We start from the raw sequence: 110959 nt of genomic DNA, 5'->3' as shown, positions 1-110959 counted from the left end.
ACTGTTTAGTTTGTGGACATGAAAAAATAAATCACAAAACACCTCAAATATGTTATCCACGTGAATCATAAAATATACCGAACAGACTGTGATATGTCAAAGTGAATTACTGTTGCATTAAGTCTTCTGCTTCCATTCCTGTTTTGAATAAATGTCTTGCCACTCTATTCCTATTGCACTAGATGGCTTTCAGTGGTGTTTGAACTAAGCTTAAAGATAGATTGATGTGGCAATCTATTTGTATATAAATATATATCTAGTGTCTATAGAGTATTCGTAGCTTTATTCATAGGTCAAATTAGCCGAACAGATGCATTTTGAGAGCATGTGTGTATTTTTACATTATGCAACTTACTAGGCAAATCTCACAAAACCATGTCTAGGTCACACACACACACACACAGTACAGTCCAAAAGTTTGGAACCACTAAGATTTTTAATGTTTTTAAAAGAAGTTTCGTCTGCTCACCAAGGCTACATTTATTTAATTAAAAATACAGTAAAAAACAGTAATATTGTGAAATATTATTACAATTTAAAATAACTGTGTACTATTTAAATATATTTGACAAAGTAATTTATTCCTGTGATGCAAAGCTGAATTTTCAGCATCGTTACTCCAGTCTTCAGTGTCACATGATCCTTCAGAAATCATTCTAATATGCTGATTTGCTGCTCAAGAAACATTTATGATTATTTTCAATGTTGAAAACAGTTGTGTACTTTTTTTTTCAGGATTCCTTGATGAATAGAAAGTTCAAAAGAACAGCATTTATCTGAAATACAAAGCTTCTGTAGCATTATACACTACCGTTCAAAAGTTTGGGGTCAGTAAGAATTTTTATTTTTATTTTTTTGAAAAGAAATTAAAGAAATGAATACTTTTATTCAGCAAGGATGCATTAAATCAATCAAAAGTGGCAGTAAAGACATTTATAATGTTACAAAAGATTAGATTTCAGATAAACACTGTTCTTTTGAACTTTCTATTCATCAAATAATCCTGAAAAAAAAATATTGTACACAAATATTTTGTACAATTGTACACATTAAATGTTTCTTGAGCAGCAGATCAGCATATTAGAATGATTTCTGAAGGATCATGTGACACTGAAGACTGGAGTAACGATGCTGAAAATTCAGCTTTGCCATCACAGGAATAAATTACTTTGTAAAATATTTTAATTAAATAAATGTAGCCTTGGTGAGCAGACGAAACTTCTTTTAAAAACATTAAAAATCTTAGTGGTTCCAAACTTTTGGACTGTACTGTATATATATATATATATATATATATATATATATATATATATATATACCACATTTGCCTGACGCACACATTTGTTTTGACATTTCAGTATAGTGATTCTAATGGTGTTCAATTGTTTTTTTTTTTTATTTAATCAGCATAAAAAGCAATAGAACAAATATCTCTGATATATAAATATTTTACATTTTTTATTTATAAAAAAAAGGATTTTCACATTGGTGAATGAGTAATGATAATGATAATGATAATTGTTGGGAAATGTGCTAAACTGTCACAATGCAAAAAATCTTAATGGTCCCAAAATAAATAGGCATCCGTTTCTTTAAGTAAAATATATAAAAATGTTAAAAACTGAGGTAAAACCTACACCAGACCGGATGTGATTCATTTACTATGTATGAAGTATGATGCAAACAGTGCGCACATGGTTTAGTGTGCAATTGTGCATTAGGGCAAACAAAGTGATTAAAGGGATAGTTCACCCAAAAATGAAAATTTGATATTTATCTGCTTACCCTCAGGGCATCCAAGATGTAGGTGACTTTGTTTCTTCAGTAGAACACTAATGATGATTTTTAACTCCAACCGTTGCAGTCTGTCTGTCATATAATGCATGTCAATGGTAACAAAATCTATGAGAGTAAAAAAAACATGCACAGACAAATCCAAATTAAACCTTGCAGCTCGGTTTGTGAGAGAAACAGAACAGTATTTATATAATTTTTTACCTCTAATACACCACTATGTCCAACTGCATTGAGCGCGCGCACGGCATCCGCTGCGTGAGGTGTGTACGCGCTCTGGCATAGTTTAAACATGGAGCCTGTAGTACAACAGTTTTTATACAAATAGAAGTAAACCACTAAAAAACATGGTTTTATTACATCAAAACTTCATTTCATGTTGTTACTTTTCGTAAGGGCAGCTTTACAAATAAAAAGGACACATACAAAGATCTTGTTCACATACCTCAGTTGGATGTGGAAAAACATAGGCACAGCTGATGGTTTAAGTCGTACGTGATCCTCTCCTGTATCAGGGTGAAAATGATCGCTGCAGACCCTCAACAACTTTAGTACGTTAATGGATGTGTTGATATCCAGCCGAAGAGTAATCAGTCATAACTTCAGACGAGGAGGCTCAGAAGTTGGGAATACGTGGAAAGTCACCACTCCCGAATGAGTTCGTGCGAGAGAACGTAATATTTTAGTTTTAAGTCGGTTTGAACAATCCGGATAAGCGCAAGTAAAAACCACTTTGATTAGCCGTCGTACCTACAATGTTTGTGCACTGTGTAAACAATGAGTGACGAATACACACGAGAGATCACTTCCGGCGCTTGCGTAAACTACGCCAGAGCACGTACACACCGTCACGTAGCGGATGCCGTACGCGCGCTCAAGGCAGTTGGACATAGTGGTGTATTAGAGGTAAAAATGATATAAATACTGTTCGGTTTCTCGCACAAACCGATCGTTTCGTGTCTTATGACATCAATGTGTCGTCACGAGCCGCAGGGTTTAATTTGGATTTGTCTGTGCATGTTTTTTTTTACTCTTATAGATTGTGTTACCATTGACATGCATTATACGACTGACAGACCGCAACGGTTGGAGTTAAAAATCATCATTTGTGTTTTACTGAAGAAACAAAGTCACCTACATCTTGGATGCGCTGGGGGTAAGCAGATAAACATCAAATTTTCATTTTTGGGTGAACTATCCCTTTAAAGTATGTGCATATGTGTGCATGTTCAACAAAGAATTTATAATATTCAATATGCACTGTATTTATGTGTTGACCACACTGAATGTGACTCATTCTGCCCCCAGTTAAAGCTGTCCATTTGTGTACAGGGCTGGGACTGGTCATTTGGGTGGACTCTGAGTTTACTTTAGGATCCCTCCCTTCTTTGATAGCTGCCTCTTGGGGCCTTCAGTGTTTTGACATTTCAGGGCAAGTGTTGGGTGTTACTGTAATTAAATTACTTATCCACTGAAAAAGTAAAGTAAGGGATTACTGTTCCCTTACTAGGGGACATTACTAGGTATTTTAATTACAGTTACTTATAATGTATTTGCGTTACATACTGTAAATTAGTTAAATCAATATAGAATTTAAAATCTAAATTTGTAAAAGGTAAAATCTAAAAGGTAAAAGTCAACGCTGCCTCTTTAAAATCGTTAGCTGTGGTGCAGTTGCGCGAGATTGCAACTTCAAACCAATTGGCTGTGTAGTCTAAAATGTTTTAAAAAGCTATAAAATGTTAAATTATTCCATGTTTGACTCACATTTAAATAATTAAGAGAGTTTCCTTTCTATTGTCAAGGTTTATAGGGATTTTAAGATGTAATTAAATTACTTTTTAGACAGAGTAATTAGAAAAGTATTTTAAATACAACATTGATGATGTAATTAGAAATTAATTACTTTTTTGAAGTAACTTACTCAAACACTGTTCAGGGCTAAAGAGACTATAAACCCACAAGCTTGCAGTTTTGCAGCAGTTTTAGTAGGTTTGATTTAAAAGCTTTCAGGTGTTATTTATGCTCACCAATACTCAAATAATAAAGCAATCTGGTGCAGATACTTGCTTATATGGCCGGTCAGCATGTCCCCTGGAGAGGAGCCCAGGATCTTTAAAGGCTTTTGCACAGATGGTCATTTTACACATGAGGAAACAGGATGGATGCAAAAATCAACAGTTACAGAACAAATTGTGGTAGAGAACCAGGCACTGGTCCCTCTTTATAAATATCTACACCACAGACAGAGGAAAAGAGGAAAAAACAAAAACATTTTCCTTTCATGCTTCTAAATATAAAAGCAGACATTTAAAATGCTGGTGTTTACTTCAAAACATTTTTATTTTAATAGACATTTCGAAATGCATTGGAAACGTACCCTGCATTTTTAAAATGGAATCAGTTTTATAACTTGTGTTTGTTTATGGCTGAACTTAATGAGAATATAAATTAAGTCGTGCCATTGTATGATTCACATATAAACATTGATCAGTAAACATAAACAGAAGCTCAACCGAACTTGAGCAAACCTCTTCCGAAAGTTCAAATGTGCTGCATAATGCGAGAATGAACCTTATTGGTTCTCACGTTATGCTTGAGCTTCAGTTTACCATATCTGATGTGTGCATTGATGAATGTTTATATGTGAATATAAGCCTAAATTCAATCTGTTCATTATATAAAGCAATCGTGTCTCTTCAGAAACTTTGAACTAAACAACTCAATTCATAAGGATTAGTTTTACGATCTCTTTATGAACTTTTTGAAGTGTCAAAGTGTCAGTTGCGTAGCTGTCTATTGAGGGACAGAAAGTTCTTAAATTTCATAAAAAGATTTTCATTTGTGTTCTGAAGATGAACAGGTTTGGAACGACATGAGGGTCAGTAATTAATGACAGAATTTTAATTTTTGGGTGAACTAACCCTTTAAGATACACAATGAAATGTGTTGTGACAGACTTAGTAAAACTAACCCACACAATAAAAATGAAAAAAATAATAATAATAATAATAAAAATAATATAATATACGGTCATTATATAATGTCATTCCAAAAAAATTATGTTTATCGTCAATGATATCAATGCTCTATTTTTTATTCTAGGCATGAACACAAGCCAAATCCAAGTTTTGGCAAGGTAAAAATGATCCATTTATAGCTCCTCAACATCATGAACTCTGGTTTTTGCATTCCTCTGGAACACTGTAAACCCAAATAAGTTGGCAAAACTCAAAAAATTTGAGGTAATCAGTTACATCTTTTTTAAGTTAAGAAATTCAAAGTTTAAGTAAGCAGATTTAATTGCTCTTAACTTGAAATTATTGAGTAAGTTAATTTATATATTAAACTTAAAATTATGAAATTTCAACATATGTTTAGTAGTGGAAATTTAGCTAGCTATAACTAGCTAATTCAGCAAATGCTAATTGGTAACACAATGCTTTGATAACATTAGCATAGCATAGCAATTGCTGAAAGAGTACGGCAATTTATGTACCTATTCTCAAACTAAGCCCATGCTCCACTTGTCACCATGATGGTAAAAAAAAAAAAAAAAAAAAACATCCACATAACAAAAACTTTTCTAATTTGAGTTTGTCTAAATTAAAAGAAACAAGTTCATAAAACCCAAAACAATGAAACAATTCAGATTACTTTAAATGTGTCAGTTTTGTGAACTCAAAAGAAAAATTAAATTCTAAATACTCATAAAATTTAATTTGATTGAACTAATTTGTTCAATTTGAGTTTGCCCTACTCAAACCAATTTATTATTTTGAGCGTTAAGGTTTACAGTGAAATTTACCAACATGAAGGGTTTGAAATGCATGAGGGTGAGTTAATAATGACGGGTGAACTATCTCTTTAAGACAAACACAGAGATGCTCAGTCAGCTGTTAGTAGCAGCGATGCCAACAAGCAATAATCCTGAGACATCTTTTGGGCATCTTAACAAAAACACATCACACTGTGAGCGCATACTGGTAGCATCAGGTAGCTGCTTAAATACAACCATGGGAACAAGTACTGTATATAAGAGGAAGTGCATCTTGGACACTTTTAGCAAATACGCCACAAATGATTGCAACATATTCTTTATGACGCATTTTTATGGCCTCAGTGGTTGCTGAAACACAAGGGGAATCTTAATTTGCAACCTTTGGATAGCAATAATGGTAAGGTACCAAAGAAACATAAAGATAGAACCATCTCTAATTTGCAGTTTCCTTGAAGAAGCTAATGCTATAGTGAGTACATGCGAGAATAAATAGCCCAAAGGATGATCAAAACATATCTATTTTTCAACCTCTATAAGCAACGCTGTCATTTCCCTAGCTTTCTTTACCTTCGGTTTTGGAGCCAGGCCACCAGGGGATAGTCACAGCATAGACCACTGGAGACACCGGGGGAGAGGCGAAGACCACAGGCTCCTACCATGCATCCTGGCTCCCAGACATGGCCTGTAGTGTGGCGTGTAGAATAATCCCACAGCAGGGCATATGGGATTTGCTCATTCCCGGCACACATCCCTTCTCTGCTTTGTCTAGCCGTCGTGCCCTCACACAATGGACTGAATGCTCATTGTTAGCATGTTTGACGGCCATGCAATCAGTCTAATTAACATGTAACAATGGCAATGTCAAACTTTAGCTGCCTGCCAATTTGTCATCAGAGTGCTATTTAAAGGCTAAAACGAATTTTGTTTAGTATGCAGAAGAGCTATGCAAGCTGGCAAGGTGAATTGGCTTGAAACTTGCAGTAAATGGGGCCTTTTGCATGCAGATGTTTTGAGAAGTAAATATAGATTCATGAACACGCCATACTTTTATACTCAACTGGAAACCTGTTTATCTTCTACTTACGGGTTATTAACATAATGAGCGGAACTATGAGGACTAATGACTCCATGAGATTGGTTGCTGTCCATAAAAAACTCTTGGCTCAAATGTGTTAATTAAGGGAAAATGAAGATATTGAGTTTAAATATTATATAATAGGCCAGTAAATTTACAGATCTTGGAATCGTAAAACAATATTGCCATGCTGGCACTGAACTGAGTGTATGCTCAAGGGTGGTTCCTTTGACTGGCTTTTGAACTTGAGGACCTGAGTGTAATATACATTTAAAATAGTTTTCCTAACCCTATCCCAGCTTCTGGAAAGGAAAGCAATTGCTTTTGCTGACTCATGAAAGTTCACATTGTGGCATTGTTATCCTTGTTTTTGGCCCTCTGATGCTCCACTACAGTTAAAGGTCATTTTTAACCATTCAGGGTGGTTAAACCCACCATCATTTTCCCATACCTATAATTTCATATGTTTTTCTACTGTATGTCATTGTATTTTTTTTTCTTTTCTTTAATGTAAGACACATTCAGGATGGCTGATGAAAGAAGCACAAAGTACTTGTGTATATCTAGAATGATCAATAGAGTAGGATCTAAGGAATAATTCTGGTAACACTTTACAATAGTTAATGCATTAGCTAACATGAACTAACAATAAGCAATACATTTAAAAGCATTATTAGCATGATTAATTTTAGTAAGAAAACAATTGTTCATTCACTCTAAAAAATGCTGGGTTGTTTCAACCCATGTTGGGGTCAAATATGCACTAAACCAACCATTTAAAAATTTAGTTTAAAACTTTAAACCAAGGGTTGGGTTTGTCCATATTTGACCCCAAAATGGGTTGAAATGACTCAGCATTTACTAATGTTAACAAATTAAATGGGAGCCTTATTAAGTACAAATTGTTAAAAAAAATAAAAAGTTATTTTTTATAAGTCTAAATGTACCAGTAAACAAATGCTTATAGTGTTAGTTCACCCAAAAATGTGTTCTGAAGATGAACGAAGGTCTTACGCATTTGGAACGACATGAGGGTGAGTAATTAATTACAGAAATTAAATTTTTGGGTGAACTAACCCTTTATTCTTAAGAGCAAAATCTGGTGCAAAACAAATTTATGATAGTTCAGACAATATATTACTATTATGATTATGATAATCAATGTTTTTTTAAATAAATGCTGTACTCTTCATGAGGAAAAAAGATATAAACAATGAAGAAAATCAATCTTTTAACATGTTCTGACCAACAAAATTTACTCTTAAACTCTGCGGATTCATCCGAAATATAACACTGTTGATTAAAGGCTGAGCATTCCTTGACATACACTTAAGAACCTACAAACAGCATCAGCCATGCAGTAATTAGAAATTCAGCAACATCACTTTCCACAAATGAACACACCCAGACAAAACGCAGCATAGTGGGAGAGGAACTACGCACAAGCAATTCCCAGCGGCACATGCTGAGAAATTATGAGACCCCAACCACACAGTAATATTCAAGCATGTCATCAATTTTCATAAAGTTCCCATGAAGACACATCTGTTGAACCCTGGCACAATCAACAGTTTTACACCCAAGCTTTAAATCGAAACTTACCCATTTTATGGGTAACACTTTACAATACGGTTCATTAGTTAACATTAGTTAACATGAATTACTAATGAACTGCACTTCTACAGCATTTATTAATCTCTGTTAATGTTAATTTTAACATTTACCAATAATGCACAGTGGGCGAGTGTGTTTTAATTGAACTGCGCTACTGTAAAGAGTTTGTTGGCTGAGAAGAGATGTGACCTTATAAAAAGCAAGGTACATCTCTATATAAATGTCAGAGGCACTATCATGATTTATTAGCATAAAAACGGTGCACTTCTATATCCAAGCATAGGAGTGCTGGATTATGTCTTTTTATTTGCAAGTATGCAAAGTTTCAACCTAAGTAACCTGTCACAGTTTAGGAATATCAAAAATAGCTATTGTATATTCACAATGACGAGCACATGGTGTGAAGTTAACCGTCAGCCGCTTATATCTCACGTTCAGATAGATAGAGATTGAGTAGGCGCTGCTTTAAAAAGCACATGGCTCATAATGTTGGGCTCTGGCGCATTTCTGTCCTTTAATTTGGAAAGGGCGTTTCAGAAATGTCACGGAACTTAGAAAGATAATGGAGGGTAAATGTATAGATTACAGTGGATTTCCAAGGTCCAACGATATAATTTGGCTAATTTCAATGGAACAAACCCACAGGCGGAAACCTGTATACGTAGTTTAACACTGATAAAAATCTTCAGTTGACTTTAAATGTTCAACTTTGCTCAAAAAAACAAAAGGCACTTAACTCTGGTCCTTTTTCTTCTTCTGCCAAATAAGAAGATCATTTCTGAATTCCTCCAAAAGCATCATATTTATATAACATACAACATTAGGTAGTTTATGCAAGACTGCCATGTTTAGAAACCAAGCAAAGGAGTTTATTTCCAAGCAAAATTGCCTCTTAAGTGGTGATGAAGGATAAAGAAAACCTGATGAAAATGTTTGGATCTTGGCCACCTGCTCTGGTTTGTGGATGAATGAGCGGATATTTTAATGGAGTAACATATCTTTAAGGAAAAGCAAATCAAACCGAGTAAGAAAATCTTCTGAAGGTAATTTGTCTGCAATTGTCAGTTCTAAGTTGGAACATCTGTAGAAGAGGAAATTTGAAGTTTTATTTCTACCACTAATAGCTGAATTTTGACCAAACACAACTTACCAAAGGCTCTAAACCCACGTTTCTGGCAAGTTTAGCCCTGTGGTTTCAGCTGTTCTATTTGTACACCATAAAACCACAAACTGCCCTCTCTGAATTTATTCATATATCACTACAAATAGTTTAGGTGTCCCCTTAAATCAACATAAACACCTTAAAAGCGACTCCTTTAAAAATGCATCACTCCTTACGAAGTATACTGCATCTCAAAGCTACTAAAAATGAACTTAATTAATTTAATTCTCAAGAATGTCTTATCGCACAACACAGGACTACAGTGCGATACGTGAAAAATGTAACGTCCCGTTCTGGAACACTAAACTTCATAGTGTTGTTCACTTCTGTTTTGAGGCCAGAATGTTGCTATTGAGGAAAAACCTCAGAAGAGATCATTATGTGGGGCAGAGGAGACCATCTTACATGTGGTTCTTAAAAGTCAACAGGTCATCAGTTGTGGTTCCTGAAGAGCAACTTTGGCACATGCTGAAATTACAGAGATCACTGCAGCTCTCACAGTCAAATACTCTTGAGGTTGTCTCATAGTTTGGTGCCAAGCTCCTATATTAGCCCAGACTTTCCGCTGAGGACCCGTCTACTCATCCGGACTCCAGCTGTTTATGACTGGCATAGTTTATAAATGCATTAGCCCACAAATATATGTTTCTAAAAACTGTCTGGTAGTGTAGGTCTTGATTCAGCATGGTTATTTAAATGACATCTCGTGTTTATTAAAAGAGGAAATGCAAGTTGTAAGTTTTTACGCATTATTTAAGAATTTAAGGATCATTTCAAAAAGAATATTGCACCATATCTTTGGAATAACTACAGACTCCATTAACCAATTAATAATAATCATGGATATTTATATTGCAGAAGCAAGGTAAAATCAGCACCAAATACCTGCATCTCTCCCTCTTCACATTAACTTGACAAATAGAATTAGTTTTATTCTGTCCTATCCTGTTCTATCCTATTATAGTACTCTGTTCTATCCTATTACTTCCCAACCCAAAGTAAAACTATGAATATTTAACCTTTTAAAGGGGGTTAAGGGGTTATTATTTTAATGTTCCTTTTCACTTATTATGTAAAAGGGATAGTTCTACCAAAAATTATAAATTATGTCATCATTTACTCACCCTCAAGTTGTTCCAAACCTGTATGAGTTTCTTTCTTCTGTTGAAGACAAAAGAAGATGTTTTGAAGAATGTTGGTAATAACACAACAGTTGACGATAGCCATTGATTGCCATTGTAGGAAAAAATACTATGGAAGTCAATGGCAACTGTTTTTTGTCACATGCTATCACATGCCATGATGTGTATTAAGTTGGCTCGCACTATATATGTTTCACACTTCAGAATTTGAACAGTAGGCATCAATGTTCCCTGGTTTTCACTATGTATTGTGGGACTTTTTAGAGAGTGAATCAGTGCACTGGAAGACTATTGTGATTGAGACAGCCCTTAAAGGGTTAGTTCACCCCAAAATGAAAATGATCCCATGATTTAATCACTCTCAAGCCATCCTAGGTGTAAATGAATATCTTCTTTCAGACGAACACAATCGGAGATATATCCTTGCTCCACCAAGGTTTATAATGGTAGTGAACGGGGGCCACATTTTGAAGGCAAAAAAATAATGCATCCATCCATAAAAAAAGTAATCCATAAGACCCCAGGGGGTTAATAAAGGTCGTCTGAAGCAAAGCGATGGGTTTTTGTAAGAAAAATATCCATATTTAAAACTTTATTAACTATAATAACTAGCTTTCGGTAGACGGCCGTACACATCGGCTGCGTCCGAAAACCTAGCTGTCTTGCTGCCTCGCTGTCTTACCGTGCGTTCACACCGCCGCCGGCGAGAGCGTCAACATTCGCCTTGGCCGCCCTGCCAACATATTTAACGGCTCTGGTTCAAACCGCCGCCGACGGGAGGGTCAAAAGTAAATGACAAGTCGCGTCAACCAATCGGAAGCCTCTCAAGCGAGGACCTCTACATTCCAATTGGTTGACGCCGAACCGCGTCATAGCTCATTACCATAAAGTTAACCTGATTTCAACTCTCCTCGACGCTCTCACCGTCCAAGACGCGCCGCACCGCTCTCGCCTGAGCTCGCCGCCGGCTCTCATTGAAAATGAATGACTAGCGTCACTTTGACGCTCTCGCCGCCGGCGGTGTGAACACACAGTTAAGAGAATGACTTGTACGGCAGTGTTTGTGCATGAAGGTACCTCACGAAACTGATTTCGGACAGACTTCTGAGGCAGCGTAATAGTTTAATGATCTACAGCAAGCTTTGGTGAGAACTAAACAAATATTTAATTATTACAGTAGTAATTTCTCGATAGAAATTATATCAAAATTGAAATATGTTGGTCAAAATCGTACATTTATACACAAACTGAGCAGCAAACGCAACTTTCGGACGCCATCTTTATTTTTCTAGCTCAACTGTCACAGAATGGAAAGCACAGGATTGTGGGATATCAAAGGCAGCTAAGGATACATCTATGCTTCCTTCAAAAATCGATCAGATGAAGGTATCTCAGGAAACAGGAAGTGAAGCTAACATTGGATTCGGACGTGCCTTGATACCTTACTACCTTGAAATGTATCCTCAGAAGGCAGCATTTTCCAGTTTTCGGACGCAGCCATCGATTTGAGGCGGAAGAGTGACCTCTGATCTGACGCACGACGTAACGACGAAGGCGGAAGCGCAGATAATAGAGCAAAACAAAACACCCATCACGAACTAGAAGTCTAAAACTATAATTTTTAAAGAGAAATATCAGATGATTTTGATATAAGAGAAGAGGCGCTTGATTTTGTTGTACAGCCCTATTTATTTGAACCATGAGAGGCGTCTAAGCTTACGATACTCCTATCCTACGTCATACATCGCGTCACGCATGGGCGTCGGAAGCAAAAAAAATGTGGGTGGGTCCTCCCTCCAAATTTTTTTTTAATGCAATTATATATATATATATATATTTCGTTAGATAGAAAAGAAGCAGGGCCGTACGCAGTGTTTTATATTTACCGAGGCCACAACATGTATTTTGCTAGGGGGGTTCGGGGAAATTTTCAGCTGAAAATTTTTATTTCCTTGGTGTACATATATGCATTTTAAGACGTTTTAAGGCCAACAAATTGGATAACAATAGCTTTAAAACCATGTCAACAAATACATACATGCATGAACAGTTTTGAGGCAGCTTTAATCGCATGTTTGGTAATTTCATTAGCCTACTTCATTTACAACAGAATAATGATGGCGCATGCCCGTAGTTTCTTCAGCGCTTTAGTTAAGCTATAATAAAGTAATATGCAGCGCGCGCCGGCGCATTTGCTCGAGCAATTCTTGAGTTCACGCTTCGAGCACAGTAGGCTATAGCCTAACGGCTGATTGGAGTTTTACTGACATATCCTGACAACATCTCATCTGACCGCAGTTCACTGTTGTTCAGCTGAAGCTACCTTTTCCTCGCTCGTTTGACTTGCGGCTGGCGCTGAGGCGAAGGTGGAATGCGCGTCTGAAAAGTGTCCCGTTTTTTTGTGGTGGTAAAGAGACAGTTCTATATAAACGCAGCGTTTTACTTGGCGATGTTTTAAAAAATATATATATTTTTGGTGTTTTTTATGCTCTGTTGGTGGTTTGTGGAGTAGCATCACCTGAGGGGGATTAGACAAATGCTGAATTAGAGACGGTAAAAGTGAATGGGTCCAATATCATTGGTCTTAAAAAGTGGGTGGGTCTTGTCCCACCCACATACAATGGTTCCGACGCCCATGGCGTCACGGGTTACTCTTTTGGCGCATGCCGACTTGCGCAGTATGCGTACGGTCGTCCACTAGTTATTTGTCCGGAAGCTAGTTATTTGAATTTATAAAGTTTTAAATATGGATATTTTTCTTACAAAAATGCATCATTTTGTTTCAGAAGGCATTTATTAACCCCCTGGAGCAGTATGGATTACTATTTTTTTTAAGGATGGATGCATTTTTTTTTTTTGACTCCAAAATGTGGTCCCCTGTTTATAAACCTTGGAGGAGCAAGGATATTTTTTAAAAATATCTCTGATTGTGTTCGTCTGAAAGAAGATAGTCATATACACCTAGGATGGCTTGAGGGTGAATAAATCATGGGATAATTTTCATTTTTGGGTGAACTATCCCTTTAAAATCACTGACTCCCTGATTGGTGTCCTGACTTCTGAACTAGGGAGCTGATTGAGATGCACGCATAGAAATGTTTAATCAAACTCCATGGTGGAATCTCTCTGGTGACATTGGACTTCTGCAAACATTTAGTCTGCTTAAACCCCACCCCTTCACAATTGACTGCAACGCCCACATTTCCAAATCCAATCGAGAACCAATGGATGGAATAAAACCAAGTCCCCATCTGACATTTTTTCTTTTTGTTTTTCATAGTCTGTTAGGCCTACACTGTACACTGTAAGTCACAATACAGAAGAAATAATCTGTTGCTACTTGCATTTCATCACAACTTTAATATAGATTTTATTCATTCACATTTATAATTATACAGTATAACACAGCCTCTGTACTTTTTTGCTTTGACTACTGCATTGCAGAACACTTCCCTAAACTTCAGCGCGTTCTTTAGGCCTTTTAGATGTTTGTCGTGTTTTATTCTAAAACCGCTTAAATTGTTTCTTGCAGACAGAGAACCTGCAATTATCTTTGGAAGACACTCTTGGATCAGTTATTATCTTTAAATACAGGACTTAACCACCAAAATTTATGCTCTGAAAAACCCATTAGGTAGCTTTATTTAACCGATTTCTTTAAGTGATTCTGATTCCCTGAAGTGAGGGATATATTTTTCCTCCCATGCTGACATGAAAGAGTGAAAGGCGAGACATGTCTGAAAGGTAGAGGATCAGACATACCAACCCCAAAGAAAGAGTCTCTTTGTTGCTGACGCTTTTAGAAGACCCACCTATAGATGGAGATGAAAAGCAAGTGAAGTCAATAATGCGTTTAACTCAGAGCTGAGCACTTGACACCGTCAACACACCTTTCACTTTCACATTTTAGTACCTGTGATCTTTCTAATGCCACTTGGGTCAAATAACAATGATGGTACCGGCGTTTGTTTGACGTTTCATGCTTGATGAATAACATCCCAGAGACCAGTTACAGAGTGTCTATTTCCAAGACCCTATAATTTCACCGCCAATCTACTTGAGTAGTTCCCATCCACCCTTCCATTCATAAAACTCAGAGTAGCTTTTAGTGGTACAGTTAGTTTATTGAAATCTTAAATTTGTGTCCCAGTCTAGATGGGGTATCTTTAGCTCTCACTCAAAGGCAGATCCCTGCTGCATCAACCAATAATTATTATATAGCATGTTCTCCTCCTGGGTGAGGAAGTGCTCTGGTCAAAGGGAGGTGAACCAGAAACATCTTCTCATGTATCTTTAAATAAGAGATTAGTAAGCTGATGAAGGTTGTAGGTTCAAACCTGTACTACCTCCATTGTGACCCCTCAGTAAAACACTTGACCCCACCTTGCTCCGAGGCAATTGTTCTAAGAGTATAGGTTGTGATAGGTTCAGGCAGTGTATTCGTCTTTTGAATGACAAAATTATTTAACAAAATATTAGCATTTTCTTTGTAACTGGCTTTATGTTTTCCATCAGAATAGACTGCTACATTTGAATGGCAAAACATCTATAATATTACATGAAACATTTATAGTATATGGATTTAATTACATCATGGATATTTTGCAATTCAAAAGTAGCTGTGTATTTTGGTGGAAAAAGTACCAATATAGAATCATTAATTTAATGTTTTTGTAATTTATATATTCGTAGCTTCCTTTTCAATTAAAATACACAACTGTTTTTGCTGTAAAAAAAGAAGAAGAGATATTTGCAATTTCTGTTTTATTCTCTCTCTCTCTCTCTCTCTCTCTCTCTATGTATATATATATATATATATATATATATATATATACACTCACCTAAAGGATTAATTAGGAACACCATACTAATACTGTGTTTGACCCCCTTTCGCCTTCAGGACTGCCTTAATTCTACGTGGCATTGATTCAACAAGGTGCTGAAAGCATTCTTTAGAAATGTTGGCCCATATTGATAGGATAGCATCTTGCAGTTGATGGAGATTTGAGGGATGCACATCCAGGGCACGAAGCTCCCGTTCCACCACATCCCAAAGATGCTCTATTGGGTTGAGATCTGGTGACTGTGGGGGCCATTTTAGTACAGTGAACTCATTGTCATGTTCAAGAAACCAATTTGAAATGATTCGAGCTTTGTGACATGGTGCATTATCCTGCTGGAAGTAGTCATCAGAGGATGGGTACATGGTGGTCATAAAGGGATGGACATGGTCAGAAACAATGCTCAGGTAGGCCGTGGCATTTAAACGATGCCCAATTGGCACTAAGGGGCCTAAAGTGTGCCAAGAAAACATCCCCACACCATTACACCACCACCACCACCAGCCTGCACAGTGGTATCAAGGCATGATGGATCCATGTTCTCATTCTGTTTACGCCAAATTCTGACTCTACCATCTGAATGTCTCAACAGAAATCGAGACTCATCAGACCAGGCAACATTTTTCCAGTCTTCAACTGTCCAATTTTGGTGAGCTCGTGCAAATTGTAGCCTCTTTTTCCTATTTGTAGTGGAGATGAGTGGTACCCAGTGGGGTCTTCTGCTGTTGTAGCCCATCCGCCTCAAGGTTGTGCGTGTTGTGGCTTCACAGATGCTTTGCTGCATACCTCGGTTGTAACGAGTGGTTATTTCAGTCAAAGTTGCTCTTCTATCAGCTTGAATCAGTCGGCCCATTCTCCTCTGACCTCTAGTATCAACAAGGCATTTTCGCCCACAGGACTGACGCATTCTGGATGTTTTTCCCTTTTCACACTTTCTTTGATTCAATAGAATAGTTTGAATCACTAAGTTGAATCACCCCCCACCCCCCGACAAAAATGTCAGCATTTTTTTTCTCCATAATGAAAGTTGATGGAGTCTATTTTTTCTTGTGTTCCACAAAAGAAAGCAAGGCATACTGGTTTGGAACAACATGAGGGTGGTGAATTTTTAGGTGAACTGTCCCTTTAAGAAATCATTATAGTAGAATATTAGTGTCTGCAATGACAATGAATTCACTTTTTTAACAATAGCTTTCTAGGTAGACACTTAATTCAGATGTACTGTACAGTATCTTTTAATTTTATTAATGCCTACAATGCAGGCCATAATAGTTATTATAAAGTAAGATGGTAACCACAACAAGAAAGCCAGAGAGGGTAATGAGTTTAACAGAGGCCTACATGGCTGAAGGCAATGTATTTCTTTCATTTCCTATCTTTTCCTCTGTTACTGCAAAGTGAAGTCACCGTAACCTAAGTGCTGTGTCATTTTATGGGCCTATGACACAGCTCATAAAAAGAAAACTAAATCACTCACATGACAGTATAGACTTTTAATGACCTATGCAGCAAACAGAAGCATGGTTTCATCAGATGGACACGTCTTGAGATCTCAGGTTGTGAGCTGAGTGATGAAAAACCCTTCATGCTCTTCACTTTGACAGTTTTCAAAAGACATAAATTAACAAAACCTGAAAATGTAACAAAAAGACAGACTCCACCCATACTTGCTCTGTCATTAAACTAAATGTCAGTAGCATTTTGAGTCACTCGCCTCCTTAGTGGGTTGTACACAAACACAAACATAGTTTGAAAAAAAATTAATGTTTTCTGGAGACTTCACTGCAGGAGGTGCAACGACACATTTAGAAAGAACAGTTGTCAGCAGAGGAAAGTGTTCATGGAGTTAGCACACACTTAAAGGCATAGTTCACCCACAAATGTAAATTTCGCCATCCTCATGTCATTCATAATCCATATGATGTTATTTTATCTGCATGTGGAACACAGAAGGAGAAATTAGTGATGTTTTTCACTAATAATCTTGTCTTCCAGAGAGAATATGATCACTGAGTTCAACTCAAGAACCAGATCAGTTAATTAATGAATAATTCTCTTACATTCACATTTGTTCATTTAGCAGACGCTTTTATCCAAAGAGACTTACAAATGTCATAGAGCCAACAATATTCATATGCGATGCCAAGTTTACAATAAACTAGATTTTTAAAAAGGTTGTTTTTGGCATGATTCTTTTCAGTGAACCAGTTCATCCACTTATGATCTGGTTCTTCAGTTGAACTCAGTGACTTTTATTTAGTCAATTAAATTTTAGCTTGTTCATAACACAAAGCTATCAAGCTATTTAAAAAAAATAGTCCCTGACAGTGAACAGCAACAGAAGTTACATTATTATGCCATTAGATGGCGGCAAAGACTGTCTTTATGAGTGATTCACTCAGTCGCAAAGACTTTTATATTGAAAAGACTGAATTTATGTGAACACGGAACAAGACGCAACCGACAAATGCTTTGACTAGCGCTGTCAGTCACGGGAAAACCCCTTAACTGTTAAAAGGACAAGATATTGCAGCAGACATTTAAACAGATTTTTTATTATGAACATAGGACTGACCTGAAGGAAAATGCTAAATCTGAATGCAGGTAATAAACTCGTTCACTCGATCTCTTTCTCACAATACTCTTCTACATAATACAGTAAGCTTCAATGAACAATATCAATATGAGAACAAACAGTTTACGTTGCTAAGAGTGGTTGCTAGGGGTGTTGTGTAGCCATACCGTTGGATGAAGCGTAGCCATGTTTTATTGTGAATAAAAAACAGCTATTGAGCAATCAGAATCAAGGACAGGAACTAACCGTTTTATAATTTGATCTAAGGTGAAAGTAAAGACTTACATTGTTACAAAAAATGTCAAATAAATATCAGATAAATGCTGTTGCTTTTTAACTTTATAGAATCATCAAAGAATCCTAAAAAAAAATATCTCAGTTTCCACAAAAATATTAAGCAGCACAACTGTTTTCAACATTGTTAATATAAGAAATGTTTCTTGAGCATCAAATCAGCATATTAGAATGATTTCTGAAGGATCATGTGACACTGAAGACTGGAGTAATGATGCTGAAAATTCAGCTTTGTCATAACAGGAATAAATTTATTCCAGGAATAAAAACCTTTCTTTTTTTTTTAAATTGTATAAATATATAACAATATTTTACTGTATTTTCAATCAAATGAATGCAGCCTTTGGCATAAGACACTTCTTTCAAAAAAAAAAAAAAAAATCTTACTGACCCCAAACTTTGAATTGTAAGAACCTTACGTTGTAATTAACCTTTCACCTTTTGTGTTTCACAGAAAAATAACATACAGGTGAAAAGTGATATGAAAGTGACTAAATGATCACACAATCTTCATTTTTAGGTGAACTATCCCTTTAAATAAAACACCGTTGATCACATCAGAATTAAAGGAAGAGGAAAAATCATGTCTTTGGAAAAAATTAAGTGTCTGAGTGTAGGTTGTAATCAGACACCTGCTGCAGACAGCTGATATTGTGATCTTTCTTTTAGATGTCATGCCATGTCTATAAAACAGCATGTCTTCCAATTCTCAGCATGCGGTATTTTACCAAGTCAAAGAATTTGGTTTTTCAGGAGCAGAACATGTTAAAACAATGCCTGTCAAATGCAATTATTATTCTAAACTATTTAGGCACCACTTTGGAAAATTATACTTGATTGAGACTAATTCAGAAAATTGGAGATGTTGAAACAAACTTCATGTTCAGGGAACACTTAATGATACACTATGTGGCATAAATCTTCCATCATGTGTGCAAAAGGGATCTTCCATTTAACCTAGTCTTTCCGCTTCAGTGAACAGGAGTAGGCCTACATCATACAGTATATGGAATCATAAGGGCAGAACCATACAGTATATGTTATTATGTAAAGATTTAGGAGCTGTTGCCTGCCGCACATAGCTGATCATGATCTTACCTCAAGACCACTCTTGTGTTGTAGAGGGTATGATTAATTGGGTGTGCACGTTTCCCATGCGCCCAAAAATAAATTGGAGAAAAAACCCAGCAGCAGCCTCAGAAAGTGAGGGAGAACTGTGTGAGAAGACCCAATTTAAGGAAAAAAACATGATGAAAGGACCATAATGGCAAGAAATGCTTAGTGAGGAAGATGCTGACAAATCCAGAAACACTCAAAGACGTGCACTTATAAAGAGTACTGTACAAAATGTGCCACCTTCTGGACGCTTTGAGAAATTATCATCGCTCTCCCCCACACAAGAGGGTAAAAAAGTCAAAGTCAGATGTATTTTCCAGAACGTCTTTTTATATATTCTTTATTAGCTGTTTCTGGGTGAAGCACTTACAAAAATACACACGTAAAGAACCATAAACTTGTTTGGCCTGAAATAGTAAATTTTATGAAAGCCTCACACACTCTCAGAACAGACACGCTGAACAAACAGAGTCAAAGTGGCTCCTGTATGAGCCTTTCTCAAGGAAAAGAGTTAAATGTGTTCTCTAATGGTCAGACACATTTGGATCCATCGTGTTTGTTGTCATGGACAGCAGGAGGTTTTCAGTTCCCACACCAACCTGCTGAATCTGTCTTCCCCCTTATGTTTTTGTATATGTTTTTCTGGGAGAAATTCGAATTCACCAGACAGTCCAAAAAAAGTGAGGTATTTGGAAAGACAACCAGAAAGACAAGGCAGAAATTGTTAAAACAATTTTCAGTAGCTTTTAATAGCAAACATTTAGATAGATAGATAGATAGATAGATAGATAGATAGATAGATAGATAGATAGATAGATAGATAGATTGTACACATTTATTTTCATGATTTGTTATCACAACATATTTTCTTTTGTCAAATCAACTTAAATAATTACTGTGGTTCATATAACATCATATTTTGAGTTTCTGTTGATTAAACCAATCATCTTCATTGTATTAACTCAAATTTTTAATTTCAATGAACCAGGTAACTTACTTTTTTAAGTTAAACTAACAATTACTTTTTACAGTGTAGATAGATAGATAGATATTCACAAATATATACAAATATATAATATAATATTTGTGTATATTTCAAACAAGTAGCATTAATTGTTTAAAATTTCCAGATAGATAGATAGAAATATTTAAAAATATATATTTGTCTATAATATACTATCCCATTTGCAATGCAATGCCAAATACAATGCAAAACTTAAAAAAGTGACTAACTTCTATGTCAATTATTGTTTACATCATGTTTCTAAAGATAAGAACATTACATAGGGAAGTACACATCATACAGGCCATCCATACTCTAAAAATGACATTTTCTACCTAAATTTAGGACTAAAATGCATCTTTTGCAGCTTTGAGGGGAGCTTAACAAGATCTAATCATGGGTCTAAACACTCAAAGCAAAAGCCATCCTGAAGTGACATGCCAACAGTGGGCAAAATCTGCTTGGTAATTACAGCCTTGCAATGAGAGGGGAGGTACTAGTGTGGTAGGTGCTTTTTTAATGATGCAAGGGCCAGATATGGTATAAAAACCCTCATCATTGTGCTAGGCAGCAGCAGATTCTGTCTGGCTCCTACCACAAGGATATTCAGAAGTGGGAGCTGCGGCTGTGTTAAACTTCTTATTTATTTGGAACCCAAGTATGCCGGTAGGTGTCCATTTTTTCTTCTCCTTTGGTTTTTTTTTTTTTGGGAAACTAGGCCTTGATATTGAGGGGCATCTATCAGCAGGTGCAAATGGGAGGCTGCTCTTGTATACTACTTTGAGTTATGGCTTAAACAAAATTATAATAATGGAATGGAAGTTGAAATCATAGTTTAGCTGTCACTTAAAAAATGGACTAATGATCTAATTGTTCCATTAGAATGTTTCAGCCTTCATCAGCAGCAGTTTTCTTTACATCATCACATCTAACTCTTTCAATTCCATTGCAGATTTGACCTCAGAAAATGGAACTACGAGCATCAAGCATTCTTCTTCTCCTGGTTGCCTTGACGGCTGCCCATGGTGAGAGATATGTTGTCAAGAAGGTGATGAAGGCCCCCCAGTACCAGCCCTACTCAGTGAAAAGCCATGGTATGTGTTTAAAAATGAAAAATGCTTTTCTTTGCTTTCTGCAGTGTACTGAAGATCTGTGTTTCCATCTAAAATGTTTAATCTAAAGACGTATTAGATTAATACACACTCAGTTTATATGTAGGAAATACTAAACAATTAGATATGCACATAGAAAAGTTTCATGGGCAGTCCAGCCCACTGATTGGTTACTGATACACAGTGCTTCCTCCAATAGTACAATGCAACCTGTCTAAGCTTTTGAATATTCAAATTGTAGATTCATGTCATGCCTCTACAGATGCATTGTACTATAAAGTCTGTTTTGCTGTCTCTGATTAAATACCAGACATTGTTTCTTTTAGTTTAGCTAGTAAAAATGAATTTTACATAACACTGATCTTTTAGTGCATCTTTGTAATCTTTCTCCACACATCCTTCAACCAAATCCAGTTTGGAGTACTGAACAATAAGTTGAAGGATGTATGAAAGATTTGATATGTTAAATCTTATATCATTTTCTTATATCATGCTTAAAGGGATAGTTCACCCAAAAATGAAAATTCTGTCATCATTTACTTCCCCTGAATTTGTTCCAAACCTGTATGAGTTTCTTTGTTCTGCTTTACAAAAAGGAATATATTTGGAAGAATGTTTGTACCCAAGCAGATCTCACCCCCCATTGACTACAATAGTAGAAAAAAATACTATGGCAGTCAATGAGGGAAGAGATCTGCTTGGTTACAAACATTCTTCCAAATATATTCCTCTGTGTACAGCAGAACCAAGAACTTTATAAAGGTTTGGAACAACTTGAGGGGGAGTAAATGACAGAATCTCTTTAACTGCATGGTTTGATGAAATATTCAAAGTTCAAATATAATCATTTGATTGGTGATATTGTACAACAAAATACTACACAGATTAATATGATTTGAGAAGAAGTGATTCAGTGTTGTTTAAGCTTTTAAAGGATATGCATGTCAAAACCAACAAACTTTTGTAGGTTATGAACAGCTATTTAGAATTAGTCTCTAGAGACATGTTGAAAAGTGATTTGTCTGGGTGTGTCAGAATAAAATCTAGACACATCTGTTTTGGTTCATTAAAGCTGTGCCTCCAAGAATGACCTTTGGTATGATGTAGTTTATAAACCAATAGATTTGACCACATGAAGGCAATTATAAAACTGAAATCCCGGAGCTCTAGCCGCATATATATATATATATATTCGTATTATACAAATTCAGAACCATCCATTTTCAGGATTGCATTACAATATAAATTATTTTTTGTGCATTGTATAATTCCACTGGAGAATCTAATCCCTGTTACAGTGGAATTATACAATGCACAAAAAAAATTATACTGTAATGCAATCCTGAAAATGAATGGTTCTGAATTTGTATAGTATGAATAGAAATATATAAATTACATATAATACTAAAGTACCTCAGCTTTTAAGTTAAACTCACAAAACAATATTTGGAAAGAGTTGCACCCACCAAGTCTTTGGATAGACATTCTGGGTAGGCCTTTGTCAAACAATAAAGCAAAAACAACAATAAAGCAAAAACAATAAAGATTACAACTGTAATTGTAGTAGGAATGAAATGTTTCTGAAGGCTTCAGAGAATAGAATAAAATAGAATCACAGATATAACAATTTAAGTTAAAACCTAAACATTTGAGGCAAGCACAAAAATGACAAAAAGATAAGAAAAAATATTTTAGTTGACACAAATGTCAGTGATACAGTGATACACAAGGTTTGAAGTTTCAAATGTATTAATTCTGATGTCTGAACACTGTTTTGATAAAAGGGACTTGAATAAAAAAGAAGATCGTAGAGGATCTGTAGAGCATCCTCTGAGTGCATACTCATATACTCATACTCAACATAATTGAAGATACTGACTTCCTGTTGTTTTAGAAAACAGATCTATTGGAAAAAACCTGTATGAACTCTTCTTCAATAAAACAATTTCTAGCAATGCAGAAATGGGTGAAAGGCACCATTTGTTTACAGGAACAAATTTTAGTCATACATTTCTGAGGTCTGTCTAAATTCTATCTGGCATGGTCCTCTAACATTTTTTTTATACTGGTATATTGTACTTGTAGTATATTATACTTTTCAGATCATTTAGTATATACAGTCAATGTAATTTCTTTAACATACACTATAGAATTACATGAAAAACATTTAATTACATTAAGTAAATTCCAAAATGCCAATTCCACCTATAATTCCACCTTGTTTTATTCCAGTGGTATCCGTAGCAGGAGAACCAGGTATCCCTGGTGAGCAAGGCCCACCTGGACCTCCTGGTCCCCCTGGACCTGCTGGAGAAGATGGTGAAGGACTACCAGGACCACAGGGACCCCCTGGACCACCTGGTCCTGCTGGTTACTCATCACCTGGAAAACCTGGTTCTCCAGGTGGACCTGGCAAACCTGGAGCCACAGGTGCACCTGGACCTAAAGGAGATACTGGTGCAACTGGTCCTCAAGGCCCCAGAGGCATGCCTGGTCCTGTTGGTAGCCCTGGACCTGCAGGCATTTCTTCAACAGGCAAACCTGGAGCAGCAGGTCTTCCGGGAGCAATGGGACCACGGGGAGAGCCAGGACTTAAAGGACATCCAGGTATTCCTGGTCTGCCAGGACAAAAAGGAGAAAGAGGCTTTGGGGTTCAGGGGCCACCAGGTGAAAGAGGTCCAGCAGGAGCAATGGGTCCTACAGGGAAGCCTGGTGAGCCTGGTGTTGGAAGACCAGGCAAATCTGGATCTCCTGGTGAACCAGGTAAATCAGGCTCACCTGGCCGTGATGGAGAACCTGGACCAATGGGTGCACCAGGTCCAAAAGGTCAAACGGGTGCTCCTGGAATTGGAATGCCTGGCAAGCCAGGTGACAATGGTGCCCCAGGTATGCCTGGCCCTACTGGCCCCAAAGGTCCACAAGGCGCAGCTGGTACTCCTGGTTCTCCTGGTTCTCCAGGTTATGGTAAACCAGGTGAACCTGGTGTAAAAGGTGAGAGAGGAGTAGCTGGTAGCCCAGGTACAACAGGTCAGAAAGGTGAGCCAGGTGCTAAAGGGCACACTGGATATCCAGGTGCTACTGGTCCTGTGGGTCCAGCTGGTCCTCAAGGTGCAAGAGGTTTCCCAGGTGAGAGGGGGGCAACAGGTGATAAGGGAGATCAAGGTCCAATGGGACCTCCAGGGCTGAAGGGGCACAGGGGAGAACAGGGAGCCCAAGGTATTGAGGGCAAGCAGGGATATCCAGGAGCAACAGGACAACCTGGTCCAAGAGGAGCTACAGGTGCTCCTGGTAGCAAAGGAGATGCTGGAAACACAGGTGCTCCTGGTACCCAGGATCACCAGGACCTGCTGGACCAAAGGGTCTTCCAGGATATCCTGGAGCAGCTGGTGAAAAAGGAGAGGAAGGAGCTCCTGGAGCAAGAGGCCCCGTTGGCCCAGCAGGTCCTGCAGGCTTACCTGGCCTTAAAGGCCACCCAGGTCTTCCTGGACCACCTGGCCCAGCTGGTTTGGCTGCCAAGGGAATTCCTGGACCTCAGGGTCCACCTGGACTTCCTGGATCTGATGGGCCTGCTGGACTTCCAGGTCCTGCTGGACCTCCCGGCCCTCCTGGTCCTCCTGGTGAGGTCATGTTTGAGAAGGCCCATGGTGAAACTGCATTCCCAGTTCTTGTCAAAAGTCCTGTGTCTGCATTCACTGTTGCAACTGTGACACCTTATCCCCCATCTGGTACCCCAATTAAGTTTGATCAGATTGTGTATAATGCAGAGCAGCACTATGATCCCGAGACAGGTCTGTTCACCTGCCAGATTCCAGGAATTTATTACTTCTCCTATACCATGCATGTGAATGGAGCTAATGCTTTAGTGGCACTTTATAAAAATAGTGATCCAGTCATGTTTACCTATGATGAGTACAACAAGGGATTTGTGGATCAGATGTCTGGTAGTTCTGTCCTTCAGCTCAATGAGCAGGACACTGTTTATATTCAGATCCCTGATGATGAGGCTAATGGTGTTTTTGCTGCCGATAACGTCCATTGCTCTTTCTCTGGGTTCCTGATTGCCTCCACGTGATAAGGTGATCAAACCATATCACTTCTAAAACATCACTATTTCTCAAACAAAATATCCTGTTCTGCAAACCTCAATGCACAACAGACTGTGCTATTGTTCTGAGAAATACAAGCATCTCAACTTGAAAATTCCAAGCAGTGGTGCCTATAAGAAGGAAGTAAGTTATGTAATATGTTATCAGGGATAGCAAGACAGTTAAAACCTTAACTATTTCAATTTTTGTGTGTGGAGAAAGCATGTGAAGTTGTGTTCTGATAATTTCTCACCTTTTCCTGAATTGTCCTCTTTTTTTTTGTTTTTTTTTTGTGTATTTTTGTTACTGATCACAGTGGCTAATTCAAATCTTTGTGTCTTGTTTTTATTGTTGTTCTTGTATCCTTACTGATTAAACAGAGAATGCTCTTCCTGACATCCTTATTTCTGACTTGAATATTGTGAGATGGTGAAAATGGTGAAAAACAAACTCACAAGCAAACAAATAAACATCTTTAAATGTTATCCCAAAATATTAATTTTTATCTGCAAAACATAATGGCTAAAAATAAAATATTTCCTAAATCCTAAAGTTTTGTCTGTGTTTGTGTTTTGAGTGTGCTGAGTAATTTTTTCACTTGCTTTTTTTTCTTTTCTTTCTAACAATACAATGCAATAGAATTACAACAGTACACATATTTAAAATGCTCCTTAGAAATAAACAAAAAACCTTTAGTTCCAAGAGTAGTGTCTTTAAAAACAGAATAGGGAAGTAAAGGAGTATGCTTTGATAACTGTGTTAAGTTAACCAGTCAACCAAAAAGATGTGGGTTAGGTGGAGACACAAGTCAAACACAAGCCGCTGGGTGGAGGCAATCAGAAGCTAAGGAGCCACAAGCCACAGGCAGGCACTGCATTTGGAAGATTTGAGGGATGTGGTTGAATAAAAAAAAAAGAAGACAAGAGCACCTGGAGGGTAAAGTCGTTACCATCTGTGAGTGCAGAGGGTGGGAGCCACAAGTTTAACATTGGTATTCAACATGAATATCCAGAAACTAAACTAGGAACAGGAATATTGGGTGAAAACACACCCATCATGTGGTTGCTAGATTAGTGGTGGAGTTCATCCTGGAGTGCAGAAAATGCATGGTTCTAAATTATCTTTAGCTTCTGTGGTAGGCTAAAAACATCAGAGTAGTGTCTGTTAACATTTATCTTATACTTGGAAAGTATTTGGCTTTTCTTGGGATCTAGAAGAACGGCATTTACAAGTGCTGAGGGTAAATACACAAAACATAATGAAAAGTTTTTCATACTTCAAGGTCTACTTGATATGAGAAAGAGGAGTAAAACCTACAAACCCTTACATAGTTACATAATTAGGTGTTTTACCATAGTACTGTTGTTCAGTAGGAGTTGGCACAATGGATTTGAGGATAGAAATACTCAGTGTTGGAAGACCTCAACCAAAATAACATAAAAGTTAGAAATGTTTTGCATTATTCTCTTGTAAAATTCGCAAAATTGCTCTATCACATAAATGCGAAGGCATTAATTTTACAAAGACAATGTTGCACAACCAATGCTCAAACAAAACCACTCGCATATTGTCTGTCTAAATCCTTTATTTTTGTTTTGAGTGCCCCTAAAATGAAGGGGTAAAAGAAGCATTGTGAACGATTTGCACGCAGTTACATTCCATTTAAAAATCAAGTAGAGATGGTGCTGAAGTATTTACAGGAAAAAAAGAAAAATCTACTTGACGATTGCACCGGCATTTTTTCAAACATTTGTGGAAATCTGCTGGAATAAAAACCACTTTGACTGCATTACACATGACAGGCCAAATGTTGTAATCTTAAACATTTCAGAACATGATTCTCAATGAAACAGGAGTTTTCCAGAAAGAGAGAAAAAAAAAAAAAAAAAAAAAACTTCAATTGATACCACTGATATAAAGAAAAAACAAACAAGATAAAGCCATTTTCAACATCGTGAAATCCAGCAATGACAAAAGCCAATACCAATACATAATGCTGCGGGGAATTGCACAACGCAGCTGCTGAGGTTTTGAGCACCTATTTTAATGATTGATGTATTTAAAAAAAAAAAAAAAAAAAAAAAAAAAAAAAAACTGACCAATAGCATCTGTAAATAGTTCAATGATGTTGTTTCTGATAGCTCCTTTTTCCACACGCTTGATTTACCCAATAGAATGGCACCAGTACCTTCAACTAACATTTCAACTCAATGTCCTTACGACACTAATGTAACTTCATCTACAAAAGAAAACAAATGAAAAAAAACAAACAAAAAAACAATTGAAACAAGCAATGCTCTATTAATCTCACTCATGCGCACACACACCCACACAACTTACAAAACTGCTACAAAAAAATTATGAAAAACATGGGGAAAATGTGCCTTTCGCTTCCAATCATTCCATCCAACTTCCTTCCTTCAAAAATGCCATATACAATGTAGTGGATGGAACAAGAATGGATGAAAGTATGGGAGAAAACAGAAGGTTTGAAATGTCATTGGTTTGTACAAATTTTCCATGTTTGTGCTCCTCGGACTTCATCTAAAATGGGCTTTTCACCTCCATCTTACTCTGTGGCAGCGGCTGGGGCATCTGAGCTCTCTGCGGCTGCTGGTTCCTGAGGAGCAGCTTCTGCTTGCTTCTCCTCGGCTGGCTTCTCTTCGGCTACCTCACTGGATGGTTTTTCCTCATTGCTTTCGGCTGGTTGGTCAGCTTTCGGTTCCTCAGTTGGAGCCTCCGTCTTGGCCTCTTCACTGGAGGCCTCAGGCTTGGCCTCCTCAGATTCAGGTTCAGCATCCTTCTTCTGCTCTCCATTCTCCACAGCTGCTGCCGCCGCCGCCGCCTCTCCACCTTCAGCATCTTTTTTGGCACTCTTCTTAAAGGAGAAACCACTAAGTTTGAATGGTTTCTTAAAGGAGAAGCGCTTTTTGGTTTTGGCAGGCTCAGCGCTCGCAGGGGTAGAACCGTTTTCTTCTGTCTTGGCTGAGTCTTCGCCATTCGCAACGGCGGAACTTTCCGCATCCCCCTCTGGAGCGGCCTTCTCTGCGCCTCCTTCCTCGGCCTTTCCCTCCTCTGCTTTTACCTCCCCGTCAGCAGAGTGCTTTCCATTGGCCTGCACATCCTCCGTGGCTGCTTCTGCATTTGGAGAGGCATTCCCATTGGTTTTAGCATGGCCATTTTCCTGTGGGAATAAGAAAATGCTTCATATAAGCTGTGTTTTTGCATTGTGTAAAAATTTTAAAAACACAATTGTTTGCATTTACTTAGCATATTTTCAATCTATAAAATAGCAAAGGCTATATGAAAACACTGTCTGGAGTCTATAGGTTCGCCACGTGGGTGAAGTCTCATGCACTTTGTCTGGCTGATGCTGTTGCCATCTAAGTGAAAGCGTTGCAAGATGGACGAGTAGATCCACCAGCGCCGATCAAGCCGAGGAGATCATCGTGTTGAGTATATAAGCGGTCTTGCAAGGATACTTCTCATATTAAAGCCATTTCTCATATTAAATCTAATGGATTTTGTCTCGTGGCTTATTTGTACTTCCATTTTATCAACAAGATGCAATAAAGGCGTGGTGATTTTACCGAAATGGCTTTGCACGACGGAAAAGCTTGATAAAGATACGAAAATATTCCCATTTTTTAAAAAAAATCGGAACGGGATCACCGAATTTCAACGTGATTGTAATTTTATGATTTAAAAATAAAAAATAACTCGGCGTTTAAACGCACTTTTTTACCACGGGGGGTCAATTATAATCAACGTTCAAATGAGAAAAATGCAATTTACATCAAACATAACGCATTTATGCTCACGTTTTCAATATTTATCCAATAATAACATCGATATTTAACACAAAGTGTTGATTTTCAGTGGAAAGTGGAGAGTCCCCTTTGTTGATCGGCTCATTGTTCATTTGAACCGACTTGATTTTTGGTACTGCACACCCCCTCAAAACATCACACGCCTGTACAAAGATAATAATTAAAGTTATTACCTGTCCATTTGATTTATTCGCAGCCTCGGCTGGTTTTTCGGCAGCAGTCTCCTCTTTTGCTCCGTTTTTGGAGATTTGCGCTCCCATGCTTTCACACGCAACAAAGAATCGCAGATCAAATGAATGAACAAAGAGCGCGAGCTTCTCCCTCAGACGCGTCGCGTGCTCGCTCTCAAGAGCGTCTGTTTTCAAATAAAACCGCGGAAAAGAGATAACGAGAGGCAAAGCTGTGATCAGCTGGTCAGAAAAAAATAATAAATATAGCTCTCTCTCAAATAAAATATATTATTTTGGGATACGAGATGGAGATAATGAAATTGTTCTCTTTTGATAATGAGATGCGGGATACAACGCCCAAATACCCCTGACGTCACAGAAGGCTGTGTGAGCCAATCAGACGCCTCCGTGAAGCCGAGGGGAGGGGCTACACTCACTGACTGGAGGGGGAGGAAGGGCGCGCAACCAGCAACTGGTGATTCGGTACAAATGAATCCAGTCACAAAGGGCTTTTTTCTTGCTATTTTTCTTTCTTTCTTTTTTTTGGCAGTTGCTTTTATGTTTTTTCTCCGCAAACCTGTCTTTTAAAAAATCTTTCTTTTGGTTTCTCAAAACTGAAGGGAGATAGCAAAAATCGGAGATTTAAATGGCTGGGTATTCAGTATAGGGCGCTTTATCTAAATAGACACTACATAGGCCTATGTGATCATTTCACTCCCAACGCTCCAACCTTGGATTACATTTTTCCAATATAAACATCCAGTCACATATTGCATGCCTGATGAATTCATTCTGAGGAATCCTGGTGACCTAGATTCAGTCACAGTTTATTGTCAGCCCAGACGGAGCTGTTTTCAATGCACTGAAATAGTCTAAAGCGCACTTTCACACACCATACTAACTCACGTCACCATGGCAACTGCTCAACGTCACAGCAGATTGCTCACAAACAATAATAATATTGTCAATGTGCAATGTTGAAATATGTGTTTACGTCTGAATGCGTGAATGATCTGTCTGAGTAATCCAAGAAACAGTAAGGAGAGATTTAGATTGCAAACTAAATCATTAAACCTATTCACGACACCAAACTGGTTTGTGCAAACAAGACATTTATCTTTAAAAAACTTAAATGTATTATATAATTAAAGCAGCCTAACAGGACAAAACAGATTTCATACTTTGTAATATGGACATATTTATGGCATTTGATCAACAACGATCTTTCAGAGGTAAAAAAAAAAACACACACCATATTTATAATCATTTATAATTTAACCAGTGAAACATCACAAAAACATTTTGAAAAGTCAGCTCTCTGCATGAAGTGACTCAACAAAATGTTCATGATTATAAAATGTATAAAAATATTTCAAAATCTCACTACAGTTGGCCGACGCTGCAGCAACAGATGTTGATTTAGGGCGAGAGTCCTCTGGCAGAGTTTCATTTCCTAAGATTAAAACTAATAATATCGAAAATGCTTGAAAGTCAGCCCAAACCTTGATCTTTGCCGATTACTGATAACGAATAGGCCTACATCTGTAACACTGCAAGTCATATGCACACATTGCCATTTCTTTGGGACGTGGTACTAGAGCTTTTTTGAGACATGGTAGTACCATTGGCTTTTTACATGTACCAAATTATGATCATTCAGATAAAGGTCTTGTAGTCAAATCAGGTAACAAAAGTCAATTTTATGCAATCACATACCCATAAAATCATCATTTATTCATGTTCTTCTAAACCTGTATGAGTTTCTTTGCTCTGTGAAACACAAAAGAAGATGTTGGGGAGAATTGTAGACCGAGGCTGTCATTCTGTCAAACATATCCTTTTGTTTTTCACAGAAGAAAGAATATCATTCACAGAGTTGAAATTTACGGCAAACAATCCTTTTTAAGTGATTTCAACATTTACAACATTATTGCCTGAGAAAAAAAAAGTAAGATTGCATTGAATACATTGTGCTAATATTTATGATTGTGTGTTATCATAATGGAACGTAACTTTAAATGCCCATTGTTGGCTTTTCAGGTAAACAATTCATGAAACAGCAAAAAAAGGTAAAATGTCAAACCAAGGTAGGTCAGTGAATATTATAATTAATGAAACATGTAATGACTTGCCCTAACCTTACATCTATGAAAAAATACAACACATTGCAACCTTTCAGTTAAAGGTGCTAAAGAGGATGTTTTGTTTTATACATTTTTGCAATATTACTTGAAACTGTCTTTACTAACTGATAAAAGACTATTTATTAGGTGCACTGAAAGGAATAATATTAATATACATCATCTGTGCACGAGGTAGTGCCTTAAAAACATCAGCCAATCGTTTATGCGATCATCGCGTAAACGATTGGCCCTCTGGCTTGTCAATCACTGCCATGACGTTCCTTGTGCGAGACGAGCACGGCTGCGCTCTCCAGTAACTTTCCACACTCCACAGGCGCCACATGCAATGTTTTTGTCAGGAGACAGGAGTAACAACTGCAGATTATGAGTTACCTGCGGTGAGTCCGACATAATGAATCCACAAACACGACACAGCGAATGCCGGTGGTAAACACTCGTGTTCCAATACTCGTGCACGAGTTTTGGGAGGCGTTCCTTCGAAATGAGCTGTGAAGGAGGGGGGTTGTTCTTACGCATGCGCTCATTTCAAAAACTCACTAACAGTCTTTGGTTTCTCAGTCGACGAAAAGATCCTCTTTAGCACCTTTAAATGATTTGCATAAACGTGTATTTATAAAGGGTAGGATGGGGGAGATGCCCCCCTTAGGAACAATGTGGATTTACTTTTAAACTGTAACATATTTAGATTTAAGTTTAGCATGTGCAGGATGATGATGCATCAGCCAATATGTTATTATAGGAAATAAATACACATAAATACACTAAAAAATGCTGGGTTAAAAACAACCCAAGTTGGGTTGAAAATGGACAAACCCAGCAATTGTGTTGTTTTAACCCAGCGGTAGGGTTAAATGTTTGCCCAACCTGCTGGGTAGTTTTATTTAAACCAACTATTGTTTAAAAATTGCTATATGGCTAGCTTAAAATGAACCCAAAATAGTTGGGAAATTAAAAACCAGATGCAATTAGAGGCAACAATAATAGACAAAAGGTGAATGTTTATTAATAAGCTTTAATATTTTATTAATATAAATTTAATAGTTTAATAGTTTATTAATATAAATTTATTAATAAGCAATTTAATAAATGTTTATTGTTTAATAATTATTCATTGAACATTAATAAATGTTCATTTCCAACATACTTTGGGTTAATTTTAATTAAGCAATACAGTAATTTTTAAACAATAGTTGAGTTAAATAAAACTACCCAGCAGGTTGGGCAAACATTTAACCCTACCGCTGGGTTAAAACAACACAATTGCTGGGTTTGTCCATTTTCAACCCAACTTGGGTTGTTTTTAACCCAGCATTTTTTAGAGTGAGAAACATTTGCTATAGTTGTTATAGCACAAAATGTCAAATATTAAAAGAGGGGTTAGATGGGCCCCCTGGATAAACTTTTACAGAATGTATAAAGACTTTGATATAATGCTTATTAATATATATATATATATATATATATTTATTATATTTATTTATTTTTTTTTTTTAAGTGTCATCAATGTAAAATACTAAATAAACTATTGTATTTTATTAATATCAAAATTTTATTTTGACAATTTAGTTGAATAACTGAATAACTAAGACAAAGCAGAATGCAGTAAAAGAGATTAATATTAAAGGTGGAATTATTCTATGACTTATATCCAGGCATTTGAATATTTACTTATTTTAATTGAAGATATGTCATAATAACACTATGAATATAAATTTAATGGTTTCACTCAACTAATCTATAGGTTTTAATGAAAATGAAGATGTCTGAAATGTTCATCTAATTCATTGAAATACTTAATAATAACCTCATTAATTACAATAGCCAATTATTACATTTAAAAATAGTAACACTAACAACATGCACTCGGGGCCTGTGCCAATTCTCAATCTTTTTACTTAAAAATAAAAACTGTAACTTTTACTCCACAAGTAAAAACACTGATGTGTCCACAAATCCTTCACTAACAAATAGACACAAAAAACTTAGATATTCAACATAATAGTGTCATACAGCACTATTTTCCAGAAAAACAAAATTAGAAAATAAAATGCAAAAGCCTCTAAAAATGTTCTTCTAAAATGAGCATTTTTATCAAGCTCGTATGTTTAGGTTCAGTAATTTCACTATTTCACTTTAATGGCAATTAATAGGTCATTTTCATTGTGAAATAAGAACATAAACATAAAAGCTTGATAAAAATGCTCATTTTAGAAGAACACTTAGAGGCTTTTGCATCTGAAGTCTTCATATATATATATATATATATATATATATATATATATATATATATATATATATATATATATATATATATATATATATATATATAAAACAAAATTAAAAATAGCATAGCCATTCATCAAAAGTGCTGAGATGAGATTTTGTGCCATCTATGGTCAGGAGAAAAAAATAAGGTGTCTGGTTCACCCTACTAGGATGAACACTAGACTGAGCCTACTTGTGGCAGGCGATATGAAAGGAAACGTTTCACACCCATACCGTTTCTAATTTAACAGAGAGTGTCTAGAAAAGCAGGTGTACCTCACAACATGCATGGATTAGAATTTTTTTTTTTTTTTTTTTTTTAACTCACACCAAAATTATTGGTGTCACAGGCTGTCGACGATTACAGAGAGATTTGTGAAGCATGACCAGACAGTCCTTGTTTTCCTATAGTAACCACACAGCTGTGCCCACGCTGCATAGTAGGAGCAAGAAAGGACCATAGAGGAGGCAAAATATGCGCGCGCACGCACGCAGGCGTCTTCTGCGCCACCCGATTGGCCGAAGGCCCTGTCAATCACACCCTCGGTCCCCAGAGAGAATCCGCCTCAGCAACGCCATCATCTGTTACACTCGGCGACAGGAGCAGCCTGAGCCGTCAGGGCCAATGTTGTTATTTTCATAATTCACCGAGATTTTATTAATAGAAAAAGCTGTCTGCAAATGACCTATTTTCGATTCTCTCTTTGCGGTGAAATACAAAACACTTCGGGCAACCCCTCTCTTGGTAAGCATTTTTTGATGGTCTGGCGTTTTTGATACACTTGGTGCAGCCGATGTGTTTCCAATGGATATTGTGGTTAATGGAAATGATGGGAGATGGAGGCACTATAATGCCAGTGCGAGCGGACTAACCACAATGCATTCGCTTTATCAGCCGCTTGGTGTTTAGGGATGTTTAATATCGAGAACGAATGTGTTTTGTGTAGGGATGGTGTGATGCTTTTGCTCCGAGGCGCTCGTCTGTGGCAGCAAGATTGATGCGCAGCAGAAAAAGCCTTACGTACACAATTGAATGGAAGAATAAGGCCTCTGTCACTGGACAGTAGTCATCTTATGATAGAATGAAATCAAACAATACCCTTTATCGGGGTTTACAATCTCAACAGACAAGTATTTGTGTGACTTAAAGATTTTTTATTTTTAGTACAATCTGTCTATTGATTTTTTTGGTTGTTTTATGACTGTTCGAATGTATATATGCAGTGGACATCAGGCACAAAAAGCCCTTCTCCCCTCTTATTGCTTTCTTATGCATGCAGAATTATAAATACAGGGTGACCATGGTCATGGAAAACCTGGGAAAAATCTGGGTAGTCTGGGAAAGTAATAAACCATCATGGAATTGTTTCTAGTGTACATTATGTTTCTGTGGTTTTGCTTTGAGTCTCAGAAAGTCAAATCCTTCATCTAAAATTCAAATCTTATAGTTTAAATTTCTTAATTTAAAGGATTGGTACCTGAAATCCTCACAGCAAATATCTATATATTTGGCCAGCAATCATGAACAAAATGTCTTGCAAATTCATTGATAAAAAGCACGGGTGCAATTTTATTACTGACTAAATATATATCCTAGGGTCTCATGTTGTGATGAGTATAACATATATAAATTTGTTTTTTTAGGGAGATAATAGTTCTTTGAATATATTTGCTGTAATCTCTGTGGGTGAGACTCAAGACACTTTTCCTTGTTCAACAAAAGCATGAATGGCTCTTTCTACTGAATTCTGTTTTCTGCAGATTATAAAACATACTGACATAAGACCTCAAGTATTCCATATAGTTACCCAGAAGTTGTTTGCGAATATAACGTTGTCTCTGGCTTTTGTTTTGCCCACTCAGGCAAAGGAGTAAATCGTAGATGTTTTCACCCCATCTTTAATTGAATGGAATGCGAATACTCCACTGTGGTAGCCCAGTGCTCGCCTTGGTATGTTTATTGAATGTATGTTTTCGTTTACTTCCTGCATGTGTTACATTTCTGTCAAAACAAGCTACTCATATTAAAGGGTTAGTTCACCCAAAAATTGAAAATTCTGGCATTATTTACTCACCCTCATGTCGTTCTACACCTGTAAGACCCTCGTTCATCTTCAGAACACAAATTAAGATATTTTTGATGAAATCTCAGTGAGGCCTGCATTGCAGGCAAGACAATTAACACTTTTAATGCCCAGAAAGCTACTAAAGACATATTTAAAACAGTTCATGTGAGTACCTTTATATCATGAATAGGGCTGGGCGATATATCGCATGCGATTGTCACGCGCATTTCGTCAGTAAAGCCGGTTCCCTGATTACCGCTAAATCGGCATCACCTGCTTTCAAATGGAGCGGCATTTAATAGACAGAACCGTAGATCACTGACAAGTTACGCAATATCGCGTTCATATCGCAGATAAATCGCCTTCAATAATGAACGCGATATTGCGTAGCTTGTCAGTGAACTACGGCTCTGTCTATTAAATGCCGCTCCATTTGAAAGCAGGTGATGGCGATTTAGCGGTAATCAGGGAACCGGCTTTACTGACGAAATGCGCATGACAATCGCATGCGATATATCACCCAGCCCTAATTATGAAGTAACAAGAATACTTTTTGTGTGCCAAAAAAACAAAATAATGACTTTATTCAACAATATCGAGTGATGGGTGATTTCAAAACACTGCTTCATGAAGCTTTGAAGCTTTACGAATCTTTTGTTTCAAATCAGTGGTTCTGAGCACGTATTAAACTGCCAAAATCATGTGAACCATTGAAATTTCGAAACACTTATGACGTAACAAGCTTCATTTACTGAAATCACGTGACTTTGGCACTCCAAACCACTGATTAGAAACAAGATTCGTAAAGCTTCGAAGCTTCATGAAGCAGTGTTTTGAAATCATTCATCAGTAGATATTGTTGAATAAAGTCATTATTTTGTTTTTTTGGCGCAGAAAAAGTATTCTTGTCACTTCATAACATTAAGGTTGAACCACTGTAGTCACATGTTTTAAATATGTCTTTAGTAGTTTTCTGGGCATCTGAAAGTGTTAATTATCTTGCTGGCAATGCAGGCCTCACTAAGCCATCGGATTTTATCAAAAATATCTTAATTTGTGCTCTGAAGATGAACTGAAGATGAAGATTTGGGTGAACTAACCCTTTAACATTTGTTAATCATGATGTTCAATCAACAGAATGGAAAACTGGATATGGTAGCATAATAGTTATTAGTAAAAGTGAAGTTGGCGTCACATTAACTGACTCACTTATCCAAATCATTATGCTATTTGATGCAAATAAGATTAAATGAATCACAAATTCAGTGAATGACACATTTATTTGTTTTCTCTGTAATTACAGACTTTTTTTGTGCTAAAAAGCAAGATGTCTTGCTGAATCACTTGTCGAATTTATTATTGATTTATGTCTCTTTCAAGTAATTATTACACACTAAAATCCCCAGAGTTAAATCAGATCGCTCAGATAACATATGGTCCCTCTCTATATAGTGTTAAAGTAACACTGAAGCAGAGTTAAAGTTAATGAGATAATTAAGTGATTAAGTTATGATTGAGCATTAGTGATGAACACCTGCTGTTAACAAGCATAATCACTGAAGAGAAACACAATAACTACAAAGGACTTCCAGCCACAGCCTTAGATGAAATCAACTGAAGATGAAAGACATTAAATCTCTCAAGATCTGATTAAACAACTCCACAAACAACATATTATTTCATTAACTTTAACTCTGCTTCAGTGATATTTTAACACTATGTAGAGAGGGCCATATGTTCTCTAAGCAGAGCTTGATTTAACTCTGGGGATTTTGCTGTGTACTTAGGGGTATTTGTTTACTTCCAGTCAGTTGTTCTGAGTATGAATCTGAACCTCGTCTTTAATATGGCTCATTTGATTAGATTCAAACCAATAAAATGTCCAAGCAGAAGTGTGTATGTCAACATGTCTGTAAATTAATGTTCATTTTCTTCACCTCAAAGAATATAGATAATGGGCTGTGTGCAATGTAAGGACAAAGAGGCAACCAAACTCACGGATGACAGAGAAACTAGTGTCTCACAGCATGCAGGATATCGATATGGGGCTGATCCGACACCTCAGCACTACCCCAGCTTTGGAGTCACCACCATACCCAACTACAACAACTTCCATGCGCCTGTCAGTCAAGGAGTGACTGTGTTTGGTGGAGTGAACTCTTCTTCACACTCAGGAACGTTGCGATCCCGGGGTGGAACAGGTAAAATGAGGCACTTTGCTGTTCTGGTCACTTCAAACTGTCCTGAATGTTGAAGTCAACATGACATAAAAATCATCCTTATTTATTAGCCTACTCTTTCTTAGTTTTATTGTGCCCGCTGGATTGGTCCACATCATTCCAAATAAAAAAAATGTTTGTCTTCCTAGTTAAAACAACTTGTCTTTTTGGCTGACATCACTAAGGCCTCTAATTTTTCAGCTCCTGCCTCCACTCTGGTGTCAAGCATGCACGTTTTTCGTGATCCAATCAAATTTATTGGCTAAAATCAAGTTTTTTCTCATTGAATATCTTGTTTTATTCGGAAATGATTTGTAAAATGAGTTGTGAATACTGCTTAATGTTGACTGTTTTAAAATAACACATCCCTTTTTAAAAATATCCCAACTATTTCCACTTCGGAGCACATTTTTGAGACATTGTAGTATTTCTATAAAACTATGTATTGTTTTAGTCTTTTTTAGTCAGTATGCTGATGTCATTTGTCATTTACTTTGCAGGAGTAACACTCTTTGTAGCACTTTATGATTATGAGGCAAGGTCAGAAGATGACCTCAGCTTCAGGAAAGGGGAAAAGTTCCAGATTCTAAATAGCACGTGAGTTTATTGGACATATTAACATATTATAAAAAAAAATGTAAAAAAATGTGGACGTGAATTTGGAGCCCCGCATATGACATGCGGTAATAAAATATGTATATCGTGGCCACGTATTAACAATTAATTCCCGCGACTTACTAATACTGCAGCACATTTTACTAATTCACTCCCTTGTAAATTGTGCGCACAATCTAAAAATTTGTTCCCTCATTTTACTAAATTGTACATATGATATAACATTTTTTTCCTTTGTTTTAGTTCAGTCAAAATGAAAGAAAGAAATAATACAACATGGCCAGGATTTACTAAAACGAGAGAACAAATTTTTAATTTGTGGCCACAATATATTTTGTCATGTAATTTTGTCATGTCATGTGCAGGGCTCCATAGGATACTGTTTGAAATATTAACTTAAATTATAATTATAGTTAAATTATCCCATAATTTACTCACCCTCAAGCCATCCTAGGTGTATATGACTTTCTTCTTTCAGACGAATACAATCTGAGTTAAATAAAAAAATATTCTGTCTCTTTCAAGCTTTATAATGCGAGTGAATGGTAACCGAGATATTGAATCCACCAAAAAGCGCATCCATCCATCATAAAAGTAATTCATACAGCTCTAGGGGGTTAATAAATGTCTTCTGAAGCGAAGTGGTGTGTTTTTGTAGAAAAATATCCATATTTATAACTTTATAAACTAGAATCACTGGCTTCCATAAGCGGGTCGATTCCGGCGGAATAGTGAACTATGACCCGACACATGAAGTACTGACGAACGTGGAAGTGCAGAGGATAGAGCAAAACACCGGTCACGAATTAGAAGTCTAAATTGAGAATTTTTAAAGAGAAATGTCGGAGGAGCTTATTTGTTTGAACCGTGAAAGAAAGTATATATATATATATATATATATATATATATATATATATATATATATATATATATATATATATATATATAGTATATGGATATTGATATGTTTCTTACAAAAATGTATCACTTTGTGTTTGACTGAAAGAAGACAGCCATTTACACCTAGAATGGCTTGAGGGTGAGTAAATTATGGGATAATTTTCATTTTGGGGTGAACCAACCTTATAAAGTATTTTTAATATACACTGCTGTTTAAAAGTTTGGGGTTGTAAGATTTTTTTCCCCGGTAATTTTTTAATGTTTTCAAAGAAGTCTCTTATTCTCTGCAAGGCTGAATTTATTTGACCAAAAAGCAGTAAAATTGTGCAATTAATAAAAGCAACTATTTTCTACTTCTAATATATTTGAAAATGTAATTTATTCCTGTGATGGCAAGCTTCACCATCATTGCTCCAGTCTTTAGTGTCACATGATCCTTCAGAAATCATTCTAATATGCTGATTTGCTGCTCAAGAAACATTTCTTATTATTATCAATGTTGAAAACATAGCTTAAAATTTTTGTGGAAACCATGATTTTCACTGGGTTTTCTGGATTCTTTGATCAATAATAGAAAGTTAAAAAGAACAGAATTTATTTGAAATATAAATAATTTATTATATTATAAATGTCTGTCACAAAATCTTACCCCAAACCTTTGAACCGTAGTGTTTGTGTACATTATCTTTTGGGAACAAAAAAAAAAGGGGGTTATATGTGCATTATAGAGCAGCCAGTTTTCTTCTAAATAATTGAAACTTGACCCATTAGAAATGTATTCATTGTTTATTTGTTCCCTTGCACCTGTTGCCATATATCAGGGAAGGAGACTGGTGGGAGGCCCGCTCTCTCACTACAGGTGGAACAGGATACATACCCAGTAATTATGTGGCTCCAGTCGACTCCATACAGGCAGAAGAGTAAGTTCCGTTTTAGTACTAAAATAGACAAAAGTGAAATATAAATAGTAGGACTGTCTAGAAGAACTACGTCTGTTTTGTGCATTACTCTTAAGTGTTTTCATTGGGGCAAGCACAATAACTTAACTTTGTCATGTGGTCACACTGTTAACTAAACCAAACACTTTGTATTCCTTTGTAGTTGGTATTTTGGAAAACTAGGCCGTAAAGATGCAGAAAGGCAACTGTTGTCGAATGGAAATCCCAGAGGCACATTCCTTATAAGGGAGAGTGAGACCACGAAAGGTAATTCGCATTTCCACAAACCCATTCACAGATCATTTAAAATAACTGTATATTTTAATATATTTAAAAATGTAGAAAAAGTTGTTGTACTTAATATTTTTGTGGAAACCGTGATACATCTTTTTAGGATTATTTGATGAATAAACATTTCAAAAGAACATTTATTTGTTTAACAAATAAAAAAAATTAACAAAAATATTAATTTCTTTCAGAAAAAACTGTCTTAAAGGATTAGTTCACTTTCAAATTAAAAATTTCATGATAATTTACTCACCCTCACGTCATCCAGGATGTTCATGTCTTTCTTTCTTCAGTCGAAAAGAAATTAAGGTTTTTGATGAAAACATTCCAGGATTATTCTCCTTATAGTAGTCTTCAATGGACTCCAAACGGTTGAAGGTCAAAATTACAGTTTCAGTGCAGCTTCAAAGGGATCTACAAGATCCCAGATGAGGAATAAGGGTCTTATCTATCTAACTAAATTGTCATATACAATATGCTAGTGCAAGTATATAACAATTAGTTCAAACTTTGACCTGTGGAGGGCAGTAATACATTTAGCAGCGTCTACACTGCTGGAATTCTAATGAAGAAGAAGAAGAGAGCTAGTTCAAGACGAGCGTTTTTTTTGTTGTTTTTTTTTTTTTATTAGAACATGACTGATTGTTTCACTAGATAAGACCCTTGAAGCTGCACTGAAACTGTAATTTTGACCTTCAACCGTTTGGAGTCCATTGAAGTCCACTTTATGGAGAAAAATACAGGAATGTTTTCATCACAAACCTTAATTTCTTTTCGACTGAAGAAAGAAAGACATGAACATCTTGGATGACATGAGGGTGATTAAATTATCATGAAATTTTAATTTGAAAGTGAACTAATCCTTTAAGGTCTTTGCACACTGAGTCCGAAATTCGCACCCGAAATTTTCGCACGTTGAAAAATAAATACGACCTCACGTTGTGTCAATCACGTTTACACACTGCCTCCGAAGCTTTCGTCCATCATAAAAAAATTCGGATCAGGTTCGATTTTCTGCGTTTTTCACATCCGTGGCATGCATTTTGAGAGACCAGAGCCACCGTACAAGCGAATGACAAAATACCGAATGCCAAGTTGATCCACGTCGTCTACAGCACAAAGCAGCAGCACTGTATGACAAAGTGCGGAATACAAAGAGACAGAATATAAAGAAAGATTGTGCCAGTATCGCTAGCAAAGCATCAAACTGAGCCACTGACATCCTGAAGTAAACTTTGAAACGCTCAGGATAATCCTGCAGCTCCTTGATGAGGTGGAACTCTCCTTCCTCTCTACGCAGTCTCAGGATTGGATGGACCCAATATTTCCTCTTTCTTATTCTCTTTTTAAGAAGAGAGAGGACAGCTAAATCATGCTCACTGCTTGAAGACTCCATTTTGTAATGTTTTGCAAATTTTTTCGCAATGGGTTAATTAATACGCATCGGTCTTAGTCTGGCTATCACCAGACCAAGCTCAATTTAAAATTGAACATTGGTCTGGAGAGTCTGTATGGATTTTCTGCTGCACAAGAGGCGTGATCAACGAGCATTAGTCACGCAATTGGATAGTCCTTCAACCAATCAGATCAACGATCCGGGTGACGTACTTTGCAGAGCGATGCGAAAACTCCAGGCAGGTTAGTTTGTAGCATTGCTCAGCGGTTTGCAGGAGCAGCAATGGCATCGAGCGATTTTTGCAGGTTGTACAAAAAAACATGAAAGTGAGTGATATTTACACCCAGTCGAGCGATTTGTTTGCTAACTAAAGAAGTCATTCAGCATCGTCGAGAGTTTAAAAGGCGACTCTGATATAGTTACTGTTCTGGGGTGAGTTTCCCGAAAGCATCGTTGGTGAACCATGGTCGTAAGTCCCATTGAACTCTATTGGTAACGACGGAACTTGCGACCATAGTTCGCTTTGGGAAACGCACCCCTGGTTCAGTGTAAATGAACGCGGAATTTAGCCGCCCTAAACTACGTCACTGTCATGACAACCAAAAAGAATTCCAGTCAGCTCAGGTGGCGCGAGATTCAAGAAGCAGGAGACGAAACATATAGAGCAAATAATAAAAATATTGTCTACCAACAAGGGGCATTGAAGTAAAAGAGTCCTGTACTCACATCGTGAAGCAAACCACCAAAATAACAGCAGAGAATCATTGTGTGTCATTAATCGCTGTTTGTAATTTCCTATGAAGAGACTGTCGGATCAACGCTCTGCTACATTCCTCTCAGATAAGGTAAATGCTTAACACAATCGGCATCACTGTGATTGTGCATTGTTATTTTGGAGTGACGGGTAGATCAGATAGAGTTTTAAAACTGCTTGCCGTTGCTTCTCTATCGTCATCGTGTTATACCCGCCAATAGCGAGCAAGGTGGATAAGCCAGTCTGTGATTGGCTCCCACAAAAGTGTAACGGAAGCAATAGAAATGAATGCACGGGTTTCCAGACTGGGTTGCCGAGCGAAATCAAATCGCCGGCAGATCAGGCTGGGTTTACCCAGACTACATCTGTCTCAGTGTGTGACACATTTTTAGGATCACGAATACAAAAAATTTTGGATACGAAATTTTCAGACTCTAAACATTTGAACAGTAGTGTTTATTAGTTGAAAGTTTTGCAAACTTTACATCTTTTTCTCTAAATTATTAACTGATATTTCAGACTCCTGTACTATCTAATTTCCTGTTCTCTCATGTTTATTCCAGGAGCATATTCATTGTCCATACAGGATTGGGATGAAACTAAGGGCGATCATGTGAAGCACTACAAGATACGCAAGTTAGACAATGGAGGATATTACATCACCACTAGAGCTCAATTTGAAACTCTGCAGCAGCTTGTGCATCATTATTCTGGTAAGTCTGTATTAAACTCTAAATACGAAAATGAGTTGATCTTGATGATAAAACGACAGTACAAGCACATGCTATTAATATCTCTGCATTCAGCCCGGGCTGCAGGACTCTGTTGCCGTTTAATAGTCCCATGCCATAAAGGCATGCCCCGCCTCGCCGACCTGTCCGTCAAAACCAAAGATGTATGGGAGATCCCACGGGAGTCGCTTCAGCTCATCAAACGATTGGGGAATGGACAGTTCGGAGAGGTCTGGATGGGTAAGCGATTAGCTTAACCACATGCCCAATAAAAGAGTTTGATATTCATGCATTACTTATAATTCTAGGGGTATAAATCTAGGCCTGTCGGGGAGGCAGAGAACATTTCCTCTTGTCAAAAGAAAGCCAGCTGTCTTGGAAGGATTTATGTGTGGTTCCTTTCAAGGGCTGTGTGACTCACTATGAAGTCTTGTCTCTGAATGGCAGGCACTTGGAATGGCAATACTAAAGTGGCAGTGAAGACCTTGAAACCAGGCACAATGTCTCCAGAGTCATTCCTGGAGGAGGCTCAGATAATGAAGAAACTGAGGCATGACAAGCTAGTGCAGCTCTATGCGGTCGTCTCTGAAGAACCCATCTACATTGTGACAGAATATATGAGCAAAGGTAGGATTTTGCAAACAGAAGTGCTAAATAAAGGCAGTTCTTTTGAACTTTCTATTAATCAAAGAATCCTTAAAAAATCATCACAGTTTCCACAAATATATTAAGCAGCATATCTGGTTTCAACATTGATCATAGTAAGATCATAGTGACACTGAAGACTGGAGTAATGATGCTGAGAATCTAGCTTTGCCATCATAGGAATATATTATTATATATATTTACTCTTCCAAAGAAGTCACATAGGTTTGTTCACACATATTCTGATGGTCTTTTAGGAAGCCTGCTGGATTTCTTGAAGGATGGTGAAGGACGTGGGCTTAAATTGCCAAATTTAGTGGACATGGCTGCTCAGGTTAGTAAAATGTTTTGAAACCCATAATCATTAAAGGTATCTGGTATCAGTAAGCACTTACCTTGACCACGGGACATTTAAATATTTCATTGCTTGCGCACTCCTTTTTTAGGTTGCTGCAGGCATGGCTTACATTGAAAGGATGAACTACATCCACAGAGATCTGCGGTCTGCCAATATACTTGTTGGTGATAGCTTAGTGTGCAAGATTGCAGATTTTGGACTGGCCAGACTAATAGAGGACAATGAATACACAGCTCGACAAGGTGAGGGATGCGATTCCAAATCAGGCTTATCTACTCTGTCTTTATAGACTTAGTTATCCCTCTATGGCAGGGATGGGCAACTCCGGTCCTGGAGGGCCAGTGTCCTGCAGAGTTTATCTCCATCCCTGATAAAAACTCAATTGCCTATAACTTTCTACTAATCCTAAAGACCTTAATTAGCTGGTTCAGGTGTGTTTGATTAGGGTTGGAGCTATACTCTGCTGGGCAGTGGCCCTCCAGGACTGAAGTTGTCCATCCCTGCTCTATGGCAGTGGTTCCCAAACCTGTCCTGAAGGACCCCCAGCACTTTCACATTTTGTATGTCGCCCTTATCTGACACACCTACTTCAGGTCTTGCAGTCTCTACTAATGAGCTGATGAGTTTGAATCAGGTGTGTTAGATGAGAGAGACATCCAAAATGTGCGGTGCTGGGGTTCCTCCAAGACCATGTTTGGGAACCACTGCTCTATGGTACAGTGTTGCCATATGGTGACATTATTTTCCCTCACTTTACATTTCACACTTACCATTCAGGAAAAAAAGAACAACAAACTGCATTATTGGAGTTAAAAGATCAGAGTTTATAAGTCATATGATACTTTCTCTGCAAGATGCAAAATTCAAATTTCCTACTACAGCTGGATATTTTGCTGCATTTTGTATTATTAAAATAGATATTTTAGTTCACAGTCTAACATAGTTTTACAGTAAACTGAGAAAATATTAATGTTAACGTATAATTGCAATAATCCATTTACTCACTAGGCATTTTTATACATATTGGCATCACTTGTATTACTGTGGTTATGTGTTTATAGCGATACAAATGTTTTTATGCATAAAAATATTTCTATTTCATGTGTACATTGAAGAATATAATTAATATATATTTTTAAATAATTTGTTTGTAGGGGTTCCAAATGAATAAATATATTAATTCATATGAGAAACTTGTTTTTTAACCATGGTTAGTTGCCATGTGGCAACATTTTCAGCATGGCAACATCTCAAAAGTAGTTTAGATGACGTGGCCATATAGGTCATATAATTTATGACTAAGCTGTGTTTTATCTTCTAATGTTTTTTTCCTTATGCACGTATTCAACAGAGTTAAATCTGCAATTTCCCTGGGAACATTGCCCAGTTCACAAGTAGGCCACATTTCGAGATCAGATCCATAAATCCAGTGTTCCGTTGTAGGTGCCAAGTTCCCAATCAAGTGGACGGCTCCAGAGGCAGCACTCTATGGAAGGTTTACTATCAAGTCTGATGTGTGGTCGTTTGGAATACTACTCACAGAGCTGGTCACCAAAGGACGCGTACCCTATCCAGGTGAGATCTAATGGTGGAAGGAACATTCTTAGATTGTTATCACTGACGGTAGCTGACAAAAAAAGACCAAAAATCCATTCATTTTTATTGAAAGTTTGCCATTTGATGCAATATGAATTCTTAAAGGCACAATTAACTCATATATTAGAATTCTATCATCATTTACTCACTCTCATGTCATTACAACCTGTATGAACACAAAAGAAGATATATATATATATATATATATATATATATATATAAAAAATGTCTCAATGTCTCCTTAGTTATTCACTAACTTTTGTCAATCGAAATGATTCCAATCTGATTTCAGATTCTGAAAGTTCTGTTTATATGAACCCTAAATTTTGTTTAGAATACATGCATTACATGTATTCTGAACAAAACTTCAGCATATGCGTATTGCTCAGTCGCCGCGTTCAGAACGATAAAGCCACCGTGATAATGTCACCGGAGCTACCATTAGTATATAATTGTTTGTCGTTTTTGCCTTGATGACGTTTATAATGAAAGTCAAATATTCAGTCTCCTCCTCTGACCAGTTTGTAAGACATAAATAAACAAATGCATGTTCATAAGATGTAAAACATATGTAAACCTCAGAGATCTTATTATAAAAGTGCTATGATAAACATACATAGTACTGAGTAAGGTATTTTTGAATCCGATCGAGAGAATATATGAATTCAAGCATTTACGAGCTTATTTTTGTCCTATTGAGTAGATTATTTAAGGTCTACATCACCCCTTTTAATCCGATTGAAAAATTTTTCAGATAAAGCTCAGTCGGGTCGATTGAGGTGTTTTCCATAGAGTGTAAAAAAGATGGATGATGCGTCTCCGGCTCTCCGCTTCCTTCTACTGTAGAAAAATGAAGCCAAAATATCCCAGAAACAGTCGTTGCCGATTACATCATTCAAAGGCTGAGTCTGTGCAGTAGTGATCCTGAGGTGGAGCTGCGGTATCAAGGACCTTCTCGTTCCCGCAGCTTCAATCGGAAGCACAGCTGTCAATCATGATGTTACACCCTGTTTTATAGCATCAAATTAGAGATCGGTCGATATATCAATTTACCGATATTTTCCAGATATTTAAGCATTTTACCATAATCGGATATCGGTTTTGTTATATCGGATTTACTGATAAACGCTGCCATCTTGTGGGTGTTTTGAGAATTGCGCGCAAGATCGCCATTGCAGCGCATCTGAGGGGAGACGAGACAACGGCATGCACATGTAAAGCATAATTACCTGCTTTGCTGTAATTAGTAAACTTTATTTAACATAACAGCCATTAATGCACAAATTAGATGTGTTACATAAATGCCTGAAATGTAGCTAGTTTATGCAGCTTGTCTCTAAGAATGTAACTTTTAACAAGATTCACTTGTTTAAAACAACGTAATTATATAAACATTTACTGTATATCCATTAATATGCTAATAAACATCCAAGTAAACAACTATTTATTATCTCCGCGACCAATCGAGTATAGTTCTGAGTAAATGCATAGATAAACAGCACTTTGTCCGCAGATATTTCATAATCTAGAATGACAAAAACATTATTAATAATTCTGATATAACATACCAGTTGAGAAATGCAATAAAACACGATGTTTTGTTTGTTATATTCCAGTATTCCAGAGAATATTATTCAGTTATTTAACATTATCCAGCAAATTATTCTTCACTCTTTAGCCCATTAAACAGCTTATAAATCTACTAAAACTGTAGTTTAAAATGAAGTATTACATTTCTGCAAAGTTGACATGACTCCTGTCTTTAATTTATTTTCTCCATTTGAAAACATTAGACATTCTACATTTATTTTGCTTATTGTTAACATTGGTGTTGCTGCTGATGCTTTTTATAAATAAAATTATTTTTGTAATATGAAGATTATAATTAACATGAAAGACTACTAATTTTCAACAAAAACAGTATAGTATCAGTGCACTTTTTTATTTTTTGCAGTTTCAGACCCCTCTATTTATTGGTGTATAAATAAAATTTGTTTTGTTTTCCATGCATGCAATTTCATGTAATCGTGTCAAAAACAGAAGTATAACAGTAAATAAATATTGGTTCTGCATATCAGTTATCGGTCACATAAACACACAAATTATTGGTATCGGTTCTAAAAAATCAATATCGGTCAGTCACTACATCAAATAACTAAAACCAAACTTACTTGGAAAAACATTTGAACATATGTTTGCATGATAAGAACTACCTAAAATGACAGAAATGTTGTTTGGAAAAAAAAAAATTATTTGAAGTGTAATTGGGTTTTTTAGTTTGGCTCGCGTCCCATTCGACTGCATGGAGTGGGTGAGGTTTATGACCTATACTGCAGCTAGCCACCAGTGGGCGATCGAAATGCTTTGGCTTCGCTTTTCAGGAAGTGTGCGGCACACTTGGTGTTTAGATGAAGCCTTTTTAATCCGATTGAGCCATCACTCTGATTACTAACTAATTATTTAGGTGCGTGTTAGGGCTGCACCATTAATTGCAATTAACCCGAAATCGTGCTTAAACCGCTTGGCTTAGTGCGATTATGAAATTGCAAAGGCTGCGAATATTTTTTTTATGCGCAGCTTGTCAGTGAATCACACCTAGTAAATGCTGCTCCATCTGAAAGCACTGTGAGTTTGAGTCGCTTATAATGTGCATTTGAAAAAAGCAACATGCATCAAACATCTTTCCAAACATGAGAAGCATTTATGAACCTCTTGTCCAACAAAAGACAACATTTAATAGCATGTTTTTACTCCAAACTCACTTCATAATGTCAGTCGAGTGTTTGAAACAACATCCTTCTGTGAGATGATGTGGCTTCTTACTCAGAACAAGGCATAAAAGAATATTATTTCTAGGGTTGTTCCGATTCCGATACTAGTATCGGAAATGCCACCGATACCAGAAAAAATTCTAGCATCGGTATCGGCGAGTATTTAAACTCATGTACCGATCCGATACCATTTTCTTAAACAATATCTAGTTGTGCCCGCTATCTTTGCTTAACGCAGCAAATCGGAACTCAATTCTTCTTCGCGGCTCAGAATGCAAACACAGGAAGTTGTGCTGTGTTGCCATAAGCAACCACTGTATAGAGCAGCGAAGAAGTGAAAAACAAGGTTATTTATTAGAAATAAAACTAAATAAGATGCTAAACTAATTAATTTAAAGTGAGTCTGAAGCATACCTTTCTCATTCGGCACTGTTTCCATTTTCGAGACGAATGCTAAACTATTAGGCTATTTATTATGTAGCCTAAGCTTTGTACTTCACTCGCATTATCAACAACATCCTTCACATAACAGCACAGTCAGGCGGTGGTCACGGGACGGCAGATTGTCTTACGGAATTGAATTGAGCAACGTAAAGTTTTATATGTTTGGTTGATTGTATTTTTATTTTAATATTTAACAGCTGCGATATCAAGTAAGCAATGCAAGAATTTGTGTGCGCGCGCATGAGGCGCTGGCGCGACCACTGGAACGTTTTTTCCTAAACTGTACTCCGTAATTTATGGTTTATGGTCGTAATTTAAAAGCCAGACATAATTCATACATTTACAAAAGACATTTAAATAACGAAAACAAGCAGAATGTCTGTTTCCTTTCCTAGATCGTTGGAGTGCGCCACAATGAACCACTTTCGTTTTGTTAATCTGTAGACCTAATTATATGGTGAAATATTTCGCGTAGCCTATAGGCCTAAATATTCCCTTTTATTGTATATGTGTTATGTTAGCCTATAGTTTTATTCTGTTTTCTCCGTTCACCGAACCGCTGCATGTGCATGATGTGGCGTTGTGTGAACCTATGTTCTACATATCCTGTAATTTTCGCTGGTTTCAAAACGCACAATAAGCTCCATATTAGCCTACTTGACTTTAATTTTCACTTAAATATAGGCCTAATACTTGACGGTTGGTGACATATCATCGGAAAAACTAATGCCAGGGCGTTGCCATTGTGACTTACCTAACCTATGATGACTTGACAACTGAGCGCTCAGCTCGGTCATTTCACTCTCGTTAGATGCGTCAGCGTCACATTTGCATAGGCTGTACTATTTGAATTCGTGATTGGTTGACTGCCAAATCAAAATATTAAATAGAACGAAAAAATCACGTTATTAACCGGTTAATGGCCATTTCAAACGAGCGTTTCTGTTCAAAACGATTACATTTGATTCAGTTTCCATTTCTGGTTACGTTCCGGTCAAAATTTTGTTTGTTTCCGGTTTCGTTCATTGAACCGGTTCAGAGCCCTGCACCCAGGTATCGGATCAGTACTCGGTATCGGCCGATACCCTGAGCTCAGGTATCGGAATCGGTATCGGGAGTGGAAAAGGGGTATCGGAACATCTCTAATTATTTCATAGTATTCTATACAGTGATACTGATAAAGGCTATGTCGATTAGCTTTGCATTGTAAATATACTTTATTTTCATGAAAATACCCGAGAAGGCTTAAAGAACTCAGATAAACCATATATTGTTTTAGTCATGTGTTTATTAGTCATGTTTAATCAGAGCTTCAATCATCTATTCAGCTACAGTGATAGTATGATACCCATAGGGATTTCCTGGTACCATGTGCATTGTCTTTCTTCTAAGGGGCATATTTGGAGTTTCTGAGCGAGAGCGCCCTCTGGCTTTCAGATGGAGCAGCATTTAGCAGTACTTCACTGGCAAGCTGTGCATAAAAAAATCACAGCCAATTGCCAAATCGCGTGCAGTTTATTTTTGATTAATCATGCAACCCTAGTGCATGTAAATGTTGGACCCCATAGACTTGCATTGTATGGACAGTAACAGTTGAAACATTCAAAATATCTTCTTTTGTGTTTCGCAGAAGATAGAAATTTTGGAATGTTTTGGGTGAACTATCTCTTTAAAAGACTCATTTCACCAATCCAAGTGCATACACACACACACACACACACACACACACACACACACCATGAACACGCACCCGGAGCAGTGGGCCTTTTTTGCTTCGGTGCCCGGGGAGCGATTGGGGGTTAGGCTTCACTCTCGCCTACTCTGAGCTCGATTGATATGTCTGAGGTAAACCACGCCCTCCTCATTACTCTACAGAAAAAGAAATGTAGAAATAAAGAAATGCATAAATAAATAAATGTGGAAAAAATTAAAATCGAAATGAATAAATGTATAAATAAATAAAGAAAAAATAAATAAATGTGGAAAAAAATTAATATATACATAAATAAGGAAATAAATGTATAAATACAATTTTTTTTGCTTTTCTATGTATGTTTATTTATTTATTTATTTATTTTTAATTGTGGCACACTTGGCATTCTATATTTCACTGCACAATTGTTGAATTTCGCCCCCTAGTGGCAGTCGTGCAGAATTTTCAAATTGGTCGTGCGTAGCCGTTACCTTCGTTTATTCACCATGGTAGAATGAATAAATATGAATAAATTAATAAATGCACATTGGATAAACTACCAACATTACTTCTGAAGGAAAAATATTATGGGACTTACTTATTTAATAATTATTAATTATTTATTTCAGACTTAAAGAATCATAACAACCATTTACAGAAATAGCCTAGTGTCAAACAGTCTAAGATGGTCTGCAAAAACTAAATGGATGGATTTAAAATACTGTCTGTGGCCGATTTTTGTCTCCTCAGTGCTCAGCACAACAGCGGCTTGTTTTTCCGTTCATTATAGGTCATGGAAATTCAGCTTATTAGTCAGTGAAAGTCAGGGAAAAGTTAGGGAATTTGACATTTGGCTTAGAGTGGGAGCCACAACTGCCCCACGTATGAAGTACAACATAGCATCACACAGGAATTTAAGGGCCCCACAACTTTTTCTCAGTTAAAGAACACATGCTTTGCATTTGTCCCTCAGGCATGAACAACCGGGAAGTCTTGGAGCAAGTCGAGCGTGGTTACAGGATGCCCTGCCCCCAGGACTGTCCCAGCTCCCTGCACGAGCTCATGCTCCAATGCTGGAAGAGGGACCCCGAGGAGCGGCCCACCTTTGAGTATCTGCAAGCCTTCCTGGAGGATTACTTCACTGCCACTGAACCACAGTACCAACCCGGGGACAACCTCTAAACACAGAGCTCCAGAGTACAGAGAGTGCCACAACAGACTGCCCTTCAAAAGACTGATCAAAAGAGCGTTTGATGAGAAAAGCTTCCAGGTTTTGTGCCATCTCGACCCAATATCTGACACAATCCATCTTCCATTGAACAAAGGACATGCAATCGCATTATATCTGTCAGTAAAGCCAAAAATAGTGTTCTGTGGAGAGACATCAGTCATGATTAATGATAAGAATGGCTTGTTTGTATGTAGTGTAAATAGTGTGTTTAGTTTTCCCTTGTATTTGGCTTGTTTTATTACTTTTATAATGCTGTTTTGCGTTCTTATCCAGGCCGGGAAAGAATCGACGCTGTGAGGAAAGCATGATCGACAGAGAGGCGACATCGAACGTTTTAAAATTTACAATGATTCTGGAAATCATTCTTAGACACTTCCAGTAGGATGTTGACCAGCCTCTTTTAAATATTAAGGGAATTCTGTCAATTGTATATTAAATTAACTGTACATGTCAAAACATTCCCTTTTAGCCGAGACATACAGCAGTGCATAGGTAGCATTTCTGACACATTATTGTGACTTTCACAGAGGGTAATGATGTCTGCACTGGTTTTAGTGAGTTTGCTGGGCCTAATTATTTTGCACCTGCTTTTAGCAAGCGCTCAGTGTCTCTCTTTTGTTTTCTGCTTCTTAGAATGAGTGCATTTTCTATTTAGTCACTTTGGATTAACAATAGAGCAATGTATGTATCAGAATAGTATGAGACCAAGTGGGCATTATGCTTGACCATACTTGCATCTCTCCTGCAAATGAGATAAAATGACTGCTAACATCCTTACTGTTGTGAGAGAAAATAAAAGGAGTCCATTAAATGTATCTCACATTATCATGCATTATAAAATAACACGACTAAATACGTAGAGAAATATTATGAAATGGTAGAATTTCACTCAAGATAACTCATTGCTGGTTTGTTTTTGCCCCTCGTTTTGTCCTTCATGATAAAATGATACGTATGTCTGAATATTCATTATCGGGTCATTCTTTACTTTTTTCGCTTTTAAAAAGTGACAGACCTCTCTGTAAGTCAACGATACTTTCACATATTTTCATTGCGGCAGTGTCGGCATGAGCCGTTTTCCAAGAGCAGTTGTTCACCCACTCTTCATGATTTCAGCTTATGTTTTGGATAGAATAAGGGGTTCAATTGAGAGTTGCTTTTATCAGGGCCTATAATTTAAATTATGTGCTGCATTTGTGTTAAAATCCAACCTTATAATTTTCACATTTATTTTTGTACCATCTATATTTGGATTAATTCATAAATATTGTGTTTATTTAATTTCTTTGTTTCATTTATGCACAAACATTTTTAGAATAAAGTGTCATTCAAATCCATTTCTATCAACCTTTCTTTTTTCCACCCGACATCAGATTATAATTGAATATCTTTTTTGTTAAGTTTGGCAGGTACTTCAAGATTTAAAATTCTCAAGATTTAACTTTTTTTATTTAGTCACAATTGGATATTTATGAGAAAAAGTGGTCTTAAAACAAATTCATACTGATGCATTAACACATGTTTGATTTTCGATGATAAAACAGTAAATGTTAATGTATTTGGACACTTTCTGGCTGTCAAACATTAGTGACCACTTTGCTTGATATTTTATTTAATACACTGCTCAAAAAGTCAGTTAAACTCCTGGGATACTGATCGGTCAGTTAAGTAGTAGAGGGGGTTGTTAATCAGTTTCAGCTGCTTTGGTGTTAATGAAATTAACAACAGGTGCACTAGATGGGCAACAATGAGACGACCCCCAAAACATGAATGGTTTTACAGGTGGAGGCCACTGACATTTTTTTTTTCCACTCATCTCACTAGTTTTGCATTTGGCTAGGGTCAGTGTCACTGCATGAGGCGATACCTGGACCCTACAGAGGTTGCACAGGCAGTCCAACTCCTCCAGGATGGCATATCAATACGTGCCATTGCCAGAAGGTTTGCTGTGTCTCCCAGCACAGTCTCAAGAGCATGGAGGAGATTCCAGGAGACAGGCAGTTACTCTAGAAGAGCTGGACAGGGCCGTAGAAGGTCCTTAACCCATCAGCAGGACCGGTATCTGCTCCTTTGTGCAAGGAGGAACAGGATGAGCACTGCCAAAGCCCTACAAAATGACTTCCAGTAGGCCACTGGTGTGAATGTCTCTGACCAAACAATCAGAAACAGACTTCATGAGGGTGGCCTGAGGGCCCAACATCCTCTAGTGGGCCCTGTGCTCACTGCCCGGCACCGTGTAGCTCGACTGGCATTTGTCATTGAATACCAGAATTGGCAGGTCTGCCACTGGCGGTTCACTCTGAGCATTTGACACATGAAAGGGTATGGAGAAACCGTGGAGAACGTTATGCTGCCTGTGACATCGTTCAGCATGACCGGTTTGGTGATGGGTCAGTGATGGTCTGGGGAGGCATATCCATGGAGGGACGTACAGACCTCTACAGGCTAGGCAACGGCACCCTGACTGCCATTAGGTATCGGGATGAAATCCTTGGACCCATTGTCAGACCCTACGCCGGTGCACTGGGTCCTGGGTTCCTCCTGGTGCACGACAATGCCTGGCCTCATGTGGCGAAAGTATGCAGGCAGTTCCTGGAGGATGAAGGAATTGATACCATTGAATGGCCCCACACTCGCCTGACCTAAATCCAATAGAACACCTCAATGTGTTTCTGTCCATCTGACGCTGCCAGGTTGCACCTCAGACTGTCCAGGAGCTTAGTGATGCCCTGGTCCAGATCTGGGATTAAATACCCCAGGACACCATCCGTCATCTCATTAGGAGAATGCCTCAACGTTGTCCAGCATGCATACAAGCACGTGGGGGCCAAACAAACTACTGAGTACCATTTTGAGTTGCTGCAATGAAATTTCAGCAAAATGGACTAGCCTGCTGCATCATTATTTCACTTTGATTTCCGGAGTGTCTTTGAATTCACTCCTCTGTAGGTTGACAATTTTCATTTTCATCAAATGATGTGGCATTCTTTCATTCCTAATACATTACCCAGTCCATATCAGATATCCAGCATGATATTTTCCCCATTGAGATCTGATGTGTTTTCAAGGTGTTCCTTTAATTTTTTTGAGCAGCACTATCGTTTAAAAGTTTCGGGATGGTAAGATTTATTAATGTTTTTGAAATAAGTCTCTTATGCTCACAAAGATTGCATTTACTTGATTAAAAATGCAGTAAAAAAAGTAATACTGTGAAATATTATTAGTCTTCAATGTCACATGATCCTTCAGAAATCATTATAATATTGGATTTTTTGCTCAAGAAACATTTCTTATTATCAGTGTTAAAAACAGTTGCTGCTTACTATTTTTGTTATGAATTTTAATGAACAAAGTTAAGAAGAACCACATTTGTTTGAAATAGAATTGTGTTTAACTTTGTAAAAGTCACTTTTGATCAATTTAATGCATCCGTCCTGAATAGAAATCTTAATTTGTTTAGTGTGTGTGTGTGTGTGTGTGTGTGTGTGTGTGTGTGTGTGTGTGTGTGTGTGTGTGTGTGTTTGCAAGCAGGCAGCAACACGTTCTGTGCTCATCTTCAAAATTGCTGCCACCTTCAGCAATACAGTTCTGTAATTCCCTTCATGTCCAGAGGAGGGCCACTGCATTCCAGCCAAAACAAGACCATCCGTGTCTCATAGATCCACGTCTCAGCTAGTTTGTTCCCTAGTTAAAAATAGGAGTCATGCTTCTATATTTCAGATATGTTCTACGAAATCACAAATGAAACCGTATGCAGTGAAATTTGAATAAAAAAAAAGATTAATAAACTTTAAATAAAGTGTAACAGATCCCGATACCATTTAGTATAAATTAAATAGACACTTCATTTTGGAAACAAAATTATTGGGTAAATTACTGTAGAGATGCAATATTACATAATATGATGCATGCCGTGTTATTGATGGTACATGCATTAAATGAATGATATGAAATAACACAAACCATTGACAGTATGTCTATGAACATGCAGCTGTCAACGTTTCTTTTGCTTCCAGTAGTTCACACCCCCTACCACCTAAAAAGGCAAGAGAGAGTGCAGCTGGTAAACTCTACACTGTCTAAGAATAAACCAGGCTTGCAATGGATAAGGTTACCTTGAAGCACCGCAGCACTTTTCCCGTCCCACACCCATGTGAGGCACCAATAACATGGGCTAAATTACCAGCACCTATTTGCTGCGTCCCCTGCCTGAGCCTGAACTCCCCTGTTTACGTCCCTGACCTAACATCCCACTCTCCCACAGCCATGATCCCAAATCCGGCACTTTGAAAACCCTCATCCCACTTTTCTCACAAGATTGTGAGGTTTCACCCCTGGATTGGATGGGGACGACAAAGAGGAACATCATTTCCTGAGTGGAATTTAACATCAACTGGGTGAAACCAGCAAAATAAGATTACACAAGCAAAATCAAAGGACATTCAGCTGAAGAACCACCAGAACTACACCATGGCTCAGGCAACTAAAGGTACTGCAGGTTTTCTACTCATGCATTTGATTGACAGACAGAGCCTAACAAATATAGATAGATAGATAGATAGATAGATAGATAGATAGATAGATAGACAAATAAAAATACATATAATATTTTATAATAATAAAACATTGGAATAATAAAACACTGAATTATAATAAATACTGCTATGATGCTATATAAAACTGAACTAAAATTAATTTTAATCTGGTGAGAAAAATTATATGCTGTACTCATGACATTTATGTACCTTAGAACATTATAAGACTAATATAGAAAAGTCCATAATTAACTTAAAATAATTCATATCCTTTGAAGTGTATAGATTTTTTTAGATTTATGAACCCCCCCCCCCCCTCTCTCTCTATAGATATATAGATATTTTTAAAAAGAAATTAATACAATGTATTCAGCAAGGGTGCATTGAAATGATCAAACTCGACAGTAAGGACATATTTAATACCCTAAAAGATTTCTATTTCAAATAAATGCTGTTCTTTCAAACTTTATATTTATCAAAGGGGAAAAAAAATATTGTTTTCTCAAAAATATCAAGCAGCACAACTGTTTTCAACACTGATAATAATAAGAAATTTTTCTTGAGCACCGAATCCCCAAATCAGAATCTGAAGGATCACGTGACACTAAAGATTGGATGATGATGCTGAAAAAACAGCTATTTAAAACTGTAATAATATTTCACATTATTACTGTTTTTTTTTTTTTTTTTTTATCAAATAAATGCTGCCTTAGTGAGCATAAGACACATCTTTCAAAAATATTACTGACTGCAGACTTTTCAAAACTTGGTGAACCTAGCAAACGTGGTTGATATTTGCAATGACAAGTACAATATTAAGACTTTTTGTTAGTATTTAGTTTCTTTATTTAGTTCATGATGTCATTAAACTCAAGCAGCAGGGAGAAAATAACACAAGATGGAGAGACAGTTTATTCTTGCAAGTGTGAAGTCAGACATGTATCTAGACTGCACTTAACACAAGAGAACAGCTGCAACAAATATCAGTACATGTCTTTATGGTGCTGTATTTATATAGAAATCAAAAAATATGTAGACATAGTAGGCCTATAGCCATTTAGTAAGCAGCCTATGGGTAATATTTTCTCCTGTGTGACATTTAGGAGCAAGTTTTTTTTTTACTATAGACCATATGTATTTATGCATGTCTCCAGGTCCAGTGAAGTCCATCCCTCCCACTGCTGTAGATGCTCCGGCTAGTGCTGTGCATTCAGTCTCTCATATGGCTGGGACCCATGGATTTTTACGAATCATGAATCGCCCGGCACAATGGGTGGTCATCATCACACTTCTGATCTCTTGGTCAATAGCAGGTGTTGTCATGTTCGACTTTGTCAGTGACGATCAGATTGCAAGTAAGTTTTAAATAATATTCACAGTTCTTACTTTATTTATAGGCCTACTTGTGCTGTTATTTGATTTGTTGGGTTCACTCTGAACTGTTTTCCTGCAGGCATCCAGGATTTTGGTTCTGACCCAGTGCTAGCAGTGAACAAGGCCATTGAAGGGATTGAAAACAAGATAAACCACATGAACAATATGTTTAATGATGCTCATGGTATGATTTCTTAGCACAAAACTAGTTTCTTTTAGTAGGTATAATTTTCAAATGATGTAATTTGTTGCTGAATGAATAGTTTAGCCTATTTTATTCAGTGCTATTACAATGGCTGAAGCTTTCAGTCCTCAAAAAGGGTGCAAAACAAATAAAGCCTGTCATACAAGTAGTCTAAAAGACTAATGTGCTATATTTAAAGTCTTCTAAATTTGTACAGTAGCTTTGTGTGAAGACCATGTCATTGTTCAGACATATAGCCTAATCTTTAACACGAGAATCAGATCAATTCGATTCGCGAACGATTCAGACCGTATCAACCGATTCGCTGAAAAGATTAAACTCAAAAGAATCCATTTATGAATCGGTCTACGCTACTTCTCACATGAACGCGCCAATGAGAGCGAAATGAGGCGGAAGCCAGAGAATAATAACTTTGATTTGTAACTTTTCCCCTCACAAAAATATAATGTGGCTTGAAATATAGCGCGGGAGTAATATTGACTGCTTTTATGATGCTTTTGCCTCATGTTTGAAAGCCAGTTTCATTGTAAATGCATGCAAAAGAGTAAACTTGTGTTTTGTGGAAGAATAAAATCGAGTTTTGAAGACATGAGGTGAGTAAACAATGACAGAATCTTCTTTTTTTGACTTAGCCAATCCTTTGATAAGTATTTTGTATTTGTTGATGATTTCTAAAAGTGTATTTTATATGCCATTAATATATATTCTCTTCCATTTTGAATACAGAGTACATCACTGAAATAATATTTAATCCGAGGGAAGCTATTAATTTAGCAGCAGATTCATCTGTGTCTTATCTGACAGGAATATTTAGTGCTGATGGTATGTAAATGTATTAATTTATGGCCTTTAAAAGCTTAAACACTATTTGTTTATTTAGTATCTATAGGCTTATGCTGTATTAATATGTTGTTTTCCTTACAGGAGATACAGGAATCACTGAAACAGTGAAATATGGTGGCACTGTGTTGGATGAGGTTACAGAATGGATCAGATCCCCAGTGGGCTACTTATTCCACTTATTTGAAGGTACTTGCATTACTGACCTTGCTTAAATATGTGCCCATTGTTGTTTTGTGAGCTCAGAGACTCATGTACAATAACTCTTAACATGGTAAAAAGAAATTATTAGTCACATTTGAGCATGCCAGATGCACTAATGTCTGTTAATACTCTCCATGCTGCATAGATATCCTGGATATAGTGATTACTCCAGTGGATATGGTCAGCGAAGCTGTTGTGCAAATTTTAAGCGGGATCAAGACTGTTATACAATATTTTTCAACCATGTTCGGGGGCATTGGAGGTACTGCAAAGCACCAACATTGATTCTTCTCAGAATGCATCTTGTCAATATTCCAGCGTGAATTCTCAAAATAAGCACTGATCCTCTGAATTTGGTCGGATTATTATTATTATTTTTTTTATTCTGACTTTTTTTTTATCAGGGGATACAGGCATCACTGAAACAGTGAAACTTGGTGGCACTGTATTGGATGAGGTTACAGAATGGATCAGATCCCCAGTGGGCTACTTATTCCTCTTATTTGAAGGTACTTACATTGCTGTTCTGAGGGCTGACATGCAATCAGAGTCTCACGATGTGCTCTAACTCAGTACATGTTTCAATCAACATTTGAAATTGCCACTGATTTCCATGCATAAAGAAATAATTAATCATATCATGAGTAGTCATACTCATGCCAGAGTCACTGATTTCTATTTAATGCTTTCCATGCTACATAGACATCCTGGATGTAGTGATCATTTATCCAGCAGACATGGCAAGTGAAGCAGGTCTGCAAATTTTAAGTTGGATCAAGACCATTTCTTCAACCATATTCGGGTACCTTGAAGGTATTGATTTCTCACATTATTTTAGACATTCAGTGATATAATTTACACTACTGTACAGTAAGATATATATTTTTTTTATTTGCATAAGCAGCACAACTGTTTTCAACTGTGATGATGATAAAAAATGTTTCCTGAACACCAGTTCAGCATATTTGAATGATTTCCAAAGGATCATACATTTAACACTGAACAATGGTGTAATGATGCTGAAAATTCAGCGATGCCATCACAGGATAAATAACATTTTAAAATATTGAGTTATTTTAAATTGTAATAATATTTCACAATATTAGTGTTCTACTATTGTAATCAAATAAATGCAGTCTTGGTGAGCATAAGAGACTTAACATTAAAAACTCTTACTAAAACCAAACTTTTGAATGGTAGTGTATGTATATCAAAAAATATCTCTATATATTAAATGCACCTTGTCAATATTTCAGCTTGGTTTCCCAAAATGAGCACTGATCCCACGGAACTGGCTGAAATTGTTGTAGAGGAGGTCACAGACGTAAAGACCACTGTCTCTAATTACCTTTCCAGTCTATTTGCAGGGGATGAAGGTATTGTTCATTTATCAGCTCGAAACATTGTGTTTGATCTGTGCATTTGCCCACACAATTTTCATTTGTGTTATATTATTTCGTTTCTCCAGGTGGTATTTCTGACATTAGCTTTGATCCCATGAAAGTTGTCACAGACACTGTTGAGGAGTTTGCTGACAGGAGGGATATGTTCTTGGCCTACCTCTCAAACATGCTCATGGAAGACAAAGGTATCCATAATATCAAATATATAACAATTGTATTCTTGCATCTTAAAATACATTTATCACTTTAACTATCCCTATTGTTCTCTGTTTCAGAAGACACACCACAAGTAATAAGACGAAAAGGTTTGTCAGTATTCATTCATTTGAGACACTACAAAACTTCGGCCTCTCTATTGCCATCTTTTCTGTTGAAACATAAAGTTGCATGTTGCACATCTATCTATCTATCTATCTATCTATCTATCTATCTATCTATCTATCTAATCTATCTGTATGTCTGTCTATCTTAAAGGGTCATGAAACCCCCCTGTTTTACCCTGGTTCATGTTTGGTGCAGGATAATATGTGAAATATGTCTATAAAAACTTTAAACAGGGATACTTTATTCTGTATATGATCTATGATCCACGTGGCTAGTGTTGTTAAACTCATCGCGGAGCTCCGCTCTGAAACCGATCATATGCGCGCTCCGCATGTATATCATAACAGTTGTATTTTTGATCTGTTCGTATTCAAACTCCAGTTCTGACCGCATCGCGGGCAATATACAGACAACACACATGTGCTAGCTGTGCTAGGGGAAACATACACACGGCTCGTGTGTCCGAACGCAGAGGTGAATGAGCCGCACTTTTGAGACATTTGAATTCTCCGCTGTAATGCGATCTCATGCGAACATATTTTCCGTTTGTGCTGGTAGATTACAGCAATACAAACCACATACACCCAAACTTCTGCTCTGGTCGCGTCGCAGGGAAATGCATTTTTGTGTTGGGAAACAAGCACCTACGACCCATGTCTCTGAATGACAACAATAGAGACAGAGGCAAGAGAAGTGATACTTCCTCATGCATAATACCGCAATTGTAATCTTATGCATGCAACAGACTGAATGAGCTTTATGTCATGAATATATGTCGAGAACCGCTTGAAACTGTTGACGTCAGCATGTTCGACCAGCCCATACTGGAGCCAATCAACACTCCGGATCTTGCCGGTATTACACGATGACGTCAGATTTTGCTTTTCAAACCAGAAGACAGAAATCGCTCTGAAAAATGCAAAAATAACTAATTTCAAATTTTAAAAAAAATTAATGAGTACCTTAAGTGTTTTCAATGATGTGCAGCCTATACAGTACATATCTGTTCACAGCTCAAAAAATGTGTTCTGGGGTTTCATGATCCTTTAAACTAACAATATTTCTAAATCTTCTTCAGGAGAATTTCTGCCACCTATGGAAAAAGGTTAGTAACTGCACATACTTTCATTTACATAAAAGCTATAGATTAACACCAAAACTAACATTAGTACTCAAACCCGATTACTACTAAAACAGCATTGACAAACTTAATAAACAGGACTTAGTCTTCAAATGTGTTTGTTTTTAAGGAACGAGAGCATGTGAAAAAGATGTTTTTACGTAACATATGATGCAAGATCTTGAATTGACTAAAATTATATAGTTTCCTGACTCGTTGTCATCCCATATACTGTTGTGTTTTACCATGTTTCAGCCCAGTAATTAGAAGATTTACAAAACAGTGTTATAGGTTATGTAATATGGCGCATGAAAAGGATCTGCATGACTGCATACAGGGATGATTGTCATTTCTATTTTCTGTCTGTACTATAGTGTGAATGTTAATGTCCTGCACTTTCTCTCATACAATACTTCATATCATGTACTTCATATTATGTAAAAGTGCTTGCATTTCTTTCTCCAGAATGTTTTAAAAGGTGCATGACAGATTTCCCAAATACAATAATAAAAAGTTTATGTCAAATGCATTTCTTGCTGTTTGATTTCCTGCCCCCTTCTTGCAGTGTAGTGCAACGTCTAACCTTCTCTGATACATTCGTCAGTTGATATTCACAAACATAAAGCATGTAGGAGTTCACGGGTATCGCACATGTTGCAAGAATATTGTGACATTCACAATATTAATGCCCTGAGATTTTAAGCTGAGGTTGTGGAAAGAAAGAATTTTCAGTTGGTTTTCCTGCGCTTTAGATGCGCGTTTCCTGTAGCTCAAACAGTAGAGATTTTTGCCAACAAGGTAATTCTTGAACTGAAAAAATGTATACCTTGAATGCAATGCAAGTCACTTTAAATAAAAGCGTCTGCCAAATGCTTGTATCTAAATGTACACACAAGAAATCAAGATCTTACAGAGTTAAAACGGTTCAACTGAAGTTTTTTGTCAGGGTGCAACATGTGCATACTGTTCAGGTCATCAATGTGATGTAATGTGTAACCGAATTTCCAATCAGAACAATCTGTAATGTCTCATACATAAACTGGTAAATTTGTTTTTATCTGCAAATTGAGCTCAGTTCTGTCATAAACCTGAATTGAAAAATGACTTCATGAAACAGTTGCAGAAATACTAGGCAAAAAACAGGACCCTACCTATGCTGCCACCATTGCTGTGAGATCCACAGTGAAGGAGACTGACAGCAATAAACCGGAAATAAAAGAGGTTAAGGAGGAACTTGATGAGGTCGAAGCTGCTGAGGAGGAGGATGAAACGGCTGAAGACAACACAGATATCACAGTTGAAGACACGGAAATGTCCTCCGATATCATGGAGGAGGGAAAAACTACTGGAACAGTTGAAGATATTGCAGATGTTACAGACGAGAAACCTTATATGCCAGAAGTTATAGATGAGGAAACCGCAATTGAAGATATTGCAGTAGATGAATCAACTGAAATTACCTCTGATGCTACAGATGTGAAAGACATCAACAATAGCTCAGATGTTGTTACAGAGGAGGAGGAAGTAACTGAAACTATTGAAGATATTGTAGATGTTACAGAGGTGGAGCCTTCTGATATGACAGATGTCTTAGATGTGGAAATGGCAACTCAAAAGTTAGAAGATATCTCTGATTTTGCAGAGGATGAATCAACTGAAATAACCTCTGATGCCACAGATGTGAAAGACATCAATGATAGCTCAGATGTTGTTACAGAGGAGGAGCCTTCTGATATGACAGATGTCTTAGATGAGGAAATGGCAACTCAGAAGTTAGAAGATATCTCTGATTTTGCAGAGGATGAATCAACTGAAATAACCTCTGATGCCACAGATGTGAAAGACATCAATGATAGCTCAGATGTTGTTACAGAGGAGGAGCCTTCTGATATGACAGATGTCTTAGATGAGGAAATGGCAACTCAAAAGTTAGAAGATATCTCTGATTTTGCAGAGGATGAATCAACTGAAATAACCTCTGATGCCACAGATGTGACGGAAGACATTGATGTTTCCTCAGATGATGCAGTTACAGAGGAGGAAGAAACAACTGAAGAACCAGCAATCAAAACAGCGGAAGATAGTTCCGATGTTACAACCAAAATTGAATCAGATAATACAGATGAAAAGGAAGTTGAAGATGTCCCCAGTGTTACAGAGGAGGATGAAGAATCTGAAACAGATGAAGAAAGCATCATAACAGATGAAACAGCTGAAATTGCACAAGAAGATGAAGATCAACCACCTAAATTGGGTGAAGCTACTCCAGATACCATCTGTGTGAAGGAAAAAGAGGAAGCAGCAGAACTTGATGATTATGACCTAGTCAATGGTAAGGATGGTTTAGAAGTAGAAGCCAAGGAGGAGAAGGAAGACGTTGCAATTGCTGATCATGAAAAGAGCACAAAGGACCTGGAGAGTGAGGTAGATGAAGATGAGGTTGAGGTTTTAAAGGAGGAGATTGAAGAGTCTGATCAAACTATCCTGGTAACCACTGCTGGTGAAGATGACCATGATGAAAAAGAGGAGCTTGTTCTTCTTACTGTCCAACATGACAAAGATGATGAAAATAACAATAACAACGACAGGAAGAGAGATGCCATAAAAAGAGGCCTGAGCAGGAGAAAAAAATCCGATAGTCATTCCATTGAAACAGACGACCAAGAAGCGCACAAGGATCTTCATGAAGAGTCTGACAAAGGTATAGCAAAATTTTGTATGATTAACAAATAGGAAAAAGTGATAGTTGACAGGTGGCAACCAATATCTCAATAAATGACCTTAATAACACATTATAATTCACTGACCATGGGAAAATTAATCACTAAAATAAATAGATTTTGTTTAAAATCATTGTTAACTGATTAATAAATTTTTTTTTTTTTTTGTAAAAATATCTTAACATAGCTAACTTTTTAAAATAATGCTTTCCTATGAGACTTATAATTGCACTCGAAAATAATTTATTAATTACAGTTGTATAAATAATGTGATATTTAAAGGGATAGTTCACCCAAAAATTAAAATTCAGTCATCAATTTCTTTCTTCTGCTGAACACAAAAGAAGATATTTTGGAAAAAGTGGCGGTAACCAAACAGTTGATGGACCCCATTGACTTTCATAGTTGTTCAGCAAAAAAAGAAATTCATACAGGTTTGGAACAATTTGAGGGTGAGTAAATGATGACAGAATTTTCATTTTTTGGGTGAACTATCCCTTTAATAGTTGGCCAAGCAGTGTTTGAATTCTTGTTTAAATTCTATGGTTCACATCATTGTAACTGAACTATTTTTGTTGGCCAAATAAAAATTAACTAAATAGGTTGCCATAACGCATCTAAAAATGTCAGCTACTCTTTATTTTCTATAGAACACAGATAGTTGTAGGCTATATGTCTGTATTTTTCAGTGATAATCAGTGCAAAAGCACTCTTGCCTGTTTAATATTGCATACATTCTGAAGAACACTCTGTTATCTCTAGTATCTTACAATTTTGACTGGGAAGAACAACAAATTGATGGATGAAGATGAAGTTTCATTCACTGTTGCTTTTACTTCACCTCTGCTTCTGGAAAGATACTTAAAAGAGGAGCAAAACACAGCTGGATTCTCTAATGGGCTCTGCTGTTGTAAATGGTTGCTTATAGATTAGTTTTATTGGCCATTTTTTTCTGTTCTTTTTTTTTTTGATTGAATACATTTTTTGTGTAATTTAGAATGACTTTAATTTCTCAAATCAAATCATTAGGGAAGAAAATATTTGTAAAGAATTACAGAGTCTTGTTTATTAAGTATTGTGTAGTATCTGGTAGTCTTTATGTGTTAACGTTGATGGCAGAAAAATGCAACTATAACTCAAAAAAGCTGCATATAATTATTGTGAAACCGTTTATTTTGCTTACCTAAATGGCTCCATTAAGACAATTAATGATTTAATTCATCCATTATACATTATTAATTTCATTTTGACATCTAACACAATGACATGGCTGACAACCTGCTTAGTAGTACTATTAATGTTAACACACTTATAGTGCACTAATTCCCATTGTTAATCATTAATCATATGGATGTTAAAAACATGTAACTCTCATTTAACATTTACTCATGATTTCAGTTCTTGAACAAGTGAAAGAAGCCAAAGAGAAAAAAGCTAGAGAGGAGATATACAAAATCATTCAAGGTGAATGGTTTGTTGTTTTCATCAGTGCTTGCAAACTGTAGAAAATAAAGTGCTTGTGCAGAATGTAGACTGCATTTTATGAGAAAAATGTGACACATGATCTTTTCTGTTATTCCAGATATGAGGGAAAAGAAGGGCGAAGGTGAAGAGGAAGAGATAACGCTACACCAAATAAACATAACAGTAGAAAAAGTCAGGAAAAAAGTAAAAGAGCATGACAAAAAGGAGATAGAAAAGGTTAAAAGAAAAGAAAAATCCAAAGTGGTCAAGACTCAAGAACCAACAGGTAGGACTGGTGAAACATATTTAACTTATCTATTTCATGTATCTAATTTCTCATATGTAAAAAGCTCAACTACCACATCTAGATTGTACACAAACTCTAGATTATGCTCTGTTCCTCAAGGGGAAGGTTGAAGGCTATGGTCAAGACGTACTCCAATACAGTTGCTTTTTATAGATTAGATGTAAAACCCTGCACCTCTCTTTCAAAAGATAATGTATTTGTACTGTTATTATGTGTTCTAGAAAAGGACGCCAAGAAAAAACCTGACAAAAAGGTCAAGGTGACTAAAGTGGATGAGGAACCCCCTCTAAAAAAGAAGAAGTCTGGTACATAAATAATGCACTAACACCAGTAGAATAGATAAATAAAGCTCTCTTTCTTCATTACACTGTCTGAGGGTTAATGTTAAGTTAAAAACACTATTTATTGCAGCTATATCCCATTATATTTTCAATATTTGATCTTTTTTTTATAATTATAGGATATATTGCTGCAGTAGTTTTTATATAGAATGTCATGATCATTAAAAGTCACTTTTAAGGCCAATTCACATTGCACAGACAGACAAATGCTGATTTAACATGTTCAATCCACGAAAAATAAATGCCAACCGTCAGCAACAGACGGCGATAGAGTTGACACACTGATCCGACAAAACCCAACGAAGTGTCTGTTGCTGTTGGTTGTATTGTATATCACAAAATTCTATGTAATGTGTACAATTTCATCTGCACAGGACCTGAGAAAAAGGTTAAACCAGCAAAGAAAGGTAATCAACACATTCTGTGATTATGATTAATCTCCTGTTCATGGCCAATATCTTTCAGTTTTTTAACGATTTCTATGAAGTAACATTCCTAAATTCCATATTTAATACAGAAGCCGAACCTGTGAAACAAAAAGTGAAGGCTGTGAAAATTTCTAAAGGTAACACTGTAAAGTACATGCCAATACATGTGAATGTAATTCTGTAAAATGGTACAAGCATATTTTTATATCAACTAAACAACTCTCAATCTAATGATTACATGTCTAAACACAAAGCAAATGCTTCAACAAAATCAATCTGTTGTTGCTCTCATACCCTCAATCCCTCTGTTGTCTTTCAGAGGATGTTACTAAGAAGGTGTCCAAAGCTGAAGGTAAAAAAGATTCAAAGCAACAGTCATAGTATTTCCATAACAGCTACTAACTGACAGTAACCAAGTGGTGAACTGAAGGCTCAGTTCTAGTGGTTGAGATATCTTTGCAGATCTGGGAAGTATTTTATTCATGTGTATGTGTAACAGCCAGTTCATCCACAGCTGCATTAATATCTATTGTATCATAGATGTTGAGATTGCCAAGGACAAAACCAAAGCAGTCCATGTAAAGACAGGTATGTAACTTGTGGGGTAAGTGACTTTCTGTTTGGTTAAATCTAAATTAACAGGAAATAAATGTAATTGTTTATTTACAGAAGCTGAAACCAAAAAAGAGAGCAAGCCAGCACCATCTAAGAAAGGTAATGTGTTGTTCTTGCTTCACTAAACACACAAAGGAAATTCATAATTGAAGTATATTATGTACAGTACACTTCCATTGTACAGTTTGGGTTCATTAAGTAATTTTTAAAAAAGAAATTGATACTTTTATTCAGCAAGGATTCATTAAATTGATCTAAAGTAACAAATTAATGCTGTTCTTTTGAACTTTCTATTCATCAGAGAATCCTTTCAATTAGCAAGTCACTTAATTGCAATTTAAAAAAAAAAAAAGTTTTATTTCCATTTCAGCGGTTGTTGTTGCTAAAGAAAAGGATGAAGCAGCCCCTGTAAAGAAAGGTATGATTTACACCCATATTCTATTTTTTATATTTGCTATAATTTAAGTACTCTTAATTGTTCTTCACTCATTTGCAGAGCCTAAAGTTACAAAAGAAAAAGCCAAAACAAAGAAAGGTATCACAATGCACATCTAATGTCTCTTGTATGAAAACGTTTTGGGTTACGGCTGTAACCCTTTTTCCCTGAGAAGGGAACGAGACGCTGCGTTGGAATGACTCTTTGGGGAATACCTCCAGCATGACAGTGTCTGAAGTACGTATTGAATTAATCCAGTTTTGATTGGTGTTGTGTCATGGTGTACACAGAAGCTACAAAGGGGAGCCAGCACACAACAGTGTTAGCTTCTGATAGGTCGTGTCTTGTTCCCTTCTCAGGGAACAAGGGTTACAGTCATAACCTGAGACGTTCCCTTTCAAGGGAACTCACGCTGCGTTGGAACGTCACTTTGGGGAACTAAATACTCACTGGGCCATGCCGACTAGAGCCTATCCTGGTGTGAAGCTTGTCAGGCACAACTCAGGACGTGAGGACTTAAGACGGTGTTCGGGGAGGCCCAGCCAGCTGCATCACCTCTTGAAGTGAAACCCCCGATAGCAGAGCCTTGGAGGATGCCACTCCTCTAGTCGAGTGGGCTTTGATCAGGAGAGGCGAGGGCAAATTATGTGTCTCCATATGCTCAAGATATAGACCAGCTACTTGTGTGCTTTGGGTGTGCTTTGTGGAGGCTGACTTACTCCAACCTGGGGACCTATGTACATAGGCCTCCAAGGCTCTAACAGGGCATAATAAATGTAGCTTTTCATAATCAGCTGACACACGTGGTGGAGGATGAAAAGCCTGCAGAATAACAGACCTAGCCACATTCGATGGCACCTTGGGCACGTAACCCGACCTAGGGTGGAGAATGGCCTTGACCCTCCCAGGAGTGAACTCAAGGCAAGAGGAAGCAACAGAAAGAGCCTGCAGGTCCCCAACTCTTTTAAGGGATGTAATAGCTAGCAGGAAGGCCACTTTGAAAGAGAGAAACTTCTCTGCTACCTCATCAATGGGTTCGAAGGGTGCCAGGGATAACCCTTCAAGAACCACTGCCAGGTCCCAAACAGGAACCCTGGCTTGGACTATTAGGAGTAGACTGACTAGTAGCCCCATACTAGAAGGTCAGCCTGGTATGCCTGCATGATGCCATTCGTGTGCAGGCATGCACCAGCCTGACCTGCCGCCATATGACTTACCCACCAATGAAGATGTAGTGCGGCAGGGTTTGGTGGGCAGCGTCTGAGCCTTAAAGGATGACGCAGCGTCAGGCGTGAGATATGAGGCCAAAGTGTCTTCAACCCACAGCGTCACCCATAGCCGTTCTCTCTTGAGCCCAGTATGGAGGAATAATAATGGATAGTAGGGCTCGATAATCTGGACGTGAACAGCTTGTTCCACGATCTCGACACCTCGAAACTGGCAGACTCCGACGTGAAGGCTGCGACCAAGACTGAAGGAAGCGTAAATCAAGTTAGCTTTTCTTTTGCGCTTCCTGCTTCTCTGTTGGCCACTCAGTGTTTAATCTGGCCACTGCTCTGGTCACAACATCCAGCAGCTCCTCAACAGCAAGAGAATGAGGTGGCAAGTCATCAATTTCACATGCCTTGATGCTTAGAACATCTAATTCCTCAGAACCAGATAGTTCTAGCACCGGGTCCTCATCCTGGGCAGAAGAAGCCACAGAGCGGGCTTCCGACCCCTGAATGAGAACACTGGAGCTGGTTTCTGAAAGCTGAGAAAGGGCCAAAGCCGTCTCAACATCCTTCACCAGCTCCATCTGCGACCCCCATGATCGTAAACGCTGCGCTGCCTCGGCAGACAAGAGCAACACCGAACGCTTGCTGAAGAGCAGAAGCTAACACTGTTGTGTGTTGGCTCCCCTTTGTAGCTTCCGTATACGTTGTCACATGTGACGTCATGACGCAACACCAATCAAGATTGGACTAGTTCAATACGTTCTTCAGACACTCACGCTGCATTTCCCAAAGTGTCGTTCCGACGCAGCATCAGGGAACTGAAGTTTTTTTTTTTTGCTGTAAGTGTAATAAATGTAATTATTTGCCACTTTTGTATTTGTCTTTTGCAGAGGCTAAAGTTGTGAAGGAGAAACCTAAACCACATCCTGGAAAGAAAGGTATTTTCCAGTCTGAAGCATTCACATTTTTTAAAATAAAGTACAAAACTCAAACTATTATAAATGCACTTAATGCAACAGTTAACCCAAATTGAGTTTATACATTTATGATACTTTTATGGTATTTTGTGTTTTCATTATGTCAGAAAGAGCAGCTTTGACATTCTGTGTAATATAATTTTGTGTTTCAAGGAATAAAGTAAATAATGTAGGACTGAATGATGATAAAACGTTCATTTTTAGGGGAACAATTGCTTTAAGCAAACACTGTTACCCTAGTGAAACTATATATACTAAATGTATTTGAAATACATTTATTTTGTGCTAAGTATACTACAAATACATTTACATAATTATGTGCTAAATAAAAATACCCTGCAATTGTACTTTTGGTATACTAAACTGGTATACTTCAAGTCTGCTAAATTGGAACAACTAATTTTGTACTTACTGCACTTTAATTGTGTGGAAGTAGTGCTGAGGTCTAACTAAACATACTTAGTATATTAAGTATATTTGATTGTGCTAAATTGGAACTATTTCAAATATACTTTAGATATACTTTAAATATCTTGCAATTAAAGACTGATATCATACAAAGATCATACAATAGTTATTAATAGTGATATTAAAACCCTTTTTAGGCATAATATTAAGAAATGTGCATTGTGCAATAAAGAAATACTCCAAATTTTAATTTTATATCAGAAAGTCTTAAGTGATATGTAAATAAACATGTTAATGGATTTTTTTACTTGGGTATAGTTCTGTGTAATGATGGCGTGTGTTGTTTGCTCAGACATCGGAATAAAATTTCATTTTTTCTTTCAAAAAAACTGAAGATATCAAGGAAAAGGCAAAAGCAGCTCCAAAAGAAAAAGGTATGCTTGTCCTGCTAAAAGTAAAATAAACTTTATCATTCATTGATAAATCCATTTTTTTTTAAATTAGAGATAATATATTTGTCTGTTTAGTTGCTGAGACTGTCAAGGAAAAAGCTAAGCCAGTAAAGAAAGGTAGTTTGTTGTATGTTTATGTATTAATATGTTACCATATATAATGTTTTGCGTAAATGAACAGATTATATGAACAGTTTGTTTCAAATGCTTCCCAGAACCTGGGTTACTAAAGAAAAGGTCCAGCCTGCATCTTCAAAGAAAGGTACCAGGCTTGCATGTTCTCCTGTAAACATATTTTGGCTGAAATATGTCCTTTATGAGTTAGAGATACCCTTCTTTATAACTTTGGGGTTAATGATCACGCTGTAACTTTCCTCACCTTACCCATGCTTATTCAATTTTAAAATCCATATGGATTATGTGGATTAAGCAAGCCAAAAAACATAAATTTAATACATTTTAAGATTCACTCAGGTGTTTTGCCTTCTTATTTCATATTACAGCTGAAGTTCCTAAGGAAAAAGCTAAACCTGTGAAGAAAGGTGTGTTTCTAATTCAACTTTTTTTCTGTTTCTCATTGAATATTTTCTTGAAATCAGTTTTGTTGTATGATATAACGTCATGCAGTATTGCAACCTGAAGTTCTTTTTGTTTGAAAAAGAATTATACATTCAAAGTACATACATTTTTCACTTCTTTCAAAAGCTGAAGTCAAAGATAAACCACCAGCACCTGTTAAAAAAGGTATTTAATGGCAGTGCTTCTCAAATTAAAAAATGTAGTAAAATTGTTTTCAATTGAAAAAAATGCTTGTTTGATGTATTTTTTCTTATGTATTTTAATTTTGTTCACTTCTAGTAGCTAAAGTTCCTGTTGAAAAAGTAAAACCAGCTCCCTTAAAGAAAGGTATGGCATTCCACAGACAATAAATGGCATTCTAAACACAATGCAGTGTTTTTTCAATGTGGCATAAACTGCTGATGTTAATAAAATTACAGAGCCAGAGATTTCCAAAGTGAAGGCCAAACCAGAGCCCTCAAAGAAAGGTAAAAAGGCCAAAACCAGCGCTTTCAAGAAGTGTTTTTCTATCACTCTCATTTATATATCACACACCTCTTACTTTCTTCATACTGTAGAGCCTTTTTCAATGTGTATTAAAATTGCAGCAATTTTAATTTTTGTTTTATTTAATTTCATATTTATTTCATTCAGATACTGCAGAAGTTAAAGAAAAAGCAATACCAGCTCAGATTAAAAAAGGTATTAATTTTATGTCTTTTATTATTGTATTATCTACTATTTCAACTACCATAACATTTTGAAGAGAACGATAACTTAATCTATTGATAACTTTTAGCAGCTGAAGAGAAAGAAAAACCTGTCCCTGTGAAAAAAGGTATGAGTCCTGCTATTAAATATCTTACATTAATAATTTTTTCAGAGACACATTTGCGTGTCTATGTTATAATGTGTTGTTTCAAAATGTTCCTACAGTCCTGCTCTTATGTATATAGATTCACAAAAAAAGAGAAGTGTTTTGTTTTGAACTGTCAGTGCACATTTATGTAAAAATATGGATTCACATAAACTGAAAATCAGCACCAGAAAAGAAAGGTGCTTGATTTTAGACAACTGTGAATTAAACCTGCGGTCTACTTAATTCAAATCTTAACAAAACATATCATGTCATACTTTTAGAGGATGAAGCCCCCAAGGAGAAAGCTAAAGGTATCACTTTTTTAACTCGAAATTATGTACTAGAATTTTTTCTTTTTACTAGAAAAAAATGTTCGAAGTATTAACTTCCCATATCCACAGTCAGTTAAAAAGCTTGTAGTTTTGTTTGAAAAGGACAGTGCACATCAGCAATTTTAAATGTTTCTCTCTTTCATTATTTGAATAATTCAGAGGCTAAAGCTCCCAAGGACAAAACTAAACCGGCCCTTTTGAAGAAAGGTATGGTGAACATACAGTAACATAGCATTTCATTTCAAGTATTTTTCAATGACATTAACTGAGCCTGCTGACTCATTTTCAGAGCCTGATGTTTCTAAGGAGAAAAAAACACCAACTGCCAAGAAAGGTAATGTGGACCTTTCTTGATCAATTTAAGTCTCAAAATCAGTCTCATATATTGTATATAAAATATATATTTATTAAATATATACGTACCTGCATTCAGAAGAGAAGCCAACAACCACTCCTGTAAAAAAAAAAAAAAAAAAAAAAGGACTTTTCTTTCTTAAATGTATTGATCACTGCATTGGTCCATCTTACAGTACATCTATTTTTCCTTGAATTGTAGAGCCTGCAGTTGCAGATGAGAAAGTCAAACTGGTACCTTCAAAGAAAGGTAAAAACTGTTAAATGTCATTCAGAGGCAAAATATCCTGAAGATAGGACATAAATACCTATCAGACATTAGGTTTTTGAATATTATGTCACATTCTAAGGCATGCAATTATAATATAATAATTTCAGATACTGAAGCTACTAAGGAGAAAATGAAATTAGCCCCAGTTAAGAAAGGTACAGTTCGATTTTATTGCAATTGTACATTTTTGCAATGTTTATATGATGCTAACTGCATCCACTGATGTACAGAGCCTGAGGTTTCCAAAGAAAAAGCTGTGCCAGAGCCTTCAAAGAAAGGTAAAATGAATGCAGTTGTTTTTTATCGTTCAACATACAGTACATGCATATTATGAAATGGTTGTCACATTAGAAAAATTATTGAATCTTGCACAGAGGTTGAAGCTGTTGAGGAGAAGGTAAAACCAACACTGACTAAAAAAGGTACAGTACCCCTGCTCTGTATTTAAGAACCACTATTTTTCTGGTAACGTTTTACTTAAAGCCTTATAATACATTATAAATGTATTTTTAATGCACTCATTATTCCTTGTAATGCACCTTATAATGCACTGTATGATCTCATGAATAATTTTAACGTCTCGGTTACTAATGTAACCCCCGTTCCCTGAAGGAGGGGATGGAGACGTTACATCAGAACTAATTGACACAATGGGATCTGAGAGCCCAATCACCTTCGAGTGGTAACAAAACAAGCCAATGCATATTAACAAGTGAGATTTGCATGACAAGCCACTCCCCTTACATACGGGTGTATAAGGCAGCATGCAACCCTTACTCATTCAAGTTTTGCACTAAGAAGCCGAGAAGCAGGTCCCTGCTGTTCAGCGGTGGTACAGGGGTTGTGGCAGGTGGGTCTTAACATATTCGTTCCCTCCTTCAGGGAATGGGGGTTACATTAGTAACTGAGAAGTTCCCAATCACTCAGTCACATTCTATGTTACGTCAGAACTGACTGACGAAATGGGATCCTTATGGAAAGTGCCACAACTGCTGCCCCTTCCCAGCACCCCATGTAAATCGCATAGACCTCAGTAACTGGTGGCACGGAAGGACAGAACTTTCCAAGGGGAATGTCGATAGCTGCTGATCCTTTCTTGTACCCTTATACAACCATGGCTGGTTGGATAACACTGGGGAAGTGTGCCTAGTCCAGATGGAAATGGATGCTACAGAGACCACATCCTGCCCACAGGGAGGTAACATGTGAAACTACACATGTGGACTGACCCTCAGGGCAGTGCTACATATGGATAATCTCTGCGGTAGGTCCTGCTTAGACAGGGATGGAACCAATACCAATGCAGAGATGGGCAGAGTGGAGCCTTCCCATGGAAAGACATGGGTTTACCAACAGGGAAACCGTTCCGTGGAAGAATACTCATATGGGATCACCAAGAGGGAATCACAACATATGGGGCAACTAGCCCAGTAAAGGGCCTGGCAACCCGGCATGCACGCGAGTACTAGGCCTGGCATCGAATGCCTCCGCTACGTCTGACTGGCGAAGGATGTTTGAAAGAAGTCCATCCAGGGTTCGCCAGGCGGGGGACTCACCTGGAGAGCAAATTAAGGCCCTCATATCCCCCAATGAGAGGGGAATGGCGCTGCAAGCGAGACACTGAGCCAGCCTTCCCACATTTTACCTGTTTGTACCCAACACACGGGAAGAAACCGGCTCCACTCGGGAGATTGTAGAAATTCGTGAATGTGTTAGGTGTCACCTAGTCCACAGCTCTGCAGATATCTGCCAGAGAGAGTGCACCAAAACCCAGGATGAGGCAACAGTCTGAGTGGAGTGAGCCCACACCCCAAGGGGGCACAGCTCGCCTTGGGATTGGTACGCCAAGATGATGGCATCCAACCTTTGTTTGGAGACAGCCTTTCCCTTCTGCTGGCCTCCAAAGCAGACAAAGAGCTGCTCCAAGCTTCTGAAGCAGCACAGTCCACGTAAACACGCAAGGGACACAGCAACACAAGGGCTGGGTCTGCCTTCTCCAGGGGTAGTGCTTGCAAGTTGACAAGGTGGAGGGTTCCACTTGAGCCCGATGCTCGTGGTGGCCCGGAAAAGCATTGCAGTCAACTCTGGATCAGACTCGAACAACGCTACTCTCCCCGAAAGGGGGCAGCACAGCCAAGTCTTCATCCCCAGAGGACTCAAGCCCACCCTTCAATGCAGCTATCAACATTCGATCTGGAGAAGGGCCAGCAGCCTCACCTTGAAGCTCCAGAGCCTGCGATGTGATGGAGGAGTGAGAGGCCTGCAGGGACTGGCCCGGCAGGAAAGCACCCACTATAACCCTCAGATCACCCTAAGCATTCACTGAAGTGGTCTTCTGCAGTGCAGAGAAACCAGATCAGGGAATAGCAAAAGGGACTTCACCTTTTTCAAGGTATTGGAGTCTCAATCTCAACATTGCTATGGTCATGTTCCCGCAGTGGGAACACGAGTCATCAACAGCACGTAAGGCAGTGATCGTGGCTGTCAGACGGGGCTTTGAAACGACCCCATCCAGAAACACACAGGTGCAATGACATCTTGAAAAGACGCAACATCACCCGTGTTTACTCTTTTAGGGAAAAAATGTTCTTTTATTGTTGAAGCGCCCAAGGGTGCAGTCGCTGCACTTAAATGTGCAGTGCTCTCTCAGATCAAAACCACCACTGATACGCCATCACACCAACACAGAACTGCTTCCCTCTTGTTTAGCTCACATGAATGATGATTGTTAGAGCAGAGTGATGATAACCGCTTGGCTCCGAAGCGATAGCTTTAACTGAGTGTTGCACGTTGCCTTATACTGTATACCCGTGTGTACAGGGAGGAGAGTGGCTTGCCATGCAAATCTCACTTGCTATTGGCTTATTTTGTTACCACTCAAAGGTGATTTGGCTCTTAAGCGAGATCCCATTGCTTCAGTCATTTCTGACGTAATGTCAAACGTGACTGACTGATAGAAAACCACAGTTATAATGCCTTTAGAAAGTATAATGCATTAAAACACATGATAAACAAACAATTTCAGATATAACAAGGAATCTGCAAATATTATAATGCATTATAACTATTTATGAAAAGATATAATGCATTATAATGTACATTATGAATACCTTTTATAATACATTATACATAAAGGCTTTGAGTAAGTGTTACCTTTTTTCCTTCCTGAAATGTGAGTGATAAGATTTGGATGGAAATTATTTCTGATACATTTTCCAATCTCAACTGATACATTTCTAGAGGTTGAAGTTACCAAGGAGCCAGCTAAACTTGTGACTATTGAGAAAGGTAGGCTTGTTGTTCAACAAGATATTATTTTCTGTTTTCTACTTATATTGCTTTTTACTATAAAGAAAAAAATTCTCTCCTTGATATGTTTAGAGGCTGAAGATATTAAAAAGGCAAAACCAGGTCCTCCAAAGAAAGGTACTGACATTCCTTAAGTAGTTGATATTCATTATTAGTATAAGTTTTAATAACTGTATAATAATAATAATAATAATATACATTAAAACTTGGGCAACTTTTATGTAATAGTGAAAGATCCTGATAGGGTAATCAATTTCATAACTTTGATTTTCTTAAGTATTATTCTGTAAATCCTAATCCATTAAGCTGCAGGTTCTATTGAGAAGAAAACGTCCTGAATTTTTGAATGTTTTACATTACTTAAGCATTTACATTAGCTATTCATAAATATTTTACCATATGATTTGAATTGATTTTCAGAGCCTGAAATTATTAAAGAGGAGAAACCTCCAAAAAAGGGTAATTAATTGCAAATGTTAAACCAGCACAAAGTACAACTCTTGTGTTCATGTTATTTTTGATGTTATATATTTTATATTTTTTAGAAGCTGTAAAAGAAAAGCCTAAACCTGCTTCTGTAAAGAAAGGTATTTATAAAACATAACAAGTGTTTGTTTCTTCCTAGTTCATAAGTTAAAACTGTATCTGTTGATATCAAGAGAAAGAAGTGACCTTTACTTTTTATTAAAGTTTTATAATAATTATTTATTTTATAATAATTAATAATTATGTTTTCTGAATATGAACACCTATTGTACATGAAACACAACACTGAATATGCTGTTGATTTTTCCATCCATTCACAGAACCTGAAGTTCCAAAAGAGAAAGCAAAACCTGAACCTTCCAAAAAAGGTTAATTGTCTAGTTTATAATGTTTTTGAAATTAAAATTGGGGTCAGTGTTTTATTTTAAGTACAATGTTTTCTTTTTTCTATTTTAATGTTGTAAATAATATATTCTAAATAATATTATATATTTCAGAGGCAGAAGTTGCCAAGGACAAACGTAAACCTGTCGCTGTGAAGAAAGGTATGAATGAGTCTTTCATTATGTTATAATTAAATTAAATTATATTATGCAGTATAATTGCTATACAAGATTAAAAGACAACAGTAAATGTTAAACTGAACCTGGCAATCTGGGAAAACTATTTTAATAAATAATTGATAATTTAAATAATAATTTTTACAATGTAATATATCAGTAACCATTAGATTCAAGCAAACATAATCTTATGATATTATATTTCAACATTTTGCAGAACCTTCTGTTGCAGTTGAAAAGGCAAAAGCAAAACCTGCACCAAAGAAAGGTAGAGATATTCTTTGTAAAGGTCTTATGACACAACTGCAAAGTTGCAACAGCAATTTTTCTAAGTACAGTTTCCAATCCTGAAGCTGCTATAAAGAAATCTATTTGCTCAACTGTCTGACAATATTAAAACTGAAATATCATTCTGTTCATAGAGACTGAAATTACCAAAGAGAAAGCTAAAGCAGAACCTCCACAGAAAGGTATTGCATTAGTATGCAGTATATGATATGTTAAATTTAGCAAACATTTAAAAATAAATACTAGACAATAGGGGTGTAATGGTACACAGAGGTTAAGGTTCGATAAAAGTTCGCTACATTTACATGTCTGCTCCCTCCCCAGATTCCTGATTGCTTAAAATAAATAATTAAGGAATTGTTGATTTGCACTCTAACTGATAGATTGACAAATACTGGGTGGTAAAATGTGACGGCTGTTTTCAAATTTATTGGTTTGGTTAACATGTTGTGTGTAGCCTGCTGTCATTTTCTTTGTTTGTGAGAGTTCATTAACGTGGTGACAATGGTGGATGCTCAATATTACGCTTTATCAAGAAATCACGGAAAGATGAGCGAGAAGGCCAAAAAAAGCCTACTTCACCTTTCCACGAGGAGACAGTGAGTGAAGTGGCACTTGAGGCTTCCCATTTTCAGGAGACACATATTTCATCACTGGACTGTAGTAGTGAAACTTCCACGAGCCACGACACAAATCAGCACAATGCCAAATGATTTTGTCTCATTACAACAGCGGAAACAACTTAAAATACTCCATCACTTATGGCCATACAGATCAGCGTAAGACATTATTTGAAACTGTAAAGGTTCTGTTTTTATTTGTTTACACTCTACACTCACAATAAAAACAAAACATTGTGGTTTTGTAAAATAAAGAAAACAAACAGGATGCCACTTTCTGCAGTCCCAGTTTCATTTCCGTGAAGCTTGTGGAGCGTCACAAAAAAATTAATCGAAACTCAGCATATAGGCTACTAGCAAGCTCTTGTGTGTCATCTGATCTCTTGTTTTAGGTTGGTGCATAGATTGTCTCTTCTTCTTCTGCTCTTTTTCCTGTTGTGGCGGTTAGCAAACAGCATTGCATTACTGAGTACGCCCCCTTCTGGATTGGAGTGTAGATCGCCTGTGACTGACTTTGTCTGACTGTATGCATCGAATCGTGACGGCCGTACCGTAACGTTTCGGGACGAATACATGTACTCTTTCACCCCTAGACAACACTCATGCATGTGTCATATTCCAAGATTTTTTATATAAATCTCTTATTTAACAGAACCTGAGATAACCAAAGAAAAACCCAAGCCAACAAAGAAAGGTACACAAATTTATTTGTGAGAATAATGACATATTACAGTGAAGTATACTATTACAATTTTAGGTGCTGTTAATGGCAATCTAACGTCTTTTCCTACCCAGTTTTATGATAATTCTAATATTTTGCCTTCTTGATGTTTTCATCATCACAATGTAGTGGCTGAAGTCATCAAGGAGGAAGCTAAACCAGCCCCTGAGAAGAAAGGTTTAATTTATAGCATTAACAATCAAAATCACAGCTTAAGATAATGCTCAAGTAAACCATTTACAGTATTAAAAGTATTTCTCATCATTGTCATTTCAGAGTCTAAAGTCATCAAGGAAAAAGCTAAACCAGTTCCTGTAAAGAAAGGTATGTGTATTAATCAACATTTGAAACATAAGAAAATGAATGCTAAAAAAGAATATATATCCCTTTCACCTTAATATTATCATCATTGCAGAGGCTGAAGTCATCAAAGAAGTTAAACCAGCCCCTGAGAAGAAAGGTTTTCATTATTTTATCAATATTTTAGCTTGATGTGTGCTTTTATGCTGTGTTAAATATAAATTTAAAAAAAAAATAGCCAAGGACATTTAAACACAATGCTAAAGAAAACCTTTTACAATCTCTAAATATTTTCACATCATTTTCATTTCAGATGCTGAAGTCAAGGAGAAACCAGCTCCAGTAAAGAAAGGTATGGATGACAATGAAATCATCCTGCATATGCTGACGCTTTCCACTGTATAATGATCATTCATGACATAAATTAAAACTATTTTATAGAGACTTAAAGAGGAAAGTTCTTGAATGTTTAAAATCATTTACGGAACGTTTTAAGTATTTTTCCATAGAGAGAGAGACTTTATCCTACTATTTTAGAAGTTGAAGCTACAGTATATTGAAGTTGCATTGCTTGACATTATTGAAGGTGAAATATCCATCTGTTTTGTAGAGCCTGACGTTTTCAAAGAGAAACCAGCACCTCCAAAGAAAGGTAGTGAGATACTTTAATTTCTTTATCTACATTTGCAACAGTGAATACTAGATAAGACTGAATCTCATACAGATATTTATACAGCCAAGTGTTTCTTGAAAACAATAATTACCTTGTAACCCTTACAGTCGAGGTTCTGAAGGAAAAGGCCAAACCAGTTCCTGAAAAGGAAGGTATTACTTTAAAACAGAAAAGCACCTTAATTTATTATGAGACACTGTATCATTGATTAAATAACATATCTGCAAATGTTGACAATACTTTTAAAAAGTCAATTATGACTGACTTTTCAATTACTGCTGTTTTCCAGAACCAGAAATAACCAAAGAAAAACCAAAGCCAGCACCAAAGAAAGGTTAATTTGTTCGTTTAATGCCAAACATTTTCCCTTCCCAGCTTTAAGACAAAAGCTAATGCTTAAAATATTTTGTTATCATCATTTTAGAGGCTGAAGCCATCAAAGAGAAAGCTAAACCAGCCCCTGAAAAGAAAGGTTTGATTTACTTTAACAATTAAATCATTATTATTATCCCCATGCAAAAATGATCATGCTAAAAATCTGTATATTTTAATAATTTTAGAGGCTGAAGTCATAAAGGAGAAAACTAAACCAGCCCCTGAGAAGAAAGGTAAGAGTTACTATTATTTTAACATTTTATATTTTATCAATTTTATGTATGCTACTTTCAAGTTTCCTCAGACATTTTACACAAGCTAATCCCATCTACCCATCTGCAATCTCTAAATGTTTTTATTTTCAGAGGCTGAAGTTAAAGCAGCTCCTGTTAAGAAAGGTACTGTGTGAATGTGAATGAGATTATCATATACTTCTGATTTCTACTGTATGATGATCATTCATCATGTGATACTGTCTCATAGAGTCTGAAGCTGCTAAAGAAAAGGCAACTGAACCAAAACCAGAACCCACTAAGAAAGGTGTTAATATGCTATAGTTGCTTTTTATCTTTTAAAATGAGTAATTTTGAATGCATGCCTTACACATATTTAATATGAACTTTTAGAAACAAATATCAATTTGACTTGTGATGTCTTTTCAGTTGAGGTTCTAAAGGAAAAGGAAAAAACATTCCCTGAAAAGAAAGGTACATATTGAGTTTACCTGTCAATTAAAAATCACAAATTATGTAATACAGTGCCTTGTTGATTTATCTGTACATCTGCAAATTCTAAAGTTAAACCCTCATGTTTGCAGCGGCACCTGAAATAACTAAAGAAAAACCCAAGCTTGTACCAAAGAAGGGTAAACTGTTTCAATCTACTAGTGAGAATAATGCTTAAATGTTGTTTCCACTGGCCTTTTGTAAGATAATGCTAATTGTTTGCATTTTTCAATTTTATTTTTTTTATATTTTAGTGGCTGAAGTCATTAAAGAGAAAGCTAAACCAGCCCCTGAGAAGAAAGGTTTGAGTTACTGTATTAAGAATTAAATTACCATTTTCTCTAACAGCATTTATGATTAAAAAATCTAAATATGTTTTGCATTTTTATGATCTTAGAAGTCAAGGAAAAGGTTCAACCTGAGAAAAAAGGTGAGTTCATGTTAATATTTTATCTAGACAAATTCAAAAGATAATATTTAAAATACCTTCTACAATCACCACATTGCCATTCCAGAGGTTGAAGTCAAGGAGAAAGCAAAACCAGCTCCTGTAAAGAAAGGTGGGTGTCAATAAATTGCTTTTGTTTAATGATTATTCATCATATTAAAATTACTTTTTTATGGAACCTAAAGTTTCATGACTTTTGTTTTTTTAAATATTTTATATTTTCACGTATTTCAGAAACTGAAGTCATCAAAGAAAAAGCCAAACCAGCCCCTGAGAAGAAAGGTTTGACTTTTTCTACAAACTCTTAAAGGTGCCCTAGAACTTTTTTTTAAAAGATGTAATATAAGTCTAAGGTGTCCCCTGAATGTGTCTGTGAAGTTTCAGCTCAAAATACCCCATAGATTTTTTTTAATTCACTTTTTTAACTGCCTATTTTGGGGCATAATTAGAAATGAGCCGATTCAGGGTGTGTGGCCCTTTAAATCTGGTGCTCCACGCCCCAAGAGCTCGAGCTTGCCTTAAACAACATAAAAAAAGTTAAAACAGCTAATATAACCCTCAAAATGGATTTTTACAAAGTGTTCGTCATGCAGCATGTCTAATTCCGTAAGTACAGTGTTTATTTTGATGTTTACATTAATTCTGAATGAGTTTGAGGCTATGCTCCGTGGCTAACGGCTAATGCTACACTGTTGGAGAGATTTATAAAGAATGAAGTTGTGTTTATGAATTATACAGACTGCAAGTGTTTAAAAATGAAAATAGCGACGGCTCTTGTCTCCGTGAATACAGTAAGAAACGATGGTAACTTTAACCACATTTAACAGTACATTAGCAACATGCTAACGAAACATTTAGAAAGACAATTTACAAATATCACTAAAAATATCATGTTATCATGAATCATGTCAGTTATTATTGCTCCATCTGCCATTTTTCGCTATTGTTCTTGCTTGCTTACCTAGTCTGATGATTCAGCTGTGCACAGATCCAGACGTTCTGCCCTTGTCTAATGCCTTTCATAATGTTGGGAACATGGGCTGGCATATGCAAATATTGGGAGCGTACATATTAATGATCCCGACTGTTACGTAACAGTTGGTGTTATGTTGAGATTCGCCTGTTCTTCGGAGGTCTTTTAAACAAATGAGATTTATATAGGAAGGAGGAAACAATGGAGTTTGAGACTCACTGTATGTCATTTCCATGTACTGAACTCTTGTTATTCAACTATGTCAAGGTAAATTCAATTTTTGAATCTAGGGCACCTTTAATATTTAAGAAAATACTGTAAATCAAAACCTCTAAACATTTTAAAATCTTCACAATTTCAGAGGCTGAAGTCATCAAGGAGAAAGTTAAACCAGCTCCTGTAAAGAAAGGTATGGATGTTAATGAAATGCTTGTGTGATTATACATCACATGAAATAGCCTGATGTTACTAAAGAATAGGCACCTGAAGATTCTTTTCCTAAAATACATTATCCCACAACTATCTTTTACCAGGTAGTGTATTCAAATCAGAAATTAGAACTAAAAATCTGGGTATGAATTTTCATGACTGTCATCTATCCTATCATCGTTATATACTCTATTTTGTGTATTAATGTATTGAAAGTACCCAGATTTTTGCCAAACTAGTTTAGAATAATGTTAATTTTTCCCCTAAATGTTGAAGTAATCTAAATTTTTCCCCTAAATGTTGAAGTAATCAGAAAAAGCTAAAGCAGCCCCTGAGCCTATAAAGATAATAAATCTTTTAAAACCCTTTAAGATTTTTTTTACATCATTGCCATTTCAGAGACTGAATTCATCAAGGAGAAAACTTAGAGCTCCTGTAAAGAAAGGAATAGATATCAATGAAAGTTAACGTTTTCTTTTAGCCAGTTTTTAATATAACACTCATATTATGTTTTCTCTTAATTTTTTTTTCATCAAAGAAAAAACTAAACCAGTTCCTCTAAAGAAAGATTGAAAAGTAGGAGTTTGTGTGCTTGTGCTGTGTATTTTGCACACAGGATTAAGTTTAAGTTTTATAATAATAATGACTATCATATGTTCATAAGCCTTCTAAAAAATTAGAGCTGGTTTGTCTTAATATTTTATATTATCATCATTTTAGAGGCTGAAGTCATCAAGGAGAAAGCTAAACCAGCCCCTGAGAAGAAAGGTTTGGTTTACTATGTTAATATTTAAAACGTTTCCTTCAAGCAAAATGTAATATTATGCGAAAGGATTTCTTTGGCTTCCTCTAAGTATTTTTGCATGATCATCATTTCAGAGGCTGAAGTCGTTAAGGAAAAAGCTAAACCAGCCCCTGAGAAGAAAGGTTTGGTTTACTATGTTAATATTTAAAACGTTTCCTTCAAGCAAAATGTAATATTATGCGAAAGGATTTCTTTGGCTTCCTCTAAGTATTTTTGCATGATCATCATTTCAGAGGCTGAAGTCGTTAAGGAAAAAGCTAAACCAGCCCCTGAGAAGAAAGGTAAGTGTTACCATTACTTTGCTTCATGAATGATTTCACTTTGTGGTAAAGATAAAGCTAATAAACAAGAAAATGCAAAGAAGACATCTACAATCTCTAAATATTTTTTAAATCAATCTTATTATATACATATTAATGATCCCGACTGTTACGTAACAGTTGGTGTTATGTTGAGATTCGCCTGTTCTTCGGAGGTCTTTTAAACAATGAGATTTAATAGGAAGGAGGCAATGGAGTTTGAGACTCACTGTAGTCATTTCCATGTACTGACTCTTGTTATCAACTATGTCAAGGTAATCAATTTTTGAATCTAGGGCACCTTTAATATTTAAGAAAATACTGTAAATCAAAACCTCTAAACATTTTAAAATCTTCACAATTTCAGAGGCTGAAGTCATCAAGGAGAAAGTTAAACCTACTCCTGTAAAGAAAGGTGAATGAAATGAAATCATATCCTGCATATGCTGTAGCTTTCTGCTGTACAATGAACTTTTGACTATATTATTTAAAAATACCATAGCAAAAACAACTATCTTAACTAATATAAATTTCAAGCATTATTAAAGACAATTAAGCAGTCTTAAATTTAAAAAGAATGAACAAAAAAATAAGCAATCGCACAAATATAGACAAATAAACAAAGATACGATTGAAATAAACAGCGTTTTAAGATTTTCAGGTATTCAGGTACAGAAACTGAAATCAAATGTAAAATAACACTGCACTTTATAAATAAAATATACATTACAAATATAATTACAGAAGTTATTCAGTCAAGAACAGTGAATTTTCTCTTTGTCTTTTGTTGTTTTATTAACGTTATTACAGAGACGGCAGCAGGAATTTTAGGCTGCTGTCACTTTAAGAGCTGCACAGATCCAATATACTTCTGCACATGCTTTTTCTTTCTCAACTGTTTACATTCACTTAAGACATAACTGACTGCGTTTATGAGAATATTTTGACATTTTTTGTGTGTATTTGTCCGTTTAAGTGCAAAAAGACACTGAAGAGAACAGTATCACACACTATTCAGCATGATAGGTAGCTGTCTGTGCACAAGATTTGGATGTTTGCGAAGCACAGAAAACAGCTTGCGAGTCTTCTTGCACTTGAATGGTTTTGCACTGTGCTTGCGATTTCTGTGCGATTTACAACCCTAATCACGTCAGATCAATTTTATACTGTTTTATAGAGCCTGAAGTTGCAATAGAAAAGGCTCCTGAACCAAAACCCAAAAAAGGTGAGATGTCTCCCCACAGTCCCTTTTTCGGACATTGGTCAATCAAATTATATCAAAAATTTAAGATTTTGCCTGTTAGTATTTCATATGTGCATTTAACTGTTTTATTTGATATGATTGAAATTCCTGTTTTGTTTTGTAGAGCCTGAAGTTGCTAAAGAGAAAGCTAAACCAGCCCCTGAGAAGAAAGGTTTGACTTTCTGTGTTGATTTCTGATTTGTCATTATCAAAATGTTATTCTTTCTCTAAACATATTTAAAATATTATCATTTCAGAGGCTGAAGTCATCAAGGAGAAAGTTAAACCAGCTCCTGTAAAGAAAGGTGAGGTCAAACAAATCATCTGTTTTCCACTGTATGATGTTTATTCATAACACAACACAATGCTGTTTTATAAAGCGTGAAATTTCTAAAGAAAAGGCACCTGTATCAACAAAGTATGGTATTCGTATACTTTACAATTTATGCTATATTCCACATGTTAGAAACAAATCATAATTTTTGTTGTCATCCCTTTTAGTCGAAGTTGCAAAAGAAAAGCGAAATAAAAGGTGCTAATCTAGTTCAAAATTCAGATTTGCATCTTAAATGACCTATTGATTTGATTTGACTTGATGCATAGCAAGTTCTGCCATTTGTCTGACTGTAGCCACGTGGGACTGCTGTTTATAAATGTTACAAAGAACATTATGATCAATAATGTCATGAGAGAAGTTGCAACACAATTCACAAAAATCTGTTTTTTTTAAAAAAACATTAAACTCTTCTATGCTTGTAGAACCTGAGATAATTAAAGAAAAACTCAAGCCAACACCAAAGAAAGGTCTGTCTACTTGCATTTATTTGTGAGAAATGATTTTTGTTGATAATACGATAATATAATGTTAACATTTTGCTTTCTCTTCATATTTTATGTCATAAAAATGTAGAGGCTGAAGTTATCAAGGAGAAAGCTAAACCAGCCCCTGAGAAGAAAGGTTTGATTTACTGCCACCTATGAAATTAACACAATCCTTAAGCAAAATATAATGTGATTTGAAAATGTTTTTATATTATCAACATTTTAGAGGCTGAAGTCATCAAGGAAAAGGCTAAACCAGCCCCTGAGAAGAAAGGTAGAACTTATCGTATATGTATATATATATATATATATATATATATATATATATATATATATATATATATATATATATATATATATATATATATATGAGCAATATCACACTCGTAGCCGTGCGATATGGCTGTATATCAGCTGTGATTCGTCCGTAGGCACGAGGCCGCAGGTAATCACAGCGTGCTGATATACAGCCATATCGCACGGATACTCGTGTGATATTGCGTTTATACAACAGTTCGACGGCACGAGTGTGTAAATAAATAAGAAATAACAACGGAGTGTCTTTAAAACCCTCTTTCGTGCAGCACTACTTCCTTCCGCCACGGATTCAAAACTCAAGTTGACAGTTGGACTAAGCCTCCGTTACTAACTCTAAAACGTCACTTTAGAACTAGTAACGAAGGAACGTTGAGTTCGCTTCATTGAAACTCATTGAATTTTGTACAGTATGAGAGAGAGAGATCGCCTGAGATAGTAGGCTATTACCTGTGTCTGATATATTGCATTACATTCATTCTTCAAGTCGATGTCCATAATATTATATCCATTATAAAAGTCCGTTTGAATGTCCGCTGAGGAAAGCGATCTTGTATTTGTTCTTTTTACAGCTCTGGGAGTTTTCCATAACATCCATAACACCACAGCGATAAAACAACTTCCTTTGCAAATGTTCCTTTCAATTTAAAAGTCTGTTGTGACTCACTGACTCATTCTCCTGTAAAGTGTTGCTGCCATCTAATGGCGTATTAATGTAATGTTCACTCAATCCATATTACTCATTGGACATATTTATATAAAATAATATTTATTGAACAACAAATAAACACAATTGTACAGTTCAGTCAAACGTAAAGCACTAGTTATTAAAAAAAAAATAACTATAGGTCACCCTTTACGCTTGTATGTGAGTTTTACAAATATTTAACGAATCAAAAAGGATTTTAAAGACCATTGTACCGAAACCTCGTAACTCCATTGGATCCTCAAACTGTCAGTCAAACCTCATAAATCCTTCGTGACTGAAGTGCGCGCTCAGTTTGGACATCTCATCTATGCAATGCAAAGGTAAATAAAGAGCTGATGTTTGAAAAAAAATTATAAAGCGTTTTCTTTACTCAAAAACACTATGTCTATAAAGTTTAATGTTTTACGTATTTGAAGAGCGAAGAGTCTTCGTCTGATATGTCCCGTCTAACTTAGTTGTAGCCAATATGCTGTGCTATATAAAGGATGTAAGTTAATTATTATCAAATTTAACATAGCACAATTCGACTTGCTCTGGAACAAATAATAGATTAATGAGACCAAAGATTGCCCGTTTAATGTACTCAAATTGAATTATGTCTCATGTTTAACCACTATAAAGAGCCAGCGGCAAATCCCCGAAGCACTGCCCGAGATGAAGCTGTTCTCGGCGCGTACACAAGCACTGAACGGCCGCTGCCGGCCTGGAGCTCGCATCTCCGAAAACGTCAAAACAAATTGTAAAATAGGCGCTATTATTAAATATGAGTCACATATTTCAGGTCTAAACAACTACATTCTAAAAACTATTAAAACAACAGTTTGTGGTACAACAAGTAGTATTCGCAAAAATTACGGTGGATTTGATTGGCCGCCATGACGGTCACTTCCAGCGGAGTGATACAAACGGTGAAAAGGTAGGAGTGCTGTTATCACTAAAATATCGCACGGCTATCAACCAATCAGAATCGAGAACCAGACAGAACTGTTGTATAAATATATATATAGTATACACTAATATATACATGTATGTATGTGTATACAGTGTATATATACATTCTCTAAATATTTTCACATGATTACCTTTTTCAGATGCTGAAGTCATCAAGGAGAAGGTTAAACCAGCTCCTATAAAGAAAGGTATGGATGTCATTGATATTGTATTGCTGATTTTGACATTATTATGATCATTTATCACATGCATAAAATACTGTTTTATAGAGCCTGAAGTTGCTAAAGAAAAGGCTCCTGAACCGAAACCCAAAAGAGGTGAGGTTTCCACATAGGCCTTCTAGAACATTTTAAATTTATATCAAAATTGTTTGACATGATGAAACTGAAATATCTTTCTGTTTTCTGTTTTGTAGAGCCTGAACGCTGTCAAAGACAAAGCTAAACCAGCCCCTAAGTTGAAAGGTTTGTTTTACTGTGTTAACAATCAAAATAACACTATGCCTAAAAATGTTATATTATGCTACTATTATGTTAAAATGTTTTTATTTTATCAACATTTTAGAGGCTGAAGTCAAAAAAGCCAAACCCGCCCCTGAGAAAAAAGGTAGAAGTTATTATTTCATATGTGCATTTAACCCCAGGTTAAAGATGAAGTTAATATTTTCCCACAAAAAAAGATAAGCTGTCATTTTTTTTCTAAATATTCTCACATAATTTCCTTTCAGAGGAAGTTAAACCAGCTCCTGTAAAGAAAGGTATGATGTCAATGAAATCATCTGGAATTGCTGGTTTCCTCGTTATTATGATAATTTATCACATTTATCACAAATTCTGTTTTATAGAGCCTGAAGTTGCTAAAGAAAAGGCACCTGAACCAAAACCAAAAAAAGGTGTTTTCCTCTCAGCCCTTTTAGAATATTTTACATTTTTAACAAAAATATGATCAGTCTATTAATAGCAAAAAGGCTTCATTGTTTGACATGATGAAACTAATAATTCCTTTGTTTTCTGTTTTGTAGGGCCTGAAGCTGTCAAGGAGAAAGCTAAACCTGTCCCTAAGAAGAAAGGTTTGATTTGCTGTGTTAATGATCAATTTCACATTTTTATAAGCAAAATGTTATACTTTCTCTAAACATTTATATGTTATCATCATTGCAGAGGCTGAAATCATCAAGGAAAAGGTTCAGCCAGCTCCCATAAAGAAAGGTATACATTGAATGAAATAATCAGCATATAATGTTACTTTCATAATGTATAATGATCATTTATCACACCAAACCGTACGATTTATATAGAGCCGGAGGTTCCTAAAGAAAAGGCACCTGAGCCAACACCTGAACCTGCAAAGATAGGTATTATATGTGTGTTTTTCTTGCAACTTTTGCAGTTTTGAATACCTGAATGTCATATACATGTTTTCATTTGGTAAGTTTTGCTCTGAAACATCTTTATTTATCTTCTAATCCCTTTCAGTTGAAGTTCCAAAAGAAAAGGCAAAACTAGTCTCTAAAGAAAAATGTACATATCTAGTATATGACCTAATATTGATGATTTATAAGCACATGAGCAAATGTTGACAATTATGACTTGCTTCTATGCTTGCTTTGCTAATATTACCGATATGTTTATTACAGGATGACAACATACATGTTAGCTTAGCTAACATTACAGCTGCTATTTTAAAGTTAAAGTTCTTAAGTTAAACTCTCATGTTTTGCAGTACTTGAGAAAACTAAAGAAAAACCAAAGCCAGCTCCAAAGAAAGGTACGGCAATTTATTAATAAGAAGGGGGAAAAAAAGAAGGTCAGTTTTAAGATAATGCTAATGCTTTTATATCATCCTTTCATTTTAGAAGCTGAAGTCGTCAAAGAAAAAGTAAAACCTAGCCCCTGTGAAGAAAGGTTTGATTTACTGTTTTATCTGTTAAATTAACTTATTTAAGAAAAAAGACTAAAATTATGCTAAAGAAAGATTTACATTCTTTTCTTTTCAGAGGCTGAAGTCATTAAAGAGAAAGTTAAACCAGCCCCAGAGAAGAAAGGTTTGATTGTTAATTATTGAATTAACATTATCAGTTGGGGGAAAAAAAAAACGTTTACATTACATTTTAAATTATGCTAAAGAAAGTCTTTTCCCCACAAAATAATTTCAGTATTATCTTTTCAGAGGCTGAAGTCAAGGAGAAAGCTAAACCAGCCCCTGAGAAGAAAGGTAAGTTGTTGTTGTTTTTTTCATTGTGTGATTTTAATTTATATTAAGGATAAAGTTAAGATTCTGTTCTCAAAATTTTAAGATATTTTAGTCTCTAAATATTATCATTGCCATTTCAGAGGCTGAAGTCATCAAGGAGAAAGTTAAACCAGCTCCTGTAAAGAAAGGTATGAATGACAATGAAATCACCATGTGTGTACTGTTGCCTTCCCACTGTATAATGGTTCAAGTATCACATGAAAAAATACTGTTTTATAGAGCCTGAAGTTTCTAAAGAAAAGGCTCCCGAACCAAAACCAAAAAGAGGTGCGTTTTTTTTATCCCGACACAAGCAGATAATATGTACTTTAAAGAAAGCTTTTTCCCTTGTAGATTAGAGCAGTACTCTAATATATGTATTTTCTTTTCTATAAATATGTTTATATTTTCAACATTATAGTAGCTGAAGTCATCAAAGAGAAAGTAAAACCAGCCCCTGTGAAAAAAGGTTTGATTTACTGTTTTATCTGTTAAATTAACTTTATTTAAGAAAAAAGACTAAAATTATGCTAAAGAAAGATTTACATTATTTTCTTTTCAGAGGTTGAAGTCAAGGAGAAAGCTAAACCAGCCCCTGAGAAGAAAGGTAAGTTTTTTTCATTGTGTGATTTTATTTTATGTTAAGGATAAAGCTAAGATTCTGTTCTCATAAATTGAAAATATTTTACACTCTCTAAATATTATTATTGCCATTTCAGAGGCTGAAGTCATCAAGGAAAAAGTTAAACCAGCTCCTGTAAAGAAAGGTATGGATGACAATGAAATCACCATGTGTGTACTGTTGCCTTCCCACTGTATAATGGTTCAAATATCACATGAAAAAATACTGTTTTATAGAGCCTGAAGTTTCTAAAGAAAAGGCTCCTGAACCAAAACCCAAAAGAGGTGAGATTTTTTTTCTAAACATAAGCAAATAATTATGTGCTTTAATGCAAGTGTGTAAATTGAGTAGTACATTAATACTCTATTATCTATATTTAATTACTTCTAAATATGTTTACATTTTCACAATTTCAGAAGCTGGAGTCATCAAAGAGAAACTAAAACCAGCCCCTGAGAAGAAAGGTTTGATTTACTGTGTTAATTATTGAATTAACATTATCAGTTTTGAAAAAAAAAAAAAAAAAAAAAAAAAAAACTTTTACAGTTAACTGAATTATCTTTTCAGTGGCTGAAGTCAAGGAGAAAGCTAAACCAGCCCCTGAGAAGAAAGGTAAGTTTGTTTTTGTTTTTTGTTTTTTCATTGTGTGATTTTTATTTTATTAAGGATAAAGTTAAGATTCTGTTCTCATAAATTGAAGATATTAGCTTTTTTCAATGTGTGATTTTTTTTTTCTATGTTAAAGATGAAGTTAAGATTCTGTTCTCATAAATTTAAGATATTTTATAGTCTCTAAATATTATCATTGCCATTTCAGAGGCTGAAGTCATCAAGGAAAAAGCTAAACCAGCTCCTGTAAAGAAAGGTATGGATGACAATGAAATCACCATGTGTGTACCGTTGCCTTCCCACTGTATAATGGTTCAAGTATCACATGAAAAAATACTGTTTTATAGAGCCTGAAGTTTCTAAAGAAAAGGTTTCCGAACCAAAACTAAAAAGAGGTCTTTTTTTTTTTTTATCCCAACACAAGCAGATAATATGTGCTTTAAACTGTTCCCTTGTAGATTAGAATAGTACTCTAATATATGTATTTTCTTTTCTGTAAATATGTTTATATTTTAAAAATTTTAGTAGCTGAAATCTTAAAAGAGAAAGTAAAACCAGCCCCTGAAAAGAAAGGGTTGATATACTGTGTTAATTATTGAATTAACATTATAAGTTGTTAAAAAAAACTTTTTACAGTAAACAAAATTATCATTTCAGAGGTTGAAGTCAAGGAGAAAGCTAAACCAGCCCCTGAGAAGAAAGGTAAGTTGTTGTTGTTTTTTTCATTGCGTGATTTTATTTTTTATTAAGGATAAAGTTAAGATTCTAAGTTCTCATAAATTGAAGATATTTTACAATCTCTAATTAGTATCATTGCCATTTCAGAGGCTGAAGTCATCAAGGAAAAAGCTAAACCAGCTCCTGTAAAGAAAGGTATGGATGTTAATGAAATCTCAATGTGTTTACTGTTGCCTTCCCACTGTATAACGATTCATGAAAAAATACTGTTTTATAGAGCCTGAAGTTTCTAAAGAAAAGGCTCTTGAACCAAAACCCAAAAGAGGTGAGATTTTTTTTTTTTCTAAACACTAGCAAATAATTGTGCTTTAATACAAATGTGTAAATTGAGTAGTACTTTAATACTCTATTATATATATTTAGTTATATCTAAATATGTTTACATTTTCACAATTTCAGAAGCTGGAGTCATCAAAGAGAAAGTAAAACCAGCCCCTGAGAAGAAAGGTTTGATTTACTTTCAAATGTAGCAATTTTTCTTTTATAAAATATAAAATCATAATAAAAAACCTTTTTATTAATATTATCAACTCTTCAGAGGCTGAAATCATCATGGAGAAACCTAAGCCAGCTCTTGTGAAGAAAGGTAAGAGTTACTGGTAACACTTTACAATAAGGTTCATTAGTTGACTACATTAGTTAACATGAACTAATAATGAGCTGCACTTATACAGCATTTATTAATCTTTGTTAATGTTAATTTCAACATTTACAAATACATTATTAAAGTGTTGTTAACATTAGTTAATGCACTGTGAACTAAGTAACTAACTAACTAACTAACTAACTAACGTTAACAAAGATTAGTAAATACAGTAACAAATGTATTGCTCATGGTTAGTTCATGTTAGTTAATACATTAACTAATGTTTAACTAATTGAACCTTATTGTAGTGTTACAGAGTTATTTAATGTAGCTTGATGTGTGCTTTCAAGTTAAAGACCAATCTCAAATTTGCTCAAATCAAGTTTTTCACATTTTCTAAATATTTTTAATATTTCAGAAGCTGAAGTCATCAAAAAGAAAGTTAAACCAGCTCCTGTAAAAAAGGGTATGTATGTCATTGAAATCATCCTGCATGTGCTGTTGTTTTTATGCTTTATGATGATTATTCATATTTGTAGAAATTTTTTTCATATTTGCTAAAGAAAAGGCCCCTGAAACCGCACCAAAAATAGGTGAGATTTCCCCATGGCAAACATGATTGTAATGTTTTAGACTCCATTGTTAGGCATTCTTAAAACTGAAATATCTGCCTGATATTCAGAAATATTTTAAAGTTAAACCCCCATATTTTGCAGCACCTGAGATACCTAAAGAAAAGCCAAAGCCAGCACCAAAGAAAGGTACTGCAATTTATATTTGAAAACTGTCTAGGTTACGTATGTAACCCTGGTTCCCTGAGAAGGGGAATGAGACGGGGTGTCTGATATTGAGACTAATTATAAAAGGTACAAGTATAAAAGGGCACCTGTAATACACGTCAGCAACTCTTTTGTCTAAAGGAGACACGCAAGCAAGCCCTAGGCATGGTAATGAGATGCGGCGTCTCGTTCCCCTTCACTGGGAACCAAGGTTACATATGTAACCTAGATGTTCCCTTTCAAAGTGAAACTTCGACGCCGTGTTTGATATCGACACTATGGGGAACCAATACCCACTACGCCGTGCTGCGGGAATGCCTGTCTCACTAAGCTGTGAATATGCACAAACATAATGGGCATAGCATAAATTGACTGTACAGATTACTTAGCCGGAGTCAGAGCGTGTCAACCCCTAGGGCGCATCCAAAATGACTCATATAGACTACATAGTTGCACTACTCCCTAATTCAATATCTTTCAATATTATATACCAAATCTTCTATGTTCTATAACAAAGGCAGTCCTGGCCTTTACAATCTTCCTCCATCCCTTGCAGGATAGGCGTCAGCATTATAAGGCCCCAAGAGCAGAGCTCAAAGAAAAAAATGACTCAGCTATATCAGCTTCTTTTACCTTGACAAAGCCCTTAGGGAGTAGCTGACCAAAGTGTCATCTATGACCTTCGATATTACCACTACTTCCAGGGGGAATGCAATCCTCAACTTCAAGCATTCAAATAAGTGAGCAGCATAATATAATTGCCAAAGACTCTCGCCATTAAAACTCAACCCCTAGGAAAACTATAGGAGAGCTTCAAGTCTACTTAAATACACTGGAACAATTAGGGGAGAGCGCTCACATCCTGTTTGTACTTCTCCTGGATCCAAAAAAGACTCCATTTACTAGTCTGCGTTACAGAGTGCAAAATAACGAGGAATGCTACCAGGCAAACTACCTCTACTTATCAGGTTCTTTGAACATGGATCATACGAGAGAGGCTTCACGTGGATCCCAACTAAAGGGGAGTAAAATACCCTACTTTAACAGTTCGAGAGGGAGTTCAATTAAACGGGAATATAAAGTGCCCACCGTATTTCAGTTCACCTTACTCAACTCTAAGGGATATCCTAAAGAGTAAGAAAAGTAAGAAAAAATGATGTGGACTTTGAAGATCTTGATGAAGAAGTTTATTGCAGCATTACAGTGACAAAGTACATGTCGCGCCTTGGGTTCATCAGAGTCTGAATGAACCTAAATCCTAAAGAGAAGCTTACCAAAGGGAGCATACAAGGTGCTAAAACCTCAGTAATTGGCCCTTCAGGCTACAACCTTCAATGTTGCCACTCCATTCCTTCAAGGGGCCTATATCCCTGCTCGTACATAGGAAAATGAGAGCAGGGTTTACCGCAGTGTGCCCAGTAACTCTCATCACCCCGACTCTAAACCCTAGGGGATCCACAGGTGAGCTTAGGCCCTACTTAAAGACCCCAGAACACTGGGGAGAACAGCTCATACCCTGCCTTGAGTAAAGGCCCACTACCTAAGACCCTTTTTCCTTTTAGCACTAGACACAGCCCTGCTGACAAATTTCATCTGCTTGTTAGCATTGTCAAACCAAGCCACAGTACAGCACCCATCAAAGGGGAGCAACATACCTACTTGAAGATCTGACAGCAGTTGGGGAGGGAGGTAAATGAAGTAGAGGGAATCTAATCACCCTACATAACTCCATTCATCTAACATTGACCCTTAGGGCTATCCAAAGGGGAGATATGTCCCAGACAAGAAAAAGGCAGTCAGCTTTTTCTTTAGTTTGCCAATAACTCTCATTCAGCATACGCCAACCCCAAGGAGGCCGCAGGGGAGCTTATACCCTACATAAAAACCCAAGTACAATGGAGGAAAGCAGCTCAACCCTGACTTAAATATAGGCCTCTCCAGTACCTACTATTGCTAGCACTTTACTTCAACACTAACTATAGCATGCAATAGATAACCAGGAGGGACACCCCACAGGCAGTCTACCTCTACTTGTCAGGTTTTTGAACCTGGGTCACACTAGAGAGGCCTATAAATCACCCATCCAAAGGGGAGCATACATCCTACTTCAAGACCCAACAGTAGTTGGGGAGGGAGAGGTGAACGAAGTAGAGTTATACTGCCCTACATAACTCTGTTTACCTTGCATCAGCCCTAAGGGGGTAACTACCAAGTAACCATCCATAGGGGAGTGTATAATTCTATGTTAGATGCTAACATAGGAGAGAATATAGCTCAACCCTGGAAAAGATACTTCAGCATATCAGAGTGGAGCAAAAGAGATGCCAGAGACAATCAACCTCTGCCCATAACCACTGTTCAATGCCACTATCAAATTGGAGGGCATGTGAAGGGGGCAGGATGTCCTCAGACATATGCCTATGCTATAACCTCATGGATGGAGCTTCCCACAGCGAACACATCACAAAGAATGCATTCAACTCCCTCAAGAGTCGATCTCGCTCCGTGCAAACGCTATATTTTTATTACTCTCATTAACAATCAAGCGAGAACAGAGCCTATTACCACGAATGCATCGCCATGAGTGCCTCCAACTCCCTTGAGAGCTGAACGTCTTTGTTCAAACACTCAGGAGAGAATCAATCAAGAACAGCGCTTCTTACCATTAATGCATGATAATGAGCACTCGGGAGTCAGACGCACTCCAACAGAGTGTTATCTTACACGCACATACAAAGAAGTGGCTCCTGAAGACAAAAAAGCTGATGACGTGTATTACAAATGGCCTTTTATACTTATGGGCACTCCAATTGTGACGTCATGGACTGTTGTCAGCCAATAAATTGCTGTGTTTGTCACACGTGCTTCAGACACCGGTCATGCTGATGGCATTCCCCATAGCATCAGATGCAGTGTTGAAGTTCTACTTCGAAAGGGAACAATGTCAAAACAAATTAATGTTTTGGCCAGTTTTAAGTTGATGTTAATATTTTAAATATTTTTTATTATCATTTTAGAGGCTGAAGTCATCAAACCAGCCCCTGAGAAAAAAGGTTTGAGTTACTCTTACCAAATTGACATTATCCCTAAGCTAAAATGTGTTCTTTATCTAAAAATGTTTATATTATCACTGTAGAGGCTGAAATCATCAAGCAAGTTAAACCAGCTCCTGTAAAGAAAGGTATAGATGTCAATGAAATCATCCTGTAATGATGTTGCTTCCTACTGTACGGTCATTTATCACATGAAACAATGCTGTTTTGCAGAGCCTGTAGTTCATAAGGAAAAGGCACATGAACCAGTGCCAGAACCTACAAAGAAAGGTGTTAATATATAGTATAATCTATGTTTATATTTTAAAATTTGCAAATACATAACTGAATACCATATGCATGTTTTCATATTTCAAGGTTTTCTCAGAAACAAATCCTTTTTTTTCTCTCTCTCTCTCTCTTTTTCAGTCAAGGTTCCCAAGGAAAAGGCAATACCAGTCCCAGAAGAAAAGGGTACCTGTCTACTTGACGTTTTAATTCAAAATCACAAAACACAAAAACACAACTGTCCATTTATTTCTTTTCCTATCATAAAGTTCTACTTCCATGTTTTACAGAACCTGAAATAACAAAAGAAAAGCCAAAGCCAGCACCAAAGAAAGGTATTTTTTGTGAGATTAATGCCAATTTGAATGTTAGAATGAACTTTAATGTTTATTAAACTACAGCTATTTAATAATCTGTCAAAAATAATGTTAAATCAACAACTTTCCTTAGCTCTGTTTTCCATTTTCTAAATATGTTTTTCCATCATCACTAATTCAGAAGCTGTAGTCATCAAAGAAAAGGCTAAACCAGCCCCCCTGAAGGAAGGTAAGAGTTCATATGCTTCCATTTTTAGTGTGATATCCTGCATAGTGTGATTTCAGCAAATCAGGTTTCCTGAAATAATAAGGTTGTTATTTCAGTCGTCATTATTTTTCCAAGCCATAAGGAAAAGAGGGATTTTTTTTGCCTTTTTTCTGTTTATTGTTATTATTATTGCTGTTTTAGAGGCTGTAATCATCAAAGAGAAAGTGAAACCAGCCCCCGAGAAGAAAGGTTTGATTTACCGTAACAATCAAATTAACACTATTTCCAAGCAGAATTTTATATTATGCTACATTATTTTTTTATTTACTCTGTATGTTTTTTTTATTTGATCTACATCATAGAGGCTGAAGTCATCAAGGAGAAAGCTAAACCAGCCCCTGAGAAAAAAGGTTACCATTACCAACATTTTACCTCAAATCTATAGAAAATGTATTTATTTATTTTAAAGGTGCCGTAGAACGTCTTTTCAAAAGATGTAATATAAGTCTAAGGTGTCCCCTGAATGTGTCTGTGAAGTTTCAGCTCAAAATACCCCATAGATTTTTTTTATTCATTTTTTTAACTGCCTATTTTGGGGCATCATTAAATATTCACCGATTCAGGCTGTGGCCCCTTTAAATTCTCGTGCTCCCCATCCACGGAGCTCGCACTTGCCTTAAACAGCATAAACAAAGTTCACGCAGCTAATATAACCCTCAAAATGGGTCTTTACAAAGTGTTCATCATGCAGCATGTCTAATCGCTTAAGTATGGCATTTATTTGGATGTTTACATTTGATTCTGAATGAGTTCGATAGTGCTCCATGGTTAAAGTTAAAATTACACACTGTTGGAGAGATTTATAAAGAAGTTGTGTTTATGAATTATACAGACTGCAAGTGTTTAAAAAATGAAAATAACGACAGTCTTGTCTCCGTGAATACCGTAAGAAACAATGGTAACTTTAACCACATTTAACAGTACATTAGCAACATGTTAACGAAACATTTAGAAAGACAATTTACAAATATCACTAAAAATATCATGCTATCATGGATCATGTCAGTTATTATCGCTCCATCTGCCATTTTTCGCTATTGTCCTTGCTTGCTTACCTAGTCTGATGATTCAGCTGTGCACAGATCCAGACGTTAATACTGGCTGCTAGGGGTGTGACGAGATCTCGTGGCACGAGATCTCGCGAGACTAAACTGTGACGAGATTTCTCGTCGAGGCGAAAAGTAGTCTCGTGATGTTGCCATGACAGAGTGTTAGGATGATTAGGAAAGAATATACCACCGCTACGTTTACATTATGCCTCCACTGTCGTTTTGCTTTGTATTTAAATAAAAAAAACATTTAATTCAGTTGGATAACGGTCGCCGCCGCTCCATATTTACAGAGTACGCGCGACCGTTGAAAGTGAAAGTAAACGCGCGCGCATTCAAACGTGATTTCAATACCCCGCATTTGAAAGCGGCTCCCTGATGAATGCAAATATCTCTCAATATGAAACCTATTTTAGGCTGGGCAGTGTAGTTGTAACCATCTCCTAGCTCTGTATCAAAGAAAAATGTGGTCTTATTTGATCTTTGAATATTGAGAGAGTGCGATTATGGTTGCACTTATTGTAAAGTGTTACCATAAAAATTAATAACAGTTTTCTCTTACTAGTACAAACAATAAGGTTTCATTTGTTAACATTAGTTAATGCACTGTGAACTATCATGAACTAACAATGAATGACTATTTTTATCAACTAACAAACAAAGATTAATAAATACTGTAGCAAATATATTGCTCATTGTTAGTTGATGTTGGTTAATACATTAATGTTAATAAATGAGACCTTATTGTAAAGTGTTACCATTTTTATTTATACTGTTTTTATTTCTGTGATCAGTTTGTGGAGAGGAGTTCAGTTAGGAGGTCAAAAGTTGTAGAAGTTCATAATTCATGTACAGTAAGATCTGAAGAGAAGCCAGTCAGTTGAGTTAGTGGCAAAACCTTTTACAGTGCTTGAGTATTGTTGTCTTTTACTGCATATGATAATTCAGTCTCAGAAAGTAGAACTGAAATGACATTCATTACAAAATGATTAGTTAAAACATTTCAAATACACCTGCAGAATATTTTTTCTAGTCATGTATTTCGCCATCTTGTCTCGTCTCGTGAACTCAATCTCGAGTCTCGTCTCGTGAGATACTGGTCTCGTCACACCCCTACTGGCTGCCCTTGTGTAATGCCTTGAACATGAGCTGGCATATGCAAATATTGGGGGCGTACATATTAATGATCCCGACTGTTACGTAACAGTCGGTGTTATATTGAGATTCGCCTGTTCTTCGGAGGTCTTTTAAACAAATGAGATTTATATAAGAAGGAGGAAACAATGGAGTTTGAGACTCACTGTATGTCATTTCCATGTACTGAACTCTTGTTATTCGACTATGCCAAGGTAAATTCAATTTTTAATTCTAGGGCACCTTTGAATTTATTTATTGTAATTCTTCAAATATTTTCACATCATTTCCTTTTCAGAGGCTGAAGTCATCAAGGAGAAAGTTAAGCACCCTCCTGTAAAGAAAGGTATGAATGCAAATGAAATCTTTCTTCAATATGATTTTTGTATAAAATTATCACATGAAAAAATACCTTTGAATAGAGTCTGAAGTTGCTAAAGAAAAGGCACCAGAACCAAAAAAAAAGGTGTCTTTTAGGAAATGTTGGAATTATACTATTTTTTGTAATAGTGCTACTGCATAATTAAAGCTTATTTGCACAATTTATTTTCATGTTACCCTCTTATCAAATGCACAGAAGTCACACTTTGATCGCCCACTTTAGACATTCTATTAACAGGTAATGGTCGGTATTTTTTGATTTATTTATTTTTTCACAGAATTTTCCTGTTTTGTCATTATACAATGAAATACCTGACATCTAGTCGCAAATTAATGAGAGTTATTTGACATGTAGTTACTTATATTTAGAAAGATGTCTAAAGTGGTCTATCAGAATAAAGTGTGACTGATAAGAGTCTGTCTGAATGGCCACTGATCATTTCAAAACACTTGTGAACACACAGATGATGTTGGTCTTATCGGTCTGGACGTGGAGCTCCTGAACTCCATCAACCAAAAACTGTCTCTTCTGGATTTACTGAGGAAGGACATTGGTGAAATGAGAAGTGATCTGGAGTCCACTCAAAATCAAATTACACTTTTACGGATGGACAACAGAACAATCAAATTTGGTCTATGTTAGAAATATTTTGAATTTTTACATTATCAGGCTGCAAATAGACTTGTTTAATTTCCATCAGTTATAATTCAAAGTAAAGCTAAAAGTACAAATAATATTTGACTTGCGTGCTGCTTGTATCTCTTACAGAGCCAGAGACTGTCGGTGTGAAAGTAAAACCAATGGTCTCCAAGGAAAGAGCCAAAAAAGGTATCAAAATTTCTTAATTTCACAAGCTGGTCATGAATTATAGTCATCGAGCTACAACTAAACAGGAACCAGACTGTACAAGTTTTTATATAAAGTGTGATTCCCACTGCAATGTTCACATGCGAGTGAGTGAAACTTTTTCTTTTATAGATCGTGATGCTCTGTTGAACATTACTAAAGCAGCACATATTAAAACAGGTAATGGGCAGTCATTCTCTTATCCAGCCTATTATTTTACTTGTTTATTCTCAGGAATTTTTTTTTCTTTTAAAAGTTGCCAGAGACAATTTGTTAATGAAATATTACAATGTTGCACTTCCAAATCATATTGGCTCTGCTGCTTTTTTATGTAACTGTCTTTACATCAGCACTGTATTTTACAGTACAAGATGATTGTAAATTATATCCAGCTCAGTTATGAAATTGAAGCTTGCATGCAGCTGAACCAGTTTTTCTTCTTCACAACACAGAACGTGCTGCATTGAAAAACATCACTAAACCAGCACCTGCAAAGAAAGGTATGTCAGAAAGCTTCAGCAATCACCACGTATAATATATAAATATATGTTAATTGACAGAATTTTTTAAAGCAATTTTATGAATGACTTTTTTTATATAAAGATATTAGTTTATATATATAGATGTATGTGTGTGTGTGTGTGTGTGTGTGTATGTATGTATGTATGTATGTATTCTAATTTCTTTGTAAAGCACTTAAACTATTATTTAGTTGAAACTTTATTAAAACTAATTATTTATATATACATAAATTATTAACATTTCTATGCTAGACAAAGAGGCTCCGAAAGCTAAGATCAGACCAGAGCCCAAAAAGAAAGGTACATTTTTATTTACTCTTAAAGACTGATGAATTTTGTTGCATCTGCCACATTGACTTCTAGTTTTGTAAGGGATACTAAGTAAAAAGATAAGTTGTTGTATCAATGTTTGTTTGAATAAAAATCTCTCTCCTGATGCTAGAAATCACCCTTGAAAAAGTCAAAGAAGTAAAGGAACCTTTACAGAAAGGTACTATGGCTGATTGCACAGAAAGATTATTTACTAACATAATTTTAACAATGTCATTCTTCATTTCAGCAATAGTTCTGTATTTTTACACTCTAAGAATAATATTCATTAACAGATGTAACATTTATAGTTGACCATTTGATAGCTGATAGCTGGCTAGTATATAATAGTTGACTTAGGAGTATAGAAATCTTTTCTTCTACATACTTGCTAAATTGTAGACATGAATTGCAATCAAATATTCCTTGAGAAGAAATATTGAAAGCATTATTCCCACTGAACAATCCAGCACATAATGTACAGGAATCCGCTTAGCAGACCTTCTCAATAAAAATGAATGCATACTTCATGCTTTAGTACATGTCAACATTTTTAAGGTACTTTTTTTCTTTCTTTTCTTTTCTTTTCTTTTTTTTTTTTTTTTTTAGAACCTGAGAAGGTCAAAGAAAAAGGTAAGCTTTTTTAGCCATGAGTGAATAGAGGCCTTTTATATTTTCTTAATCCTTGACTGCCTCGGCCTTATATGTTTTTAATGTGTGCTTTTTTGTATTTGCTTTTTTTTCTCAATTTAATAGTTAATAGTTGTGCAGTCCACGTATTCAGATTATGGCCAACTATTTACAACCCAAATGTAAAAAGTGCATTTTACCTGATTTTTTTTTTTTTTTTAATGTTCTGTAATCAGTAATCCAGCCAACTGAGAAGGAAGCTGTCATAGACAAGGAAGTAAAAGGTAAGATATTAAGACGGTAGTACGGTAACCCATACTCAGAATTTGACCATCCAAGTTAGTGCACGCACGTCAGGAGCAGTGAGTAGTGACACACACACACACACTGCAAACTGTGGACACACACACCTGGAGCAGTGGGCAGCCATTTTTGCTGTGGTGCCCGGGGAGTGATTGGGGGTTAGGTGCCTTGCTCAAGTCATTTCCTGCCAGCATTGAGAATCAATCACACAATCTTTGGGTTACCAGTCTGACTCTCTAACCATTAGGTCATGACTGCCTTTTTTATGTATTTGTGTGTATATGAGGAAATCAGCTTGTAAATCATATATAATGATGTTTTTTGGAATATGTAAAAATGCATAAAGTTTTCTGTGAGGGTTGGGTTTAGGGTTAGGGGATAGAATATACACTCACCTAAAGGATTATTAGGAACACCATACTAATACTGTGTTACATAATACCCCCTTTCGCCTTCAGGACTGCCTTAATTCTACGTGGCATTGATTCAACAAGGTGCTGAAAGCATTCTTTAGAAATGTTGGCCCATATTGATAGGATAGCATCTTGCAGTTGATGGAGATTTGTGGGATGCACATCCAGGGCACGAAGCTCCCGTTCCACCACATCCCAAAGAATGCTCTATTGGGTTGAGATCTGGTGACTGTGGGGGCCATTTTAGTACAGTGAACTCATTGTCATGTTCAAGAAACCAATTTGAAATGATTCGAGCTTTGTGACATGGTGCATTATCCTGCTGGAAGTAGTCATCAGAGGATGGGATACATGGTGGTCATAAAGGGATGGACATGGTCAGAAACAATGCTCAGGTTAGGCCGTGGCATTTAAACGATGCCCAATTGGCACTAAGGGGCCTAAAGTGTGCCAAGAAAACATCCCCCACACCATTACACCACCACCACCACCAGCCTGCACAGTGGTAATCAAGGCATGATGGATCCATGTTCTCATTCTGTTTACGCCAAATTCTGACTCTACCATCTGAATGTCTCAACAGAAATCGAGACTCATCAGACCAGTCTTCAACTGTCCAATTTTGGTGAGCTCGTGCAAATTGTAGCCTCTTTTTCCTATTTGTAGTGGAGATGAGTGGTACCCGGTGGGGTCTTCTGCTGTTGTAGCCCATCCGCCTCAAGGTTGTGCGTGTTGTGGCTTCACAAATGCTTTGCTGCATACCTCGGTTGTAACGAGTGGTTATTTCAGTCAAAGTTGCTCTTCTATCAGCTTGAATCAGTCGGCCCATTCTCCTCTGACCTCTAGCATCAACAAGGCATTTTCGCCCACAGAACTGCCGCATACTGGATGTTTTTCCCTTTTCACACCATTCTTTGTAAACCCTAGAAATGGTTGTGCGTGAAAATCCCAGTAACTGAGCAGATTGTGAAATACTCAGACCGGCCCGTCTGGCACCAACAACCATGCCACGCTCAAAATTGCTTAAATCACCTTTCTTTCCCATTCTGATATTCAGTTTGGAGTTCAGGAGATTGTCTTGACCAGGACCACACCCCTAAATGCATTGAAGCAACTGCCATGTGATTGGTTGATTAGATAATTGCATTAATGAGAAATTGAACAGGTGTTCCTAATAATCCTTTAGGTGAGTGTACATGCAGTTTGTAAAGTATAAAAATAATTATGTCTATGGAAAGTCCATAAAACAATAAAACCCAAACGTGTGTGTGAAGTGTAAAATAATTACATTAAGATTAAAATGTATAAAAAACATGTATTTTTCTCTGTAGGAGAAGAACCTGAGGTCACCAAAGATATTCCAGAGATAGAGGAGGGTAAGTTTTTGTCACTTGTTTGGACTCCAAACTGCATTATGATCAAACCATATATAAAATAAATACAGCATGTGCCTGTTTTTTTAAAAAGCAATCTCGTATTAATTTATAAACTATCTTGACAACAGAAATATTTCAAAGTCAGAGACAAAGGTCAAATGACAAGTCTGTTCACTGTACTTTTTCTTTGTATGTGCTGTTCCTAAAAAATAATCCAAAAAACAACTCATTTCTTTTCCACTACAGAGGACATTCCCTACTTCCAGTGTTTCTTTGTGGATGAGGATGATACTCAGTATCCGTTCTTCCCCTTTTCACCACCGCTGTGGTGAGTCCTGCCAAACCTCGGAGTCTGACGCTAAACAACATGGCAAAGCCAGTTGAAGAAGACCTCTGAAGAATGAGGAACCTGCTCATGCAATGCAGCGTAGAGGTTCACAGTAGGTCCTACAACATTACACCAACAACGACCTAGAAAACTGAAAGAGATTTGAGTTACTTCCTGGATTTCAAAACTGGAAAACTTCCTTCTCAAATTATCTTGAGGCTATCCATCTTTTAATTGATACCGTGGATTTGAGTATAGTTTGTCCAGACGGCACTGACAGGAAGTAATGAAACAACTTTCTTCCTTTCTGAACACTGCAGTGGGGTTCAGGATCATACAATCTTTTATATACAAGGTACATTTACCTCATTTTGATGGGGTGCTAATTCAAAGCATTCCACTGTGTTTTCTGTCAGGAAGGGAGGACTAGATAAAGAAATATGGAAACAAATATTTCATATATATTTTCTTAGTAATACCGTTTACTAAACCGTTTACAGATGGAACAACTGCACTGAGAAATAAGGGCTTTGGACAGTAAGCTCAGTTCCTCTGAATGTATAGATAATTTTATTTATTTTTCTTATTTATTTTTCTTATTTTTATTTTTCCGTACATTTTATTTAATATCATTTGCCAAACATGTTTATAAATCTATACTTCAGGCTCTATGAAACAAATGTTTTGTTCAGTGCTCTGTATAAAATGAACACACTGGATTTTGCATAAAGAAATGAAACTAAACATTGCTGCTAAATCCAGGAAAATGTATTAAACATCAAAGAAACTGCATTGTTTTAATCCAAGCGAATGCACGTCTTTTTTTTTTTACAATTGCAAACACTACCGCATTTCTTCGCAGAACATTATTAGTTTATGTAAGTAAAAATGTGGGTGTTTTTTGCAATATTACATGGATAGACCTACCTAATAAAGAAGAGCCAATTAAATGGCATTCTAATTGTGTATAAAAATAGTCTGTATTTCACATTAAACGCATACAGAAGATTATTTTCAGTATATGGGATAAAATTCTGCGCCAGATGAAATGTGTTGCATGTTTCTCAGCACTGCCCCTGGTGGATCCCTGGCACTGCACCTGATTGTCAGCAGCTCATTAGCAGAGCTCTCCTTTACTTGATTTAATGGTGTTAGTGAGTGTTTAATAGTGTGTACTAATGAGACTCCTAAAGTGTGCTGTGCCAGTAGGCCGCCCTGGAGCCATTTCTTTTACTGCCACGATCTTTCCTCCAGGAGTTCAGCATGTGGCTCCATAGAGGATAAACTCATGTCTGTACAAAGATCTTCACAAGTATGTGATTTTTTTTTTTTTTTTTTTCTCTGATGTACATTAACTTGTACAAATGCATATTACAGCGGTGCTCATTTATAGAAGAAATGGGTATCTTTTAGACTTACTTTAACCATAGATGTTGGCGTGTCAGACTCTGCAGCAATGAATAACTTGCAATTTTCCATAGTTCAAATACTTCTTTGCATAGTGTTACTTTTAAATCTAATTCAGTTTATAAATGCTTCATAAAGATAATAGTTTTGCATGATGTTTTCATGAATTTTATTGTTTAAAAACATGCATCTAAACCAGACCATATTTAATTTGTTTTTGTAATTGGAATTATATAATTTCTTATGTAATATTGTGGGGGTTCTTTATGTCTTTTGCATGGTTTTGTGGTCAGATATTCAAAATGCAAAGAAAATTAACTGTATTAATATGTACATTCTCTGTAAAAGTTATAGCCATAAACTGAAATCAAATGTATAAAGCTATCAAAAGAATCAACAATATGGTCAAAAAAGTCTTTTGAAAAGGAAAAAAAAGAGCCAACTGTAATGCCAATGGAACTGTAATGCAACTCTAACGGTAATACAGACTCTAAGACTTAAAAGAAATAAATGTTTGCAATAATCAAACCAACTGTTTGCAGTTTTATTTAATTATCATTATTAGAATTCCTTAATTATTATTAAAAGAACTACTTACAGACTTTTTGTTATTTACATGTTTGTTTTATCTTTTCTTTGGTCAGGTCATTTCAATATATCCCAGGCCATTATGTCAACATCCACTATCACCAGTAGGTGGCATTACTGCAATAGGCTCTCATGTTACCTTTCTGATCCTTTTGTAATTTTCCTATAAAGGCAAGTTAAAATGTAAGCATCTAAATTCAGTTACTCATTAATAACATATCATGTTAATAAGTGTATTCACATTGAACAATGTTTCACAGTATTAAGTGATGCCACAAACTACATTTAAATGACTGATATGTAAATGTATAATGAAATGACTACATTTGAATAGCTATTTAAAATAATTGAGATGATTCTAAAAGATTAAGGATTCAGAAATATGCCAGTTTTTGTAATCTTTCCTACAAAAAGCTGCCAATAGTTCTGTGTGTTAACTGCATTGGTATGCACACCCTGCTTTGTGCTATTCAAGGTTTCTGCCAGAGCTATTCAAGCATCCAAAAAAACCCTTAAATATCTCCATGCCAACAGAGGCTATTCCTAACTGAGCCTATCCTGAAATCCCCTTTGCAAGGATAAGTTGTGCATTTTATTTTATATATACTGTTCCAAATTATTATAGAAGTGACATATCAGTAGGATTTCAGTACAATAAACATTCTGATTTTAGTTTTTCAAAGAAAATGTTTGTTTCTTTTATTTCTCCATATCTTTTTAGATAACTGGTATCAATCTCAGACAGGTATGTTAAATATAGTAAATTTTGAAGTCAAAAAAGTTCTTTCCACTTCAAATGTTGACTACTGTAGTTTCCCAGGATGTAAATGGAAACCCTATTTAAAGAGGTTGTTTCACATTATTAAGCAAATCACAGTTCTCATGCAATATGGGGAGGAAGAAAGATCTTTCTGAAGATGAAAAGGGTGAATGCAAACAGCATGAAAACAAGTAATATTGTGTGAGAACTGAAAGGAGATTATCATACTATCATAAAATTTGTGAGTAATTTACAGCACAAGAGAACTCGCTCAGATAATGCTTATTAAGGAAAGTTCTTGTCCATTAAAAGGACAGCTATAAAAAAAAAAGCCACTGTTGAGCAACAAACAAGTATTTGAAATCTGCTGGTGTCTCAAGAAGCTCTCCATGCAGGCTGGCTGTTGTGTGTAAAGTTGCATTTCAGCCATCTCTAACCAAAGTTCACAGAAATGTTGAAACGTACCCCAATGGATGGATTTCTGGATGGTTGTTGAGTGGCCACCATGTTCCAACAAGACTGTGACATCAGCAAGGATCTGGCGGGTGATGATTTGGGCTGAAATATTGGGAAGTGAGGTGGAAGGTCCCTTTAGGGTCTCTGAGGGTGTGAAAATGACATCTGCAAGATATGTGGAGTTTATAACTGACCATTTTCTGCTATGGTTTAAAAAGAAGGATAGTGTCTTCTGAAATAAAAAGATTTTCATTCAGGACAACGCACTATCCCATGCTGCAAAAAATACCATAGCAATAAAATGTATTTCTAAACCCACTGTAGACGTTTCTAGAGATGGCTGAAATGCAGCTTTACGTACAACTGCCAGCCTGCATGGAGAGGTTCTCGAGACTCCAGAGACACCAGTTTGCTGCTCAACACTGGCTTTTTTTTTTATAGCTGTCCTTTTAATACTGTACATTTGTTATGACAGAAACTTTCCTTAATAAGCATTCATCTCACAGAGTTCTCTTGTGCTGTAAATTGCTCACAAATCTTATGATAGCTCGATAATCTCCTTTTGGTTTTCACACAATATTAGTTGTTTTCATGCCTTTTGCACACTATTGCACCATTTCATTCTTTTCATCTGCAGAAAATTTTTTCTTCCTCCCCATATTTCATGCGAACTGTGACTTGCTTAATAATGTGAAAACAACCTCTTTAAGTAGGGTTTCCACTTACTTAAGTAAACCTGGGAATCTATTTAACATACCTGTCTGAGATTGATACCAGTTATCTAAAAAGATATGGCGAAATAAAAGAAACACTTTCTTTGAAAAACTCAATTCTAAGTGTTTATTGTACTGAAATCCTACTTGTATGTCACTTGCATAATAATTTAGAACATACCCAGGTGGGAAAAAAAAAGTACACTTCTAAAATGTACTTAAAGTGCTCTATTTTCGCGCACTAATTTTGTACTTAATATACTAAAAATTACTTAAGATAATCTTAAGAACATCTAAGTGTACTCAACTGTGCTATTTATAGACACCTTGAAATACGAACTAAAATGTGCTTTTAATCTAGTATTTAAAAAATATATTTAGTTAACACTTATAGTACACTATGGGTTCAGATGTACTATAAGTGGTGTATATAAATACATTTTTTTTTTTTCCAGTTGAGTACAATTATATGTTCTTAAGAAGTACTAAAGAAGAATTTTTAGTATATTAAGTACAAAATTAGTGCTTGAAAATAGAGCACTTTAAGGACATTATAGAAGTGTACCTGGGTTGTGTGTGTGTGTGTGTGTGTGTGTGTGTATATATATATATATTTTTTCATATATGTGAAAAAGAATATACACCCTTTTGAATGTTTTACATATCAGGACGTTAAAAAAAAAATCCTCTGGTCATTAGAAGGTCATTAAGACCATCTTTAAAATTAGGTATAACAAAAATAAAGCCAAAATGGAGAAGCCTTTATTAAGTACACTTTGTTAGTACTGGGTTGGACACTCTTTTACCTTCAGAACTTCCTTAAAGGGATA

General features: G+C 36.3%; 5 protein-coding genes across 8 annotated transcripts; 4 read left to right on the top strand and 1 right to left on the bottom strand.

The window, feature by feature from the left end:
* Nucleotides 1-20916: 20916 nt before the first annotated feature.
* Nucleotides 20917-26146, top strand: col10a1a (collagen, type X, alpha 1a). Its single transcript, XM_048190710.1, is given in 4 exon segments — nt 20917-21063; nt 21350-21491; nt 23742-24833; nt 24836-26146. Coding segments are annotated over 3 exon segments (1965 nt in total). The 5' UTR covers nt 20917-21063; nt 21350-21364; the 3' UTR covers nt 25582-26146.
* A 1015-nt stretch (nt 26147-27161) lies between these two features.
* On the bottom strand, nt 27162-29953 carry marcksb (myristoylated alanine-rich protein kinase C substrate b). Its single transcript, XM_048190711.1, has 2 exons — nt 29598-29953; nt 27162-28778 (listed from the first exon to the last, which is right to left on the bottom strand). Exons 1-2 carry the CDS (start codon nt 29682-29684, stop codon nt 28164-28166), a joined length of 702 nt encoding a protein of 233 aa, XP_048046668.1. The 5' UTR covers nt 29685-29953; the 3' UTR covers nt 27162-28163.
* A 4515-nt stretch (nt 29954-34468) lies between these two features.
* Nucleotides 34469-53985, top strand: fyna (FYN proto-oncogene, Src family tyrosine kinase a). Of its 4 annotated transcripts, none has more exons than XM_048190706.1 (13): nt 34474-34748; nt 35867-35954; nt 38014-38270; nt 38789-38885; nt 40625-40723; nt 40905-41008; nt 43743-43892; nt 43986-44150; nt 44358-44537; nt 44813-44889; nt 45002-45155; nt 46357-46488; nt 52391-53985. In XM_048190706.1, the coding sequence occupies exons 3-13, from the start codon at nt 38024-38026 to the stop codon at nt 52597-52599; spliced, it is 1614 nt and encodes a 537-aa protein (XP_048046663.1). In that variant the 5' UTR covers nt 34474-34748; nt 35867-35954; nt 38014-38023; the 3' UTR covers nt 52600-53985. The 4 variants fall into 4 exon arrangements, with proteins under 4 accessions (XP_048046666.1, XP_048046663.1, XP_048046664.1 ...); XM_048190707.1 differs by having other exon boundaries at nt 35867-35969; XM_048190709.1 differs by lacking the exon at nt 52391-53985 and having other exon boundaries at nt 34469-34748; nt 46265-46400.
* A 2800-nt stretch (nt 53986-56785) lies between these two features.
* Nucleotides 56786-66739, top strand: LOC125268482 (dentin sialophosphoprotein-like). Its single transcript, XM_048190705.1, has 14 exons — nt 56786-57137; nt 58338-58538; nt 58637-58741; nt 59489-59584; nt 59687-59791; nt 59952-60068; nt 60211-60315; nt 60509-60619; nt 61063-61182; nt 61275-61394; nt 61485-61514; nt 62612-62638; nt 63771-65354; nt 66136-66739. Exons 1-14 carry the CDS (start codon nt 57119-57121, stop codon nt 66177-66179), a joined length of 2784 nt encoding a protein of 927 aa, XP_048046662.1. The 5' UTR covers nt 56786-57118; the 3' UTR covers nt 66180-66739.
* A 5382-nt stretch (nt 66740-72121) lies between these two features.
* Nucleotides 72122-108140, top strand: si:ch211-266g18.10 (axoneme-associated protein mst101(2)). Its single transcript, XM_048190703.1, has 87 exons — nt 72122-72135; nt 72234-72280; nt 72522-72560; nt 72724-72762; nt 72877-72924; nt 73017-73064; nt 73231-73278; nt 73376-73414; nt 73717-73746; nt 73927-73974; nt 74057-74101; nt 74324-74371; nt 74500-74547; nt 74623-74670; nt 74767-74814; nt 77633-77680; nt 77774-77818; nt 78122-78160; nt 78247-78288; nt 78508-78555; nt 78685-78732; nt 78965-79015; nt 79170-79217; nt 80308-80349; nt 80506-80553; nt 80653-80700; nt 80792-80836; nt 80990-81028; nt 81287-81328; nt 81457-81501; nt 81639-81683; nt 81774-81821; nt 81910-81957; nt 82090-82122; nt 82208-82264; nt 82387-82431; nt 82542-82610; nt 82704-82751; nt 82847-82879; nt 82965-83009; nt 83132-83179; nt 84232-84279; nt 85020-85067; nt 85179-85226; nt 85338-85385; nt 85771-85818; nt 86581-86628; nt 86771-86818; nt 86904-86951; nt 87406-87450; nt 87557-87604; nt 91440-91487; nt 91613-91657; nt 91777-91824; nt 91916-91963; nt 92097-92144; nt 92238-92282; nt 92395-92442; nt 92534-92581; nt 92714-92761; nt 92865-92909; nt 93115-93162; nt 93564-93608; nt 93732-93779; nt 93862-93909; nt 94044-94091; nt 94183-94230; nt 94649-94696; nt 98027-98062; nt 98146-98190; nt 98276-98332; nt 98471-98515; nt 98620-98664; nt 98828-98875; nt 99056-99103; nt 99217-99264; nt 101396-101443; nt 101943-102105; nt 102246-102307; nt 102458-102505; nt 102778-102825; nt 103099-103146; nt 103289-103336; nt 103765-103788; nt 104022-104069; nt 105833-105877; nt 106124-108140. Exons 13-87 carry the CDS (start codon nt 74523-74525, stop codon nt 106207-106209), a joined length of 3639 nt encoding a protein of 1212 aa, XP_048046660.1. The 5' UTR covers nt 72122-72135; nt 72234-72280; nt 72522-72560; nt 72724-72762; nt 72877-72924; nt 73017-73064; nt 73231-73278; nt 73376-73414; nt 73717-73746; nt 73927-73974; nt 74057-74101; nt 74324-74371; nt 74500-74522; the 3' UTR covers nt 106210-108140.
* The last annotated feature ends 2819 nt before the right edge of the window (nt 108141-110959 follow it).

This window comes from Megalobrama amblycephala, linkage group LG5 (genome assembly GCF_018812025.1).
Source record: "Megalobrama amblycephala isolate DHTTF-2021 linkage group LG5, ASM1881202v1, whole genome shotgun sequence".
Classification (NCBI taxonomy): Eukaryota; Metazoa; Chordata; class Actinopteri; order Cypriniformes; family Xenocyprididae; genus Megalobrama; species Megalobrama amblycephala.
Note: the sequence above shows the minus strand (reverse complement) of the source record. Positions and strands in the feature narration are given on the sequence as shown.

What these genes read in the sequence shown, in the direction of transcription:
- si:ch211-266g18.10 (XM_048190703.1), top strand. Translation starts at nt 74,523, where the DNA reads ATGAAATTAGCCCCAGTTAAGAAAG. An exon ending in ACCAGCTCCTGTAAAGAAAG is followed by an intron (nt 86,952 to 87,405) that starts GTGAGGTCAAAC and finishes CTATGCTTGTAG; the next exon opens with AACCTGAGATAATTAAAGAA. An exon ending in ACCAGAGCCCAAAAAGAAAG is followed by an intron (nt 103,147 to 103,288) that starts GTACATTTTTAT and finishes TCCTGATGCTAG; the next exon opens with AAATCACCCTTGAAAAAGTC.
- marcksb (XM_048190711.1), bottom strand. Translation starts at nt 29,684, where the DNA reads ATGGGAGCGCAAATCTCCAAAAACGGAGCAAAAGAGGAGACTGCTGCC. An exon ending in CGAATAAATCAAATGGACAG is followed by an intron (nt 28,779 to 29,597) that starts GTAATAACTTTA and finishes TTATTCCCACAG; the next exon opens with GAAAATGGCCATGCTAAAAC.
- LOC125268482 (XM_048190705.1), top strand. An exon ending in ACAAGTAATAAGACGAAAAG is followed by an intron (nt 61,515 to 62,611) that starts GTTTGTCAGTAT and finishes AATCTTCTTCAG; the next exon opens with GAGAATTTCTGCCACCTATG. An exon ending in TCATGAAGAGTCTGACAAAG is followed by an intron (nt 65,355 to 66,135) that starts GTATAGCAAAAT and finishes TGTTATCTCTAG; the next exon opens with TATCTTACAATTTTGACTGG.
- fyna (XM_048190708.1), top strand. Translation starts at nt 38,024, where the DNA reads ATGGGCTGTGTGCAATGTAAGGACAAAGAGGCAACCAAACTCACGGAT. An exon ending in GACTCCATACAGGCAGAAGA is followed by an intron (nt 40,724 to 40,904) that starts GTAAGTTCCGTT and finishes ATTCCTTTGTAG; the next exon opens with TTGGTATTTTGGAAAACTAG. An exon ending in GACAGAATATATGAGCAAAG is followed by an intron (nt 44,538 to 44,812) that starts GTAGGATTTTGC and finishes ATGGTCTTTTAG; the next exon opens with GAAGCCTGCTGGATTTCTTG.